General features: G+C 43.9%; 1 protein-coding gene across 10 annotated transcripts; it reads right to left on the bottom strand.

Annotated features, from left to right (window-relative positions):
- Positions 1 to 6,030: 6,030 nt before the first annotated feature.
- On the bottom strand, positions 6,031 to 119,492 carry B3GAT1 (beta-1,3-glucuronyltransferase 1). Of its 10 annotated transcripts, none has more exons than XM_077458008.1 (8): positions 119,317 to 119,492; positions 69,454 to 69,533; positions 33,898 to 34,016; positions 33,617 to 33,763; positions 27,648 to 28,156; positions 17,733 to 18,029; positions 12,185 to 12,287; positions 6,032 to 11,258 (listed from the first exon to the last, which is right to left on the bottom strand). In XM_077458008.1, exons 3-7 carry the CDS (start codon positions 33,899 to 33,901, stop codon positions 12,201 to 12,203), a joined length of 1,044 nt encoding a protein of 347 aa, XP_077314134.1. In that variant the 5' UTR covers positions 33,902 to 34,016; positions 69,454 to 69,533; positions 119,317 to 119,492; the 3' UTR covers positions 6,032 to 11,258; positions 12,185 to 12,200. The 10 variants fall into 10 exon arrangements, with proteins under 10 accessions (XP_077314137.1, XP_077314142.1, XP_077314143.1 ...); XM_077458013.1 differs by having other exon boundaries at positions 33,881 to 34,016; XM_077458010.1 differs by lacking the exon at positions 69,454 to 69,533 and adding an exon at positions 80,990 to 81,065.
- Positions 119,493 to 144,179: the final 24,687 nt, after the last annotated feature.

The following is a 144,179-nucleotide window of genomic DNA, read 5'->3' on the forward strand; positions in this document are numbered from 1 at the left end:
GGTAAGTATACCGCACCAGGATCCTGCAATGCAGTGGGGAAAACCGCCATGGAGGTTAAGCAGTTCACAGAAATCTGGTAAGTACAATAAAACCTTGATTTGAGAGTGTTTTGCAACATAAGCTAATTTTTTAAATAAATTTTGACTTGGTAAACGAGTGATGTCTTGATATACAATTAGCGCCATGTGACAATTGAGTATAAAAGAGAAGAGCGGTGCCTCTAAGTGTAGCAATACAGTTACGTTTAATGAAGGTGCAACATTCAGAAACTCACATGATTAAAAGAGGCACATCTAAATATGCAGGCATCCAGGGTAAAGCTGTCCACATAGACCTTCCTCCTCATCGCCATTGACCTTGTCCCTTCCACGATGCGCTCCATGAGCAGTTCAAGCCTCGCTTTCAGATCGTTTTACTGCAGGGTAGTCTTCCAGGTCATCATTGCAGACTGACAGCGGAGAGACCCGACGGTGCGGGGGATGGTCTATATGTGGACAGCTTTAACCCAGATGCCTGCATACTTAGATGTAACTCTTTTAATCATCAGCCATGTGAGTTGCTAAATGTTGTACCTTCATTAAATGTAACCATATTGCTACACTTAGAGGCGCCTCTCTTCTCTTTTATACTCTGGAGCTCCTGATGGATTTTGCTTCTAATTCCCTTGTGGAGGCTTCCATTTGTGGATGGACATTTTATTGTTGCACAACCTATCACATTGGGATTTCGTGTGATAGACTAACACAATGTGGCACATAATTGTGAAGTGGAAGTCTTTTTGGGGATGTCTCTACCAGCTTTGCACATCTAGAGAGTGACATTTTTGCCCATTCTTCTTTGCAAAATAGCTCAAGCTCTATGAGATTGGATGGAGAGCGTCTGTGAACAGTAATCTTCAAGTCTTGCCACAGATTCTCAATTGGATTTAGGTCTGGACTTTGACTGGGCCATTCTAATGCATGAATATACTTTGATCTAAACCATTCCATTGTAGCTCTGGCTGTATGTTTAGGGTCGTTGTCCTGCTGGAAGGTGAACCTCTGCCCCAGTCTCAAGTCCTTTGCAGACTCTAACAGGTTTTCTTGTAAGATTGTCCTGTATTTGGCTCCATCCATCTTCCCATCAACTCTGACCAGCTTCCCTGTCCCTGCTGAAGAAAAGCATCCCCACAACATGATGCCGCCACAGGCTTGTTTTTTGGTGTCATGTCACCAGAGCACCTTCTTCTACATGTTTGCTGTGTCCCCCACATGGCTTCTCGCAAACTGCAAACGGGACTTCTTATGGCTTTCTTTCACTTTCCACTCTTCCATAAAGCTCAGATTTGTGGAGAGCACGACTAATAGTTGTCCTGTGGACAGATTCTCCCACCTGAGCTGTGGATCTCTGCAGCTCCTCCAGAGTTACCATGGGACTCTTTGCTGCTTCTCTGATGAATGCTCTCCTTGCCCGGCCTGTCAGTTTAGGTGGACAGCCATGTCTTGGTAGGTTTGCAGTTACTCTTTCTGTTTTTGGATGATGGATTGAACAGCGCTCCGTGAGATGTTCAAAGCTTGGGATATTTTGTTTATATCCTAACCCTGCTTTCAACTTCTCCACAAATTTATCCCTGACCTGGTGTGTTCTTTGGCCTTCATGATGCTGTTTCTTTAACAAATCTTGGAGGGCTTCACAGAACAGCTTTATCTATACCAGGGGTCTCAAACTGGCAGTCCTCCAGCTGTTGCGAAACTACAAGTCCCATCATGCCTCTGCCTGCAGGAGTCATGCTTATAACTGTCAGCCTTGCAATGCCTCATGGGACTTGTAGTTTCTCAACAGCTGCAGGGCCACCAGTTTGAGACCCCTGATCTATACTAAGATTAAATTACACACAGGTGGATTCTATTTATGACTTAGGTGACTTCAATTGGTTCTGCTAGATTTTAGTTAGGGGTATCATAGTAAAGGGGGCTGAATACCAATGCACGCCACATATTTCTCATATTTATTTGTAAAAACAATTGAAAACCATTTATCATTATCCTTCCACTTCACAATAATGTGCCACTTTGTGTTGGCCTATCACATAAAATCCCAATAAAATACATTTACGTTTTGGGTTGTAACATGACAAAATGTGGAAAATTTCAAGGGTTATGAATATTTTTTCAAGGCACTGTATAGAGGTTGTAACCTTATGGGTCTTTCTTGGCACCAGCGTTGGTCTTCACCGAAATAAAAGGCATCTTCAAGAATTTTTGTCCTTATACCTGCTTTCTTTTCTGTGCAATTATTGCACAGCGACTCTTTTCCAATTGATAACAGAATTTAATAACAAGGTACTTAGAAAATAGGCATCTCAGCTTAACTTCTGAACCAAACAATCCTTCTCAACGTGACACAACTCAATCCTTCCAGAGGGTTCTCTTCTTCATGAAGCTCCAAATACGTCTAAATGAATGTATAATATAAACTTGGGTGCTCACAGACTATTTATGTGTATGATAATATTGTTTTTCATGTATTTGTTAAACTATAAGTGTAGATAATATTGATTTTAATTATTAATGCTAAAACTAAGGTTATATACTGTATATATGTATTTTTTTTAACATTGATCTGCACTTTGACTTTACCAAAGAACTTCAGGAACAAGATCCCTGGCTACGCCATCTGAATCCAAAACTAACATTTCAGTTTTGGTTAGGAACTGGTAGGTTAAAAATGTTGTTGGCTTCTCTAGAGACCTCATTGGTGAGATTTCCCAGCAATAGGTTGTGCCTCCACCCCATTAGACCATCAAAAATTGACTAAAACATCTTTAGGCTTTGTACGTGGGCTCCACTATGTAATATGAGACTTTAGTATGTGAATGAGTAGTGTGCAGCAAGTAGTTGCAAAGCTTCTAGCTGCTTTATTGAAGACTTTAACTCCTTAAAGTAGACCTTCACTCAAAAGTGAAAGTAGCGCTCATCTTCCTCATCCTCCCCTACCTCATTTGCAGTGTTATTATTTTTATTCTTTCTGGGAGTATGCACCTTTTTTATGACAGGTACCCACTCCTACTTTCTCAGTTCTCACCGCACCCAACTTCTTTCTCAAAACCTTATCCAACCCACCCACCATGCATCCCACTAGGCCATGGGATCAGTCCTAAGTGCTGCTGTGTTGTGCGCGTGCGCAGTGGCGAGCTGGCTGTGAGACATCAGGAAGTCACAGCCAGCTCCCAAATCCAAGATGGTGGCACTGTAGATCATCCAGATGCCCGATGAAGGAGGAGACAGTGCTGGACTTCATGGGCTCTTATGTGTCTTTCTTAAAAGTCAGCAATGTAATGTCTATCGTATTTGTATCTGCTACATTTTTTTTTTTTTTTTTAAAACCAAAGTGAAGGTGATCTTTAATGCTGAATGTTGTGCATACATGTGGCAGCACAGAGATGGGCCTTATGCTGTGCTGCCACATACATATGCATTTGGCTGGTGTCGCTGTGTTGTGCTAGGAGCGTGCAGAAATGGCGCCCACAGCACGGTGCTCTTGACAGCATCCGGACAGCAATTTGGTGGTGATAGAATGGGCTCCCAATCATGTGATCAATGTGATCGTGATGCCTCCAGTGTGAGTATCTCTTAAAGGTCTGGGAAGAGGTTAAATGACCATTTAACTACAGTTTTAATAATTTAAGCAAAAATCTTAATAGGGTTGCTGTCTTTTTAAACAAGCTAGTAGCAGGATTCAGAAGACTTTACCAGATCCTAAAAGAGCTAAAGTTTGTTAAAGTCAGCTAGCAGCTTGTTTAAAGTGACAGTCAGTACTTCCATTAAGATTTGTGTATAACCTCTCTAAACTGAAGCTAACTGTTGCTTTAAAGTGGAACTTTACCCATAGCAACTTAATAAAAAATAATGTTCTTTTGCAAGGAACAGACGATCCACAATAATTATGCTGCCAAAATTTACGTGTGCTGTAAGTTGCCTCCAGCATTGTTCCTGCATCTTCTTGCTGGAGGCTGGCATTCTTCTGCAGCCCAGAGCCCCTAAACAGCAGTAAATCATAAAGCGGAATGAAACCCATTAATTCAAAGTGGAGCGCCACCCAAAACCTGCTTGTTTACTTTCCCACCCCCACCACCTCCGCTGCCACATTTGGCACTTTTTTGGAGGGGGATGGGGGGATGCGGATACCTTTCAAAACAAGGTATCCACTCCCACTTCCATGTAAGATCACCATATCGTTGTGCGGCGATCTACAAAACTTCCGGCCCTGCCTCCTTCCCCCCGATGCCTTCTGGCACAGGTCCAAGAAGATAGAGGGACCATTCAGAAATTGCAGCATGACTCACGCATGTGCCAAATGAAACAGCCTTCACTTTCGGTTTCCCTTAGTAAGTATGCCAGCGCCTGCACACAAGGCTTCACTTCCTGTTTCCATTAGTAAGAATGCCAGCGCCTGCATGCAAGGCTTCTTTTCCTGTTTCTATTTAGTAAGGATTCTGGCGCCTGCACGTAAGGCTTCACTTCCTGTTTCCCTTTAGTAAGGATTCCGGTGCCTGCACGCAAGGGTTCACTTCCTGTTTCCCTTAGTAAGAATGGCGGCGCCTGCACGCCAGGCTTTACTTCCTGTTTCCCTTAGTAAGAATGCCAGCGCCTGCACGCAAGGCTTCTTTTCCTGTTTCCCTTTAGTAAGGATTCCGGCGCCTGCACGTAAGGCTTCACTTCCTGTTTCCCTTTAGTAGGGATTCCGGTGCCTGCACGCAAGGCCCCACTTCCTGTTTCCCTTAGTAAGAATGGCGGCGCATGCACGCCAGGCTTCACTTCCTGTTTCCCTTAGTAAGAATGCCAGCGCCTGCACGCAAGGCTTCTTTTCCTGTTTCCCTTTAGTAAGGATTCCGGCGCCTGCACGTAAAGGCTTCACTTCCTGTTTCTCTTTAATAAGGATTCCGGTGCCTGCATGCAAGGCTTCACTTCCTGTTTCCCTTAGTAAGAATGCCGGCGCCTATACGCAAGGCTTCACTTCCTGTCTCCCTTAGTAAGAATGCCGGCGCCTGCACGTAATGCTTCACTTCCTGTTTTCCCTTACTAAGAATGCCGGCGCCTGCACCCGAAGCCGATGGATGGAATGGCTCGGGGTGTTGACATTGTGAGCTCCCTGGGCAGGTAAGGGTTTTATTAAAAGTCAACAGCTACAGTATTTATAGCTGCTGACTTTTAATTCCCCCCCCGGCTGGAACTTCGCTTTAATGGTTTCAGAAAACAGATACGTTCCTGGAATTCTGGGATTGCTAACTGTCACTTTTGCTTGTGTCCTTAACCAAACTGTCAAACTATGGCTGGAGTTATAACCGATCATGTGTGCAGCACCATAGCAGTTGCAGATCAAACAGAGGCAGCTTCCTTGGCTGAAAAGAATAGGAGGATTTAATTCTGCTTTAAGGCTGCCAGCATTGTGCTTTTAGGAAATCTTCTGTCAGACACCTTATAGGGGTATTATAAGGGGACATACATATTGTTTAATTTTCTGCCTTGCTGGTCTGAATCTACAGCTAGACAGATCTAATGCCGCGCACACACGACCGGACTTTGACGGACTAAATTCCGTCTGACTTTTCGATGGAGTTTCAATGAACTTCCGTCGAATCGAACTTATTTACACACAATCACACCAAAGTCTGATGGATTCGACCGTGATGACGTACAACCGGACTAGAATAAGGAAGTTCATAGTCAGTAGCCAATAGCTGCCCTAGCGTCGGTTTTCGTCCGTTGGACTAGCATACAGACAAACTGATTTTTTGACCAGATTCGAGTCCGTCGGAAAGATTTGAAACATGTTCTAAATCTAAAGTCCATCTAATTTTTTCGACAGCAAAGGTCTGATGAAGCCCACACACAATCTAATTGTCTGACGGATTCGTTCCATCGGACCTTTGCTGTCAAAGTCCGGCCGTGTGTACACAGCATCAGATCTAAACAAACCCATACAAAGCGATACAACTGAAATAAGACTAGGGGAAACAAAAAAACAACAAGAAGCACTCGGAAGACTTTTTTTTTCACAAACATTCATTTTTTTTTTTTCATTTTAAATATGCAAAACAAAAAAAAAAATTAAAAAGAAAAACCAAATGTCGTTCCAGAAAAGAAAACCTGTTTTAAAAACAGCAGCCTGGTATTTCTGCAGGAGAGGCGGCACGTGGAGGGTGATGAGGGGTTAGAGGTCATCTCTGTCTGTCCCGTCAGTGCTCCCTCTCCGCCGTATTTTCTTCATTAAGTGCATTTTTCAGGGCATGTGATCAATGAACAAACACATCGGCAGCCCTCTCTCCACTGCCAAAACACTGTTCTGTTGCAAAGTGACTGAATATTAGCCTTTGTCCGCACTGGTTATTCTCCTTGGGGAAAACAATTGGAATATTAGTTTTTGTCGCTGCGCATCTTCTGGGTCATCCTGCTGTAAGTGGCGGATAATTCATCACTGTAGCCAGATGGGGGCAGTGTTGGTAAGTTTACAGAGACCTGGTCGCATTGGCTCAGCTGGATTGTTGGATATACACTTATTTTAGAGGTATAGGTATGTTAACGGTCTTATTTGAACAGGGTTAAAGGACTTAAATACTTTTATGGATGGAAAATGCTGCTGCAGGTTCCCTCGTGTACTGTTACGTGATAAAAAAAAGCCTAGATTAGTGGTCTCCAAACTGCGGCCCTCGGGGGGCCGGATGCAGCCCTTTGCTTGCTTTTATCTGGGCCTTAGGGCACTTTTCCTGCCACTGATGCAATACAGTATTCCTACCATTGACACCAACAAAGGGGCATCATTTCAGAAACTAACATCAACAATGGGTAACTATTTGTCCCATTGACTCCAATAATGGGACACGATTCCTCCCACTGACACCAAAAACAAAAGCTCCCCCCACAGAAGGCTAAACGCCGACTGCCTGCTCCTCTATTCGACAGTTCTTAAAGCGGAGTTTCACCAAAAAATGGGACTTCTGCTCATTTGTCTCCTCCCTCCCTCTGGTGCCATATTTGTAACCTTTCGGAGGGGAGAGAATACTTGTCATTGACAGGTATCCTGTCCACACTTCCAGGAGCCGCGGCCGTTGACGTCACCACTTGGCTCCCTCCTTCCCAGTAGGAGAGGGGAGTGGAGTCTCGAGCATGCACAGTGGGGTTCCCGACATGAAGCCATGATCGAAACATCAGCTGTGGTGCCGACATCGCTGGACTCCAAGACAGATAAGTGTCCTATTATTAAAAGCCAGCAGCTGCAGTATGTGTAGCTGCTGGCTTTTAATCTTTGCTACAGTAGACGGACTTCCGCTTTAAAAAGGTAAGGGGCGGGGCCACCCAGCAACGTGACCTGGTGGCACTGCCCCCCGTGACATCATCGACTGGTCCCCTTTCTTTCCTGACCTGCCGGGCTGCACGCTGAGATAAGGGTCTGGTATAGATTTGGGGGGGAAGGAGCCCTACGCCTTCTTTATTTATTTATTTTTGGCTTTTTTTTAGCTATACCAGACCCGAAGCGCCTGGTATTTATTTGGGGATGCTGTTTTTTTTTTGCCTGATTCAGCTGATGACACATCGGTTTTTACGGACACGGTGACCGGCCTTCCGGCCCACTCCTTAGCTACCAGCTATTCACAGTGTGTTTAAAATGGAAAAAAAATGCATAATGAATGATAACTGCATACAAGAATGCATTTGAAGTGCAGGTTTCAAAATGCGCCTGAAAACCACACAAACCGCTAAGATGTAAACCTAGCCTAAAGGTTTAACGTGAAGCATAGACACATAACAGCATTCAACTCACACTACGACCCCCCCCCCCCCCATCCTAAAATTTTTGGGCTGCACCCTCTAATTGCAGTTCTGTTCTGTTGTTATTTAAATGTAGCGTCATCAAGGTCCTGGATTCATCAGTGGCAGTTACTACAAATCCCATCTTTCCTTGTGCCAGTTGGGCATGCCAACAGCAAAATGGTGACATCACCACGATTTTAGTGCTGGGATACTTCTTCCAGCTCCACAACAAGGGTTGAGGGTTGACAAGATGCTCACCTGCTTCCATGTATTGCTCCGTCACTAGCTGGATGAGATGGTGCTCCTTTGCTGATGAAAATGCTGCAGAATGCCAGTCACCTGCAATGCCTCGTTCATTCAACCAGTAAGAAGTGACACATGAAAACAAGTAAATCCAGGTACCTTGTTTACACCCAATCCCATCCCAACATTTGGCACGGCCCTTTATGTTGGGAAAGATCAGGGTTTGGTTTGGCTAATCCTTCCCTCCAGCAGGGATCACTTGGCCGAAGGACTAGGCTTTTGGTTATATAAGCAGCACAGAAGGGAGCTTTGGGTTAGCATTTTCTCCAGGAAAGGTAAACATTTCAGCCTAAGGCTACTTTCACACTGAGGCGCTTTACAGGCGCTACAGCGCTAAAAATAGCACCTGTAAAGCGCCTCTCCTGTGTCTTTCACACTGAAGCGGTGCGCTTGCAGGACGGTACAAAAAGTCCTGCAAGCCAAATCTTTGGAGCGCTGTAGGAGTGGTGTATTCACTGCTCCTAAAGCGACCCTTCCCATTAAAAACAATGGGACAGCACCGCTAAACTGCTGGCATAGCGCCACTGCAGTGATGCTATGCGGGTGGTTTTAACCCTTTTTTGGCCGCTAATGGGGGTTAAAATTGCCCCACTATAGTGCCGCTTTACCACTGACGCCCACAAAGCCCCAATCTGAAAACAGCCTTATACTCTTCCCAGTCAATCAAAAGTAAGACCCCTTTCACACTGAGTTTTTCAAAAGAGCGCCTGAAAAAAACTCACGAAAACTGCTTACCCTTAAAATCAATGGACACTTTCACATTGGGGCGGGGTGCTGGCAGGGAGGTGAAAAAACTCTGCAAGCAGCAACTTTGGAGCATGGTTAGAGAGCTAAAAAAATAAGCACCCCTCTCCAATTAAATGAATGGAAAGCGCCTGAAAAGCTCTTCAAAAGTGCTCAGTGTTTTACTGGCAGTTTAGAAGCGTCTCAGGCCCCTTTAACACTGGGGTGCTTTGCAGGCGCTATAACACTAAAAATAGCACCTGCAAAGCGCCCTGAAAGAGCCACTGCTGTCTCTCCAATGTGGAGCGGTGCGCTAGCAGGATGGTAAAAAAGGTTCTGCTAGCAGCACCTTTGGAGTGGTGAAGGAGCGATGTATACACCACTCTTTCACCGCTCCTGCCCATTGAAATCAATGGGGCAGCACGGCTATACAGCTAGCATAGATCTGCTGCAGCAGTGCTTTCTCGACCACTAGCGGGGGGTAAAAGCACCCCGCTATCGGCGGAAAAGCGTGCAAAATTGACGGTAACGTGGAGCTATTTACTGCCGATGCACCCACTGCCTTAGGCTGCTTTCACACTGAGCGCTTTGCAGGTGCTAAAGTGCTAAAAATAGTGCTAGCAAAGTGCCCTGAAACAGCTGCTGCTGTGTCTCCTGTGTGAAAGCCCCGAGGGCTTTCACACTGGGGCAGTGTGCTTGCAGGGCAGTCAAAAAAGTCCTGCAAGCCGCATCTTTGGACCGCTGTAGGAGCGGTGTGTTTACCGCTCCAAAAGCACCCCTTCCCATTGAAAACAATGGGGCAGCGCTGCAAACCCGCTTGCAAAGTGCCGCTGCGGGGGGTTTATTTCGGCTGCTAGCGGGGGTTAAAACTGCTCCGCTAGCGGCCGCAGAGCGCTGCTAAAACAACGGTAAAGCGCTGCTAAATATAGCACCGCTTTACCGGTAGTGCACACAACGCCCCAGTGTGAAAGTAGCCTAAGTGTTAATGGGGCCTCAAACACCGAGCACTTTTGAAGACCTGGAGAGGGGCGTTTTCACCGACCTGCCAGCGCACTGCCCCAGTGTGAAAGCGTTCATTGATTTTAATGGAAATATGTTTTCATGAGCTTTTCATGCGCTTTTTTTTAGCGTGAAAGCTCCTCAGTGTGAAAGGGGTCTAAGTGTGAAAAGACTTTTAGACCCCTTTCACACTGAGGCGCCTTTCAGGTGCTTTCATGCTAAAAAGAAGTGCCTGAAAAGCTCACGAAAAACTATTTCAATTAAAATCAATGAATGCTTTCACACTGGGGCAGTGCGCTGGCAGGGCGGTGAAAAAACGCCCCTCTCCATTGAAATGAATAGAAAGCTCTTCAAAAGCATCTGAAAAGCTCTTTAAAAGTGCTCAGTGTTTCACTGGCAGTTTACAAGCGCCTCAGTGTGAAAGGGGCCTAAGGCTACTTTCACACCGGGGAGGCTGGCTGCGTTGACGGTAAAGAGTTGCTAGTTTTAGTGGCATTTTAGCTGCGCTTTTCTGCTGCTAGCAGTGCACTTTTAACCCCCCCCACTAGTGGCTGAAAAAGCGTTAAAAGCATTGGCCATTGATTTCAATGTGTACACCGCTCCCGCGCTGCTCCAAAGATGCTGCCTGCAGGACTTTTTTTTGCCCGTCCTGCAAGTGCACTGCCCCTGCGTGGGGCTGCACAAGAGGCAGTTTACAGGTGCTTTTCAGGTGCTATTTTTAGTGCAAAAACACCTAAGTGTGAAAGTGGCCTGAGTATATTTCCACTTTAATAGAGAAGGTAATGGAAAGCCAAAAACTGCCAATTGACCTCTGGTTCTCAACTCCAAGGCACAGACAAAGTATTGATATAGAGAAAACTTAAAATCTATCGCTGGTGCATAATTATAATAATTTAAGACTAGATATTCTGATTGGTCCATAAGCCTAGTGGTGGGCCATCTCTGCATATGTGCCAGTGTACGCATCATTTGCTTTATTCAGTAATGTGAAGAGATTCATATTGGTAAGTACACCATTTTACTTTTTCGTTGTATGAGGGACTGAATTTTTTTTTTGGGCTTTGGGATAACATGCTTATGTGTAAAGAGCAGTGATGAATTTATCCAGATAGCCAACAGAATGACCAGCAGGTGGCAGCAGAGGAATAGGTCTGTGCTTGCTGCTCTGGTCAGTAGGTGAAGTCATTGGTTGATGGTGCCTCACCGCCATGATTATCGCTCAGCATCCAGACAGAATTTCTGTTATTCGCATGTTTTGGAAGTTGATGCTCTGGAAGAGGAGTAAACATCCTTTGCTCTCTGCATCTCCATCTTTCCCTCTATCACATGTGCTGTGCTTCTTGGAAAATTTACACATGGAGCCCCTTGCGAGCTGCAGGGCGGGGAGGGGGAAATCGGCGTTTCGAGAACACACTCCCAACTTCTCTTTCTTACCTCATCTGCTGGAAAAAATCAAAATGAGAGCTGTAAGCAGAGGAGACAATCAGAACAACATCCCCTAATAATCTTTAACTAATTTGAGACAAATGTTAAGGCTCTGCTCCAAGCAAACAGCTTAAAGCTAATCTTTAATCTGCTTATATTTTGCCTGCCTTGGTTCAACTTTGCCCCATAATCAACATGCAGATGCCAGTTGTGATCTGGTCTCCGGGCCCATCCGTGCCCCTCTCAAGGCCCCAAACCTCTCCAATCCCAAAACTGGCATCATCACTACTACTCCCTGCATTCTCCTGGTGCGCTGGCTTCCATATTCCAGCAAACTGGTATCACTGATTGAGGACTTTGACAGCAACCAAAGGAGGCCTTAGGTTGGTCAGGAGATTCAGTGATGGTTACTAGAAGAACATTAAAGTGGTTGTACACCCTGTAAAACCACTTTTACCTACACAAATGTCTACACGTGTGCACCGATGTCTACAGCGGAAGCTCATTTTAGAAAGGGCAGATCGTGCCGTTTCTAAAGGGGTCATACCGTGACTGGCGGCTCCCGTCACGCGACTCCGGCCAGTCACAGCCGGAGTTCTCGGCCCCCGGAAAGAAGAGGGGTGAAGGTGAATGCTCGCTGCTAGTGGGGACAGCGGTGACATCGCAGGCTTCGGGTTTCAGGTAAGTGACACATAATGGACTACTATGCGATGCATAGTAGTCCATTATGCTTTATATTTGCAGTGAAATAAAGAGGAAGTAAAATGATCAGCTTGTCTGTCACCATTTTGGACAGGACAGACAACAGGATGATGCAAATTGGAAGAGGCAAAGTTATCATTGGGGGGGCAGGCTCTCCCATAATCAGCATAGTGGTGACCCGTGATGCAACCATATACCAAGGACATGCTTCCCTGACAACTAAAGGAAGTTCTCAACTTACTGGTGTAAGTCTGTTGTCAGATTTCCACATTGGGGTCTGTGAAGCCTTTCTTCCCCTCATTCACCAACACTGGTTTCTCTGTCCGCGTGTGCCATACCAAAATCTGAAATATGAAAAGATTAAAGTGTCATTAATATAATGTTGTACAGTATAATAAAAAGTATAATAAAAAAAAGGACAGTTTAATAATTCATCATGATAAGAAGGATCTCTGGTGTCTAATTGCACAGGAAAATATAATTGTTCTTGATCAATTTTATTTATATTAAAAATTATATTTAATATATTATTTATGATGTTTGATATACAAATGATATATTTTATATATATATATATATATATATATATATATATATACCGTATATACTCGAGTATAAGCCGAGATTTTCAGCCTCTTTTTTGAGGCTGAAAGTGCCCCCCTCGGCTTATACTCGAGTCATCGCTGTCTGCCTGCTCGATCAGCGTGTCGAGCAGACAGACAGCGGCCATTCTAGGATTCAAACGCCGCGCCTCCGCCTCCGCCTTCGCCTGTGATAGGCGGAACACTGAATTTCCCAGCAGCCTGTGTTCCGCCTATCACGGACATCGTCTCATCCTCGTACTACGGACGAGGATGAGATGATGTCCATGATAGGCGGAACACAGGCTGCTGGGAAATTCAGTGTTCCGCCTATCACAGGCGGAGGCGGAGGCGCGGCTTTTGAATCCTAGAATGGCCGCCGAGGCGCCGACGAAGAGCGGCGATCCTGGCAAGGCACGGGACGGAGGCAAGGCAAGGCAAGGCACGGCACGGGACGGGACGGGACGGAGGCAAGGCACGACACGGGACGGAGGCAAGGCACGGCACGGGACGGAGGCAAGGAGGCAAGGCGGCAAGGCACGGGACGGAGGCAAGGAGGCAAGGCACGGGACGGAGGCTCGGGACACAGGTAGGCTGGACACACACACACACACACACACACACACACATGGGCACACACACACACACACACAGGGATGGATGGATGGATGGAGACACACACACACAGGGATGGATGGATGGAGACACACACACACAGGGATGGATGGATGGATGGAGACACACACACACAGGGATGGATGGATGGATGGAGACACACACACACAGGGATGGATGGATGGATGGACACACACACACACAGGGATGGATGGATGGATGGACACACACACACACAGGGATGGATGGATGGATGGACACACACACACACAGGGATGGATGGACGGACACACAGGGATGGACGGACACACAGGGATGGACGGACACACAGGGATGGACGGACACACACACAGGGATGGACAGGCATGTCTCACCCTCGGCTTATACACGAGTCAATAAGTTTGCCAGTTTTTTTGGGGGTAAATTGGGGGCCTCGGCTTATATTCGGGTCGGCCTATACTCGAGTATATACGGTATATATATATATATACACATACATACACACACAATTACATTTCTGAGTATATCTAATAAAAATAAAGCTTCCAAGTGTTTTGATAATATGAAAGCCCAGCACTGCTATCTTCAGTCAGACTTTCTTTTACCAGCCATAGACAGAGCAATTTTCTTTCCTGCAACCATGGGTTCATCTAGGGTTGTCACTTGTCCAGGATTCACCCAGACAGTTCAGGTTTGGAATCATGTGTCCGGGTTTCAGACTGCCTGAAACCCGGACACATGATTCAGACTGGACTATGGCTTCCCAGCAGGGTTGTTGGCTGCAGTTGTCTAAGCATAGAGTGTTACACTCTTTCACACTGCCAAAAGCCAACACTAACAACCCCCCCCCCCCCCGCAAAAACACACAGATGGGAGAGGAGAGAGGGCTTGACCTGCACCTCTCTTCCCCCCACCTCTACCCCTCTGTGTCTGCCCACACTCCAATCCCCAGCGCTATGCCTCAGAAAAGGAAGGATGGGGCCGGTAATTTTAAGTCCAGCAATCTCAGATACATCTGGATGAGAGGTGCCAAGGGGTGAGTGAGCTCACCATCCATCCCTGTCTGTGACTGAAGTCCCCCCCCTTCTCTCTCCCACATCTGAGTGAGTACACTAAGGCAAATCAGGGTTCTCAGAGCACCCCTTACATCACCAGAGGCCACAGTGTTTCCCCTTAAATCCGGGTTCCCTTATGTTAGAGTCCCCAGAGTTCTCCCTTACATCAGAGTCTGCAGAGTTCCCCCTTACAGTGAAAGGGAACTCTGCGAGTTCAGATGTAAAAGGGGAACTCTGTGAACTCTGATGTAAAGGGGGACTCTTGTTATTAACTTTGTATGATTAGAAATGTTATTTAATAGCAAAATATATGTATAGTTTACACTATAAAAAAAAAATTGCTGTGCGCCGCTAAAGTGTTGGGGTTTGACTTGAAGAAAAGGCACCAACCCTAGGTTCATCATGTGAATCAGGTCTAGTGAGTTTCTTGGAAGACAGAGATCTGTGATCCTGAACTAAGGAGGAGAAAGTCTGCTGATGGATCGAGACCGTCTTATGCCACGTACACACGATCGGAATTCTCGACGGAAAAGGCTCTGATGGTTTTCCCGTTGGATTTCCGACGGAATTTTGCTCAAACTGTCTTGCCTACACACGGTCACACCAAATTCCGATGGTCAATAACACCACAACATACAACACGTTCAACGGCACTATAAAAGGGAAGTTTAATGCTTCCGCGCATGCGTCGAATAGTTTCTGACCATGTGTCAGAATTTTGCGTGTCGGAAGTGCATACACGCGATCGAAAAATCGGTTTCCGTTGGAAAAATTAAGAACAGGCTCTCAAGTTAAAGGCCATCGGAAATGCCGACAGAAAAAGACCGATGGGCATACACACAGTCAGAAAATCAGATGAAAAGCTCCCATCCGTCTGTTTCCATAGGAAATTCTGGCCATGTGTACGCGGCATTAGAAGATCAGTGTTTGCTGAATGAGGAGTTGAGATGACAGCCTAGAGTGGGTGGAGCCAAGTACATTATGCCAAATTTAAAACAGACGGGTATTTATTTTTTATATATTTCACATTACTTTGCAAAATAAGATGTTATTACAGACAAATAATTATTGTTAATATAAGATGTTTATATGGAAACTGGAGCAGGTAACACACATAAGACTAAAGTCTGTGATGTCAAATTCTCTCTTCTGCAATTGTCCTACAAAAACAGATGAAGAATGCAGAGCTGTCAGTCATTCTATGTCTGCTTCACTGGAGGAGAAGCTCGGAGTCAACAAATTGTAATTGGAAAGCAGCGAGTAGCAGAATTATTTCCATATCTCTGGTATGAAGCAAGCCCATTAGATCTGGCATTGCATTTCGCTCAGCAATACTCGGCCTTGATGTATGCCAATGCTGACTTTAGTGCTACCTTCTGTGTATTTCTACCTTTGTTGCCAAATTGGGATAACACCTTCTTCATATTATTACCATTCATATAGCATACTCAAACATGGCTGCTTACCTTTTTACTTTCTGAAAACTCCAAAACTGAAGTTTTCCCCTTCTATGTAATGTTAAAGTGGAACTAAACTCTCTCAATCAATATTAACCACTTGCCGACTGCAGCACAATGGCACTCCTGAGAGAAATCCCGTACGGGTATGTCCTACCCGTTTTCGGCCACCAGAGGGCGCATGCGTGCCTGCTGCACAGCGGGGAGACCTTGATGCTCGTGGCTGACGGGCACGATCACCGCCGACCACTAGACATGGTCGCCGTCAAAAAATTTGTTTCATTTCGTTCCGTTCCGTATTAAACAAAAATTGTATTTCGGAATTTGTGTCCGAAATTCAATTGCGATTCGTACGAAATATGAATTTTCGTTAAATTCATAAACTTTTTGTTAAAATGACGAAAGTTCATTATGATGAATTTATCATTATGAGGGGCTCCCACCATCCCTGTCCTGTGCTGACTTCCTGGGTTTTTAACTTTTAGGTTTGTTAACTTTTTGTAACAATTACGAATGTTCATTATGATGAATTTATCATTATGAGGGGTTCCCACCATCCCTGTTCTGAGTTCCCAGGTCTGTACATCCGCTGTGCCCATTATGAGGGGTTCCCACCATCCCTGTGCTGTGCTGACTTCTTCTGATTGGTGAACAAACTACCAGTCACATTTCTGTTAATTTGGATACGAAATTCCGAAATTCGTTAATTAAATTTTGTATAAAATTTGTAAGCATAGAAATTCCCACAGGGTTCCCACCATCCCTGTGCTATGTTCCCAGGTCTGTACACCAGCTGTGCCCATTATGAGGGGTTCCCACCATCCCTGTGCTGAGTTCCCAGGTCTGTACACCCGCTGTGCCCATTATATGAGGGTTTCCCACCATCCCTGTGCTGACTTCCTGGGGTTTTAACTTTTAGGTTCGTTAACTTTTCTTAACAATTACGAATTTCCGTTATGAATTTGCATACAAATTAGTATTTTGGATTCGTATGAATGTACGAATTTCCGGAAATGCGTATGAATTTTTGATTCGTAGGAAACTAATTGCATATGTCTACCAGCCATGTGCGTTCGCGTGCACAAGCGCCAGCTGGTACTGATTCGTACTAATCACTCACTATGTTCATTCAGAAAAGGAACTGGCCAGTAAATTACATATTTACCAGTCCCTTTCCCCCAATCCCAAAGCTGACAGTGCTGCAGGGGCAGGAACAGGATCTGTGTCTGTAATAAGGCAGTACAGCTGATCTTCCTGCTCGGCAGGTGCCTGAGCGCCCCTTTTGAACTGATAGGATCTGGGCCCGGTACAGGAGGGCCGGCTGTACTGCCTTTTTAGTGGCCCTCGCACATGGGGTGATTAGGGTGTGCCTTGGCACACTCCCTACGCACGCCTATGGTGGTGTTAGTGGGAGAAATAGTGCCCCATTGGTGGTGTTAGTGTAATAAATAGTGCCCCATCGTTGGTGTCAGTGGGAGGAATAGTGCCCCATCATTGGTGTTAGTGGGAGAAATAGTGCCTAAATGGTGGTATCACTGGGGGGAATAGTGCTCTATCAGTGGTGTCAGGGGGAGTAATAGTACCCAAAACATTGGTGTCAGTATGAGGAACAGTGCCCCATTGTTAGTATCAATGGGAGAAATGATAGCCATAGTTGGTTTCAGTGGCAAGAACTATGCCAGCAACAGTGGGGGGAGTAATGCCCCAAGGGCCAGATAAAAGCAAGGAAATGGCTACAGTTTGGAGACCACTGTGCTACAGCACTAAGAGGCTGAACCCACTGCCAGCCATTATTGTCAGGATCCTTCCAGTCCAGAGTCTGGAGTGGCTCTGTGATGTCAGCCAACAGTGGGCATTGGCCCACTGTCAGCTGATTCTGGGTCACAGAAGTAAGTGCACTCCTGTGAACCACAAGAGAAGTATGACCAAAAAAGGTTTGGCCATACGTCTTTTAAAATCTGCTTGCCAGAAAACCACAGATAAAATATATCAGTTTTTGGGTGGGGTCAGCACTGAAGTGCTTCCCAGTACCTAAATGTGACCAGAAATCTTGTGCCAGACAGAAACATTGAGCTCCTTACCTTAGTGCAATTATCAGCTTTTGGTTCCAGGTCATTGAGGGTCACCAGCTCCCGTAGCAGACTGCTTTCCTGGTAACCTCCTTTCACTCCTCTTAATTTGAAATATGCCTGCGGTCGCTGAAGTATCAGCCGCAAATTGATGGCAAAGCCGGCCATGTCTATTGCAAATGGTCTGTGTGGGTCAAAAACGGTCTTCCACCCATAGACTTTCCCTGCAGCGTTCACTTTGGGAGACTCGTATCGCAATCCTCCGACAAAAGCCACGGGCCACACCGACACTTTCCTGGTGTTTCTCATCTACAATGATAGGATACAGAATTCTCATAATCAGGCTGACAATATCACAGTGCAGTACAGTGAGAGCCAAGTCTTCCATCACAGCTCCTCCCACCCCACAAGTGACACCTACAACAATAACATGCTGAAAATATCATTTATTTGGAGTGTTTTCCCATAAATAAAAAAAAAAAAAAAAAAAGGCCTTTAAAGGTCAATTGTCTCCGGAGATGTTTTGGTCTTTGTGTATCAAACTCTCCTAAAGTGCCTGCACTGCCCTCAGCAAGCAAATCCCAGTGGTTAAATAGTTGCAAGAAAAAGAACCGCTGCTCCAGGTGTATAAAGATAAGGCTGATTGGAGTATCTTGCAGAGTGCTAGCCCCAGCCCGCCTCCGTGGGAAACTAGGAAAGAAGAAAGAAATGGCTGCACATCCAGAACTTCCGATTGCCTCTTATTGTTTGCAAAGATAACACCAAAGACCCCAAACTGTGGTCACGTAGACACGTTTCACACATACATCTTGTGCTTAATCATTATGTAATGATTAATAAAAAAGAAATGGCTGCACATCCAGATTTTCCGATTGCCTTTTATTGTGTTTCACAAAGATAACACCAAACTGTGGTCACGAGGATGCGTTTCACACATACATCTTGTGCTTGATGATTAAGCACAAGATGTATGTGTGAAATGCATCTACGTGACCACAGTTTGGTGTCTTTGGTGTTATCTTTGTGAAACACAATAAAAGGCAATCGCAAGTTCTGGATGTGCAGCAATTTCTTTTTTCTTAATCATTACGTAATGATTAAGCACAAGATGTATGTGTGAAACGTGTATATGTGACCACAGTTTGGTGTCTTCTGTGTTATCTTTGTGAAACACAATAAAAGGCAATTGGAAGTTCTGGATGTGCAGCCATTTCTTTTTTCTTAATCATTACATAATGATTAAGCACAAGATGTATGTGTGAAACGTGTCTACGTGACCACAGTTTGGGGGGGTCTTTGGCGTTATCTTTGCAAACAATAAGAGGCAATCAGGAGTTCTGGATGTGCAGCCATTTCTTTCTTCTTAATAAAAAATTGCCGCAGCCAGAGCTGTATAGCAATGGAAAGCCATAGTTCTACTCAAGTGTTATACTATACAAACTTTCATCCAACCTATAAATGATTGCATTTCTTATTTTGAATAATCATTATATATATATAAAAAAAAGAGGTGTCGAAAAAACAAAAAACTTTTGGGTTTAACCAATATCCTTTTTCTTATTATTCTGTTGGATTGGGGTATGGTGGAAGGTGTGCCCTTTGCCTACTAACTTTATGCTGAAAAGGTGTCCCTGTCTCCCATCTCAGAAGGTTGGGAGGTATGTGATTGTACATTTGGTTAAAAAAGGGGAACAGTAATTAAATTCTAAACAAACACAATGTGGCTGATTATATAGGCCCGGGCCCCAGATGCCGGAATCATTATTTATCGTACATCGTGCAGTGTAAACGCAACCTCCCCCATGCACAGCGGTACGTCAGCAGAGAGCTTAGCAATTCTGCGTACTAATTTGTCGCACCTTTAACAAGCCATGCATTGTGTTCGGAAACTGCACAGGATCTAAAAAAAATACTTGACAGTAATTACAGTAATTTGGTTTGAGGCCTGTCAATCACACACTGTATTGGTGACAGCCATTATATTCCTAAAAACAACGCTTCTGTTCAGCTGTCTTCTCCCACGTGATTCGCCAGCTGAGAAAAACAAGAACACCCGCATGGTCCCCCAATGTGTTTGGGCCCCCACTGTTCCTGAATAAGTCCCTTTTCTCTTCCACCCTCAGTGTGGGATATTTTAAAGAAAAAAAAAAAGTAAAAGTGAACCAGGTTTCTTTTTATAAATGACTAGTTTTGAACTATTCCCAGCTGCTTTCGGCCGTAAAATAATCAAATAGTTGATTTCTTTCCCAAGAAAACTCATTGACGGGCAGATGTACAGTGAATGAGGAGGAAATCCTTGGGGAAGGCGGAGGAGAGGCTGATGGCACTCTCTTGTGTAAAGGGCGACATCCAAGGAACCATGTGGATCTGTCTGCTCACTCTTATCCCTGCAGGAGATAAGATGCTGGGCGTATCCTTACCTAAAGGCATGCCTTTGATATTGTGCAGGTAATGTGACTAAAGGAAAGGAAATGGCTTTATCAGATGGAAAAATCAGAACTGGCAAATCTGTTCAGACTTTGGCAAAATGAGAAAGCAACAATTAAATCTGCACATTTGTTTGATTTGCCTATACAGCGGGTAAAAAGTGTATTGAACACGTCACCATTTTTCTAGGTAAATATATTTCTAAAGGTGAAATTTTCACCAAATGTCAGTAACAACCCATGCAATCTATCCATACAAAGATGTTAAAACAAATACGTTCAGAAATTAAGTTCTGTGTAATAAAATGGAATGACACAGGGAAAAAGTATTGAACACATAAAAAAAGGGAGGTGCAAAAAGGCATGGAAAGCCAAGACACCAGCTGAAATCTATCAGTAATTAGCCACCCTACCCCTTGTCAGTGCAAATTAATATCAGCTGGTTCAGTCTTAACTGTGGGCCTATAAAAAGGTGTCTCATTACCAAGGTGTCACACAAAAAACATCTCATAATGGGTAAAAGCAAAGAGCTCTCTCAAGACTTTTGCAACCTTGTTGTTGCAAAACATACTGGTGGCATTGGTTACAGAAGGATTTCTAAATGTATGAATGTTCCAGTATGCACTGTTGAGGCCATAATTCGGAAGTGGAAAAACATAATTTCACTATAAACCGGCCATGACCAGGTGCTCCTCGCAAGATTTCTGACAGAGGAGCGAGCAGAATTATCAGAAGATATGTCCAAGAAACAAGGACCACTTGTAGAAAGCTTCATAAAGACTTCGAATTAGAAGGTACAATTGTTTCAAAGAAAACAATAAGTATTGCCGTGTACACACGATCGGACTTTCCGGCAGACTAGGTCTGGCGGACCGCAATCCATCAGACAATTCAATTGTGTGTGGGCTCCAGCTGACTTTTTTTCCCCAAAAGTCAGACGGACCTAGAAATAAAACCTGTTTCAAATCTTTACGACGGACTCGAGTTTGGTCAAAAAATCGGTTCGTCTGTATGCTAGTCTGACGGACCAAATATGACGCAAGGACAGCTATTGGCTACTGGCTATTGAACTTCCTTGTTTAGTCCCGTCTTACGTCATCACGTTCAAAATGAATGGACTTTTGAATGGACTTAGTCCGTTCGTGTTTGACCAAGTCCGTTCGTTCGGAAAGTCCGTTGAACCTCCGCTGAAAGTCCATCGGGAAGACCGTCGGACCTAGTCCATCGAAAAGTCCGGTCATGTGTACGTGACATTATGCACTCAACCGCCATGGCCTGTATGCACACTCACCACACAAGACTCCATTGTTGAAGAAAAAGCATGCTGAAGCCTGTTTAAAGTTTGCTGCACAACATTTAGACAAGTCTGTGAAATACTGGGAGAATATAGTCTGGTTAGATTGGACCAAAATGGAACTTTTTGGATGCCATAATACACACCACGTTTGGAGGTTAAATGGCACATCAACCCAAAAACACCCCCATACCAACAGTGAAGTTTGGAGGTGAAACATCATGGTGTGGGGCTGTTTTTCAGCATATAGTACTGGCAAACTTGAAGGAAGGATGAATGGAAAAATATACCAAGACCTTGTTGATAAAAATCTGCTACCATCTACCAGGATGATGAAGATGAAACCAGGGTGGACATTTCAGCAAGACAGTGATTCCAAACACAAAGCCAAGGAAACTCAATTGGTTTCAAAGAAAGAAAATAAAAGTGCTAGAATGGCCCAGCCACCCGCCTGACTTGAATCCAATAGAAAATCTATAGAAAGAACTAAAGATCAGAGTTTATAGAAGAGGCTCAAAGGACCTTCAAGATTTGAAGACTGTTTGTGTGGAAGAATGGGCCAAAATCACTCCTGAGCAACCAATTCGATTAGTTTCTCCATACAGGGGGCATTTTGAAGCTGTCATTACCAACAGAGGATTTTGTGCAAAGCATTAAATACATTTCAGTTTGCGTGTACAATACTTTTTGCGTGTGGCATTCCATTTTATTACACATAACTTCATTTCTAAACTTGCTTTGGTTTCTTTGTATGTATGGATTGCATGGGTTGTTACCGATGTGTGGTGAAAATGTAATGTCAATAGCGCCTTTAGAGACATATTTACCTAGAAAAATGGTGACGTGTTCATTATTTTACCCGCTGTGTATATTTAAAGCTCAAAGAATTACAAAAAAAATCCCTTTTTTTGCAATTGAGCCTACGAAGAATTACAACTGTGATCAGTGGAGAGGTGCACTGCTCTGGCTCCTACACACTATTCCTCAAACTCTCAGGTCCGTACCAAGGTATGGACCTTCAGTTATGGCATTGATAGGAATTCCAATAGAGAACTAAGAGTCCATCTTCCACGGGGGAACATGGGAATTGTAATATTTTTATTCAGATTGAATGAATTCCCCAACTGTGCGAGGGGAGCCATACACATCTGTGTGAATTTTAAATTTGAAAGGAGCCGGAAAGGAGCAGAATCCCCAGGATTCTGTAGGTGAGGGGGTTGGTTTGAGGATGGTGGACTGTGGACTTTGACTGTGTCTCATGCTACACCTTAAAGTGGAAGTAAACCCATCGATTTAAACAGTTAAAAAAAAAAAAGGCATGCCGGGAATGCTAACTGCACATTGGCTGTGCTCTTAGCCAAACTATCAAACCATCCAATGGCTGGTGTCATAACGAATCACATGTGCAGCACCATAGCAGTTGAAGATTAAACAGAGGCAAAGATGGCAGCTTCCTTGGCTGAAAACGATAGGGGAGTTTACTTCCACTTTAAATATAGATATAACTGAAAACCTGGTCAGGAGGTGGCGTTAGCAGTCTTCCGGTGACTGGTTGCACAGATAGAGGAGGCTTGCTAGAGCAAGAAATAAGGTATTACACCCTATTCCTCTACCCCTAGACTTAACAAGCATTTAAATTTGTATTTTTTTTTTGTTGTTGTCATTTTTGTAGTTAAAGCAGAGCTCTCGTTGTTTTTGTGTTTATTAAAATTCTACAAAAACTGTAGCTGCCAACTTTTAATAAACACACACTTAACTCACCTGCCCCAAGATCCATCGATCTACTCAACCAAGCCATCTCTTCTCCCCGTCTTCTCACCCCCCCGACATCTCAACTGTGGGCACCTGGCTGAGACAGTGGTGCCCACTGTGCCTCCTGAATGATCCAGCAGTCTTCTGGGACCTGTGACATGTCCCAGAAGACTGCAGGGAGGAAGGGTAAGTGATGGCGAACCTTGGCACCCCATATGTTTTGGAACTACATTTCCCATGCTCATACTCAGCTACACTGCAGAGTTCATGGGCATCATGGGAAATGTAGTTCCAAAACATCTGGGGTACCAAGTTTTGCCATCCCTGGCCTAGGTGATCCGAGTGGAATTTGGAGTGGTTACAGAAAAAAATGACATTTAAAATGTATCAGGGGAGGAGTACTCAAACTGAAATTCTCCTTTTGGGTGGAGCTCTGCTTTACAAGAAAACGTGTACTCTATGGTGACTGCCATTGATGACCTCCTCCTAAAAACTGCTAGTTGCCAGGCTGTTTCTGGCTTCAATACCTTCCCAATCTTTGACCAGTAACAAGTATGCATATCTGGAGAGTCAGAATGCGGTCAGACCTGCTGATCTGAATACTTTTGAACGTACAGAAGTCTTTGAAGCACCATGACATGCTGAGAATTAGCATTTTCAGAAGGTCCGCAATTGCATCATCTTTACTTTCACATTAGATGGTTTCTTTTAATAAGCTAAAGTGCATTAATAATTGAATTATATATTTTTTAAATCAACAGATCACAGGGGATCTCTAGCAATTGACTGTATGCCCACGCAGGGCCAAGAAACAGGTTCACTTTAAAGCCTAAATCCAGGCTCAATAAACTTACTAGGGTTATAGCCGTTATATATACGTTTGCATTAAAAGTAACCCCCTCCGTCTTGCAGGCTTTTTTCCGAATCAATCAAATCTGCTAGTTTACGTGCCAGATGAGTAGAGCTCCTGCTGTACTTCCAGGTCTCTCGGATATAAGCTCTGCAGGACTCCTAGACCCCAGCACTGCAGTTGTTTTTCCGCCTTGCTCTTCTCATGGACATTCACAAAATGAAGCCTGGGGCTGTGCGGAGGTACAATCTCGGAATCGCAGTCTAGAGGATCTTCAGTTTACATCTGAGCAGCCCAGAACAAGCAGATTTTATGCATTTTGAAGAAAGCCTGCATGGCAGGGGGTTGTTTTGGATGCAAAGGAATAGATTACTGCTATAACCCTGGTAAGCTTATTGCGCTCAGAGTTGGGTTTTTATGATTCCCCCTCTCCAGCTGTACATATTCACTTTTCCTTTACTTTCTTACTGCTTTGACAAAGCTTCCTGTACAGACTGCCCTGTGTTAACTGCAAAATGAAAGAAAACAGAGGGCGCACCAGCCTTTTTGTGACAAATTATTTGAAAACGTGTACATTATACTCACAATTGAAAGACATATGTCAAGCAAAATATATAAAATCCACCTGACACTCAGCAAGATCCACCGATGGTATTAATCGTGGAATAAAAGTACAAACAAACTGACGCGTTTCGAGGGGTGTCCCCTCTTCTTCAGAGCTGGGTTTGGAGTGCAGGTAGCTGAACTTTATATGATAAGTATGTTCAAACTTGGTCCCATCTTTAATGGCACCCCAGTCTTAGTCAGCAAGGTTCAATTTTGAGTTGGCCCACCCAACCCTATAACAGCTTCAACTCTTCTGGGAAGGCTGTCCACAAGGTTTAGGAGTGTGTCTATGGGAATGTTTGACCATTCTTCCAGAAGCGCATTTGAACGAGAAAGTCCTGGCTCGCAGTCTCTGCTCTATTTCATCCCAAAGGTGTTCTATCGGGTTGAGGTCAGGCCATTCAAGTTCCTACATCCCAAACACACTCATCCATGGCCTTATGGACTTAGCTTTGTGCACCTTTCCAAATCATTCGGTGGAGGGGGGATTATGGTGTGGGGTTGTTTTTCAAGGGCTGTGCTTGGCCCCTTATTTCCATTGAAGGGAACTCATAAGGCATCAATATACCAAAAAATTTTGGACAATTTAATGTTCCCAACTTTGTTGGAACAGTTTGGGGATGGCCCCTTCCCGTTCCTGCCCTAGTGCACAAAGCAAAAAGATATTGATGAGTCAGTTTGGGGTGAAGGACCTTGACTGGTCTGACCTCAACCCGATAGAACACCTTTGGGATGAATTAGAGTAGAGTAGAGACTGCGAGTCAGACCTTCTCTCCAACATCAGTGCCTGACCTCACAAATGCGCTTCTGGAAGAATGGTCAAACATTCCCATAGACACACTCCTAAACCTTGTGGACAGCCTTCCCACAAGAGTTGAAGCTGTTATAGCTGCAAAGGGTGAGCCAACTCAATACTGAACCCTACGGACTAAGAATGGGATGTCATTAAAGTTCATGTGCGTGTAAAGGCAGGCACCCTAATATTTTTGGTAATATAGTGAAGTTTTGTTTGGACTTATTCCACAACCAATACCATCAGTGGATCTTGCTGAGTGGAGAATCTGGTGGATTTTATATATTTTGCTTGACATGTTGTGAGTATAATGTATACATTTTTAAATAATAAGTTGTCCCAAAGGTAATGCGCTAGGCTGGTGCGCCCTCTGTTTTCTTCCATTTTAGAGTCTCTCTGGGTTTCCCCCGACCTGTTTTGAGTGGCAGCGCAGCCTTTGTGGTGGCTGTACCAGTGAAGACACACATTTTCAATCAGCCGCACAGCAACCTCAAGCACAGGAATCTTTGCTATTCTTCTGTGTTAACTGCAAGTTGCTCTAGTTGGATCTTACACAGGGCTGAAGACTGCCTGTCTACAAAAATGTAATATTGCAGCTTACCAGTCTTGGGGGTGGACCCACAGCTCCCAACTGTCCCTGATTTGGAGCAATGTCCCTCTGTCCCTCTTTCTTCCTCATTTGCCTCTCATTTGGGTCTACTCTATATAGTTGTATATAAAATGCACTTTTTATCTAAAAAAAAAAAAGTGTTTCCCAGTGCTAAATCTTTCATCCGATTTCTGAATTGATGCATTTGTGAATTCCAGAAGCCAATATAAAGGAATAGTAGTGGCAAAAAAAGCACTTGTGGTTTTAACAAATAATTTTTTTTGTATAATTCTCCTTTATGGGGGCGTGGGTGAGGGTGTGTTCTATACCTACATACATTTGCTAATAGATGTCCCTCTTTCTCATCTCAAAAAGTTGGGAGGCATGGTGGATGCATTTAATTTCCTGAGGTTCTTTTGTTTCAATTTTTTATCTTGTTTTCCTGGCAGTAACACAGTAAAGTGGGCAGGACTACAGAACACCTCCCCTTCTCCTTGTCTCCATAATCTTGGGGGGGGGGGGTTCTGTAGTCCAAAGAGACCTGAGGAAGGGTTGAGAATGTTGAAATCTCAGTTGTCATCTAACTTCAAACAGATATAACAAAACAAATTCTATGTTCTAGTTATCAAACAAATGAGAGAAGTTCATAGTTAGGGTTCACATACATCAGTGATGGTGAACCTTGGCACCCCAGATGTTTTAGAACTACCTTTTCCATGATGCTCATGCACTCTGCAGTGTAGTTGAGCATCATGGGAAATGTAGTTCCAAAACATCTGGGGGGCCAAGGTTCGCCATCACTGACATACACTTTAACCTAACCTCAATAATAACACAACCTTCTCCAACCCTTTAGGAGGCGGTAGAGCAATCTTCCTGGCCTGTGCAGTTTGGGCAGAATATAGAGACTCTCATTAATGATTTTCCCTATTTTCTGGCTTACATACTGATCCAAACGGCTTTAATATTTTCTTGAGCATTGACCTGGAACAAGTATGCAAATCAGGAGCTCGCACTAACTGCATAATTATTCTGAGTCAGTAATTCAGAAAGTACGGAAGCCAGAGCTAGCCAACTCGTATTCTTATGCCCCGTACACACGATCGGAATTCTCGTCGGAAAAAGCTCTGATGGTTTTCCCATCGGAATTCCGCTCAAATTGTCTTGCCTACACACGGTCACACCAAATTCCAACCGCCGAGAACCTGGTGACGTACAACATGTACGACGGGACTAGAAAAAGGAAGTTCAATACTTAGTAGCCAATAGATTCCATCTGGTAGTTGAATGTGAGCAAACATGAGTTTTTGCGCATCGGAATTGCATACACACAATTGGAATTTCCGATAGAAAGTTTTTCCATCGGAAAAATTGAGAACATACTATCAGATTTTTGCTGGCGGGAATTCGGCCAGCTAAATTCCGATGGAGCATACATACGGTCACATTCTCTGATGAAAAGCTCTCATCGGTCTTTTGCTGTCCGAAATTCAGATCGTGTGTACGCGGCATTAGATATGAGCAATGAACTCCTCTGCACGCCACTTAACATTAGATCCAATGGCCCCTATTGCCTATTGTGGATCAAAGTTCTTAGTTCTGTAGCATTTCGCTCACCTCTTCGAACAGGTCCAGACTGTAAGTGTTGTCATCATCTGCAAAATACACCACTCCAGGCAAGCTGTTGTTTTTGTTAAATGTCTCTCTGAGCCACCGTAAGGCCAGGTTTCTCTGCATAGTCCCTCGGGGTATCCTAGGGTCCCTGGTGTCCCCTCTTAGTTTATAATTACGTGGGGTCTCCACGTTAAGGTGGGTGTAATTGAGGCCAGAGTCCTGCAGCATCCGAGTGACCAAAGGGGTGCGCCGCTGAGAGTCCTCCACCAGGATCCAGTGCAGGTTGGGGACATGCAGTAACGTGTTGGCCAGGCGGGTCAGTTCGGCCTTCTGCACCGGTCTGCTGTAGGTGGGGGTGATGACATGGATGGTTGGGAGGTTACCCATCCAAGGTGGGGGCCGTGTATATACATACTCAGTCCTGACAACTTCTACTATATCCCTTTCCGAAGAACAGTATTCCCTGGAATCCGAGCCTGGATTGGCATCCCTCCGGCCATCAGTCCCGTCCTCTGGAACAGACAGAAGAACAGTTATCCCAAAAGGAACCAGATAAATACAATCATATTGTGTTAAAGGGGAGAATAGAATTCCCTGTCCGTTCACAAACCTCTAACTCCCCCACTGTTCTTGGTGTGTTCAGTTGACTAAACATAAACTTTGTAGTTAATATTTCTTGGAGCCGCAAGTAGCGATATAGGGAAATTTGAAATAGGTCTTGCCCACATACAGCAGGACCTTGATTTAAACGTAATAAGACGTATGAGCATCGGATTAATAGGGAGACCCATTCAAATCAATCTTTAGTTTCGAAGAATTGCCCTAAGATTATTCCCTATCTCTAGATAAATGTATTTTTCTGTTCTATTCAGTGTGATGTATATGTAGCATATACAGTAAAGTCTGCAATGACCTACCCTACAGTACAGGGTGATCACAGGCCAGCACTTTGACATGGAGAAGGTAATGGTAGAAGGACCAGAGCGGCTCTACTTTGAGAAACATTGGGCTATGGAAATGTCTTACATCTTTAACCCTCCCAGCTCTCTTTTATTACTATTGGTTCATCTTGAGTCTCCCCAAATCTATGTAAACGATTGGCTCCTCTTGAGTCTCCCCAAATCTATGTAAACGATTGGCTCCTCTTGAGTCTCCCCAAATCTATGTAAACGATTGGCTCCTCTTGAGTCTCCCCAAATCTATGTAAATGATTGGCTCCTCTTGAGTCTCCCAAATCTAATCCTAATGGTGAAAAACAAGACAACAGCAAATTGCACAGCCCAAACCAAAAGCAGATTGACAAAGCACATGTTCATCAGTGAAGTAGTAGATGAAATATACAATGAAGGTAAAAGGTGGTGAAAAGAAAGAGAGTGGTAGATTGGTATATAGGTATGGAAGTGGAACATGGCTGAAGCATGGTTGGTAAGTCTGATTCAGGAATATAGAATATTCTAGTTGTTAACTGAGTGCAAATAGGGTTTGTGTGATCAATGTTTGTTGGCAGTCTTAGCACCTGTACACACTGTCGGAGATTTCCACAACCAAATCCGTCGGATTTTGTCCGTCAGATTTAGTCTGACGGATTGTGTCCGAAACTGTTGCATACACACGGTCGGACTAAGTTGTCGAAAAATCCGATCTTTCAGAACGTGATGACGTAATTTCGTTACGATGGGACTACATTCAGGCTAGTAGCCAATAGCTTTGATGTAGGAATTTGATCTGAGCATGCGTGGCACTTGGTCCGATCAAAATTCTCTACACATGATCGGATTACATCCGACCGGCCCAGTTGGTCGGGAAATATTTCCAACATGTTGGAAAATTGGGTCCGACGGAGATTCGGACGGAATCAGTCCGATGCATACCACACACAGTCGGATTATCTGACGACACGGTCCGATAAGACGCATTCCGACGGATTCTCCGACCGTGTGTACGCGGCATTATAGTAAATGAATAGGCTGCATTGTCACTGGTCCTTAATGACCGGGGAGGCTGAATTTTTAGCAATGTCACTGGTCTCTTGAGTTTGGGTAGGTTGTGTTCTTAGTGAGGTCACTGCCTTCTAGTGAATTGATAGGCTGCATTGTCAGTGATGTCCTGATCTGTAGTGAATGGATAGGCTGCATTCTCAGTTATCTATAGTGAATGGATAGGCTGCATTCTTGGTAATGTGACTTCTGCCTTGTGAATGGATTGGCTGGATTCTCAGTGATGTCACAGATCTATGGTGAATGGATAGGCTGGATTCTCAGTGATGTTACTGATCTATGGTGAATGGATAGGCTGGATTCTCAGTGATGTTACTGTTCTATGGTGAATGGATAGGCTGGATTCTCAGTGATGTCACTGATCTATGGTGAATGGATAGGCTGGATTCTCAGTGATGTCACTGATCTATGGTGAATGGATAGGCTGGATTCTCAGTGATGTCACTGATCTATGGTGAATGGATAGGGTGGATTCTCAGTGATGTCACTAATCTATGGTGAATTGATAGGCTGGATTCTCAGTGATGTCACTGATCTATGGTGAATGGATAGGCTGGATTCTCAGTGATGTCACTGATCTATGGTGAATGGATAGGTTGGATTCACAGTGATGTCACTGATCTATGGTGAATGGATAGGCTGGATTCTCAGTGATGTGACTGCTGTCTTGTGAATGGATAGGCTGGATTCTCAGTGATGTCACCGATCTACGGTGAATGGATAGACTGGATTCTCAGTGATGTCACCGAACTATGGTGAATGGATAGGCTGGATTCTCACTAATGTGACTGCTCCCTTGTGAATGATTAAGCTGCACTGGAGTTAATAAAGGTCTGCCAACAAAAAAGTGTGACTGACGTATTTCCATTTCAGTCCTGGGTCAGTCTATATTGTGAACACCTTAAATCATGTGGATGGGCAGAATGTAAAAAGCATACATCTCAATGTAATGTGATATGCTGCTGAAGGGTGTAAATCACAAAGGTAGATGCTGGCTCCCATAATTCTGATGGGAGATGATATCTCACTCTCTGGGTCTCATATCAGTTCTTGGCATCGGTTACAGGTAAGGTTTAATACACTCAACGCCAGGCCACTCTGAGGATTACAGCTTCTATCAGTGGCTTCTGGCCCAGCTATATACCTTTGTGATAGATTCCCCTTATGCACAACATTCTATTACAATGACAAAAATATACAACAACAAAGATATGAGAGAACATTTCTGAAAACCGATAGAACTGGGCAGATGAAGAAATATTGCCCATAGTAATCCAATACCCCCTTTTTTAAATGAGAAACACATGCTTTGTACATAGAGATATCAGACTGGAGGAAACCCTTCGATATCCAATCTGCAGTACCTAAGGGTGTACAGACATAAAGAACTGAATGCATCCCAGAAATGTAAATTATATATATATACACTATATTACCAAAAGTATTGGGATGCCCGTCTTTACACGCACGTGAACTTTAATGGCATCCCAGTCTTAGTCTGTAGGGTTCAATATTGAGTTGGCCCGCCTACAACAGCTTCAACTCCTCTGAGAAGGCTGTCCACAAGGTTTAGGAGTGTGTCTATGGGAATGTTTAACCATTCTTCCAGAAGCACATTTGTGAGGTCAGACACTGATGTGGATGAGAAGGCCTGGCCTGCAGTCTCCAATCTAAGCCCTTGTACACACGGTCGGAGATTCTGACTACCAAATCCGTCAGATTTTGTCCGAAAGATTTTGTCCGAAACTGTTGCATAAACACGGTCGGACAAAGTTGTCGGAAAATCCGACGTGATGACGTTATTTCGTTACGACGGGACTACATTCACGCTAGTAGCCAATAGCTTTGGTGTAGGAATTTGATCTGAGCATGCGTGGCACTTGGTCCGATCGGAATTCTCTACACATGATCGGAGTATGTCCGATCGGAGCATTTTGTCGGAAAATTTGGTCCGTCGGATACTCCGACGGAAACAGTCCGATGTAGACCAAACACAGTCGGAATATCCGACAAAACGGTCCGATCAGACACATTCCGTCGGAATCTCCGACCGCGTGTACAAGGGCTAATACATCCCAAAAGGTGTTCTATCAGGTTGAGATCAGGACTCTGAGCAGGCCAGTCAAGTTCCTCCACCCCAAACTCCCTCATCCATGTCTTTATGGACATTGCTTTGTGCACTGGTGTGCAGTCATGTTGGAAGGGCCATCCCCAACTGTTCCCACAAAGTTGTAAGTGGCTGCAATTGGGTGTGCTTCCCCACTGGGCCTGTTGTACTTGCTGTTACTACCAGACTTGGGCTCTGTGTGTTTACTGCCCACTGCACAATTCTGCACCTAACCCACAAGTTGAACATGAAACTTCCAAATTATCTAACACTTTTCAATGGAACTGTCTTCTCTTCCCCTACTTACTGCTTTCAAATTAGATGCTGTGCCCATAAAAAGGCAGACATTGGGGGTCATTTACGAAAGGCAAATCCACTTTGCACTGCAAGTGCACTTGGAAGTGCGGTCGCTCTAAATCTAAAGGGTAGATCTGAAATACGGGGAAGCTCTGCTGATTTTATCATCCAATCATGTGCAAGCTAAAATGCTGTTTTTTGTTTCCCCTGTATGTCCCCCTCGGATCTACAGCGACTTTACTTCCAAGTGCACTTTCAGTGAAAAGTGGATTTTCCTTTAGTAAATAACCCCCATAGTATAAAGGACTAGTCCCCAGTATTGCTGTGGTCTCCCTTTATGTGATCTCCCCCATTATTGACCTACCCTGCCTTTTTATGCACTGCGTCTTTGTGTTTGGATGCCCATCTTGGTGGAGACAGTGCATTTCTTCCTCATGTCAGAGCATGGCAAGGAGAACCATGAGCAGTATAGTAGCATAGCTCCCAACTGTCCCTGATTTTGAGGGACTGTCCCTGATTTGGAGCAATCTCCCTCTGTCCCTCATTTGTCCCTCATTTTGGTCTGATCTATATAGTTGTATATAAAATGCACTTTTTATCTATCAAAAAGTGTTTTCCAGCCCTAAATCTTTCATCTGATTTCTAAGGCTGGATTCACACCTATGCATTTTTAGTGCTTTTTGCATTTCGCAGATTTGCACTACAGTCCATTTAACATGGTTTCCTATGGAAGACGTTCTGTAGTGCAAATCTGCAAAATGCAAAAAGCACTAAAAATGCATAAGTGTTAATCCAGCCTAAGGCACGATTCACGCCTATGCATTTTGCAGATTTGCACTACAGTCCATTTAACATTGTTTCCTATCCATTGTTTCCTATCTGCAAAATGCAAAAAGTGCAAAAAATGCATGCATAGGTGTGAATCCAGCCTTAGGAAGAATTGTCCAAAAAGCAAGATTGGTTAAACCCACAAGTGCTTTTTTTACCACTACTAAGGGGGCGTGGAAAGGGGTGTGTCCTATGCCTGCATACTTTTGCTGATAGGTGTCCCTCATTCCCATCTCAAAAAGTTGGGAGGTATGCAGTAGTAACATCACCGAATTTCACTGAAAATCTCCTGAGATGAGCATTTAGGGGCAGCAGTGCCTTAGATCTCACACTGCAGATATACAACTATGAAGCTGTAGTGAAAGGCGTACCTAGGCACACTCACATACCGGGAAGTGCACTAGTATTCTTCTGGAGAAATTGCAGCGAAAAAAGGTTGATTTTCAGGGTACTGTTTAGTTACAATTAGCAATTCTAGATTTTCCCTATAACATAAAAGATCTTCGCTTAGTTACGCTTTAATTACAAATTACAGAACTGGAAATGAAACCGGGCCAACCTGTGTTCTTAGAACAGTTTTCAGAAATATCCTGTTGGATGACATGGGGATATGTTGGCAGAGGATGAGAACATGCACCATAGACTGGTAAGAGGGTTGATGAGTATGAGGTCAGTGGTGGTCAGTGACACAACAGGACAATTCTAAGTTGGGGGGGGGGGGGGGGGTCACAGAGTCTCCTCACCCTTGTGTGCAGTGAGCAACGGGGACAGAGTACTGTGGTGCCATACTGTGATGAGCAAAGTCCAGGGAAGAACGATCAGTACAATAGCCAGAATGTCCCTTCTCTTCAGCATCTCCAGGGTAGGCTGACCCCAGTGCTCCTCATTACCTGATGAGGACACCCCGACAGCACAGAGAACAGCAAAAGCAGACAGGAAGAGAGATCAGTATACAGACAGAGAGGAGCAGGAGAAACACAGCACAGCTCAACACAGTCACCTCTTACCAGCGTTCAGAACCCACCCATTGCAGCAGGCCGGGGATTCCAGGCTCTGCCTAGATAGGGGGAGGCAGGTCACAGAGACTGGGGGTCAAGGCCCCTCACCGGCCAGGACCTGGAGATACACCGCACAGAAGGAAACCTGTAGAGGAAAGGACGAGAGAGAAGACATGTGAACACCAGAGAGCACTGTTAGCTAAGGAATCAATATGCGTCTTCCCACTGCATTGCAACAACCCGTGTCACCGTTTAAATCCTCACTAGCAAAATAATAAAACGACAAAATAAAACCCCACATGGCATCTGCACATTAGAGAGTAAACTTAACCATAAAGACTATTTTTGTTTTTATCTTTGCAATTACTCGTGCACCAAAATGAATCTGGATTTATTCATGGATTTGTCAGCGTTTACGCAGCGCTGATTAAAAATAATAAGGCACAGATCGCTCACGGTCAAATATGGCCATCACACTGCCTGCTACTACCAACACGGAAACTGCATGGTAATGATATGCTTTTAAAATGGAAGAGTGAATGGTTATAGAAGAATGCTTCTACCTGCCAAAAGGTTTTTCGATCAGGCTATTCAGTGTGGCAGGAATGCGAATCAAATTTTTTTTTCCAACTGTTTCTTTAGCAGCTTGCCTGGAGTTCTGCTGTAGAGCCCAACACTGGGAAACTTAAAGCAGAGCTCCACCTAAAAGGGGGAATTCCACTTGTTTGTACCCTCCCCCCTTCCACTGCTACATTTGGCACTTTTTTTGGGGGGGGGACGGGTACCTGATTTTTACAGGTACCCTATACTACTACCAGCTCAGATCACTGTGGTGAACTGCAGCAGAGCCGTGATGGAGGAGACACTACACAGACTGCAAGCCTGGGGGTACCAGGGGAATGCCCTTCAAGCAGGGCAGGGGTAGGCAACCTCTGCCCTCCAGCTGTTTTGAAACGACAAGTCCCATGAGAGTAGGGAATCTCTCTAGAGCAGTGATGGCGAACCTTGGCACCCCAGATGTTTTGGAACTACATTTCCCATGATGCTTATGCACTCTGCAGTGTAGTTGAGCATCATGGGAAATGTAATTCCAAAAAAATCTGGGGTGTCGAGGTTCTCCATCACTGCTCTAGAGGCTTGAATTGGCTCACTCTGGCCATGGACAAAGCCATATGAGCTACAAACTAAACACAATACTCCAGGTACATTGTCTGTGATGCCTCATATCTGTGGCCCTCTATGAGGTGGACCTCTGTAGAGGAAAATTTGACCTGGGGGGGCGCTATTTCTCCATCTTTCTCTGTCCGGCTCTCCTTTTTTGCAACTGACCACTTATGGGTCTCTTATTTTTAAGTGCATAACACAATATGCTAAATGAGTTATTATACGAATACAGATCTCCATGTTATCACCCCTGAAGAAAGGCATTTCAGGCCAGAAATACTAAGACCCCTTTCACACTGGGACACTTTGCAGGTGCTACAGTGCTAAAAATAGCGCCTGCAAAGCGCCCTGAAAGAGCCTCTGCTGCTGTGTCTCCGATGTGAAAGCCCCGAAGGCTTTCACACTGGAGCGGTGCGCTGCTAGGACACAAAAAAAAGTCCTGCTAGCAGCATCTTTGGAGCGGTGAAGGACACCGCTCCTTCGCCACTCCTGCTCATTGAAATCAATAGGGCAGCACGGCTATACCGCTAGCATAGCGCTGCTGCAGCAGCAATTTGCGGTGGTTTTAACCCTTTCTCGGCTGCAAGCGGGGGGTAAAAGCAACCTGCTATCGGCTGAATAGCGATGCAAAATTGACGGTAAAGCGGCGATAAACATATCAGCGTTTTACCACCTGCGCACCCACCCCCCCAGTGTGAAAGGAGCCTAAGTATCTGTATCAACATTACTCAGTATTCATATCTATGTATTTGTATTTGCACAAACTTAATTTGTAATAAAATTTATTTTTTAATTGGTGTTTACATCGCCTTTAAAGTCACGTTCTCAGAGGGGTTATTTCTTTGTTGCCACGGCGAACTGAGCCAGAAGTTCCGCACCCCCCCTCCTTCTCCCGCAGTCTTCTGGGACCTGTGATGTGTCCCAGAAGACTGTGGAACCATGCACAAGGCTCAGCGCGACTCACTCATGTGCAGTAGGAAAACGGCTCCTCTTCATGTTTTCCCTTACTTGTAATGTTGGGGCCTGTACCCGAAGCGGATTGAGGAATTGGCTCGAGCGAGGACATCTCTGGACCCATGGACAGGTAAGTGTCCTTATACTATAAGTCAGCAGCTACAGTATTTGTACCTGCTGACTTTTAATTCTTTTTTGGGGGGGGCTAGAGCTCCTTTTTAAAAATTCCTCCTAGCAGTGGGGCTACACCTGCACTGCAAGCTCTAACTACAGATTTAGGTCTGTGGAGGGAGGGGGGATATACTTACCTGATCCTCCACGCTGCTAGACCGGTCACCGCAGCCTCTTCTCCCCCATGCTTCAGCGGTCTAAGGTTGTGATATTATCAAGACCAATGCCTCTAGCCCTGCATATGATGTGATGACAGTGGGGACAGTCTACTGCCGGAGCATGGGGAAGCGACATCTGTCGGGGGGGCGAAGGAAGGGTAAGTTAAATGCTTTTACAACTGCAGCCCCAATGCAAGGAGGAGTTTTCAGATATCCTGGAGCTGGGCTTTAATGCAGAAACACCATGCCGTGCATTAATGCAAATGCACTAGAAAAGAACATTACATTTATTTTTCATTTTATTTTTAAGTGAGTGAATGTGCTTTGATATCAGCCATCTGGATCCTCCAAGCAGCAGCACTCAGAATGAAAGAGAAAGAGCCGGTGTCCAGTTGGATAATGTCCCCCGTCGGATAGTGGCCGCTGTGTACTGTGCATGCGCAGTACACAGGATAAGCACATTCAGAAAACAGCAGAAGATGAACGGCGCCTGCGTCGTGAGTCCAAGTTCTAGCCCCACCATCCAAGTGGACATAGAGTTAGAATAAAAAGAGCCGAGCAAAGCGAGGCCGTACCCGAAGTGTGGCGAGCGAAGCGAGGCCCTGTCCGAAGCGTGGCGGGCGAAGGGAGCCCGCGAGGGGCCCTCTAATATGTGCAACCCTACGTTCACTTGGATGGTGGGGCTTGCACCTCGACTCACGGCGCAGGCGCCATTCATCCTCTGAGATTTTCCTAATCTCCTTCTGCTCCGTACTGCGCAAGCGCTGCGCCTGAGATGGACACTTTTCGATGGCCGGACTCTATATGTCACAACACCGGCTCTAGGAATCAGACTCTGCTGCAGTGCACATTTGCAGGCAGCATTTGAATAGAAGAAAACAAAATGTGAGGGGATTGACGAGTCATCACCAAGCTTCTCTCCTGCATTGTCCAATCAGGAGGCCGGGGGAGTGTTTTTGACCTGTCTGTGCTACTGCTGCTAAAACTGGTCAGGTCCAGCTGTGCTCTCTGGCAGGAGTGCCTGCCTCACAAGGATAAATAAACCGAACGGCAAATCATTTGTAAATAGTCCTGAGTCCCGAGCCCTGCTGCTGCATCCATTGAAAGCCCCTCACTCTCTTGTCACTGGTTTTGATTGACAGCAGTGGGAGCCAGTGGCTACAGCTGCCCTAGCAAGCCAGTGAGACTTCGAAGTGAGGGGGAGAGAAAAACAAATCTTTTCCCAAACTGTTTTTGTCTTTTTTTGTTTATTTAGCAAAAAGTAAAAAACCCAGTGGTGATTAAATACCACCAAAAGAAAGCACCAGTTCTGTGAAAAAAATTATACAAATTTAGTTTGGTTACAGTGTTGCATGCCCGCACAATTGTCATTCAAACTGTGACAGCACTGAAAGCTGAAGATTGGCCTTGGCAGGAAGGGGGTAAAAGTGCCCGGTATTGAAGTGGTTAAGATAGGTAGGACTTAAAGTGTTGCTAAACCCACAACAGTAAAATCTGTTTTTTTTATGCAGTAAAGCATGCTTGTTATACTCACTGTGGAACCTAAGGGGTTAATCCTCTGCATTGTGTATGAAAGGCTGTTTGATCCTGTCTTCTCTGATCCTCCTCTTCTTCTACCGTCTCCAAAAAATAACCTGATATTTACAGAGCCAGGGGACGGGCTGCACATGCTCAGTTTGGTGTGTATTGCTGGAGTGTTTTTTTTTATTTGTTGGGAGAATGCATGTCGTCAGCACAGGGCCAATCAGCATTGTCCAGACACATCCAGACAGAGGATCAGAGGAGAATGAAAACTCCTACAAGCTTTACTAGGAGCTGATAGAAGTCACAAGACTGCTATAAACTGCTGATGAGAGATGTTATTTAGCAGGTTATATTTACTAAAATAATTGCATTTCCATGTTCTGTGTACTGTGGGAGACCAGATCTAGTGAATCCAGGCTCCTGGGTAGGGATGAGCTTCGTGTTCGAGTCGAACGCATGTTCGACTCGAACATTGGTCGTTCGTGCGTTCGCCGAATTCCGAACGTTTGGGCCGTTCGCGGCAAAATTCGTGTGGCCCACAATGCACTGCGATGGCGCAATGCATTGCTGTCTCACGATTGGCCAAGCATGCACTGTGACCCCGCATGCTTGGCCAATCGCAGCGCCAGTAGCGGGAAGAGCAATGGTTGGCCACAGGCATCCTGCCTGTGGCCAATCATAGCTCAGACTGTGTAGTGCACGCCCCACACTATATAAAGCTGCCTTTCAGGCGGCCTCGTGTAGTGTTTGTTAGCATCTGAAGCAGTGGGTGTTCTGTGTACCTTCAACACAGTTACACACCAATCGTTTTTGGCTGATTTACTATTTTGCTCTTGTGTAGTGGTTACTGTCTGTGCCCTGACCGCAGTATACACCACTATATTCACCTCACCTATATAGCTAGTGATCTAGCTTTAATAATAGAGCTTGCAGTCAGTAGTGTTAGTGCGTGCTGTCTGCGTGCGCTGTACCCAGTACATACCACTATATACACCTACATAGCTGTTCTCTATTTGAGCCCGATTGTCATTTGCTGGAGTTATTGGAAGTTGTGTGTGCCTCCAGCACAGCACAGTATACATCTGTATATACCCCTTTAACTCTGCTGTTTTCTTGTTATTGTCTTTGTGCCCTGACCGCAGTATACACCGTGATATTCACCTCACCTATATAGCTAGTGGTCCATCTTTAACAATAGAGCTTGCAGTCAGCAGTGTCACTCAGGAGATAGTGCGTGCTGTGTGCCTGCTCTGTACCCAGTACATACCGCTATTATCCACCTACATAGCTGTTCTGTATTTGGGCCCGATTGGCATCTGCTGGAGTTATTGGAAGTTGTGTGTGCTTCCAGCACAGCACAGTATACATCTGTATATACCCCTTTAACTCTGCTGTTTTCTTGTTATTGTCTGCGTGCCCTGACCGCAGTATACACCGTGATATTCACCTCACCTATATAGCTAGTGGTCCATCTTTAACAATAGAGCTTGCAGTCAGCAGTGTCACTCAGGAGATAGTGCGTGCTGTGTGCCTGCTCTGTACCCAGTACATACCGCTATTATCCACCTACATAGCTGTTCTGTATTTGGGCCCGATTGACATCTGCTGGAGTTATTGGAAGTTGTGTGTGCTTCCAGCACAGCACAGTATACATCTGTATATACCCCTTTAACTCTGCTGTTTTCTTGTTATTGTCTGCGTGCCCTGACCGCAGTATACACCGTGATATTCACCTCACCTATATAGCTAGTGGTCCATCTTTAACAATAGAGCTTGCAGTCAGCAGTGTCACTCAGGAGATAGTGCGTGCTGTGTGCCTGCTCTGTACCCAGTACATACCGCTATTATCCACCTACATAGCTGTTCTGTATTTGGGCCCGATTGGCATCTGCTGGAGTTATTGGAAGTTGTGTGTGCTTCCAGCACAGCACAGTATACATCTGTATATACCCCTTTAACTCTGCTGTTCTATAAAAAAGGCATCTGCAGGAGTTAGTGGGTGTTGTGTGCCTCCAGCACAATATAAACTACCCAACTACTGTTTTACCCAACTCCCTTCAGGCCATTACCATGTCTGGAAGGCCAGCAAGGAGAGGCAGACAGGCGCGAGCCGATAAAAGAGGGCAAGCAGGCTCTGTGTCTAGAGACAACAGTGCTGGTCGGGGACGCGGTGCATTGTCATCAGCACGTGGCCATGGGACATGCTTGTCCTTCTTTTCTGCAGCTGGACATGTTGAACCGCAACATGCCAACGACTTGGTAGAGTGGATGACCAAGCCCTCTTCATCCTCCTCATCCTCTCTCACCCAGTCTCAGGGTAGTAGAAAAGCAGCTGCCAACACATCGTCGTCCCTCCTCTCAATGTCATCATCAGTGACTCCTTCCCTAGACCCACCACGTCCTCCTGAGGAGTCTCCTGAACTCTTTGAGCACAGTGTTGGGTACATGCTCCAGGAGGATGCCCAGTGTTTGGTGGGCTCTGATGATGACACTCAGCTAGAGGAAGGCAGTAGCGTGAGCACAGAGAGAGGGGATGCTCAAGAAGGACAGCAATCTGGCAGTAATGTTCCACAAGCTGCAGCATACTGCCAGGTTTGCTACAGCGATGAAGAGGGAGGGGATGATGAGGGCACTGACTCCACGTGGGTGCCTGGAAGGAGGGAGGAGGAGGAGGAGGAGGAGGAGGCACATGTCCAACGAGGCAGGATGCCCTCCGGGGGCCAGCTTAGGGGCAGCACACCGACTGAATCACACCGCAGAGCTCCGCCTGCGCAGAGCGCTTCCTCTGCGCAGAGCGCTTCCTCTGCGCGTTATTCTAAAAGTTCTTTGGTGTGGGCCTTTTTTGAGACGAGTGCATCAGATCGCACCACTGCTATTTGCAACATATGTCTCAAGCGTATCTCACGTGGCCAAAACATCAGCCGCTTGGGCACCACATGCTTGACCAGACATATGTTGACCTGCCATGCAGCTCCTTGGCAAGCATACCTCAAAGACCCACACCAAAGAACAAAGCGGACCTCTCCTTGCTCCTCATCAGCTGGCATCTCCAACCCCACTAGACCTTCAGTCCTCTCTGAAACCTGCTCTGAGAGGAATGAAGGTGTAGAATTAGGTGTGTCACAGCCAAGTGCTTCCGGGAACTCTGCTAGTGGTACATCCACGTCCGATTATAGCAGACAAATGTCCCTGCCCCAGCTGCTGGACCGGCGGAAGAAATTTACTCCCAGCCATCCACATGCCCAGCGGTTGAATGCTAGCTTGGCTAAATTGCTAGCACTTCAACTGCTGCCTTTTCAGTTGGTAGATTCGGCCCCCTTCCGTGAGTTTGTACAATGTGCGGTTCCTCAGTGGCAGGTCCCCAAACGCCACTTTTTCTCACGGAAGGCAATTCCGGCTCTCTACCGGCATGTGGAAGGCAATGTCCTTGCCTCGCTGGACAGGGCGGTCAGCGGTAAGGTGCATATTACCGCTGACTCATGGTCCAGCAGGCATGGACAGGGACGTTACCTGTCTTTCACGGCCCATTGGGTCACTCTTCTGGCTGCTGGGAAGGATGCAGGACAAGGTGCAGTAGTATTGGAGGTTGTTCCGCCACCACGCCTCCAAAATGCTACTATTGGTTGTGACACACCTCTCTCCTCCACCCCCTCCTCTTCTTCTTCCTCCACGGCCTCTTCCAGTGCTCTGTCCTCAGAACCAGCGGTGCTCCGTAGGCGTTGCAGGGGCTACGCAAGTACGCAGGCAAAACGATGCCATGCCGTGCTTGCGCTGGTTTGTTTGGGGGACAGGAGCCACACTGGGGCGGATGTTTTGTCAGCTCTGCAGGGGCAGGCCGAGAGGTGGTTGACGCCACGCCAGCTTAAGCCAGGAATGGTGGTTTGCGACAATGGCACCAACCTCCTCTCCGCCCTCCGACAGGGACAACTGACCCATGTGCCCTGTGTAGCTCACGTCCTTAACCTGGTGGTGCAGCGGTTCTTGGGCAGGTACCCCGGCTTACAGGATGTCCTGAAACAGGCCAGGAGAGTCTGTGTGCATTTCCGCCGATCATTTAATGCCTGTGCTCGGCTGGCTGAGCTCCAAAAGGAGTTGAACCTGCCCAAGAACCGCCTTATATGTGACATGCCCACCAGATGGAACTCAACATTGGCCATGCTGCAGCGGCTGCACACGCAGCAGAGGGCCATCAATGAGTACCTGTGCGACTACGGCACCAGGACAGGGTCAGGAGAGCTTGGTTTTTTCTCACCACGCCAGTGGGGCATGATCAGGGATGCATGCACTGTCCTGTCACCGTTTGAGGAGGCCACAAGGATGGTGAGCAGTGACAGTGCATGCATCAGTGACACTATACCTCTTGTCCACCTCTTGGAGCATACGCTGCGTGGAATAATGGACAGGGCACTTGAGGCAGAACAGAGGCAGGAAGAGGAGGACTTCCTTGCCTCTCAAGGCCCCCTTTATCCAGACAGTGTTCCTGCTGTGCCACCCATCACACAGGAAGAGGGTGAGGAGGAGGAAGAGGAGGAGGAGGATCATTGTGTCAGCATGGAGGTGGAGGCTGGCACTCAGCATCAGCAGCAGCAGTCTTATAGGGATGATTTACAGTCCCAAGAAACACGTGGACTTGTACGTGGCTGGGAGGAGGTAGCTGCGGATCATGTTGTCCTTAGTGACCCAGAGGACTCCGGACCGAATGCCTCAGCTAACCTACGCTGCATGGCCTCCCTGATCCTGCAAAGCCTGCGGAAGGATCCTCGTATTCTTCGGATCAAGGAGAGGGACCATTACTGGCTGGCCACTCTCCTTGATCCACGGTACAAGGGTAAGGTTGCCGACCTTATCTTGCCATCGCAGAGGGAGCAGAGGATGAGACATCTCCGGGAGGCCTTGCAGAAAGCTCTGTGCAACGCGTTCCCAGAGACTGGGAGGTCACAAACTCCTGGTCCTGGACAACGTGTTGCTGAGGCATCAGTCAGAAGGAGCGGTGGAGAAGGTGGCCGTCTGACTGATGCGTTCAGACAATTTTTTAGTCCGCAGCCCCAAGGTATGATTGGTTCCAGCACCCATCGCCAGCGTCTAATTTACATGGTGCAGGAATACCTAGGGGCAAGGTCAGACTTGGACACCTTTCCCACTGAAAATCCTCTGGCTTACTGGGTCTTGAGGATGGATCACTGGCCAGAGCTTGCACAGTATGCAATTGAGCTACTGGCCTGTCCTGCATCCAGCGTTCTTTCGGAACGCACCTTCAGTGCTGCTGGTGGCTTCGTTACCGATCACAGGGTGCGCCTGTCCACCGAATCAGTTGATCGACTGACCTTCATCAAGATGAATCAGTCTTGGATCACCCACAGCTACCAAGCACCTGAAGCTGATGTAACCGAATAATTTTTTTGAAATACCACATCCCTTCAAGACTGCCTATGCTGATGCTGAGTGACTGTCCTGTTATGTTGATTGTCTATCCTCTTCCTCCTCCGCTGATATGTTGGAAGAACATTTTTGGTTCTGGGTGATGCCAGCAGCCCAATTTTTCTGCCCCTGTTTAACAGGGGCGTTTAAGTACAATTTTTGATGCAATGCTTTGCAGCAGGGCTAATTCCTGCAAAAAAACTAGAGTGTATGGCAGAGGTTGCAGTGTGATGGCACCAGTGCCTAAGGCCCAATTTTTCTGCCCCTGTTTAACAGGGGTGTTTAAGTACAATTTTTGATGCAATGCTTTGCAGCAGGGCTAATTCCTGCAATAAAACTAGAGTGTATGGCAGAGGTTGCAGTGTGATGGCACCAGTGCCTAAGGCCCAATTTTTCTGCCCCTGTTTAACAGGGGCGTTTAAGTACAATTTTTGATGCAATGCTTTGCAGCAGGGCTAATTCCTGCAATAAAACTAGAGTGTATGGCAGAGGTTGCAGTGTGATGGCACCAGTGCCTAAGGCCCAATTTTTCTGCCCCTGTTTAACAGGGGCGTTTAAGTACAATTTTTGATGCAATGCTTTGCAGCAGGGCTAATTCCTGCAATAAAACTAGAGTGTATGGCAGAGGTTGCAGTGTGATGGCACCAGTGCCTAAGGCCCAATTTTTCTGCCCCTGTTTAACAGGGGCGTTTAAGTACAATTTTTGATGCAATGCTTTGCAGCAGGGCTAATTCCTGCAATAAAACTAGAGTGTATGGCAGAGGTTGCAGTGTGATGGCACCAGTGCCTAAGGCCCAATTTTTCTGCCCCTGTTTAACAGGGGCGTTTAAGTACAATTTTTGATGCAATGCTTTGCAGCAGGGCTAATTCCTGCAATAAAACTAGAGTGTATGGCAGAGGTTGCAGTGTGATGGCACCAGTGCCTAAGGCCCAATTTTTCTGCCCCTGTTTAACAGGGACATGTAATTACAATTCTTGATATAATATTTCACAGGAGGGCCCCTTCCTGTGCCCACCCAGAGTAACGGTGAGGACTTATAGTGTTGTGGCACCAGCACCACAACCACCAAAGGTCAATTTTTCTACCACTGTTCAACAATGGCATGTAATTACAATTCTTGATATAATCGTTCACAGCAGGGCGCTCCAGCGGCCACCAAGAGTCACTTTGAAGGCTTACAATGTTGTTGCAAAACCAACACCTTGTTCCGCCATTTCTGCAGAGCATATAGGGCAGGCCCCTACTTTCAAACATCCAATTTACAAACATCTCCTACTTGCAAACGGAAGGAGACAACAGCAAGTGAGATGAAAAAAGATGGACGACAAAACAAATTATACAGGGGTGATAACCCTTCCCTATGTTTTCCAAAAAGCTTAAAGATATTTTTTTTGACTGGAGCTACACTTTAAAAATGTACCGGTTGAAAATGACAAACAGATTCAACTTAACACAACAAACCTACACAGTCCCTGTCTTGTTTGCACCGCCTGTATACTGCTGTTCTGAGTATATAGGGCCTGGGGGCCACACGCATTTCCTTTTTTTAATATGGGTACGGGGTTCCCCTTAATATGCGTACAAGACCCAAATAGGCTGGTAATGGGCAGGGAGGGCTACCCATGCCATTTTTCTGAATGATTTTCAACCATATTGCAGGAACCAGATATAACATTAAAACCGCAAGCAGTTTTAAATGGTGTTATTTCCGTTTAATGTCATTTTGTGCAGGGACTGTTCTAAACACGGGAAACACGTGGCACTTCACAGGCATACTATAGACACCCCCCAGGCACCATATTTAAAGGAATATTTCACTTTTTTTTTCACTTTAATCGTCATTAAAATCAGTGCTCCCGCCAAAACGGTAGTTTTTAAAACTTTTTTTTGTAGTGACCCATGTCCCCTGAGGCAGGAGGCAGATCGCCAAACCCTTTTTAGCACACTATCTTGCATATTAGCCGTTAAAATTAGCACTTTCCAATTCGAACGTTCGAGTCCCATAGACTTCAATGGGGTTCTAACGTTCGTGCCGAACGCGGGGGTCGTTCGCAAGTTCTGGTGCGAACCGAACCGGGGGGTGTTCGGCTCATCCCTACTCCTGGGTTTAGTAACACTTTAATCTTGACTTGGTCAAAAGTCAAGGCTCCATGTATAGCCTTCACCAAGGATCCTATTGGGCTCCAGAAGGATACTTTAAAAATAGCCTAAGGTTCACTTTAAAGTCTATTTACAGAATTGATTTGGGATAACTACTTTGTATTTGTTTGTCCCCATTCACATAGAATAGCTTAAAAATATTTGGACATTGCTGCTTATATCTTTCTTTTTTGAAAACTCCAAAGCCAAATCTTTCCTTAAGCTACAGCCTAGTACAGATGGGTCGGTTGTCTTGCGACGTCGGCCAGTTCAACAAACAAACAAACAAAAAAAAGGGAAAGGAGTCCGTGTGCTGTACAGGGAAAGGAGTCCGTGTGCTGTGCAGGGGGCTGTGGAAAGTTTTTTTCCTGAAACTTACCTCTTAAAATCAGGGTGCGTGTTATAGGCCGATAAATAAAATATATATAGCAGTAGAGCAATGGACAATGTCGGTAGAGCAGTCGACGACGTCAGTAGGGCAGATGTTTGTGTCAGTAGAGCAGGGCACAGTATCAGAAGGGCAGAGATTGGCGTCAGTAGTTTATTTTTTATTACTTACATTTGTATTATTTCTTACAATATTTTTTCACAATTTTTTTTAATATTGTTTTTTACAATTATTTTTAGGAGCTCCATTGGAGGGGACTTTTGTGAAATATCAGGGGTCTAAACAGACCCTTGATGTCTCACTTTGAGACAGAGAAAGGGATTGAGGACAGAGATTCCCCAGTCCCTTTCTCTGCAGCCAAGCAGCAGGGGAAAAGGGGAAAAGGCATCCCCTTGTCATAACACAACAGCTGAGCAGGGGAGATCGCTGTACTAATGTCAGATTGTTAGTACAGGAGCACTGACCAAAGCTGTCAGGTTTTTTTTTCATTCAACCCACTGGGTTGAACACAAAAGGACTATTATACCCTGTACACACAGTTGGACATTTTGGCCCAAACCTGTCTTGCATACATATGGTCCCACAAAGTTGTTGGAAAATCCAATCGTTCAGAACGAGGTGACGAACGGAACTATAAAGAGGCCAGTGGCCAACAGCTTTTGTCTCGTAATTTATTCTGAGCATGCGTGGCACTTTGTGCGATGGAATTGTCTACACGCGATCAGAATTTAAAAGAACGTATTTTGTTGTCGGAAAATTTTAGATCCAGATCTCAAACATTTGTGTCGGAAATTCAGACGGAAAAAGTCAGATGGAGCCCACACACGATCGGAATTTCCGACAACACGATCCGATCGCACATTTTCCGTCGGAAAAGTCTGACCTTGTGTACAGGGCATTAGTGTGTACCAGGCTTAAGCAGTTAATAGTTATCATAATTAACTTGTCTATACTGTACTGGCAAATCATTATCAATTGTAAATTAAATTTGAACACTTTTGGCCCTAAAAAGGGTTAAAGATCTAGATGTTGGCCTTCTGCAGTGTATGGTAATGAGGGGAAACTCAGTGTCCTCCTCTTTGTTAGTAGGAAGAGATTGAGTTTCCTCTAATTTCAAATTGCTCAGAGTGGGCCTGCTTCTAATATCCAGAATGGTAAGATGTATTTTCTTTTTTTAGTATGCTGTGTGAGTGGGGGGAACACATAACAAACATAAAGTTGGGTTTTCTTAAATTTAAATGCAAAAGTTGAAATACCTTTTAACCACTTCCTGCCCAGCCTATAGCAGAATGACGACCGGACGGTGATTTCGTTATCCTGACCGAATGTCATATGCCGTCTTTCAGGCTAACAAGCCAGTGCGTGCCCATGGGGGTCGGTGGTGTGGTATGTCACTCTGACACGCCGCATCTCCGATTGTGGTAAGGAGCCTCTGATGGAGGCTCTTTACCATGTGATCAGCTGTGACCAATCACAGCTGATCACAGCCTGAACCAGGAAGTGCTGGTAATTGGCTTTTCCTTGGTTTGTGCTGACAGGGAGAGCTGATTGGCGGCTCTCCTTTCAGAGAGGGGGTGTGCACTGATAATCAGCACATTGATTATCAGTGCAGCCCCCATCAGAGGTGCCCACCACAGCTGAAAATCAATGCCCATCAGCTTCCAGTCAGTGCCCATCCAAATTGCCAATCAGTGCCCATCAAAGTGCCAATCGGTGCCCCATCAGTAACGCCTGTCGGTGCCCTTCAGATGCCCATCAGTAATGCTTGTCAGTACCTTTTATTCATTGCTGCCTATCAATGCCATCTATCAGTGCCCATCAGTGCTACCTATCAGTGTAGCCTATTGGTGCCCATTAGTCCTGCATATCAGTGCCACCTATCGGTGCCCATCAAAGTGTCAATCAGTGCCCCATCAGTAACGCCTGTCAGTTCCCTTCAGATGCCCATCAGTAATGCTTGTCAGTACTTTTTCATCAGTGCTGCCTATCAACACTATCTATCAGTGCCACCTATTAGTGCCCACCAGTGCTGCCTATCAGTGCCCATCAGTGCTGCATATCAGTGTAGCCTATTGGTGACCATTAGTGCTGCATATCGGTGCACATAGATTCTAAATATTAGTGCCTCCTCATCAGTGCCACCTCATCAGTGCCTATTAGTGCAGCCTCATCAGTGCCCGTCAGTGAAGGAGAAAACAAACTTTTATAACAGATCAAAATAAAACTTAAAAAAAAAATCATTTTGGTCTTTTTTCGTTTGTTTAGTAAAAAATAAAAAAACCCAGAGGAGCTCAAATACCACCAAGACAAAGCCCTATTTGTGGGGAACAAATGATAAAAATGTAGTTTGGGTATAGTGTTGTATGACCGCGCAATTGTCATTCAAAGTGCGACAGCATTGAAAGCTGAAAAATCGGCCTGGGAAGGTGGTGCCCAGTATTGAAGTGGTTAAGGTTTTACCTCTCTCTATGTTGTATGTGCTCATTATGACATATATACTGTATGTGACTCATATGAGACTTCTATGTGACATTTGCAGACATATCAAAAAATCTGACTTTTCCTTATAGAACAATCCTGACACGTGTGTGCACACGTTACAATGTCATGTATCTGGTTACCAGTATACATAAAAGAAACCTCCTGCTCAGAATGTATCAATACAGGATGATGCGCTCTGTAGTTTAACAGTCAGACACTTAACATCACAAGAATCTGGACCCTTAACTGCATCGGCAATCTTAAAATTGCAATTACTGTATAACATCAGTAGAATGAAACAAGTGCCAATACGAGAAGCTATTCTCCTCCTGTATGAATCATTGATGAGTCCATACTGTATATACAGTAACTGCAAACTCAGGAGACACACACACTATATATATATATATATATATATAGAGAGAGAGAGAAGGCATGTACATTCTGCTCGCCATACTGCACACAACACGTCGCCTGCAGCTTCATTATGTGAAATACAATGCAAAGGAAACAAATGGCTGTTACCAACTACAGCTCTCATTTTTCTATCACAGATTTCTAAAAATACGAATTACTATATAGCACCAACATATTACACATTTCATTGCAGAGTATATTGAATTATTTCCAACAGTACCGGTTCACCAATAGAGCTTACACTCTAATGCAGCCATTCTCAACCTTTTTACCAGAAAGGAACCCTTGAAACTTCAGGTATTGTGGAACCGCCGCTAAAACCAATTGATTGGGAAGAATGTTCCTTACATTGGTGATCAGTGTGAAGAATACCCATTACATTGATAGTAATTGGGAATAATGCCCCTTAAATTAGTGGTCAGTGGGAAGAATGCCCCTTAGATTAGCAGTCAATGGGAATAATGCTCCTTAGATTGGTGGTCATTCAGTGGGAAGAATGCCCCTTAGATTGGGGGTCAGTGGGAAGAATGCCCCTTAGATTGGTGGTCAGTGGAAAGAATGCCCCTTAGATTGGTGGTCAGTGGGACAAATTCCCCTTACATTGGTAGTCAGTGGGAAGAATGCCCCTTATATTGGTGGTCAGTGGGAAGAATGCTCCTTATATTGGTGGTCAGTGTGAAGAATGCCCCTTACATTGGTGATTAGTGTTAAGAACGCCCCTTAGATTGATAGTAATTGGGAATAATGCCCCTTAAATTAGTGGTCAGTGTGAAGAATGTCCCTTACATTATGGTCAGTGGGAAGAATGCCCCTTATATTGCTGGTCAGTGGGAAGAATGCCATTTACATTGATGGTAATTGGGAATAATGCCCCTTAAATTAGTGGTCAGTGGGAAGAATGTTCCTTACATTGGTGGTCAGTGTGAAGAATCCCCCTTAGATTGTGATCAGTGGGAAGAATGCCCCTTAGATTGGTGGTAAATGGGAAGAATGCCCCTTAGATTGGTGGTCAGTGGGAAGAATGCTCCTTAGATTGGTGGTCAGTGGGAAGAATGCCCCTTACATTGGTGATCAGTGTAAAGAATGCCCCTTACATTGATGGTAATTGGGAATAATGCCCCTTAAATTAGTGGTCAGTGTGACTAATGTCCCTTAGATTGGCGGTCATTGGGAAGAATGCCCCTTATATTGGTGGTCAGTGGGAAGAATGTCCCTTAGATTGGTGGTCAGTGGGATGAATGCCCCTTAGATTGGTGGTTAGTGACAAAAATGCCCCTTACATTGATATTAATTGGGAAGGATGCTCCTTATATTGATGGTAATTAGGAAGAATGCCCCTTACATTGGTAGTCAATGGGAAGAATGCCCCTTACATTGATGGTCAGTGAGAAAAATGCCCCTTACACTTGTGGTCAGACTGCCACCCTTTACACCTGCCATTAGCTCAAGAACTATGCAGGCAGCATCGGTTGGAGGTGAATCCGTCACATCTCAAGGAACCCCTAGCAACCCCTGGAGGAGCCCTAGGGTTCCATTAAACCCTGGTTGAGAAAGGTTGAGAAATGCAGGGTTCAAGTCCTGCGGGAACGCATGGGAACGGAGTTCCTGTACTTTTTCTACAACAGGAACTCAGTTCCCATTAGCAGCCGTGTCCTGCAAGACTTTGAAGTATGCAAGCTGTGTGGCAGGTGCTACGCCAGCAGCCGCCGACACAGCTCGCAATAGTAAGTGCCGCACACCTGACCATTCAGGCATTGCTAGTAGGGGGCCCCATGACAGATTCCGCTTTGATCTACCTGTCAATTACAGCTAGTTGATGGGTATATCAGGTCCCTGCTGCTAGAGAGAGAGAGAGAGAGATTGTATTTAGTCAGACCTCTCATGATGCGCTCCTCCCTGCCGGCGCCTCCTAATTTTCTGTCTCCTCACCCCCCCCCCCCAGTCTCCTGCATACTTGCTCTGTGTGTCCCGCTGAATCCCCCCCTCCTCTATCTTCAGTGCCATATGATGAGAGAACCCAGAGGAGGAGCACAGCTATTATACTCACAGGACATGCAGGGAGAGAGGTGAGCTGAGGGAGGAATATCAGTTTGGGGGGGTAAGCTGAGCACAATACCTGGCAAAGTTTAATGCCAGGAGGGAAGTTTATGTGGAAATATGTGAAGGGTTGGAATAGCAGAGAGTGGGTGTTGGAGCCCTGCAGAGTTTACAGCCCCCCAAGCTAACATACATCTCCTAAGCAGGAACACATCACTATCTCCCCAAGCATTCTGCCCAGATAATGTGCAGTTCATTTATGACCTTTTCGTTTAACCCTGTGTTATCCAAACTCTGTTCAATGAAAAGTGTAAACCCACCACATAAACACTCTATATACAAAATAACATTCCCCAATAAAGATCAGAACACGATGTTCACATTTGCATGGAAGCACAATGAATGAATGCTGATTATTCAGAGAATTACCAGATTTATGTTTATTGAGGATTGTTTTTTTTTTATGTACTAACAGTTGATCTTCATACACACAATACGAAAATTGGAATAAAAAATACCACTTTTGAAGTGTTCGTGCATATGAGCGTATCATTTTTTTTTTGGTGGGGGAGTGGATCTTAGGTGGGAGTTCCCACACTTTTTTCCCCAGGACTTGACCCCTGTCTAAATGTCTCTACCACACTCAAACACAACCCTTGCCCAAATTTAAGTCAGATGCTATCTAACCAGAGTTGTGGTTTGAAATGCAAACAGGCATACAGAGAGCAAACAAACACAAGCATAACAGATTTTTTTCTTAATAAAACTGGAGAGTGCATAACCGAATGCAGCTGTGCATCGTAGCCCATCAACTTCTAACTTCGGCTTGTTCAATTAAGCTTTGACAATAAATCGGACAAAACTGGAAGCTGATTGGTTTCTATGTTAAGCTGCACAAGTTTTTTGCACTCTCCAGTTTTAGTAAATCAACCCCACAGTGTCCCTGATAGAACTGGATCTCAGGACTGCAATGCAAGAGTGGTAACTCACTTATTCTGCCTAGAAAATGCTAAGTTATGTTCTGAATGAGGCTAACTTATTTGTTTTTAGCTACACCCTAATATAGAGTGAACCTACGGCAGGCTTGGACAAAATCCAGCTAACCGACTAGTAGGTTTTCAGGTGGCGGAAGGAAATTATAGAGCCCAACTATGCCACTGTGCTACCCAGAAAACCGAGGCTGGCTTATGGTCGGGGTTGACTTTTTAAAAAGTGGAGTAAAGTGAAAATAACAAAAACAAAGGTTAACTACAATCATCACAAACAACTTTTTAAATTATGAGTACTACAAGACAAAGACCTTTAATGCTGGTCACATGATCACCAATGAAGCATTGATCAGTGCTCAGGTGGAGCCGCTAATTGACTAGCTCTGCCTGCATATCAATGCCCAGAGGTCTTCCAGTAGAGACAACATACCTTGGCACTGATCATGTGTACCAGAGGGGTTTAACTGCTTCAGCCCCGGAAGATTTTACTCCCTTCCTGACCAGAGCACTTTTTGTGATTCGGCACTGCGTTACTTTAACTGACAATTGCGCAGCCGCGCGATGTTATACCCAAACAAAATTGAAGTTTTTTTCCCCCCACAAATAGAGCTTTCTTTTGGCGGTATTTGATCACCTCTGCAGTTTTTATTTTTTACGCTATAAACAAAAAGAGGAAAATTTTGAAAAAAAAGCAATATTTTTTACTTTTTGCTATAATGAATATCCCCCCAAAAATATATAAATAAACAAAATTCTTTCTCAGTTTAGGCCGATATGTATTCTTCTACATATTTTTGGTAAAAAATAATAATAAATTGCAATAAGCGAATATTGATTAGTTTGCGCAAAAGTTATAGCGTCTACAAAATAGGGAATAGTTTTATGGCATTTCTATTTTACATTTTTTTTTTATTGTAACTGCGACATTTTGGTGGACACATTGGACACGTTTGACACTATTTTGGGACCATTCACATTTATACAACAATCAATGCTATAAAAATGCACTGATTACTATGTAAATGCCACTGGAAGAGAAGGGGTTAAACACTAGGGGGTGATCAAGGGGTTAAGTGTGTCCTAGGGAGTGATTCTAACTGTGGGGGGGGGGGAGCGCTACCTAGGACATGACAGCGATCACTGCTCCTGATCACAGGGAGTGGTGATCTCTGTCATGTCACAAGACAGAACGGGGAAATGCCTTGTTTACATAGGCATCTGCTTGTTCACTGGCTCCGTGACACTATGCCGGGACACCGGAAGACATCGAGTCCGCGGGTCCCATGGGCATGGTCACGCTGCATGTGGTGGCGTGTGCCCACTAGCCCACGCCAATTAAAGGGGATGTACAGGTACGCCCATTTGCCAACTGCTGCCACTGTGCCGATGTATGTCGGCGTGCAGCAGTCGGCAAGTGGTTAAAGTGTAACGGGCATAGTGTGTATAAGGTATAGAGTTTATAAGGCAAAACTTATTTTTTTGTTTTGGATAGAGTGGAGAGGGATTAGAACAGCTGTCAAACTGTATTGCCGTCTGTGCCCCCATTAGGGAGATTCATTCTTTTTCATTGTCCTGTTTACCGTTCTTATAGAAAGTGAAAGTAAAAAAAGATCCAAAAAACGTTGGGTTGACACTTGAAAAGTAATACACAATTTCTGGTGACCTTGATGACACACTGAGATTCCCTCACTTTGGAGGGACCATTTCTAATTCCCTATTTTGGCTATGGGACAGGAAATGAAGAGAAATCTCCCCTATGTCACACAGATGACAAAATAACAAGACAGGGGTTCTTACCCTCCCGTATTCTCTTCAAAATGTAAATAAATACATAAATAAATAAATTGTCTTTGGTTACTCTTTAACAACAGGAGAAATAATGGACAAAAGATATCTTATGTCTGGCTTTTTCTTTTGCCATCACAGACGGTGGAAATCAAGACAACTTTTCCTGAGGATACAAATCCTCTTTATTAAATGCTCTGACTCATGCATACAACTATTACAAAGGTTTTTCCATGGAAGGATAGTGTCATTGTTATTACTATTCAGCAGGAATAGAGATAAAACATAGTTACGTATTTAGTAAGGTTTAAGAAAAAGACACCAAAAGCCCATCTAGTTCAACAAACAGAAAAAGATAAAAATAAAAATAGAAAACCTCCATATACATAATCCTACAGCCTCAGTTGATCCCGAGGATAGCAGACAGAAACCCTATAAAGCATGGGCCGTTTTGTTCCAGTGGGGGGAAAAATAACTTCCATGGTAAGCCTATAATCACACTAATGGTTATATCCTTTTGTAATGATGAAATGAGCTGTATTGTAATATATTGTTAAATAATCCTTTCAGATGCCTGCGTGGTCTTCCTGATGAAGCAGCAGCTGGCTGCAAAACACGTCAGAATCAACCACTAAGATATATCAGCATCAACAAATGTTATTCCTTTGTTACCTGTATGGTGTTTTATGATGAATGTATTTTACTGTTGTAATTACCTTTGATGGTCTTTCATGGCCAGTGAAGTCTTTTAATTTAATTATGTAATAGCATTTCTACTTTTAAACTGAAAGTGTTACTAAACCCACAACAGTAAAATCAGTCTGTATATGCAGTAAAAATGTGCTGGTTATACTCACTGTGGAACCTAAGGGGTTAATCTTACACATTGTGTAAAAGACTGTTTGATCCTGTCTTCTCTGATCCTCAATCCCCAATCCATCTCCTGGTAGAACAGAGCCTCTACACATGCTTAGTTTGGTGTGTATTGCTAGAGAGTTTTTTTTTCTTTGGAGGGTGCATGTGATCAGCACAGGGCCAATCGGCGCTGTCCAGACAGAGGGTCAGGGATCCTGCAGCCTCAAAGGACAGTCAGAGGAGAATGAAAACTTCTCCTACAAGCTTTAACCAGACACTGATAGAAGTCATAAGACTGCTATATACTACTGATGAGAAAGGGTATTTAGCAGTTTATATTTACTAAAATAATTGCCATGTCCTGTGTATTGTGGGAGACCAGATATAGTGAATGCAGGCTCCTGGGTTTAGTAACACTTTCATTGTGTTACCTCACTTTCAAGTGCACTGCCTTTAAAATTACCTTTTTGTATAAGGTTTTTCCTGTTATGTTGTTGGTAATCTGGAAATGTGGCTGTGCATGTCTGTTCCAGGACATGCTATCATAGGTGTGCACCCCAAAGCTCAAACACATATGGTTGTATGTGTATGTGTATATACATACCTCCCAACTTTTTAAGATGGGAATGAGGGACACCTATCAGCAAAAGTATGCAGGCATAGGACACACCCCTTGCCACGCCCCCTTAAAGGAGAATTGTCCAAAAAAAGAAGATTGGGTAAACCCACAAGTACTTTTTTTTACCACTACTATTCCTTTACACTGGCTTTTGGAATTTACAAATGCAGAAATTTAGAAATCAAATGAAAGGTTTAGTGCTGGAAAACACTTTTTAATAGATAAAAAGTGCATTTTAAATACATTTATATAGATCAGACCAAAATGAGGGACAAATGAGGACTAATGAGGGACGGAGGGACATTGCTCCAAATCAGGGACAGTCCCTCGAAATCAGGGACAGTTGGGAGCTATGTATGTACTGTATAGCAGGGGTCTCCAAACTACGGCCTGCTTGCCTGCCTTTATCCAGCACTTGGGGCACACTTCATCCCACTGATTTGAGACACTATTCTGCCCTCTAGCAACAAAAAATGGGGTGCCATTTCCCCCACTAACACCAACAATTGGGCACTATTCCTCCCCCTAATACCAAAGATGGGGCACTGTTTACTCCCACTGATGCCAGAAAAGTTTTTTTTGTCCACTGACCACAGTGTGGCTCCCTAAAGTCTGAAGGACAGTGAACTGGCCCTTTGTTCAGAAAGTTTGGAGACCCCTACTGTATACTGACAGTGTCAGTAGAGCAGTGGACAGTGTCAGAAAGGCAGAGATTGGTGCCAAAAGGGCAATGGATGGTGTCAGTAGAGCAGTGGACAGTGTCAGAAGGTCAAAGATTGGTGCCAATAGGGCAATGAATAGTGTCAGTAGAGCAGTGGACAGTGTCAGAAGGGCAGAGATTGGTGCCAATAGGGCAATGGATGGTGTCAGTAGAGCAGTGGACGGTGTCAGAAGGGCAGAGATTGGTGCCAATAGGGCAATGGATGGTGTCAGTAGAGCAGTGGACAGTGTCAGAAGGGCAGAGATTGGTGCCAATAGGGCAATGGATGGTGTCAGTAGAGCAGTGGACAGTGTCAGAAGGGCAGAGATTGGTGTCAATAGGGCAATGAATGGTGTCAGTAGAGCAGAGGACAGTGTCAGAAGGGCAGAGATTGGTGTCAATAGGGCAATGGATGGTGTCAGTAGAGCAGTGGACAGTGTCAGAAGGGCAGAGATTGGTGTCAATAGGGCAATGGATGGTGTCAGTAGAGCAGTGGACAGTGTCAGGAGGGCAGAGATTGGTGTCAATAGGGCAATGGATGGTGTCAGTAGCTTTTATTCTTATTATTTTATTGTTTATTATTTTTTTACAATTTTTTTTAGAAGCTCTGTTAGGGGGCTTTGGTGAAAATTTAGGGGTCTAAACAGAAGGAATCGGAGCCACACGTGGGTGATTAGGGTGTGCAAAGGCACACCTGGCACACCATTGTGCGCACACCTATGCATGGTATAATGCTTCTCACTTTACCCAGAAATGTTAATATCCAGATTTATTGCATTTAAGAATGCATCCAGCTCTTTTTTTTTTTAAGAGAAGAAGCCATGAAGAACCCCCAAAACCAGTTCAAGAGCCCGAGAGACATTATTTCTGCACACTATTTATTATTTCCCATAACCCCCTGTTATTGCCAACATGAAACAGATGTTGTTCAGTTGCATCCATATCCCCCAGAATACACTTACATGCTCCTAATCATCCAGCTTTGACCTGAGTAGCTTCCCATGCAGACATCACTAAATTATTTACAAATACAATTAGAGGATCCCAGATTTTCATATGCAAATTATTCTGCTGGTATCTTATATAAAAAAAAAAAAACAGAGGACGGTTCCTCGAAGCCCACACTGTATCTATCAGAGACCAAACCAATCAAGTCACTGATTTTAAACTTTAATTGCTGTCAAAAAGGTTATATTATCGTCAGTTCAGAGATGATTTATTTTCCATGGGTTTGTTACTTTATCTCATTATAGCTTTTGCAACAAATTGTCCAGCTATACAGGGGGACAGTTGGTACCCCCTTATCAGGGGACCTGGGTCAGGAGAAACCACCCCCCATTGGCCAAATGTTGGCCAAGGAGTCCGAGCCCTGTGTGGCCCCTTGAAGCAGTCCAATCCTGAGGAGCTGCGGGCAGGAGTTTTTAGGCGAGGGCCGCGGTTTCAGCCTAGTCCGTGAGACCGGACTCAGCAGACTAGGCCGAAGCCATGGCCTCGCCTCAAAAACTCCTGCCCGCAGCTCCTCAGGACCGGTGCGGTGTTCATCAAAAAAAAAAAAACTTGATTCAAATCGTGAATCGAGTTTTTATTTTTAAAGAAAAAATTTTTTTTTTGAGAAAATCAACAAGCTCTACACATGATCACATACCTCCCAACTTTTTGAGATGGGAATGAGGGACACCTATCAGCAAAAGTATCCAGGCATAGGACACACCCCTTGCCATGCCCCTTAAAGGAGAATTGTACAAAGAAAACAACAAGATTGGTTAAACCCACAAGTGCTTTTTTTACCACTACTATTCCTTTGTATTGGCTTTTGGAATTTACAAATGCAGCAATTTAGAAACAAAATGAAAGATTTAGCGCTGGGAAACACTTTTTGATAGATAAAAAGTGCATTTTATATACAACTATATAGATCAGACCAAAATGAGGGACAAATGAGGAGCAATGGGGAACATTGCTCCAAATCAGGGACAGTTGGGAGCTATGCGATCGGATTATCCTCCATTGGACATTTGTTGCTGGAAAGTTTGGGAGCATGCACAGCAAACATTTGTCCATTGAAAAACCGAAAACAATTGTCCGATGGATATATGTGTGTGTGTGTGTGTGTGTGTGTATATACACACACACACTTTTATCTTTCTATCTTTGCTCTTCTAGCTTAAATCACTTTTCTCAATTATATTGTTTATCTAATAAACCCTTCTATACAATTGTTAGAACCCACCATCCCCACCTCATCCAAACAATACAATAATAAAAAAAAAAAACCCAACCAACCTAAATCTCCCCAAAAAGAAAAACAAAAAGGGAGAAGGAGAGGGGAGAGGGGAAGCAAAAGAGGGGCACAATCTAAAAAAAAAATAAAATAAAATAAAATAAATTGAAATAAATGTATTAAAAAAAAAATGTGTATGGAACCTACCAACAATGACGGTGGAAGAAATACAAACCAAAAAATAAATAAAAATAAGTGTTTGGTTTACAGAGAACGCTCAGCGGTTTCATTTTTGATTAAATTTTTTATATGCACTTTTACATACAGAACAATGCAAAAATGGTAGCAAGCGTACAATAAAATCAGTATATCTCTGGCATAGAAGATTAAATTACATTAAAAAAAAATAGTAATTTGATTAACACAATTTGTCATACATCATTCATTTGTTAACTAGTCCTCTTGCACACTGATATTTATGCTTGGCCACAATATAGTGTAATAAATTGGACTGCTATAGAAAAGAAATGTCCGTCTTCAGGTATTATGTGTACAGCCATCTAATAATACAACACAAAGAGCCTTAGTCTACAGCGTCTTCCCTAAAACCCAGGCTGCAGAGGCTCAGATCCTGAACACACTATTATGTCTATTAAAAGCTCTCTAGATACAAATCTAGACCTGACAGACCTTGTGATGACTTAAAACGCCCCTGATAATTGACGCCGCTGGATTTCATTGCTGCAGGAAGCGTCTCCTGTAAGTGTATATAGGGCAGGTCCCCCATGCTCTGTCCTACAGCAACCCATAGGGAAGCCTTCTAGAATCCGCCAATTAACCTGTAACTAACCTACCCTTCTACTGAGCTGCACACCCAGATATTCTCAGAGAACGGTGCGACCTACAAAACCCCGACCTGCTACTTACCCCCGAGGACTGGCAGCCCTAATTTTAGCTTGCACTTAAAAAGAAACCTACTGATTCTGAAGCCGTGAAATAAATTGAAGATGAAATACAAGATGGCTGACCTTAAGTGTCACACTTTGACATCCAGTAATTGGCCGGCTGGAACTTATAGAGTGAACTGCACTTTTCCTTCCAGCTGAAAATGTTCTCTCAGGCAGCCATGCTGACAGAGTAAAGTTTCTGGAATGTAAGAACTAATTGGCCTGGGAAATAAAAGTCTAAGCGTGCCCTTAGTGATGTATTTTCTGGACCTTGTGTATATATAACATGTGTATATATAACATGTAACCTTGTGTATATATAACATATAATGATGCAAAGAAGGACACAGACCATTTTTAAGCCACTTGTATAGGATGATAAGGTGGGGTATGCTGCATCATTCAAAGACAACTTTGCACTTACAACCTTGTAGCACGAGTTTGGGGAAGGTCCTTTTGTTTTCTAGCATGACTGTCCTCCTGTGCACACAGCAAGCTCCTTAAAGACATGGTTTGATCAGTCTGGTGTGCAGGAACTTGAGTGGCCTTCACCTCAACCCCATAGAAATGCTAATTGTAAGCTAGGCCTTCTTATCCAACATCAGTACCTGACCTCACAAATACTCTTTTGGCTCAATGGGCACAAATTTGCACATACACACTTTACACTTTGTTGAGGCTGTTCTAGCTGCAAAGGAGCCAACTTCATATTAATACCAGTTGTTTTGGAATGGGATGTTTAATAATCTTGTGGATAGGGTGCCGCGTACTGCATTGGTGGCAAAAATACACTCAGAGGCCGAGGTAGGAGAGAACATAGCTCCCAACTGTCCCTGATTTGGAGCAATGTCCCTCTGTCCCTCTTCCCCCCTCATTTTGGTCGGATCCATATAGTTGTACACGAAATGCACTTTTTATCTTTCAGAAAGGTTTTCCCAGTGCTAAACATTTCATCCAAATTCTAAACGGCTGAATTTGTAAATTTTAAAAGCATATATAAAGGAATAATAGCTGTAAAAAAAAGCCTTTGTGGATTTAAGTAACCTTTTTTTTGGTTGATTCTCCTTTAAGGGGGTGTGGCATGGGGTGTGTCCTATGCCTACATATGTTTGCTAGTAGGTGTCCCTCATTTCCACCTCATAATGTTGGGAGGTGTGCAATCAGGCCCTGCGGGTGGGCACAGCTGACCGGAGCCACACACCAACAGTAGCAGTGGATTGTGATCTAGAAATGATGCTAACGGCTTCTGCAGTGAGGGGCAGAAATGTGCCCTGGCCGGTCCACACCAAAACAGGAGGCTTCTTGAGAGGAGATCGTGTAGTCCCTGCACTTTTCCTACTCCTCCAGAACCTTTCTCTGGTGGTAAGCACTGTCTCCACCAGACGGGTAATCTGTCCCTACACTGGCTACTCGCATAAAGTGAGTCTAAAGCCCCATACACACTATCAGATTTTCTGCTGATTTTTGTCTTCAGATTTACCAAAACCATGTAGTGCAAGGGCCTGCCTGATTGCATACAAATTGAAACTCCTAAGGTTTGACCTCATATTATATGGTTTTGGTAAATCTGAAGGAAAAAATCTGTAGAAAATCTGATAGTGTGTATGGGGCTTTAAATATACTTTGCCTGGCACAAGATGGCCACCAAGGTCACGTGGGATGCCACTGTCCAATTGGACAGCTGTCTTCCTGTGACCGAGTAAATCATAGAGAAACCAAGTTCCTCACAACTTCCTTCTTCTTCTGCATTGCTGTTTCGGTCTAACGCCACCTACAGTAGAGAATACGGACTGAACCTGCCTACAAACTCATATAAATGTACTGGTCAGGAGTCCACATGTTTTTGGACATATATTATACTTAGTTTCCCCTCACTTCACAATTCCCAGTACTTCCAGGTATGGGGAGTATGTAATGCAACCTCCTTCCATCAATGATGAGTTAGGTGCTGGGTGGCTACCTATCACCGGCACTATCACATTTTAGTTAAAGAGGAACTTCTGTCTGCTCACATGATTTGTAATAAAAAACATCTTTGCCATACTGAAGCTTCTCTCCAACCACTTTGCATATTTTTTTTCTATATACTGTGATTCTGTACTTGCCAAGTATGTTGCAGAAATCTCCCTCCACTGAGTCTGGCTGCAGCCATTTTAACTGTGGGCAGCTGAAGCTGCTGCATGTTCACTTCCTGGCTTTACACAGAGGCACACTTCCAGCTCTGCAGCTCTCATTGGCCCTCTTATGACTCACCCCCCTCCCTTCCTGGCAAAATCTCATGAGAGTAAGCGAGAGAGAGAGAGAGCTGTGCATGATGTCATAAGCCTAGGCTTTTTTCCAGACAAGAAACAGAAAGTGTGCTGTATAAGGTATTTACTGGCAGAAAAAAAAAAGTTTTTACTATCCAAAGTTAAAACAACAAGGGCTGAAGATTTAATAGATGGAATGTTGAAAAAAATTACTGAAGGTCCACTTTAAGTGAACTTGCAGATTTGCTCTGTGTGGATACAACGTAGGCTCATTTTAAGAGCAAATCAGTTGTTAGCATGCACGGTGGTCACTATGTTATGAAGAAGAGGCAAATAATGGATGATCTAAAGAGAGAGCATATATATAGTGCCTACCTGGAGGTTTGTGTTCTGTTTCAAATGCCACTTTATGCATTGACATATCTTCTTAGACCCAGCCTGTCCAAACAGTATGGTCCCCTGCTGACCTGGCACCATCCACAGGCAGCTTAACTCATTCATTAAGACACAAAAGTCAAATACAAGACAACTGTACTGAAGTGTAAGAAGACAATGACTTTCCCAAACCCTGCCTCTGCGAAGTACTAACAATGGCAGAGGGAGCATGGAGGAAATAGGGAGAGTCTAGCAAGGACCGAGCTAACAAGCACTAAACGGGAGGGGATGACAGAGAAAGAAACCAAAACTAGATGTCAGCATTCTACTGAAGAATAATAACCTGATGCAGTTCACTACAACACATAAAAAAATACAAATGGGTCAAAACAGTTTGTCTAATTGAACCATTAGATGGAGCCCGATCACAGATTGTATGTTTTCAGAAGGACCTTCTTAGCCCTCTTGTATTGCATTATATTGTAACTGTATTGTCTCCCTTTATAATGTAAAGCACTGCACATACTGTAGGCGCTGTATAAATCCTGCATATTAATAACAGATGTGTCTTTTTGCTGAACTACTAAGTTGTGTGTTCTAGGCTGCATTCACATCTGAGCGATGCAGTGTGTCCCCGTTCTTGTCACATTTGATGTGCGACAGCAAAGGGCATCCATTTACTTGAACAGACTGCCCTACACGTGCCAAAGTAACTTGTGTACCTTTTCTTTCTTCTTTTTTTTTTGCACTAAGGCGAGTACGTTGTGTTGCAGTTTTTTTCTGGTGACAAAGTGTGGGACTGCAACCCATGTTTGGTGTGTCATTAAGAATGAATGGCGCGGCAAGCACGTTGTGCATTTTGCCACATTGAAATGCATGTAGGAACCTGTGTTTCTGCCCGTGTTCCCAGAATACTTAGGTGCGGAGGAGGCCTCAATGTCAGTTTGAGCTACTGAGCTCTATAACCATGATTTTAACAATAGCAAGGAGAAAAAAACATGAAAAGAAGCCTAAAAGTCCAACTGTTGACTAGATTAAAGACTACATGATATTGATCAGCGATAGTTCACATTTACCGCACTAAAAGAAAAATGGACAAAAAATTAACATCTCTAGTCCTGATGATAATAATTACAGAAATAAAATATGTATTTTAAAAAAAACACTATACAATAAAACCTTGGTTTGAGACTAATTTGGTTTGAGAGCGTTTTGCAAGACAAGCAACATTTTTTAATAAATTGTGACTTGATATACAAGCGATGTCTTGATATGAGTAGCGTCATGTCACAACTGAGTATAAAAGAGAAGAGAGGCGCCTCTAAGTGTAGCAATATGGTTACATTTAATGAAGGTACAACATTTAGCAACTCACATGGTTGATGATTAAAACAGGCAAATCTAAGTATACAGGCATCCGGGGTAAAGTTGTCCACGTAGACCATCCGCTGCACCGCCATTGACGTTGTCCCTTCCAGGTTGCGCTTCATGAGCAGTTCAAGTCTCGCTTTCAAATCGTTCTACTGCAGGGTAGTCTTCCCGGTCACCATTGCTGCTGACTGACATTGGTGAGAGCCGGCGGTGGGGAGGATGGTCTATATGTAGACAGCTTTACCCCGGATGCCTGAATACTTAGATGTGCCTCGTTTAATCATCAACCATGTGAGTTGCTAAATGTTGTACCTTCATTAAATGTAACCATATTGCTACACTTAGAGGCACCTCTCATTTCTTTTATACTCTGGAGCTCCTGATGGATTTTGCTTTTAATCCCCATGTGGGGGCTTCCATTTGTGGATGGACATTTTATGGGTATACAACCTGGTCACATTGCTATAATCTTTTTATATGGACCATAAACTGAAGGACTTATGAATAAATGGTTGTGGAACAAATCATCTGAGTTTCCATTATTTCTTATGAGGAAATTCGCTTTGATATGCAAGTGCTTTGGATTACAAGCATGCTTCCGGAACGAATTATGTTCCCAATTCAAGGTTTTACTGTACATTCCTTTTAAATGGACATGAATGCTGCTAATGCCGTGTATTTTTTCTTCTTTTTTTTTTTTTTTTTTTTTAGACATTATGTGAATAAATTAATTCCAAAGGCACCTTATTAAAGAATCAAAGCTTCCATTAAGTCAATTAAAAGCCCAGATGAGATACCTATGTAGTTCTTAATTTTACACTTGCAATTCATTGCACAATTAGTGTTCTAATGAGTTCCCAGATGTCATTGAACATGTTTCACTTTTCCAAGATTTCCATTGTGATGCAAATGAATTAATTAACCACACACAATGCTGCAGAGGTTCCTGTCCGAAAAAAAAAAAAGTCACCATGATGATTCTTATCACGGCAAAGTGACTTTGTGTTGAAGGTAAGACTGGCACACGTTTCCATTGGGTGCAGCTATTACTTTAACGTGTCCCTAAAAGATGTTTTTTCTACCAGATTGTCATTTTTACATTCCTTCTGTTCCAGATTTCTGTGAAAATGTTTTATATAAAGGATAGCTAAACCCAAGAACAAAAATATTGTAGCTGAGGAGGCCTTAGATGTGGTGGACGCATTTGTTTTCTTTGCAGGTGACACAGTTCCTATACAGTCATTTACCATACTAGATGTGTGCGATTCAGTTTGTAACAAATGGATTTTCATACAAATTTCTTAGTATTCCTAAATTCTGATCAATTCAAAAATCCGGATAGCTGAAGGAACCAAAATATGAAAATTACGAATAAGCAAAATAATGAACATGCGAAAATACGAACTTACGAACAGACAAACTTCCGAAAATACGAAACTCCAAAACAGTAAAAGAAAGAAGATGACTTCTGTTACAAATGATTTACATTTTGTATTTTCAATCCTTTGTCTGTTCATAATTTTGTATGTTCGTATTTTCATTTGTGTGCTCGTAATTTTGTTTCTTCATCTGTTCGTAATTTCGTTTGTTCGTGTTCTCGAAACGTTCTTTTGAATGGACAGTGTAATGCCGCGTACACAAGAGCGGAATGTCCGACAGAAAAGTCAGACGGAATAATTTTATCGTATATTCCGATCGTGTGTATGCCCCACCTGACTTTTTACGTCGAAAATTCGGATGGACCTAGAAATAGAATATGTTAGAAATATTTCCGACGGAACCAATTCCTATCGGGAAAACCGCCCGTCTGTATGTTGTTCCGACAGACCAAAAACGACGCATGCTCTGAAGCAAGTTTGAGACAGAAGCTATTGGCTACTGGCTATTGAACTTCCGTTTTCTAGTCCCGTCGTATGTGTTGTATGTCACCGCGTTCTTTTCGGTCAGACTTTGGTGTGATCGTGTATATGCAAGACAGCTTTTGAGCGGAATTCCGTTGGAAAAACCTCCAGAGTTTATTCCGATGGGAAAACCGGTCGTGTGTACCGGGCATAAGTGTATCTTAATATGTATGTTTGTAATTTTGTATGTTCGTAATTTCGCGTTCTCGAATCGTTCTTTCGAATGGGCAGTGTATTAGTGAGTGACGTATCTTACTTAATATCTTTAGCCAATCAGCTTATCCCCTTTGTGTCTGAGTCGCACAGCATTCCTGAATCTTTTTAGATTCAGTTGAGGAGGAGACGGAGTCCGGTCTGGTGACTAAGGGAGTGGACTGGAGTAAGTACAGGACTTATTAGAAAAGCAAACATAGGATTATTATTCTTTATTTCCTACGAAAGTACAAATCAACGCAAAAGGCAATCTCACAAAAGTAACAATTACTAAATCATGAGTAGTGTACCGAATAAACTAAAATTATTATCTAACAAAATTACAAATTTCGAATCAAAGAAAATTAGACTAACGTAGTTACCAATCATTTCGTATCGACGAAAATAAAACTACGAATCGTTATGAATCAACGGAAACATAAAGAAACAAAACAATTTTTTTTGTTGAGCACATGTCTACACCCTACTGTGTCAGGACAACAAAAAACAGGACAGGACTACAGAAGCCCCTACTTTGCCTCTTCTCCATGACATAGAGGAAGGGGCTCTGTAGTCTTCAGGCTAGACTCAGGCTGGGTTCACATGTGTCCGGCCACGGTTCCCAGCACGGGGTCCGATGCATCCCTGTTCACCAGTTCAGGTTTGAATTTTTGCTTGAATTTGCAGCTGAACTGGACCCAAACACGCACAGGACCCTTTTGGAATGTGGGCCGTGGCGGCCTCGGACATGTGTGAACCGGCTCCAATCCGAGGCATACTCACATGTCATGCAAATTGAATGTGGGGAAATCCGCATCCAATTTGCTCATATGTGAACGCAACCTAAAGATAACCTGTGCAGTAAAATCCCTGGTGATCCTGTCAATAGCATACTTCCTGTGCTAGAGTGACAACACTCACTTATCCTACTGGGTCAGGAAAACAAAAACAGGACAGGACTACAGAAACCTCACATTTGCCTCTGCTCCATAACATAGATGGAAGGGACTCTGTAGTCTGCAGGCTAGGCTCAAACCATAAAAAAAAATCAAAATTAAAACTATACTAAGTGATACAAAAATTTAAAAAATAATAATACAAATAGAGAATTGTGCACAAACAGCAACATTCACCGACACACTTCCCTACCATACATAGTCAAATGAATCCTTGAATTTGTGCGGGGATATCTGAATGATGCCTGCAGCTACAGGCATCATTCTTTCCAGCCAGCGATTCTGTGCACGATAAGAATGATCATAGCGGCAGTTACGCTGCTTGATCGTCCTTATAGGCGACGGGAGGGGAAGTGGCCCCCCTCCCGCCGCAATCTGGTGCTTCTCCGGGCTCTCCCGTGACCGCCATTTTATTCACTAGGGTGTCTGCTAAAAAAAATATATAATTTTTGGGGGTTCTGAGTAATTTTCTAGCAAAAAAAATATTTTTACATGTTGGAGAGAAGTACCAGAATAGGCCCGGTTTGGAAGTGGTTAAATATTAGAAACTATATATGTAGCGCCACCCCCGTAGGAGCTGATGATTAGGACGAGTCCTCTGTTCTTTACCTCAACCTTCTCAAGAACTTCAGCCCCTCTAACACACCAGGTTGAGTATATGAACATACAATATCACAGGCAATCCCCAAAAGTAATACTTAGTACCCAATAGTAGCGCTATATCAAAGGAAATTGGCACCAAACCAGGTAGTAAAGGCAAACTTAATACTGTCTATTGTCACCCACCATAGTTGGTAATTAGGCAAGCATAAACTGGATTAATGATGGTAATAACACAATTTGGCATACAAAGTCTTTAACAGTAAGCGTAAAAAGTCCCCATCATGTGACAACCAAGTGTTGTCTTCAGTTTCACAATAACTCCAGTGTTGCAGGAAAAATATATTGCATTTATTATTTTTTTTCTACAGGAGTCTGCAAAGTATTGCACCCGTGATCAGTGGATGGCAGGTGCAATGTCAAACTTCTGTACACTCTCCCTCCTGCTCTGTATAGGCTTTCAGTTAGAAATATAGAGAAAAAGCGAATTGACTATGAGCCTACTGATCAGTGTGCTCATAGTCCATTGAGAACTAGAAGTCTGTCTGCCAGTTTACTCATTCACAGATCCCATCGAAGGACTGCTAAGCTATGTTAAGATAGGATTTAAATGGGTATCAGCAGTGTAGTTGCTAGGGGGTGGCTTTTGGGGCTATAGCCCTGGGTCTCTGCAGGGGTCCCCAAGGTGATGGAAGGCTCTCTGGTGACCCTTATGTAAGTGGGGGGCTCTCTGGGGACCTTGATGCAGGGGGGAGGCTCTCTGGGCACCCAGGTGTAAGTGAGGGGCTCTCTGGGGCCTACCAGTGACATTTACACAGTAATCAGTGCATAGTTACAGCACTGATTGCTGTATAAATGTCAATGGTCCCAAAAATGTGTCAAAAGTGTCTGATCTGTCCATCGCAATACCGCTAAGAATCACAGATCACTAACATTACTAGTAAAAAAAAAAAAAAAAAATGCCATCAATCTTTCCTATGGTTTGCACTATATGCTATAACTTTTGCGCAAACCAATCAATATACGCTTATTGTGATTTTTTTTTTCAAAAAATATGTAGAAGAGTATATATTGGCCTATATTGATGAAGAAATGTGTTTTTAAAAGAAATTTGGGGGATATTTATTATAGCAAAAAATATTTTTTTTTCGAAATTGTCGCTTTTTTTTTTGTTTATAGCACAAAAAATAAAAACCGCAGAGGTGATCAAATACAACCAAAAGAAAGCTCTATTTGTGGGAAAAAAAGGATGCAAATTTAATTTGGGTACAGCGCTGCATGACCGCGCAATTGTCAGTTAAAGCGACACGGTGCCAAATTGTAAAAAGTGCTCTGGTCAGGAAGATGGTAAACTTAACCAGATGGATGCAGCATCGGGGTCCGATACTGAATCTGTCCCCCGCTGTCGTCAAGACTTCGAACTGAGCGATCAAACACTGCTGATTGCTTGGTTCTCAGAGCTCCGTGAGCAGAGAGCTGGTGACTGTCAGACATTGCTGTTTGCTTTGCCCCCTCCATGCTCACTGGAGTTGTGGAGGGGGCCGAGCGTCGGGTCCAAGCTCTCAGGCTCGCGCAGAGAGGATGAGCCAGGTGCCAGTCCAGGGTTCTGGGAAGATCCTGACCATATGGTTTCATAGCTCCCAACTGTCCCTGATTTCAAGGGACTGTCCCTGATTTGGAGCAATGTCCCTCTGTCCCTCTTTCCTCCTCATTTGTCCCTCATATTGGTCTGATCTATATAGTTGTATATAAAATGCACTTTTTATCTATCAAAAAGTGTTTTCCAGCGCTAAATCTTTCATCTGATTTCTTAATTGCTGCATTTGTAAATTCCAAAAGCCAATATAAAGGAATAGTAGTGGTAAAAAAAGCATTTGTGGGTTTAACCAATCTTGTTTTTTTGTACAATTTTCCTTTTAAGGGGGGCGTGGCAAGGGGTGTGTCCCATGCCTGCATACTTTTGCTGATAGGTGTCCCTCATTCCCATCTCAAATAGTTGGGAGGTGTGTGGTCACAATCTTTCCCCAACCTAGACCGGCTCTTTCATTGTGCTTCAGCCCCCTGTCACCTGAAATCGGGTCACAGGAGTGCAGAACAAACTGCACTATTGCGATCCACAGGAGAAGTACAGCCAAATGAGCTTTGGCTGTACTTTTCCTTTAAAATCGCACATGATATTTTTTTGTAATGGAATGCATTACTGTGCATTGTGGAGCTCTACCAGTGGCAACCCATCCATTAGGGGCGCAGGGGCACCCCCCCATCCATGCATCCGGCCCTCAATCTACATGCGGGGGTGCCGCATGCATGGATTCCAATGAGGGGCTCTAATAGGCTTCAAAAAAGGGTGGGCTCTTGTGTAACAATAGCAAATCAATATTCACTATTGTCACACTGATTCTACTCCTGGCCAATCAGGAAGGGGGTCCTGAGACCTGTCCTGGCCTAGTAAGAAGAAGGAGGAGGAGACGCATGGCCACTGTGATGCCGAGGAGATGCAGTGGAAGCCCGACCGACAGAGGGAGGACACTGAGGGGACCCCTGTCTCCACATGTCAGTCAGGGGGCAGCACAAGGTGAGTGAGAGGGGTGTGGGTATTGTGCGCGGTATGGACTGGAGCAATGGGGGGGGGTGATTTACGGGTCCGTCTGACCCCCCCCCCCCCCCCCCGACCGATGGAGCACCAAGATCCACTGGGCTCTACATGTTGCCTATGTATGTTACCACATCAATGAGGTGGAACTTAGCATTAATTATGTAATAATGAACACAAAACTGCATTAACTTTTCGCCTTTTACATCTGCCTGGAGTTCAGCTCTAAGAAAAAAATAAAATAATATTGAAAATATTGAAAGAGCGGCAAAGCGAAACCGCTGTGCTGTACATTGTTCACATTCACATTACCATGTACACAAATACATGAATTATCGAGGAATAATTAAAAGGGAAAATATCGAGCATGATTTCACCGTTCTAGTGGGCTGATATTTTGCTCCACGCACAAGATTCCAGCTGAGTAATCCCATTTCAGAACACGGCCACCCTCTGCCTGAAAGGTTGAAAAAACAACATTGAAAAATAATAAATGTTCCTTTTCAAGCTTAATATATGTCAATACGATGTACAATGAATATTGCAAGCACACTGCTGCTGTATAAAAAACATTTAACCCTTTCCTGCCCCTTCCCGGTGGCCCTCCACACCTGGGGAAGTGGAATGGACTTCCTGATTACATGACTACTCCAGAGTATAGACAGCCCCTTCCCGTTGGCCCTCCACACCTGGGGGAAGTGGAATAGACTTCCTGATTACATTATCGCTCCCGAGCATAGCCAGACCCTTCCTGCCCCTTCCTGGTGTCACTCCACACCGGGAGGGGAAGAGGAATGGACTTCCTGATTACATGACTGCTCCAGAGCATAGCCAGCCCCTTCCTGCTCCTTCCTGGTGGCCCTCCACACCTGGGGAAGGGGAATGGACTTCCTGATTACATAACCACTCCCGAGCATAGCCAGACCCTTCCTGCCCCTTCCCAGTGTCCCTCCACACTGGGGGGAAGCGGAATGGACTTCCTGATCACATGACTGCTCCAGAGCATAGTCAGCCCCTTCCTGGTGGCCCTCCACACCTGGGGAAGTGGAATGGACTTCCTGATTAAATGACCGAGCATAGCCAGATAATGGGAGACTGGTAGCGGTCTGTGACAGCTCGGTCACTGTGCTGGCTGCCCAAAGTGAGAATGTTCTCTGCACAAAAACCTTGTCTGCAATGGAATCAGATGCACAATGCATGGGCATCAAGCCCATACTCCTCACCGCACATATGTGTTATGTGATTGACAAGAGGTTACAACAGAAATCCACTCTAGGACATTGTTTTTTTCCCCCCAGGACAGTTTATATATATATATATAAATATATATATATATATATATATATATATATATATATACACACACACACACACACACACACACATTTGGAACTCTGCTGCAGACTCCTCTGATGTCATGATCTGGTGATGTAATTTAAAAATTTAGTTTCTCGGCGTGAAAGATTATAAAAAGCCCTTGTTCTGGTTTAATGCAGAACTCCAGACAAAAATGAGAAGATACAAATGAGTAGCCCCATGATGAACTAGGAGTGCAGACAGGGAATGCACACAGGACCCACAGTGCGGGGTGTTTACTGAGGTCTTTCAGTACACAGGAGTGGGGCAAGATAACAGTGGGGCAGCCAGGGAGCCTCCACAGAATCAGCAGATGGAAATATGGAGCAGCAACAAGGTGTAAGCCCAGTGGTAAAACTCCAGGACATGTTGAGAGACAAACAGCAAGATCATAGGGCAGAAACGTGACACAACAAAGTATACGCCTAGAGTCCCAGTAGAGCAATCCAAGTAAGCCAAGGATAAGTAGCATGATTGGGGGGGAACAATATGGTAACAAGTAAGCAACAAGGAATAGAGACAAGAGGCAGCATTATGGCAAAGTAAATGGCACCACACAAGGACCTTACACTGTAGGAGCCTGACAAGCCCCAGAAGCTGGCTGGGTTGGGTTGACAGAGGGACATCTAGGCAGGATGAGGAGCTTGCACAGTCATTCCAGAGGAAGACCACAGGGCCCTGTGAGAGGTGGAGATTCAGCATAACCTGGCTGCAGTGTTATATACACTAATTAGTAGGGAGCACACAGCAAGGGCAAAGAAAAAGGAGGACATTTTGGTACAAGGAGGCTCCAGGGTTAAGGTCAACACAGGGAAGTTCTGGAGGTAGGCCACAGCTTTGGGACCACACAATTCGCATGGCAGAAAAGGGTCCAAAGAGAGGGTAAGAAGGGGAATCTCTGTGTCCAGACAGCCAAAAAGGAACTATAAAGCTGGCCATAGATGATTTGAAATGCGGAGAAGAACATCAGGAACTGGCCAAATTTCGATCCATTTATGGGCAGGCTGGATGTACAGAAGTGAATCTATCTAGTCACTTCAGTATAACCAGCCTGTCAGGTTTTTCTTGTATGATCACTGTCCCTGGCTATAGCCAGCAGCAGTGATCATTGTATTTTGATAGTGAGAAAACCTCCTACTTCCAGAATACAATAGCAGAGTGGTAGGGATTCCTCCATCACCACTCTCTGTGTTGATGGGGGAATCTCTCCCGCTTTGCTATTGTATTCTGAGAATGAGTGAAATCAAGCAATTTTCTTTCCTTTAACTCATGGTTGAAGGAAAAAAAAATGCATAATTTATGGCCAGCCTTATGCCGTGTACACACAATCGGAATTATGGTCGGAAAAAGGTCAGATAGTTTTCCCGACGGAATTCAGACGGAATTCCGCTCAAGCTGTCTCGCCTACACACGGTCATACCAAATTCTGACCGCTAAGAACGCGGTGACGTACAACACATAGGACGGGACTAGAAAAAGGAAGTTCAATACCCAGTAGCCAATAGCTCCCATCTCGTAGTTGAATCTAAGCACGCGTGAGTTTTTGCGCGTCGGAATCGCATACACACGATCGGAATTTTCATTGGGAAAATTGAGAACATGCTATCAAATTTTTGCTGGCAGGAATTCGGCCAGCTTAATTCCGATGGAGCATACACACTGTCGCATTTCAAATGAAAAGCTCTCATCTGTCTTTTACTTGCCGAAATTCCGATCGTGTGTACGTGGCATTAGTCCCATTGGTCCCAATAAGTTCCTCCGTGCCAATAGAGTCAACTTAGAATCTTATGCCACGTACACACGATAGGAAATCCAGCAAATCTAGCAAAAGTCTGATGTGAGGTTTTGGTCGGAAAATGCGACCGTGTGTACGCTCCATCTGACTTTTGCTGACAGAATTCCAGCCAGCAAAAGATTGAGAGAAGGTTCTCTATTTTTTGGTTTGAAAAAGTTTTGATCGTCTGTACAAATTCTGACGCGGAAAATTCCTGCGTATGCTCGGAAACAATTTGACGCATGCTTGGAAGCATTGAACTTAATTTTCTCGGCTTGTCGTAGTGTTGTACGTCACTGCGTTCTTGACGATTGAAAGTTCAGAGAACTTTTGTGTGACTGCGTGTATGCAAGGCAAGCTTGAGCGGAATTCTGTCGGAAAAACCATCCAAGGTTTTTCAGACGGAAAATCCGCTCGTGTGTACGGGGCACTAGACTTTTTTCAATGAGCACAGGTCTGTTATATTGTACCTGGAGTTCAGCAGAGACCTGAGCTCAATTTGCTGGTGCCAAGGTGTGTAGCTAAATGCTGGTACAAGATACAATAAATCTCTCTCTGCTGAGTCTCCAACCCTCAATGATCTGGAAACTCAAGAACCCAGCTATCAATTATGGAGATTAGCTGACTGATCTACACACTGCCTTTTCATTCGTTTTTATGTAACAATTGTTTTAATTTAGATGTTGTTGATTTCTCAGAAACCTGATACTTCTTATCTACATTACTAGCCCATTAAAAGAAAAAGAGCAGCTTTTGTTGCAATATTCACTTTGAATCCAGAATCCAGAGCACTCCCCTGCAGTACCTCTTTTCTACCACAAGATGTCCTCAGTCTGATGGCCAATATCACTCACTACTTCTAAAAGCCCATGTTGTCCTGGATTGGGTCCAGCCAGTGACTGGACAGTGAAAGGAGAAGCAGCACAGTCATGAGTTTGTCTCTCTGTACTCTGCTCTCTGTTCCTATCAGCATGCTCCTTGTCAGCACATGTACTAATTGGCTGCTTGTATGGCTTCTTCCCATCACACTCCAGCCCTACTGTTCAGGGACTGCAAATGATTAAATGCAGGGCCTTAAAGTGCTTGCATCTTAAAAATTAAATTCAGAAATGCATTTGTGATTACAGAGCTGCATTCACATAAAGTATATTTTCCTGGAGTTCAGCTTTAAATTGATATTGAAGTCAAATAAAAAATAAATAAAAAAAAATCAAACATGCCATACTTACATGCTCTGTGCAGTGGTTTTGCACAGAGCAGCTCTGATCCTTCTATTAGGTCCCTCACCAGCACTCCTGGCACCTCTCTCCTGTTGAGTACCCCCAGAGCAAGCATCTTGCAAGAGGGGAACCCAAGCAGGCACACTCCCGAGCCGCTGCTCTGCATTATCCATTCGGACAATGGGCTCAGCCCCGCCCCTTCCAATGGCTCACACTGCTGTCTCAGCCAATGAGTAGGGAGAGTCCCCAGAGAGCCGAAGCTCTCATGCACATCACTGGATCGAGAGGTAGCTCTGGTATTAGAGGAGACTGCAGCACACAGAAGTTTTTTTTTTTTTTTACCTTCATGCATAGAATGTATGAAAGTTAAAAGCCTTCAGCTTTTAGAACCACTTTGATCTCACTGAAAAAAAAAACACACACACACAAAAATCTAAATACAGTAATTTAATAAGGAAATGAATCAAACATTCCCGCTGACCATTCTAAAAAGGGTCTTTAAAAGTTGTATGTCAGCTGTAATTTGTTGGGCACATTGGCTGATGGGATTCGTCCAGCTCTGCGGTAGTTCATTAGATACATTCTCCTTTTTGCATTGACAGGAAAACAAAGAATGTTTTTGTATCAGATCGGTTCGGGGATGACATTTGCATAATACAGACTGTTCTCAAGTAGTCTGGATCTCCAGGCAAAGTGCTGCGAAACAGACAGGTATATGAAATGTGACCTGTCCATTGTCAGCACCGCCACATAATAAAGGGGGTTATTTGTAACCATTGTCAGGCGTGTGGCATTATAAAATGGGACACAGTCACACAACAGCCATTACTGCAAAGCGCCTTTCTATTCCTTACTCGGGAAAATAAACATTATTATAGAAAAAGATAACAAGCGCCAACACTACAAAGGCGGTAGATGATGCAGTAATCTCTAGCAGCAATAGGGAAGGTCATGTCCTGGCAGTAGGGCTGGTGCTCACAATTTGGGGGGGGGGCGGGGTCGCAAACAAACAGAAAAATTAAGAAAAATACTGAAAAAAAAATATCAATTGCAGCCTCATTGTGCCATCAACTGCAGAGCCACTATGCTCATCAATTGCAGCCTCTGTGCCATCAAATGCAGCCTCTGTGCCCCTCAACTGCCCATCAATTGCAGCCTTTGTGCCCATCAAATGCAGCCTCTATGCCCATCAAATGCAGCCTCTGTGCGCATCAACTGCAGCCACTATGCCCATCAATTGCAGCCACTATGCCCATCAATTGCAGCCTCTGTGACCATCAAATGCAGCCACTGTGCCCATCAAATGCAACCACTGTGCCCATCTAATGCAGCCACTGTGCCCATCTAATGCAGCCTCTGCGCTATCAATTGCAGCCTCTGTGACCATCAAATGCAGCCACTGTGCCCATCAAATGCAGCCACTGTGCCCATCTAATGCAGCCACTCTGCCCATCTAATGCAGCCTCTGCACCATCAAATGCAGCCTCTGTCCCATCAAATGCAGCCTCTATGCCCCTCATTTGCAGCCTCTGTGCCCATCAAATGCAGCCACTGTGCCCATCAAATGCAGCCACTGTGCCCATCTAATGCTGCCAATGTGCCCATCAATCTCAGCCACTGTGCCCATCAATTTCCGCCACTGTGCCCATCAATTTCAGCCACTGTGACCCCCCTGCCCACCCACTCACTGTCTGACTGGCACTTACCCCATCTTGGTGGCGGGTCAGGCAGCGGGTAACGGCAGTGAGCTGTGGGACGGTCAGCAGGTCAGGCAAGGGTGAGTTGTGTCTTCCATGTATCTTTTCTTTCTTCCTGCTAGGCGTCCAATAGGAGCACCTGTTCTTTCAGCCAATCAGGTGACGGGTATTAGACCCGCGCTTCCTGATTGGTGGAGAAGCGGTTTAGTGTCCGCATAGCCCTATGCTCTGCGCTAGAGTCCACCCTATTTTAAAACCTATTGGAGCCTATGGCTCTAATCAGGAGCTTAAATAAACACCCCTGCCACTGTAATTTAGGCGCCCAGCATTCTAAAAGGGTCAGGATGCCTGAATAGGGGGTGGCCACAGTGGCCATGGTTAGAATCATGCTATGCATGAATCTATCTATGATACATATAGGGGATGGCGTGATAGAGGGGGTGGCACTGTTCACACTTAATGGATGGGCTACTACTGTGTCCTGGTGTACACTCCATACGTAAGGCAGGGTTAGATTGTATTTAAAACCAAAAATGATTTGTTTTCCTTTTGGATGGTGTGGTAGGGGCTTAACCACTTCAGCTCCAGAAGGTTTACCCCCCTTCATGACCAGGCCATTTTTTGCGATATGACACTGCATTATTTTAAATGACAATTGCGCAGTCGTGCGATGCTGTACACAAATAAATATTTTTCTCCCCACAAATAGAGCTTTCTTTTGGTGGTATTTGATCACCTCTGCGGTATTTATTTTTTGCGCTATAAACAAGAAAACCTGTCAATTTTGAAAAAGAAAATATTTTTTACTCTGTGCTATAAAATACATCCAATAATTTTTTTTTTTTTAAATCGAATTTCTTCATCAATTTAGGACAGTATGTATCCTGCTACATATTTTTGGTAAAACAAAAAACCAATAAGCGTATATTGAATGGTTTGCGCAAAAGTTATCGTGTCTACAAACTATGGAATACTACTACTACTTTTATACTAGTAATGGCGGCGATCAGCAACTTATAACAGGACTGCAATATTGTGGCAGACAAATCGGACACCTAACTGACAATTTTTAGGAACCTGTGATGCTAAAACGGTGATCATTCCTTAAAAATATGCACTGTCAGTGTGCTAATGACACTGGTAGGGAAGGGGTTAACATCAGGGGTGATAAAGGGGTTACATGTGTTCCTAGGGAGGACTTACTAAAAGTGTTGGGGAGGTGCTTGTACTGCAGGAAGGCAGAGATCTGTGTTTCTGTTTAGCATTTCCCTGTCACAGAACAGCGATCTGCCTTGTTTACATGGGCAGATCGCCATTCTGCCTGAGGCTCGAACGATCGGCGTGTCCTGGCGGACATTGTGTCTGCTGGACCTGCTGATTGGCTCCTGCTTTGTCCAATTGCAGCAAGAGCAGGTCGCTGGCGGTACACCCCAGACCTGGAAGTGCAGAATCACATACCTGTAAATGTATGTGGGGCGGTTGGCAACAGTTTAAAGTGATTGTAAATTCTTCCGATTTTTCTTTCATTAAAATAACAAACATGTTACACTTATCTGCTCTGTGTAATGGTTTTGCACAGAGCAGCCCCATAATTCTCTTCTTGTGTTCCCCAGGTGCGCCTGGCTCCTCCCCCCTGGCGCGTACCCCCATAGCAATTTGCTTGCTATGGGGCACTTGTGGCTGCTCACTCCCGAGCCCAGTTCTGTGTGTCCATTGACACACAGACCATGGCTCAGCTCCACCCCCTACTCCCTCCTCACTGGCTATGATTGACAGCAGCAGGAGGCAATGGCTTTCGCAGCTCTCTCTGAGCCAATGAGGAGGGAGAGAACCGGAAGAGACTCTTCTTTTGTACACATTGCTTGACTGAGAATAGTAATCTGGTTCCCAGGCTTGTATTGTCATGTAACAAAAATAGAAACTGAAAAAGGAACTGCAGACTGCTCCCATCATTTGTAATAAAAACATCTTTGCCATTATGAAGCTTCCCTCCAACCACTTTGCATATTATTTTATATATACTGTGATTCTGTACTTGCCCATACCTCCCAACATTTTGGGATGAGAACGAGGGACACCTACTAACAAACATATGTAGGCATAGGACAAGACCTCTGCCACGCCCTCTTAAAGGAGAATTAACAAAAAAAAAGGTTAATTAAATCCACAGGGACTTTTTTTTTTTACCACTACTATTCCTTTATATTGGCTCTTAAAATGTACAAATGCAGCAGTTTAGAAATTGGATGAAACATTGCTTGAAAGATAAAAAGTACATTTCATATACAACTAGGAGGCTCAGACCAAAATGAAAGACAAATGAGGAGGAAAGAGGGACATTGCTCCAAATCAGGGACAGTCACTCGAAATCAGGGACAGTTGGGAGCTATGCTTGCCAAATATACTGCAGAAATCTCCCTCCGCTGAGTCTGGCTGCAACCATGTTAACTGTGGGCAGCTGAAGCTGTTTCCTGTTTCACTTCCTGGATTTACACAGACACACAGAGGCTCACCACTAAGTCTGTAGCACTTCAGCTCTCATTGGCCCTCTTATGACCCATCTCCCCTCCCTTCCCTGCAAACTTTCACGAAAGTGAGAGAAAAAGAGGTGTACATGATGTCATAAGCCTAGGCCAATGACCAGACAAGGAAGTGGGCTGTATAAGGTATTTACTGGCAGAAAAAAAATGCTTCACTATCCAAAGTTAAAACCCCAAGGGCAGAAGATTTAATATATGGAAATTTGAAAAATTACTGGTCCGCTTGAAGCTCCATACCATTGCCATTGTCCAGATACAACTTTATTCCAATAAAAGTCAGGGGGACAATCCAAAGAATAGCCACACAGGAAGAAATACCATTAAAGGTTCAGCTCACTTCTGGCCTATTCACATTGCTTTCAATCAAACCCCATTGAAGGGACATTTCTGTACCCTCAAAAAGCATTGGATACACTTTAGATGGCCCCCCTGACTTTTCTTGGAATAACGTTTTTCTGGACCTTTTAGCAGTGGCGCTTCAATTTTACATTTCTGTAGCAATAGGGAACTGTAAGGGGATCCAATACTTCTACTCTAAATATAAAGCCCCAGCTGGAGGTAGGCACCGAGTGTATTTGCTTCACGATGATACTCCAGGGATGACCAAGATAAAGCCAAGGAGCAGTATTCAATTCACTACACCAATATTTTATCCCAAGAGGTCTATATTAATTTCCTCTAACATCGCCATGAATGAATGAAATACTTATATAGCGCACAATGCGAACTGAATCGCCTCTAGGCGCTGTGGCGAGCTTTGATCATCTGCTAAAAGAGGAAGGTCTTGAGTTTTTTCCTAAAAGCCAGGTGATTTTCTTCCAGGCGGATGTTTATTGGTAGAGCATTCCATAGCCGAGGCCCTTGGACAGCGAATCTCCGATCCCCCTTGGATTTATACCGGGCTTTGGGCACGAGGAGGAGGTTTTTGTTGGCTGATCGAAGACTGCGGTTTGGTGTGTAATGATTTATTTTCTCCATTAGGTATTGCGGAGCTTCTCTATGCACGCATTTGTGGGTGAGGCAAAGGGTCTTGAACGTGATCCGATTTTTTACGGTTAGCCAATGTAAGCTCCTCAGTGAAGGAGAAATGGATTCCCAGGGTTTTTTTCCTGTTATCAGCCTTGCCGCCGTGTTTTGGATCAGTTGTAATCGCGCAAGTTGATATTGTGGTAATCCTATGTAAAGCGAGTTTGCGTAGTCCAGTCGTGAATTAATGATTGTTCCAACTACCACTGCTTTGTCATTCTTTGGGATAAAAGGGATGAGTCTGCGAAGCATGCGCAGCAGATGGTGAGATCGACTGACTACTGCTCCTATTTGCGCATCCATTGACATTTGTGCGTCTAAAATAACCCCGAGACTCTTCGCTTTGGTCTTTGGGGAGATAGTCTGCCCAAAGACGGTTGGTGGAGACCAGGAGGTTTTGGTTGCGGGCTTATGATTTGGGTGTAAGATAAGAAGCTCTGTCTTTGATTGGTTCAGCTGGAGGGAGTTGGTGGTCATCCAGTCCTCTATTGATTTGAGGCAGTTTTCAAGTTGTTGTTGGTGATCTTTTTTCCCATTGATTCGGAAATAAAGTTGCGTGTCGTCAGCGTAAGAGTGGAAGCAGAGATCTGAGCATCTGATGATTTGAAGGAGTGGGCGAATGTAAATGTTGAAGAGAACGGGTGACAACGGAGAGCCTTGAGGGACTCCGCAGGTGACTGCCCGAGTTTCGGAGAGGAATTTTCCTAGTTTCACTGTCTGTGACCGATTTCCTAGGAAGGACGCGAACCAATGGAGATCTATGTCTTGGACTCCGGCTACTTCTGTGAGGCGGACGAGTAGAGTATTGTGATCTACTGTATCAAACGCTGCACTTAGGTCTAGCAGTACGAGGAGACACGGCTCTCCGTCATCTGCCGCTTCGAGGGCGTCATCCCAAATCTTGAGGAGAGCTGTTTCTGTTCCATGACCCGGGCGGAAGCCTGATTGCAGCGGGTCCAGGAGTTTGTGAGTATCCAGGTGAAGTTGTAGCTGATGTACTACAGCTTTCTCCATGATCTTAGAAATGGTGTTGAGGCTTGTAATTGGCCTACGGTTGTTTGGATCCTGAGGGTCCAGGTTTGGTTTCTTGAGTAGAGGTTTGACGATGCCTTGTTTGAGGATGCTGGGAACAATCCCTTCGTGGAATGATCGGTTTATGAGGTGGGTTATGGTTGGAGCCACGATGTCGGAGCATTCTTTCAGTAGTTTTGTGGGGATGATGTCAATAGGTGAGGTACTGTCACGCAGTTTATTAATGATGTTTTTTGCGGTGTCTACGGTAATTGGGGATAGTGAAAATTTTGGCGGTTGCGGTATGTTGGTGCGGACATCCTCTTTATGTATTTGCTGGCTGAGGTCGGATGTTTTCTTCTGACAAATTGTTTCCCTGATGGTTTTGACTTTATCGATGAAAAAATCTGACAGTTTGTCACAGTAATCCTGGGATTCGCTTTCTGGGGGTTCTAGGCACACCGGATTCATTGATTGATTAACCAGTTTAAACAGTTCCCGTGGTTGGTTTGCGGCCGTTGAGATTGTATATGAGAAGTGGTCCTTTTTGGCTTATCACTAAGCGGCAATTTAAGCCTTTATTCACATTGCTTTCAATCAAACCCCATTGAAGGGACATTTCTGGACCCTCAAAAAGCATTGGCTACACTTTAGATGGTCCCTCTGACTTTTTCTTGGAATAAAGTTGTTCCTGGACCTTTTAGCAGTGGCGCTTCAATTTTAAATTTCTGTAGCAATAGGGAACTGTAAGGGGATCCAATACTTCCACTCTAAATATAAAGCCTCGGCTGGAGGTAGGCACCGAGTGTATTTGCTTCACGAAGATACCATCTCCAGAGATGACCAAGATAAAGCGAAGGAGCAGTATTCAATTCACTACACCAATATTTTATCCCAAGAGGTCTATATTAATTTCCTCTAACATCGTCGTCATCAATAAGCGGCAATTTAAGCCTCTATTCACATTGCTTTCAATCAAACCCCATTGAAGGGACATTTCTGGACCCTCAAAAAGCATTGGGTACACTTTAGATGGTCCCTCTGACTTTTTCTTGGAATAAAGTTGTTCCTGGACCTTTTAGCAGTGGCGCTTCAATTTTAAATTTCTGTAGCAATAGGGAACTGTCAGGGGATCCAATACTTCCACTCTAAATATAAAGCCTCGGCTGGAGGTAGGCACTGAGTGTATTGCTTCACGATGATACCATCTCCAGGGATGACCAAGATAAAGCCAAGGAGCAGTATTCAATTCACTACACCAATATTTTATCCCAAGAGATCTATATTACCTTCCTCTAACATCGCCGTCATCGATAAGCAGCGATTTAAGCCTGCAGTCTATTCCATGATATTCTCTGCAACATTCTAAAAGGAACACAAAGGGGAAAAAAAAAGCAAATAAGGGAGATTGCCTCATGGCTCTGAGATGAATGAACAGCTTCAGACAGCGTACTTTAGAGCTCTGAACAAATGCAAATCGATAATGACTAAAATCTGCCATGTTAGTGTGGAGAATCCTTCAAAACACCAAAAGATTTCCCCAGCGTTAGCAAACTAAACAAAGGAAGAGGAAAAAAAAAAAGCTAATCTTATCCTTGTCCATCAGCCAGCTAGTCAGGGCCAGGAGAAGCGTGGAGGGCTGCTTAGGGTGTGATTAATATAGACGTCTCTGCTTTTATCTGCACACTGCTGAACAAAGCAATGCTTATAATAAAGACGTATGATGTACTGGGATACAAAAATGCATATGTTAAAAATAAAATAAAAAAAGATGCATCTTACAGCATAAAGTAGATGCTACAAAAGTAGCTGGAGGATCCACCAGTGTGAGTCAAAGTGAATATGGCATCAATTTATATTTGTATGAAGAGGGGAAATAAAGCATCATTATACCCAAAGCACCATTATGCTGATTTTTTTTTAACCCCTTAGCGCCAAGCGTACGCACATATGTGGCCTCGGCTTTAAGGTGTTATACTGGGGTGATGTCTGCAGTGGCAGGCATCACCTCAATACCGTTTTTTTAGAGCTGGCGGTCAGCTTTATAGTGATAACAACCAGTGCAGCTAAAAGCCGCTCGGCTGTTATCTTAAAAAGAGCTGGAGGGGACGTCCCCCCTCCTCCCGCCGCCTTCGGCCGCTCCTCCAGGGCCTCCCGTCCCACCAGGAGACCCGATCCACGATCTGGCACTTCTGCCGGCTAGGCTGAGACTGAAATAAAGCTGGAAATGGCTTTGATCGGGTCTCCTAGGTAAAAATACGGAAGCGATATCACGACATCACTTATGGTTTTCTCACCTGCAAATGGCGCAGATTAAAAAAAAAAATACAGTATTCATAATTGCATTTTTTGGTGAACTAAATACTTTTATGTGCAAAGGGAGGGATTGGGGGTCTTTTAGACCCCCAATCCCTCAACAAAGAGTACCTGTCACCACCTATTAGCCCCCATACACACGGTTGGAAATTCCGACCACAAAATCCATCAGATTTTTTCTGACGGATTTTGTCCGAAACTGGTGTTGCATACACATGGTCCGACAAAGTTGTTGGAAAATCCGATCGTTCAGAACGTGATGACGTTCTTTCCAACAGGACTAAGTTTAGGCTAGTAGCCAATAACTTTGTTCTCGTACTTTGATCTGAGCATGTGTGGCACTTTGTCTGTTCGGAATTCTCTACAAACGATCGGATTTTGTTGTTGGAAAATTTGAGATCCTGCTCTCAAATTTTTTTTTGTCGGAATTACCGACAGAAAAAGTCTGATAGAGCCCCCACACGATCGGAGTTTCCGACAATATAATCCGATCAGACCTTTTCCGTCCATGTGTACAGGGCATTACTTTCACAAGGGATGTTTACATACAGATTTATTTACAGATTTATTTATTTTTAAAGGGACAATGTAAAAAAAAAAGTGTTCTTTAGGTTTTTATTTTTGTTCAGCATTGTACAGAGCATTCTCCAGAAAGCTCCTGCTTTTACTTCGAGCTCATCGCTTGCTGGCTGTAAGTGGTACATTTGTATTATGTCTGCTTGTAGGCAGGTGCAGTCTATTTTCTTCACGGCCACTGGCGCTCTTCCGTACCAGCACTTTTGTGGGAGAGGAAGTCAAGAGGAACCTCTATGGTTTCCTGGGTCACTGGGGAAGTTGTCCTATTGGATGCTGCCGTCCTGAGTGACTCCAGCAGCCATCTTGTGTCAGGCAGAGCCTTTTTAAGGCCCTGGCTCCCAGTTTTGCATTTTGGGAGTGGTTTCTGGCCTAGCATTATAACATACGTCCACCCAGACAGCCATCCAGGTGGCACAAAACCCAAATCACCTGACTCCACTCAAATAAATAGGTTCTCCCAGCAGGCCAATGGACCCAAAAAATCCCTGTCTATTGGCTGAGACACCCCATTCATTCCTATTCTGTCCTTGCAATGCCCTCATCTTACCTAATGTCACCAGATACCCGGCCATCTAGTGACAGAAGAGAGAAGTGCAGCAATTCCAGAAAACAATTGAGCTCCTAACAATTGGCCAAGGCAACTATCACTTGGCAAATACATTTATTAGCAACCTTGCCTAAACATCAGGGTGCTACCACTGTCTCCCATGCTCCCGTCCAAGGCATTGCAGCTCAAAGTGTGAGGGTTTCAGCAGCAAACGCAGTGATGCCAATTCAGAATGCGCTGTGTGGGACTAGGTGTGGCCAGGTGCTGGCTGACAAGCTACATGCTCGTGATCCAGCAGTGAAAATGTTGATAGCCACGCCCAGGGCCGTCTTTAAGGTAAGGCAAAAGGGTCAGCTGCCCTGGGACCTGTCATTGTGTGAGGCCCAAAGCAGCTTCCTAATAGTTGTCAACTATCCTAGTTTAAATTCCCTTGTCCCTTGAGGTTTTAGTCCCGTGCTGCGTCCTGATATCTCAGTGTGAAGTTTTGTTACTAATGCTGCCCAGCTCTACCCTACTGTGTACAGATGACTTACCTGAAGACCCTGTGTTTACATGTGCCCACTGGAGAGATAAAGGGGCATACCTGAAAGTCCTGCCTACAACCGTTAGCATGGGTTTTAGTTTGCAAAGGTGTACTAACAGGGTGGATAAAGAATTCACTCACGTGTAGGGCGGCCCATTCAGTTCAATGGGCTGCTCTAGGCACTTTGGGAAGAAATTCCCAAACCATTTTTCAAAATCACACAGTGCCACAGCACGTCATCAGCAGATGAGTGAGGGTGTCATTAATAATTAATGGCACTGCTGTGTCTCTGCTAAAAGGCAGCAAATTTCCGTGGTGTCAGGAAAGCGATTTTGCGTGCTTTCCCGACACACACACACAAATGTGAACGCAGGCTAAATGTCTCAGTTACATTGTTGGTCAGTGTAAATCTTCTCATTACATTGGTGCTTGGTGTAGAATCCTTTCATTCACACTAGTGGCCAGTGTGAATCCCTCCTTACATTGTTGGTTACTGTGAATGCTTCTATTACATTAGCAGTCAGTGTAAACCCCTATTACATTGGTGGCCAATGTTGAAACTCCTCTTTATATTGGTAGTCAGTAAAAAAATAAATCAGCATTGCCATTGATTATACCCTCCCCTCCCCCCAGCACTACCACTGATCCCAGGAGTTCTAGGAACCCTAGCAGTTTTCTGTCTATTGATGGGTTCCCTCACCTCCCAAGTCCATGGTAAGGAGGCAGTGAGGAGATGATATGCTGTAACCTCTATCAACCAATCAGTGAGCAGTAATGATGTGCAGTAACCTATATCAACCAATCAGTGAGCGGTATTGATGTGCAGTACCCTCTAGCAACCAATCAGTGAGCAGTAATGATGTGCTGTAATCTCTAGCAACCAATCAACAAGGGTCTAATCAATATTAAAGACGGCCCCCCGTCACTCCCCCTCTGCAAAACCTTCTCCTCCCACTGTAATGCAAGCAGGTACAGTCTACGTCAGTGGTCATCAACCCTGTCCTCCGGGCCCACTAACAGGCCAGGTTTGCAAGATAACGGAAATACATAAAATCTGGCCTGTTAGTGAGCCCTGAGGACAGGGTTGATGACCACTGGTCTACGTGAGAGTGGTGGTACTGCTCTGGATTAAGGAGCAGTGCAGCATTGTTGCCACTCCATCGCAGGAAGATGAATGAGGTGGGCTTCACTGGCAGGATCAACAGTGCAGATGCATTTATAATTTAGTGCAGTGCTAAACATTTTAATAGTGGGAAACCATTGTTCTATCCTACATGAGTATTCATCTCTCACACTATAAAATGAAAGAGAAAGAGCTGAAAGTGTCACCTTATTTGAGAAAAAAAGGGACTCCAAAAGCTGCAGGCTAAGCCACATGTTTAACGTCAAGGCTCTGGAAACATTGTTTCTGCTGGAGTATCTTAGGGGACTGAGTTTGGACATAGATGACCAGCCTGGTCAGTCCCCTGATTCCAGTCTATTAAGATCCTTTGCATCAGCAGAATGTAAATGCATATTTGGCAATTGATCTACACTGCAAACATTTCTATGCAACTAGAAGCTGCTGGAGACTGTCCACAAGTCCTCTGTGAGGAATTTGAAGATTTTAAGGAGGTGGCTGAGAGCTGTAGACTGGACTTTTTGTCAGTTAAAGCATTTGTTACCCCAAGGCCGAGGCCGCCCCATACAGTGAGACTTCAGCGCGGGTTGCAAAACGACTTCTGTATAGAAGTCAATGTAAGCCGCTCTGAAGTCACCCCAAAGTAGTACAGGAACCTTTTTCTAAGTTGGAGCGAGTCGCGCCTATTAGAGCGGTTCCATAGTACAGAGTGGAGCGCAACTTGTCAGGCGGTTAAGTCACTTGACAGGTCACCCCTGTGTGAACCGGGTCTAATAAGGTTATTTATACTTCATATTGATACTTTTATTTCTTAAACCTGTACCACTGACTATTCAAAGTAAACATCTGATTGGCTGTTATGAGCAGCACCACATTATCCCTTTGTCTAGAATTAGAGATAAGACCTGCTTAATTCAGAACAATTCCACCGGAGGATGAAGCGCGGTACTCCTGCAGGTCAGACGAGTCAGATTGTAATGGAATTACAGAAAGTCAATCAGCGTTAATCATTTCTAACCCATAAATCATGTTAAGCAGCTCTGGGAGGAGGAAAGAAAATCATTTTGCCATCATGGATATCACTTGTAATAATCTACACTATATCCCTACTTCCCAGATGCGTGTTCAGTGATAACTGTCACCCTTCCTAATGAAGGGAATTGTTTATGGGTAACCTTCCTGCCTTATAGCTGGCACACCACTACATATGCTGTTGGGTTCGTTTACACCAGATGCAGCTGAATGCGTTTTTAAATGCAGTACGAACACATATACCAGAAAAATGAATGTACACTATATTACCAAAATTATTGTGTCGCCTGCTTTTACACCCACATGAACTTTAATGTCACCCCAGTCTTAGTCTGTAGGGTTCAATATTGAGTTGGCCCGCCCTTTGTTGGCCCGCCACAAGGTTTCGGAGTGTGTCTATGTCAATGTTTGACCATTCTTCCAGGAGGGCATTTGTGAGGTCAGACACTGATGTTGGACTAGAAGCCCTGGCTTGCAGTCTCCACTCTAATGTCACGTACATGACTGGACTTTCTGGCAGGCTAGGTCCGACGGTCTTCCCAATGGACTTTCGGCGGATTTCCGACGGACTTCCCGAGCAGTCCGATGCATTCGAACATGATGATGTACGACCAGACTAGAATAAGGAAGTTCATAGCCAGTAGACAATAGCTGCCCTAGCGTCTGTTTTCGTCTGTTGCACTAGCATACAGACAAACTGATTTTTTGACTGGACTCGAGTCCTTCGGAAAGATTTGAAACATGTTCTAAATCTAAAGTCCGTCTGATTTTTCGACAGCAAAGGTCCGATGAAGCTCACACACGATCAAATTGTCCGATGGATTCATTCCGTCAAACCTTTGCTGTCGAAAAGCCCGGCCGTGTGTACACGACATTATTCATCCCAAATGTGTTCTATCAGGTTGAGGTCAGCCAAGTTCCTCCACCCCAAACTCGCTCATCCATGTCTTTATGGACCTTGCTCTGTGCACTGGTTGCGCAATCATGTTGGAATAGGAAGGGGCCATCCCCAAACTGTTCCCACAAAGTTGGGAGTATTAAATTGTCCAAAATGTCTTGGTATGCTAACGTCTTAAGAGTTCCCTTCACTGGAACTAAGGGGCCAAGCCCAACCACTGAAAAGCAACCCCACACCATAATCCCCCCTCCACCAAATGATTTGGACCAGTGCACAAAGCAAGGTCCATAAAGACATGGATAAGTGAGTTTGGGGTGGAGGAACTTGACTGTCACGATCTCAACCCAGTGGAACACCTTTTGGATGAATTTAAGTGGAGACTGCAAGCCAGGGCTTCTTGTCCAACATCAGTGCCTGACCTCACAAATGCGTTTCTGGAAGAATGGTCAAACATTCCCAAAGACACACTCCTAAACCTTGTGGACAGCTTTTCGCAGAAGAGTTGAAGCTGTTATAGCTGCAAAGGGTGGGCCAACCCAATATTGAACCCTATGGAGTAAGACTGGGATGCCATTAAAGTTTGTGTGCATGTAAAGGCAGGCATCCCAACACTTTTGATAATGTAGTGTATATCGCTGAGCATAGTTTACATCACTGAGATGCTTTCATGTGTGTTTAGAACCCATGCTGCATGTAAATTCAACTCAGTAAAAAAAGAAATGATAAAAAATGCCTAAAAATGCACTAACATAATGCAAACACACCACAAAGGTATTACAAATTCATATCAACACGTAGGCGGAACTGCGCACTGAATGCGGGAATTGTGGTGTAAACAATCCCCAAATACATATTCGCTATGTTTTCTGCATTTGTGATTATAAATGGAGTTTTTTATTTATTTGTACAGCCCTGACACACATAATGCAAAGACAAGAAAGCTACACATGTCTTTCCTGATTCAGCCTTGCAGCTTCTTAGAGCTAAACTCCGGGAAGACAGCTAAATGCAAAGATGAAATATAATTCTGGAATCTGGATTTGGATTTCTGTCCAGCAAGTCCTGATATTCACACAGGACAGCCACACAGCACAGCCTGCCTAGCAGGACAGGAGATCAGATTTGCATCCACTGCAATTAAAGTAATATGAAAACCTCAGTTTTTAAGCACTTTCAGCAGCTGATTTAACCGATTGCGAAATATGCAGTTTTTTTTTATCTTTTAATCCTGGTCTATGTTCTTGTTTAAATTGGTGCTACGACCACAGCCCCAGGTTTCCCGTTTCAGGGAAATGTAACAAAATTGGAAAATTAAGGGCCAAACCACTGCTACGAGTTCAAAATACAACTTTTTTCCAATAAAAATTGGGGTACAATCCAAAAAGTAGCCAATGCATTTCGGGGTCCATGAGCCCTGCTTCATCAGGGCTTGATTGACAACAATGTGAATAGACTAGAAGTCAACCAGCTGCTTGTATTTACCATCACAATGGAAAAAACAATGTAGCGCCCTGGAGTTTAGTCAGGGTTGCTCCTCACATTGCCAAGAGTAGTTATCTTAGTTGATTGATAGGGATCTATTGCTTTCTCCCTATGCTTGACTTGGTGCACTTTTCTCTTCTAACACTAAGTGGCCGGGTACTTGGTGGTACTAGATACGAGAAGGGCAACCTAAGGTCATGTTATGAGTATGTGGGTGTCCCAGCCAATGGGCAAGGGGTTTTCTTTAATCCCTTGGCCTGCTGGGAGAGCCTATATATCCGGGTGAGGTCGGGTGATCTGTGTTATGTGCCACTTGGATGGCTGTCTGGGTGGACATGTGTCGCACAACCTGGCCTGCTAGGCTGGAGATTGGGCCTTTCCTGAGGGCATCTGGCTGCTAGGCTGTGTGAGGGCCTATCCAGAAGTGAGAGAGCAGCGCAGGGTTGGGATTGCGGCTTACAGTGCAACCAAAAGCTACAGTTCTGCTGGTCGGAGAACCTGTCAGTGGTCGGAGGTAAAAAGGAAGCTGTCGCCACGAAGGGACCAATCGACAGGGACCACAGTGAGTAATTGAAGAAAGTACAGGAGTCATATTCTCACTGAAAAGGCACAGTGGAGAATCGGGAAACTTTAGGCAGTGATCAAGTCAGGGACCCAACCAGCAGGAGTGACGCTTGCAGAGCAGCCTTGTGTGTTAAGCTAGGGACCGAGCCGGTCAGCAGGGGTGAAGCTTGAAAATATCCGAAGTGCCAAGCTAGGGACCCAGCATGGGAAGCGTGGGTGATGCTTGAGGGAGATATCACCGCAAAAGTCTTGAGGAACTCACGGGATTCAGTGTCAGTGAATCAGAGGGTCCAGTGAGAGACCAGGAGCTCAAGGGGCTGAAGAACTACAAGTAGAACTTGTAATAAAACTGAAAGAACTGTTCCGTTTGAGTTAGGAATTGTTAAAGGACTGTTACCATAAGAGACAGCAATCCTGCACATGCAGATGTGGCGCCTTGCTGGGGCTTTTCCATGCACGGCTGTCCTCCTATTGAAGTCTTGGAGTCTGCCAATTGAGTTTGCAACTAACTAAGGGTGTCCTGGCCCTAACCCTCTTTCCCCCCCAAAAGATATAAAAAGGACTGTCAAAGAAATAAAACCTCTTTTACATCCAAGACTCGTCTGGCGCCCAATGACTTTCACCATCTTTGCACCCACTATGCCTCATAGCCCACCATATATTGAAGGATGTCAGCTATCTTTGGCCTTGGAGGTCATCATTAGCCAAAAAGAGGTAAAAGACCTTGCTACAATAACATTAAAAGGTCAAGTTCACTTCTATTCACATTTTAGTTAATCAAGCCCTGATGGGGGGGGGGAGCTCTTGGACCCCCAAAATGCATGTGCAGAATAATACATATAATGGCGCTAGTAACCTGCTAAAGTGTTGAAGCTGTGGCAGTTCCTGGAGGAAGCTTCAGGTTCCAACAAGGACAAATTGAATTAAATATTAGGACTTATTTAATGACTTTGTGACATATTATATAATGCAAATACAGTATACCATGCATGCTTTATAGGCATGTTTGTGATGGCTTTATTAATCCAAGTAATAACATTTCAACAACAAAGGCAGTGCTGTCAATCCAGAAAGTAGTGGACAGAGTGGCAACTCTGCACCATTCAGGAGCAGTGCAGCATCATTATTAGTATTAAATGCCAGAGCACTAGAGCTAAACCTTCTACGATAGTTCCAACAGCTGGAGCTACCAGAGCACTAGAGCTAAACCTTCTATGATAGTCCCAGCAGCTGGAGCTACCAGTGCACTAGAGCTAAACCTTCTATGATAGTCCCAGCAACTGGAGCTACCAGTGCACTAGAGCTAAACCTTCTATGATAGTCCCAGCAACTGGAATTACCAGCGCACTAGAGCTAAACCTTTTACGATAGTTTCAACAGCTGGAGCTAAACCTTCTATAATAGTCCCAGCTGCTTGAGCTACCAGCGCACTAGAGCTAAACCTTCTACAATAGTCACAGCAGCTGGAGCTAAACCTTCTATGATAGTCCCAGCAGTTGGAGCTAAACCTTCTATCAGGCATGTGCTGACCATTGGGACTACAGGGAGTTTCCCGGTGGGCCGATGGCTCAGTGGGCCGGTCAGGTGCAGTCCTGGAGCCGCTCCTCTCTGACAGTGAGTAATTGCGATTTCACTCCTGTTAGGAGGAGCAGCTGCCGTCACTTGCTGGAGAAAGCATTAGGCTTTCTGCTCCCTCCAGCCTGCAGGGGGAGATAGACAGCTGGCAGATGTTCCATCCTCTCTCCCCTTATCACTTATCACATGACTGGAGAGAGGAATGAGAAGCTGCTTTCAAAACTGTGAGTACACGTGGGAGGGGGAGGAGAGGGAGGACACTGATGTAAGGGGAAGTGCTAATGGAGACACTCAAAATTAAAGTGGGCTGGCCATGATGAAGTCCAGGGCCAAATTTTTGCCTTCTATGATAGTCCCAGCAGCTGGAGCTAAACCTTCTATGATAGTCCCAGCAGCTAGAGCTACCAGCGCCTTAGAGCTAAACCTTCTACGATAGTTCCGGTGGCTGGAGCTAAACCTTCTACAAAAGTCCCAGCAGCTTGAGCTACCAGCCCACTAGAGCTAAACCTTCTACGATAGTCCCAGCAGCTGGAGCTAAACCTTCTATGATAGTCCCAGCAGCTGGAGCTAGCAGTACACTATAGCTAAACCTTCTACTATAATTCAAGCAGCTGGGGCTACCAGCGCACTAGAGCTAAACCTTCTAAGATAGTTCCAGCAGCTGGAGCTGCCAGTGCACTAGAGCTAAACCATCTACAATAGTCCCAGCAGCTAGAGCTACCAGCGCACTACAGCTAAACATTCTACATTAGTTCCAGGAGCTGGAGCCAAACCTTATACGATAGTTACAGCAGCTGCACCTAAACCTTCTATGATAGCCCCAGCAGCTGAAAAACACTCAGCAGAAGTCTATAGGATGTAAGGCATTGGAAGGGAAGTCAGACACCGTAAGTGACATCATCACGCTTGCTGGAAGTGCTGTGGCAGCCATCTAGAGAGTGGTTTGCATGCTAACTTCACCATAGTTTGTTTGTAAGAGCATTTGTGACTTAATAAATAAAAAATTTTTAATGAGAAATTACTGTACTATTCAGCTTTTATGATAATGCTACATGGGGGAGCTGGACAAATGTTGGAGTGGAAACTTTTTTACCCGTTTTGAAGAAAGTGGAGAGAAAAGTGTTTACAGACATATGTGCATAGTAAGGTACATTGGGAGACTTTTTGCTGGACACCCTGATTTGGTGTGCACGTCACAGTGGTTAAGGGATTCACATGTTGCTGCATATTTAAATGTGAGTGGTTTTGACACCTAAGCAAGTGATATTTAAAGTTGTATTGCACTATATTTTTTTTTTTTTCAGGTCCCTTGAATCAAAATAATGGAGTCAAGTGGGAAGACTATCCCTTAGAAGTGACTGATAGAATAAGCACAGGAACTTTTGAAGTTTGGTATGGTGCATGCAGTGAATGGATTGGAAAGACTGCACGTGGTGGACCCTTCATTGGCCATAAGGGTTATGCACATTGTGGTAATACTCAATGTGAGTAGTTGGGTATTTTTCAATTTTAATTATTTAAAGCAGTATTGCACTACATGAGCGTTTTTGGGGGGATTTCCAAAATTCGTTTTGGAGGGAACATGACCATCTCTAAGAAGGATACACAACAGAGAGGTTGTAAAAGGAAATAAAACTCAGCATTGTTGTATAAAAGGCTTGTTTGTGAAGCTGGAGGGTACGAGTATATAGAAAGGGATCATTTGAGGAGGCAAAAAAGAGCATTTCATCACACTTATTTAAATGTGAGCACATACAGTATAATATTATTAGGAGGGCTGATTTTGAAGTAGAATATACTACACTATATAGTTTCTTTCATCTGTTTTTTTGGAGAGCATCACTTGGAGAAGAAAGGATTAACCTGTGAATTGTGGAATTCCACCTTGTGAATAACAAACAAGAGAGCAAGAGACATTTGGGGTCTGGATACATGCACTTTATTGGACACAAATGTTACTAAGGGTTGTATTGAGGAACATTTCATGGATGGTTTTGGGACTAACATTTTTCTATGAGTGCTAGTTTGAATTTACATTGTAGCATCACTGCCACCGCATCACAGGAAGTTGCATTAGGTGGACTTCACTTGCAGGATCAACAGGGGTTTTTGGGACTTTGCGGGGGGCTAATAGAAAATGAAGTGCAGATGCACGTATAATTATGGTAAGTGTTTCAGCATACTTTTTTTTAAATGAGAGGCCACCTTGGCTACCAAACCACCTACTAAATGCTATAAAATATATGGAAAATTCAACAGTGATGGTGGGAGCATTGAAGGCATGAAGACTTACGAACTCCAAGATCTCAACACTAGAGTAACCAAGAGAAATTGTTGGGTGGTTTATCTCTCCAGCATCTACTAAAATCTGGAATATCAGTTTTGAGCAGTCTGCTCATTTAATAGAGATCAAAAACTGACCTTACCTGTCCAGGAAGCCCACGATGTCGGCCCTCTGAGGCCGATCTGTCTATCGGATCGGGTGCAGGCATTGGAGCCTTGAGGTTTCACTGGCCGTTTCCTACTGCGCATGCGCTATTCACGTGGCGCTTTATAAATGGCCGGCTGTCTTCTGGGACACACACAGGTCCAAGAAGACAGCGGGGGGGGGGGGGGGGGGGGGCACCGGAAAAGAGGCTATGATGACCTACGCAGTGTCCCAGATGGATCGGAAGTACAGGCTGTACTTCATAAAAAGGTATGTTAGAATAAAAAAAATAAGTTTTACTATCCAACAAAGAGGAATGGAGAGGTGATCTTTTGTTAAAGACCACCTCTCAAAAGTGGGTGGAACTCCGTTTTAAGTAATAGATGTCACTATGCAAAATCCTATTGCTGATAGATTGCAGCTTTGCTCCAAAGTGACAAAAGATGCCAGCTATGATAAGTGCCGCCCAGCCATGAATAAAGCAAAGCATGAAGCATCCAGTAACTGCAGATACACCAAAAAATCCACCTCTGTCCACAATCTCTGACCTAGTGATTTGGTGGTGGGCTCTTTGTTTTTTGATCTCTAGGCTGATAGTTTCACTCCTCCTTCTAACCATGAATTGTTCTCACCTTCTTCTTCCACACTTCTGCTTCTAGCTATCCTCTCATACATCCCTCACTGCTGCTGAGCCATCATCAAATCTAACACCAGGCTAACTGCAGGAGACGTGCTCAGCACTCTTATAAATGTTCTTTCTGTTATTCCCTGATCACTGAAAAACATAAAACCATGAATATCCCTCTGCACCATGCAATGTGCCGGAGATCTCACAGTTCTCCTATTCTGGAATTGGTGCATAGCATGTAAGTGTCAATCATCGGAACAAGGCCTTCTATCAATGGAGACATTTCAGCACACAAGAACAGATAACACCAGCCATCAGCCGTTACCTGAAGATGAACTTGGCAGCTCAGATGATAAGGTCTAAAGGTCAACACAATGGCTGATAATTCGACAGGTAACAAACTACTCAGGGGGAAATTATGACTGAAGGTGAGGGCACAGAAAATTGTAAGTGCCTTGAGCATGGGGTGATTATCCATTGCCATTATCAGGGTCAAAGAAAAGTGATAACATTTTTGTTGGCTACGCGCTTAAAGCCCAAATCCAGGAAATCTGAAAGCTCTCTCTTCCAATTGGGCAGCACCTGCCCTGCATAGGTTACCCACTCGCTTAATCTAGGGGCTGTGAAAAGCACCTTTACATACCTCATCCTCTGCTCCCTGGGCAGATGGTGCTCCCTCATTGTCCAGCATTGGACTCTCACTCCAGTGAAGTGCTGTGGACCGTACATCGATCTATATGATGTTAGGACCGCTAGCAAATGGGGAGAAGACACTGTGAGGACCTGTCTAGCTGTTCAAAGAAGCAAGGGATTGGATAACTAGAAGTTATTTTTCTATGCCCCCTAGACTTAAAGTGGTTGTAACCCCCCCCCCCCCCCCCCGATACATTTTTACATATAGGTGAGCCTATAATAAAGCTTACCTATATGTACTGAAAATATCTCCTAAACGTGCGCCGTTTAGGAGACATTTACCTTGTGTGTGCCGATGAGGTCATCGGCGCATGCACAGTGAAGAAACGGCCCTCCGGGAGTGATGTCACGTGGCTCCGGCCAGGCACAGAGCTGGAGTCCGCGGCCCCACAAGGAAGAGGGGCAAAGATCGATGCTTTCATCAGTGGGGACATTGCGGGCTTCGTTTGCAGGCAAGTGCCACATAATGGGCTAGTATGCGATGCATACTAGCCCATTATGCTTTTACTTTGCAGGGGAATAAAGAGGAAGTAAAACCCATCAGAGTTTACTTCCTCTTTAAAGAACAGTAAATCCATGCAGTGTGGGCACATTCCCAGTGCAAAGGAGAATTTCCTAGTTTCTTAGAGTCCAAACTTAACCACTTAAGGTCCACCCTATAGCACCTAACAGGTTGGCACCTCTGCACCAGAACATGTATACAGTATATACGTGATCTAACTCTTCAGGGTATCGGGTGCTCATGCATGCCTCCGCCAGCCCCCTCCTACTGTGATTAAGGCAGGAGCCGAGCGCCGGGTACAGCAGACATTGATAGTACCCGCTGATCCTCAAGCGAGAGGCAGAACGGCGATCTGCCTATGTAAACAAGGCAGATTGCTGTTATGTTGGCTCTGAAGAAGAGGCTAGTCCTCGAAACGCGTCAGCCTATTTGATCTTCACACCAGTTCATGTATTATAGATTGAACGATGCTGGATTATGCAATGAGCTTTTATGCTATAGCCATTTTGTGAGTATAATACCACTTTTTACAATAATAAAATTCTGGTCTTAGTATAATGCACTAGGTGGGTGTGCCCTTTGTTTCTTTTGTGAGATTTCTGTTCTGACAGGACGGAAGAGATGGAATTTGTGTCCCTACAAAGCAGAGAATACATTTCATTTCTTCCCCTAGTAAAAGCACTTCCCACACTGCAGTAAAACACACACAGTTAACCCTTTGATTGTCCCTGTTAACCCCTTGCCTGCCAGTGTCAGTACAGTGACAGTGCATATTTTTTTAGCACTGATCACTGTATCAGTGGCACTGGTTCCCAAAAAGTGCCAAAAGTATCGGTTAATGTCAGAATGTCTGCCGCAATATCGCAGTCCCGCTATAAGTCGCTGATTACTAGTGTAAGGGATCTTCCCGGGGTAGGGTGTGTTTGGACACAGTTCACAGCAGACTTGGAATTTATAAAGCAGATCTTGGCGTTTATTCGTGGTACAAACAGTCCAGCAAACAAAATATACAGCAACACCGTGCTTTCTAAGTACAACAAAAATAAAAGTCCTAGCCCGGCTGGGCGCTTACTAACAGGTTCTGCTCACCTATCTGACACTTACAAACACAGCGTCTTTCGCCTGGATATCGCAGGGTGAGTTTTAGCTCCAGCAGTGGCTGTGCTTGCAGCTTCCTTCAACACACAGATTGTTCATTCCCTGGCTGAGAGCAATCACCTGCAGACCCTGCAGTGCCTTTAGCTTCCCAGGCTAATTAGGATCAAAGCTCACCTGATCCCAAACCCAGAACTGGATCGGGGGATGTGGAATGACAGGTCCCTCTACCAAACCTACCTGCCATTCCATATAAACCCAGGCCCGGCAAAATTAAATAACAACTCAGCAGCATATCGCTGCTGAGAAACTGATCCATCCTGGATTTACCATCTCACACTGTGTAGCAACCTAGGTGAGATGTACACCCCCTCGATCACTTCTCCAGTGACATGTCTACACTAGTAATCAAATAAATAAAAATAACACTTCCCTCTCCACTGACTGACAATGCTGCTAACCAAGGGCGGCGCTGGCGATGTTGCTTCTCCATAGATGCAGTGAAGCCTGAGTGTAGCCACCCTAAGGCAGGTGTTACTGGTTGATTACCAGATGAAAATAAAGAAAAGCTTGGGAAAAAAAAAGAAACCGAATGCAGCCACCACATCCAATGATTAGTAAGCTACATTATATTATATTTTTGTTTTCGGGTTTAGTTATTCTTTAAAGTCCATTAAAAATACATGTCCATCTAAGGGTCACCATCTACAATCTGGCCATACAAGTTTTGTAATATGAGCACCTACCTACCGTATATACTCGAGTATAAGCCGAGATTTTCAGCCTCTTTTTTGAGGCTGAAAGTGCCCCCCTCGGCTTATACTCGAGTCATCGCTGTCTGCCTGCTCGATCAGCGTGTCGAGCAGACAGACAGCGGCCATTCTATTCTAATTCAAAAGCCGCGCCTCCGGCTCCGCCTTCGCCTGTGATAGGCGGAACACTGAATTTCCCAGCAGCCTGTGTTCCGCCTATCACGGACATCCGCTCATCCTCGTACTACGGACGAGGATGAAAGGATGGCCGTGATAGGCGGAACACAGACTGCTGGGAAATTGTGTTCCGCCTATCACAGACAGGGAGGCGCGGCATTTGAACAGGAAAATGGGCGCCGACGAAGAGCGGTGATCCTGGGACGGGACCGGACGGAGGCTCGGCTCGGCTCGGGACGGGACGGGACCGGACGGAGTCTCGGGACGGGACGGGACCGGACCGGACGGAGGCTCGGCTCGGGACGGGACGGGACCGGACGGAGGCTCGGGACCGGACGGAGGCTGGGGACACAGGTAGGCTGGACACACAAGGCCTCACACACACACACACACACACACACACACACACACACACACACACACACACACACACACACACACACACACACACACACACGGATGGATGGATGGATGGACGGACACACACACAGGGATGGATGGATGGATGGACACACACACACACACACAGGGATGGATGGATGGATGGACACACACACACACAGGGATGGATGGATGGATGGACACACACACAGGGATGGATGGATGGATGGATGGACACACACACACAGGGATGGACAGGCATATCTCACCCTCGGCTTATACACGAGTCAATAGGTTTCCCAGTTTTTTGGGGGTAAATTGGGGGCCTCGGCTTATACTCGGGTCGGCCTATACTCGAGTATATACGGTAATCTCTTTTCAATAGTTTTTATTCAAAGACATTTGAAATACAAAAAATACACACAGTAACATACAAGTATAAAAAGGTGGGGCCCTTGAACCAAATCATAGACCCACCTATCTCAGTGGAAGGACATACAAAAACAGTAGAAGAACCAATTCAAAAAGGCAGATTCTGTCAAATGAAACAACTTTTTAAGGATGTAAAGCTCAGAATTTAGAAATTTACAAATACTGACTATTAAAGAACAATGCAGGTATTATCCCAACTATACTGAAAAATATGGTACCATAGTATCAAATGGTGTTTACTTCACCGCAAAGTGTTATGCCTTACATCCCAATATAGGTTTGGCCTCCATATTAACATATTAACATCCATACAAAAAAAATTCAGAAAACAAGGCAAAAAATTAGAGAAGAGAAGAGGAAACTTAGAAAGAGAATGAAAAGCAGGGAGACAGAAATGGGTACCCAGATCCCCAAGCCCAAGACATCCCCACCACTAAGAAGCCTGGAGGTATCTAATCCAGGGATTCCATACTTTCTCAAATCTGGACCGTTTTTCCCTTAGAATACTCATCAATTTTATATTCATCATAATCCAAGATACTTTGTTTGACCAGCATTTGATTAACCATGGGGGACTTCCATGCTATGGAAATTTTGGCTGCTAAAAAAAACAAAGAAGTTCAGGGGTTCGGAGGTGTCTGGAGATCTCGTCTGAGAGGTCCATAAATACAGCTGTCTTGGCTTTCTTGGGTATATTCATCAGCACCTACCTAATCTAAAGAACAACAATGCATAGGTAGGACTTTAAAAGTGTCAAAAACCTCCTCTCAGAATGAATATCATTACAAATATAAAGATCAAACAGCAAGTCCCCCAATGGATAACCGGAAAGTAGAGCAATAACATGAGGGCTGGAGATTAATGCCTCCATTATTATTATTATTATACAGGATTTATATAGCAAGGGATAGCCAATGTAGATAGCCTGGGAGAAAAAAGCTACCTAATCTAATCAATAAATATCTTTCCAATCCAAGATAGGCCTGTGCACTACACACCGAGAGATATAAAGAAGATTGTACAATCAGATTGTATTGTGTGGTGAGCTTAACCACTTGCCGACCGCCGCACGACGATGTACGTCGACAGAATGGCACGGGCAGGCATAAGGGCTTACATGTACGTCCTTGCCTGCCCGCGGGTCGGGGGCCCGATCGGGCCCCCGCCCGGTGCCTGCGGCGGTCGGTATTCGTTCGGGAGCGATCCCGGATGAGGGGACGGCCATTCAATTATGGCCACCCCCTCGCGATCGCTCCCGACGAATGAAAATGTCCGGTGACATCACTTCCTCTCCTGTAATGTAAACACAGGAGAGGAAGTGATGTATTCTCTCCTCCGTGTCGGTATTTTTCGTTCCGGCACCGAGGAGAGAGCATCGGTGAGTTGCACAAGCACTACACTACACAGTAGAACATGCCAGGCACACTCACACCCCCCCTTTACCCCCCGATCACCCCCCAATTACCCCTGCCCCCCCAGTCACAGTGACACCAATTGCTTTTTTTTTTTTTTTTTTTTTGCATTGGTGTCATTTGTGACTGTAATAACTGTTAGGGCAGTTAGGGTTAGCCCCCTTTAGTTCTAATGTGCCCCCCTAACCCCCCCAATAAAGGTTTAACCCCGTAATCACCCCCCGTCGCCAGTGTCACTAAGGCTGGGTTCACATTGCAGCGGTTTATGAGAACGAATGTGATTCGCACCGCACTGCAGTGCAAATCACATCCGATCTCTGTGCGATTCGAGTTCAGCCATACAGATAGTATGGCTGAATTCGTGTCGCACCCGCCGCACCCGCCGCATCCGCCGCAAATTCGCACGGGACCCTTTTTTTGGCCCGCAGCAGAATCGGATCGCATGGGTGTTCACACCATGCGATCCGAGTTTGCAGATCGCACTGCGATATGCGAACTGATCTGGGGGTGTCATTAACATTTCACTGACACTCCCAGCAGTTCGCATAGGGCAGTGTGAACTGCCACCGGGAGGCATGCGATGCGGGAACCTGCCACGGATTCGTGGCGTTCCCGCATCGCTCCAGTGTGAACCCAGCCTAATAAGCGATCATTTTTCTGATCGCTGTATTAGTGTCACAGGTGACGCTAGTTAGGCAGGTAGGTATTTAGGTTCGCCGCAGCTTTTTATAGCGCCAGGGACCCCCATATACTACCGCATAAAGCCCCCTGATTGCCCCCTAGTTAACCCTTTCACCAGTGATCACCATATAACTGTTACAGGTGACGCTGGTTGGTTAGTTATTTTTTTATAGTTTCAGGGCACCCGCCATTTATTACCTAATAAAGGTTTAACCCCCTGATCACCCGGCGGGTGTCATTTGTGACTGTAATAACTGTTAGGGCAGTTAGGGTTAGCCCCCTTTAGTTCTAAGGTACCCCCCTAACCCCCCCAATAAAGGTTTAACCCCGTGATCACCCCCCGTCGCCAGTGTCACTAAGGCTGGGTTCACATTGCAGCGGTTTATGAGAACGGATGTGATTCGCACCGCACTGCAGTGCAAATCACATCCGATCTCTGTGCGATTCGAGTTCAGCCATACAGATAGTATGGCTGAATTCGTGTCGCACCCGCCGCAAACTCGCACGGGACCCTTTTTTTGGTCCGCAGCAGAATCGGATCGCATGGGTGTTCACACCATGCGATCCGAGTTTGCAGATCGCACTGCGATATGCGAACTGATCTGGGGGTGTCATTAACATTTCACTGACACTCCCAGCAGTTCGCATAGGGCAGTGTGAACTGCCGCCGGGAGGCATGTGATGCGGGAACCCGCCGCGCATTCGTGGCGTTCCCACATCGCTCCAGTGTGAACCCAGTCCAATAAGCGATCGTTTTTCTGATCGCTGTATTAGTGTCACAGGTGACGCTAGTTAGGCAGGTAGGTATTTAGGTTCGCCGCAGCTTTTTATAGCGCCAGGGACCCCCATATACTACCGCATAAAGCCCCCTGATTGCCCCCTAGTTAACCCTTTCACCAGTGATCACCATATAACTGTTACAGGTGACGCTGGTTGGTTAGTTATTTTTTTTATAGTTTCAGGGCACCCGCCATTTATTACCTAGTCTCACTAGTGTACCCCTAAATTTAGGGGTGTCTACTTTCCAAAATGGGGTCATTTGGGGGGGGTTTGTGCCATCTTGGCATTTTATGGCTTTCAAAACTGTAACGCCCTTAGAAATCCTGAAGGCAGTGCTTGGTTTTCGGGGCCCCGTACGCGGCTAGGCTCCCAAAAAGTCCCACATATGTGGTATCCCCGTACTCAGGAGAAGCAGCAGAATTTATTTTGGGGTGTCATTTCACATATGCCCATGGCATGCGTGAGCAATATATCATTTAGTGACAACTTTGTGAAAAAAAAAAAAAAAAGTTTGTAATTTTCCCGCAACTTGTGGCAAAATATAAAATATTCCATGGACTCAACATGCCTCTCAGCAAATAGCTTGGGGTGTCTACTTTCTAAAATGGGGTCATTTGTGGGGGTTTTGTGCCATCTTGGCATTTTATGGCCTTCAAAACTGTAATAGGTAGTGAGGAGTGAAGTCAAATATTTACGCCCTTAGAAAACCTGAAGGCGGTTCTTGGTTTTCGGGGCCCCGTACGCGGCTAGGCTCCCAAAAAGTCCCACATATGTGGTATCCCCGTACTCAGGAGAAGCAGCAGAATTTATTTTGGGGTGTCATTTCACATATGCCCATAGCATGTGTGAGCAATATATCATTTAGTGACAACTTTGTGAAAAAAAAATAAAAAAAAATTAAAGTTTGTAATATTCCCGCAACTTGTGGCAAAATATAAAATATTCCATGGACTCAAAATGCCTCTCAGCAAATAGCTTGGGGTGTCTACTTTCTAAAATGGGGTCATTTGTGGGGGTTTTGTGCCATCTTGGCATTTTATGGCCTTCAAAACTGTAATAGGTAGTGAGAAGTGAAATCAAAAATTTACGCCCTTAGAAAGCCTGAAGGCGGCTAGGCTCCCAAAAAGTCCCACATATGTGGTATCCCCGTACTCAGGAGAAGCAGCAGAATTTATTTTGGGGTGTCATTTCACATATGCCCATAGCATGTGTGAGCAATATATCATTTAGTGACAACTTTGTGTAAAAAAATAAATAAATAATTTTTTGTCATTATTCAATCGCTTGAGGCAAAAAAATAAAATATTCAATGGGCTCAACATGCCACTTATCAATTTCCTTAGGGTGTCTACTTTCCAAAATGGGGTCATTTGGGGGGGTTTTGTACTGCCCTGCCATTTTAGCACCTCAAGAAATGAGATAGGCAGTTGTAAACTAAAAGCTGCGTAAATTCCAGAAAACGTACCTTAGTTTGTAGATGTGACAACTTTTGCGCAAACCAATAAATATACAATTATTGACTTTTTTTTTACCAAAGACATGTGGCTGAATACATTTTGGCCTAAATGTATGACTAAAATTGAGTTTATTGGATTTTTCTAATAACAAAAAGTAGAAAATATCATTTTTTTTCAAAATTTGCGGTCTTTTTACGTTTATATCGCAAAAAATAAAAATCGCAGAGGCAATCAAATACCATCAAAAGAAAGCTCTATTTGTGGGAAGAAAAGGACGCAAATTTTGTTTGGGTACAACATTGCATGACCGCGCAATTACCAGTTAAAGCAGCGCAGTGCCAAATTGTAAAAAGACCTCTGGTCATTTACCAGCAAAATGGTCCGGTCTGAAAGTGGTTAAGACAACACTTTCCACAGGGTGATGCCACTGCTGTTTGATTTTACTGCAAATAAATACATAAATAAAGAACAGCTTTACTGCCAGGATCAACAGGTAATAAAATAATGTATAGTAAATGGCGCAAAAAAGAAGACAAGCTTGAGAAAGGAGTGCGACCGTGCGTTATTCACGGCCAGCCAGCTCGAGAAACGCGTCGCATGTACAGTGACGTAATCACCCTTTGCCTGGATTCTAGTCTGCGTTCCAAGCCTTGCTTTGACGCCCATTCACCGCTGCTGGCTGGAAAAACAAACGGTGTTGGAGTCGAGCACAGGAACGACCCATCCATCCCAGGGACTGACCGCACTGATATTCCCCGTTATATGGGACCTTATTTTTTAGTTGCTTTTCACCACAAGAATGTGAGTGTTGCTACAACTATTTGTTGATTAATAAAACTGTTATACAGTCTGCACCCAGAGGCGCCTCTTTTTCTCGTTTGGTAATAAAATAATGTAATGTTACAAGGGGACTCCATTAATTCAATTTTTACTTTAGTCCAGTATTCTACTTTAAAGTGATAGTAAACCCTGCTTTTTAAGCACTTTCTGCAGCTGATTTAATCCCTTAGGGCCGGTTCACACTGGGGGCGATGCGAGGCGACACGACTTGCCTCGCCGCGATCTGACAAGTCGCCCCCGTTCTGTACAATGGAACCGTTCTGAGAGGAGCGACTCGAGTCGCTCCGACTCAGAAAAAAGGTTCCTGTACTACTTTTGGGCGACCTCGGGGCGACTTGCATTGACTTCTATACAGAAGTCATTTGCAAGTCGCCGCTGAGGTCGCGGCAGGTCGCGGCGAGGCAAGTCGGTGTCGCCTCGCATCGCCCCGTGTGAACCGGCCCTTACTGAGTATGCAGCTTTTTACATAGTTACATAGTTAGTAAGGTTGAATAAAAACACCAGTCCATCCAGCTCAACCTGATTGAGTGTGCGTGTCTACAATAATCCCTATGCCTGTACATTGCATCTCATTAAGATGCTCATTTATATTTATTATTTATTTAAGGTACCCATATAGCGCCATCAATTTACACATACATCGGTCCCTACCCTCAAGGAGCCCACAATCCAAGGTCCCCAACCCACATTCATACACTAGGGCTAATTTTGGACAGAAGCCAATTAACAATTTCAACAAGTCAACAAGTCAACAAGTCAATTTGTTTCAGGGTGGCTTCTTTCTCTTGCACCATCCAATGGAGCCACCCTTGCAGAGACTAGATTTGTGTCTCCCTACACTGCGTACATCAATAGAAACACACAGCCCTGTAGCCGAGGATTCCCTTGTTTCTCACTTCCCCTCCTTTTTCTAACCAAACAGATATTTAGCAAGGCTTCCCTGAGACCTTAAAATGATTAAGGGTTCCTTTGCGGTAATAAGGTAGGGTGTAGCTTATCTCCAGCACAGAAATTCAATAAATGTATGCAGAGAGCACTAGAACATTCAAATATTTGAATAAATAGTCAATCAAGGAGTAATGACTTCATTCAGGCCACAACAACCATCTTGCAGTGAAATAGGGTCTGGCATATCCCATTAGTTACATAACGGCAAAAACCCATCAATTGCGAAACGATAACTTTGATCCTAAAGATTACATTTTTTATCCAAAAGATACACATTCACTCACAAGAGTAAAATATGAAAGTGTTTATCTGCAGCTCGGGAACATATTCCGTGTCCAGTCCAGATAGAACCTCCAGCTGTGGCCAGCGGTGTGGGTCTGGGAATCTCTTTATTGAGACTGGCTCAATGAAACCTGCCAACACAGGATGCTGTATGCAGTGTCTAGCAGTCGGGAGGAAGAGAAGTTCCTTCCACTCCCAGGTCATAGCTTGTGCAGTAGCCTGGCAAGGCATTTCAAGAAGTGATCCCCTTTTTCAATGAGACCCACCAACAGAGGATATATCCCTCTGCATGGCACACTGATGCAGATATGTGTAAAAATATGCAGCTACCCTTAGCATATCACAAATAAACAATTAGATGTGGATGTACCACGTATTGTGGTGTGATATGACGGCACTTATCTGTGTCCCAGAACACTTTCTGTGTCAAGTCCAGGAAAAACCTCCATCTGTGGCCAATGCAATGGGTTGGAGCTGTAAGGGGTCCAGGAATGGTTCAATGAAACCCACCAACACAGGATGCTGTGTACAGTATCTAACTGCTGGAAGGAAGTGAAGTTTTCTTCCACTTCCAGGTGAAAGTTTGGCCAATATTTGAGGCAACGCCTTTCAGGGAAGCATCCCCTTTCTCAATGAGACCCACCAACACAGGATCTATCATTCATTATGGCACTCTAAGGCACATATGTGTAAAGATCTACCAAGGCAACCTATAAACATAATAATGAAATTATTACAACCATAGTGACCACTATGTCATCCAACATTGAATTTAATTACCGCACCCCCCCGAAACAAAAACAAAAAAATCATATATAAGTATTGTATATAACCTAGACAGGAGCACCAAAATGACAGCGGGTCTGACCAGAGGGTTCATTTTGTACCTGAAGGAAGTGAAGTTCCTTCCACTTCCAGGTCAAAGTTCAGGCAGTAGTTTAGGCAACGTGTTTCAGAGAGGCATCCCTTTTGTCAATGAGACCCACCAACAGAGGGTCTATCATTCAGAATGGCACTCTAATGCACATATGTGTAAAGATATGCACCTGTCCCTAGCACTCCACAATGAAACATAGATGTGAATGCAATGTCTTGGTCAAAAATAGGCTCTCTTTTTTTGGCATTGAGGCTTGTTGGCACATATTGAACGTTAATAGATTGCCTTAACACAGCATAATTCAACACACAAAAGAGTGTGTTAACGCATGCACGCGCATGTGTGAATGTAGCCTAAAAATTAAAAATACTTAATAAAATGATATGCCTTATGCTGATCACACATGTTGCTACAACACAGGTGTAAAGCCAGCCTTAAGAAACAATATAGTAGCGTTCTACTTTGAATGTAGAGTTCAACATTCCTGTTTGTATTGCTGATGCATTACCATGTCGTAACAGTATGGTGGACTAGTGGTTACCCGGGCACTATGGTACCGGTTCAAATGCCAGTAAGGATACGTTTGAAGTTTGAATGGTCAATCTGTGCTTGTGTGCGTTTTCACCAGGTACTTTGATTTCCTCCCACACTCCAAAGACATGCTGGTAGGTTAATAAGCGCCTATCCAAATTGGCACTAGTATATGTATGTGAGCAAGGGACCTTAGATCAGCCTTTTTCAACCAGGGTGCCTTGAGGTTTCTTCAGAGGTGCCTTGGCAAAATGCCTAAAAATTGCCAAAAGATTGTATACAAGCTGGTGGGTGGATGAAGGCTGCCTTTTTAGTTACACAAAGCAACGGGTTTTCAATGTGCATCATTACATCCTTCTAGCTGTCGGCATCCTAACGACCAATCGCATCAATAGTTGATAAGGAGGATGTAAGTCGCCTGCATAGCACCCTTGTTTGGCCCTCCTCTGCCCCTCTCCATCAGCCTTGGGGTGACATTAGCAGAGTGATGGAGAACAACTAAGGGAGAAGAGAAACATTGGAGTACTAGTCAGTACTATTTTGCAAAAGTATATTTGCTTTGGAAGAATAAATCACCTCTAATGTTGGGTGTCCTATTGGTGGATGTTGCAGCATTATGTAAAACGATTAGAATAGCTTTTACATTTTAGAATGGGGTGCCTCAAGACTGTCCATATGTTTTAAAAGGTGCCTCAAGACTGTCAATAATTTTTAAAGGGTTCCTTGAGTGAAAAAAAAAGGTAAAAAATCACTGCCTTAAATTGCTAGCTTCTTGAGGACAGGGACTGACGTGAATGAACAATATGTAACGCTCTGCATAAACTGTTGGTCTTTATATGCCTGAAAGACATAAAGCAACCCTGGAAACTGTTTTCACCCTATGGACACTATGCTTTAGTAAAGAGACAGGCGGCAACTTACAGCCAAGGCAGCAAGTGCTGGGCAAACATCAACAAGCCTATATGCAAACGTACAGTAGATGTGCGAGGACATGTGATGGCTTGAAGATATATTTACCCTGGTTAAATGTCTGCTACCCAGCGGGCTTTGTACAAGGACAAAGCATGTCATCTGCCACTTGCCAATCCATCATTTCCCCAACGCTCTGCCAAATGTTTTCTTTAACTCCCTAGCAGGCTTCAGAGAAGGTAATAAAAGTTGATTAACAAGCTTATTACACAAGATGAAGCATCAAAAGACACTATCAAGAGAATGGATGTGACTGGTGACATCTCTTTAGTGATAGTTGAGCCAACTGATTGATGATATAAAGTGTTATGAAGACTGTCAGTTTATCGCCATGGGGAAGGTCATTGTAAAGCAGAGATTATAACAAAAAAAAAAAAAACATGGGATTCTGGCACAACATATCAACAGTCCTTCATATCTCATACAAGAAGTGTTATCCATGAACAGCATTCTTTTGGATAAAAACTGGTTACATTGTGTAATTCATGTAAACTGATTATTTAGTTTCCAACAATAAGACATTGGATAGAGCAATTTATTTTTAAAGAAAACGTACAGCGTGCTTTAAAGTAAAATGGTAATACCACATAGGAAACATGGCACCTAGGTTTAAAAAAAAAAACAGTGTCTAGGAACTGGCTCTCACATCTAAGATCAGGGACATCCAAGTAATGTGCTCCAGCTTTGTTGTCTTGAACAGTGCCCAGGAAACCCCAAAAATTGGGTTCTTCTGTTATGGAGATACCATACCAGATGTATGGGCCACTTCTTCACTGTGATAGGTGACCTCCTAAACCAACAGAAATTCTCAGGAAATTTAAGGATGAGAGTGCTTAAGATACCATAAAAAATTGGTTCCTCTGTTATGGAGACAGTGGCTAGATTCCTGGTCCACTTATTCACTGTGATAGGTGGCCTCTATAACCAATAGTAAATAGCAAGAAAATGGAGAATTGGAGTGCCTAGAAAACCATAAAAAATTGTTACTCTGTTATGGAGACAGTGACTAGATTCCTGGTCCATGGTGATAGGTGGCCTATATAACCAATATTAAATTTCAAGAAGATGGAGGATTGGAGTGCCCAGGAAACCATTAAAACAACTGGGTTCCTTGGTTATGGAGGTCAGTGACCAGAATTCTGATCCACTTCTTCACTGTGATAGGTAGCCTCTTTAACCAATAGAAATTCCAAAGAAGATGAAGGAAAAGGGTACCAGGGAAACCATAAAAAACAGGTTCCTATGTTATGGAGACAGTGACCAGATTTCTGCTTCACTTCTTTGCTGTGATAGGTGGCCTCTTTTATCCAATATCAATTCTTAAGCAGATGGAGGAAGAGTGCCCCAGAAATCAAATCATAAAAACTGTGTTCCTCCATTATGGAGACAGGCTCCTGGTCCACTTCTTCACTGCTCTAGGTGGTCACTTTATCCAATCAAAATTGCTATGAAAGTGGAAGACCAGAGTGCTCGGGAAACCATAAAAAAAAATTGGGTTCCTCTGTTATGGAGATCACCGACCAGATTTCTGGTCCACTTCTTCAATACCTCTTAAAACAATCGAAATTCCCAAGAGGTTGAACGATGAGAGCACAACAAGTTTATAAGTTCTATAAAGATTTATTAATTTTGAAAAAAGATCAGTAGGTAAAGCCAACTGTTGGGGGCTCACAACCCCCATTTCATTAGGGATTAAATGTTGGCACTGATAGGAAGAAAATACTTTGACAATTCGAACAAAGGACCAATGATTAATATTATCTCAGTGCAGATGCCAGTCCAAGTAGCGATCCCCCAGAATACATTGGATTTACTTACTGATCTTTTATTAAGATTAATACCTCTACTAGATTTATAATAAACTTATGGTGCTCTCATTCTTTACACTTTCTGTGGACTTCTCTGGGGATCTATATGGATACCACATATGGTAGAAAGCTTCCTCTTGTAAATTACACCAGATTATATTTACCTTAGGGTTCAGTGATCCACCAATACCTATTGCACACAAAAATGGAGTGGCAGGGCTGAACCAATGAGCAAAACACCAATTGGTGTTTTTTCTATATCTGTGTCATGGGTCTCTGGGGTCCCCAGGCATTCTGCAGGACACAACAATGGTGGTCTACAGACATCCAGAGGAGCCTACTCTTTGGTGTGTCGCTTTAGATTTTTGTTAGCGGTATTAGGTTCACTGGAAGGGGAGTTATATTTAATTTTCCACTACTTTCCATTGAACATTGCTTTCAAACAGCTTGTGGGAATTCAGATGGCCATACATTATACAATCTTATTGTACAATCTTGTAAATATTTACCAAAATTGTGTAATATGAGGGCAAACCTATACCATTCTATTAATATCAAGACAGGCTCTTGTACTACATAGTTGATGGAAGATCTAAAGGAAATTGTACAGATTATATAGTGAATGGTCAGCTTTGAGGTTCGAGGTGCACACATACATTTTAATTGATCAGATGTGTACATATTTGCGTTGCCTTAGATGTGTCTATAACTGTAGAGCAATGTGGGTGGAGCTGGGAATGCGTAGCCTGCAGGCATGGTAATTAGTGCTCCTATAACACTGGATTACCAGTAACCATTTAGAGGGCTAACCTAATATACTCAAGCAATGTTAAGAAAAATAAAACACGTTGGCTGTGTACCATGGCCCTGCCATGGATTTAGATGCAAACATTTTCCCATTTTTAAGGTCGACGAATATCCCTCAAAATAAAAAAATGGTATTGCAATACTTTAAAAAAAAAAAAACATATCAAATATCTGTCCCTTTCTATTCAGAACATGAAAAGGCATTTCAAAAGAGTTTAGAAATTCTGCACCCTCAGAAGAGCAGATGAAAGTTTATACATGCTCTAGTTCTTCCATTATGTTTTGTTTGCTCTTTCTATGTGATCTTCTGAATCTACTACCATTATACTACTAGAGACTTCGAAAAAAATATCAGAAGAGAAACTGGCATGTTTAAAAAACAGTCCTTCTTAACCCTAGGTTCACATATACAGTGGTGTGAAAAAGTGTTTGCCCCCTTCCTCATTTCCTGTTCCTTTGCATGTTTGTCACACTTAAGTGTTTCGGAACATCAAACCAATTTAAACAATAGTCAAGGACAACACAAGTAAACACAAAATGCAATTTGTAAATGAAGGTGTTTATTATTAAAGGTGAAAAAAAATCCAAACCATCATGGCCCTGTGTGAAAAAGTGATTGCCCCCTAAACCTAATAACTGGTTGGGCCACCCTTAGCAGCAACAACTGCAACCAAGCGTTTGCGATAACGTGCAATGAGGCTTTTACAGCGTCCTGGAGGAATTTTGGCCCACTCATCTTTGCAGAATTGTCCTAATTCAGTTACATTAGAGGGTTTTCGAGCATGAACGGCCTTTTTAAGGTCATACCACAACATCTCAATAGGATTCAGGTCAGGACTTTGGCTAGGCCACTCCAAAGTCTTCATTTTGTTTTTCTTCAGCCATTCGGTGGTGGACTTGCTGGTGTGTTTAGGATTATTGTCCTGCTGCAGAACCCAAGTTCGTTTCAGCTTGAGTACACGAACAGATGGTCGGACATTCTCCTTCAGGATCTCTTGGTAGACAGCAGAATTCATAGTTCCTTTTATCACGGCAAGTCTTCCAGGTCCTGAAGCAGCAAAACAGCCCCAGACCATCACACTACCACCACCATATTTTACTGTTGGTATAATGTTCTTTTTATGAAATGCAGTGTTCCTTCTACGCTAGAGATATACTTGGACACACACCTTCCAAAGAGTTCCACTTTTGTCTCATCAGTCCACAGAATGTTTTCCCAAAAGTCTTGGGGATCATCAAGATGTGTTGTGGAGAAATTGAGACGAGCTTTGATGTTCTTTTTGCTCAGCAGTGGTTTTCTCCTTGGAACTCTGCCATGCAGGCCATTTTTGCCCAGTCTTTTCCTGATGGTGGAGGCATGAACGCTGACCTTAACTGAGGCAAGTGAGGCCTGCAGTTCCTTGGACGTTGTTGTGGGGTCTTTTGTGACCTCTTGGATGAGTCGTCGCTGCGCTCTTGGGGTAATTTTGGGCGGCCGGCCACTCCTGGGAAGGTTCACCACTGTTCCATGTCTTCGCCATTTGTGGATAATGGCTCTCACTGTGGTTCGCTGGATTCCCAAAGCTTTGGAAATGGCTTTATAACCCTTTCCAGACTGATAGATCTCAATTACTTTCTTTCTCAATTGTTCCTGAATTTCTTTGGGTCTCGGCATGATGTGTAGCTTTTAAGGATCTTCTGGTGGACCTTACTGTGTCAAGCAGCTCCTATTTAAGTGATGCCTTGATTGTGAACAGGTGTGGCAATAATCAGGCCTGGGTGTGGCTAGAGAAATTGAACTCAGGTGTGGACAACCACAGTTATAGTATGTTTTAACAAGGGGGGCAATCACTTTTTCACACAGGGCCATGATGGTTTGGATTTTTTTTCACCTTTAATAATAAACACCTTCATTTACAAATTGCATTTTGTGTTTACTTGTGTTGTCCTTGACTATTGTTTAAATTGGTTTGATGTTCCGAAACACTTAAGTGTGACAAACATGCAAAGGAACAGGAAATGAGGAAGGGGGCAAACACTTTTTCACACCACTGTATGCGGTGGCAGTTGATGCGGTTTTCCGGTGGGTTTTAAAAAATGCGCTTTTGATGCTTTTTTTGCCTTTGTTTTTGTTTCTTTTTTCAGGTCGTTATTAATGAGGATCTACACTGGGGGGCATTGTTTTTTATTTTTTTTTAAAGTGCAGTGTTTTTACTCACTCTTTTTTGGTTAATGGGTAGGGGTATTATGTACCCCCATACTCATTCACATGGGGGGGGGGGCGGGATCTGGAAGCCCCCTTGTTAAAAGGGGCTTACAGATTCTGAATAAACCCCCTGCTCGCAGACCCCTACAACCACCGGCTAGTGTGGTAGGGAAGAGGCCCTTTTATCCATCAACATAGGGACAAGGTGCTTTGGTTCGGGGGGGGGGGGGGGGCAGAGCTTGCTCATCCCCTCCCTTTCCTGACCTGCTGGTTGCATGCTTGGATAAGAGTCTGTTATGGATTTTGGGGGGGTCCCCATTACATTTTCGATAAAAAAAAGAATGGCATGGGGTTCCCCTCAAAATCCCCTATGGATTGCGTGGTGACCCCACGCAATTTGTTTTCAGATTTTGTTATTGGCAGCAATTCTTATATCTACATTTAGCTGTCAGCGGGGAAGCCCGCTGACAGTTAATGACACATCGGTTGTTAAGGATGTCACGGCTGGTCTTCCCCAATTCTTCCTTTCCCCTAAACAAAATGCCTTGATGGGTGAATGTCAGTCTGGAGGAGTGGGCATACCTAGGCAAAATCTGTTTGCATGTAGATTTCCCCCTGGTAATCCATTTATTGAAAGAACTGAAGTCCAATGAATGGGGTGGGAAAGGCGAGATAATGCTGGAGTTCCTCCAGCCAGGAAATAGGACAGGCTCTATCAGACTTGCTGTAGTTTGAGAAGCTCACAGTTTAAGTGGTCATTGTATGTATATGTGGAAATAGTTGGAAATCCAACATACATTACCCTTGTTGGTTCTTTATTATTTCTAATCTTTCTCCTTATATCTAGATACCATCTTCTTTTGCCCCCTGATGAAGATTTATATTTGACTGATTGTTGGAACTCCCTTGGCAGGATATCATAGAAACCCAACTTGTCTAGTTTAGAAGGGTATCAAATGTATCACTTCTCAAAAAATTGGTTACAACTACACTATATTAACAAAAGTATTGGGACGCCTGCCTTTACACGCACATGAACTTTAATGGCATCCCAGTCTTAGTCTAAAGGGTTACATTTTAAGTTAGCTACCCCTTTGCAGTTATAACAGCTTCAACTCTTCAGGGAAGGCTGTCCACAAGGTTAAGGAATATGTCTATGGGAATGTTTGGGAATGTTTGACCATTCTTCCAGAAGCACTGATGTTGGACGAGAAGGCCTGGCTCGCAGTCTTCGCTCTAATTCATTCCAAAGGTGTTCTATCGGGTTGAGGTCAGGACTCTGTGCACCTTTGGGATGCAGGAGATTGGCATCATGGATGTGCAGCCAACAAATCCTATCATGTCACTATGGTATCAAAATCTCTGAGGAATGTTTCCTTGTTGAATCTAATCCATGAAGAATGAATGCAGTTTTGAAGGCAAAAGGGGGCCCAACCCGATACTAGCAAACTGTACCTAATAAAGTGGCCATTGAGTGTATATTGTCTAAACAGGACCAGTAAACAGTGACGATTAGTAGTCACTTATGGGCCCCCTGACCTTAGGGGCCCTATCACAGTTGCTCCATTAACACACACTACAATCAAAGGGTTGACAGCAAGAACACATTCTCTACCTCAAGCCCAGGAATTAAAAACCTGCAAAGACTCAATATATGCAAACACTTGAACAGCTTGCATGTAGCATTCACAAAGCATATACATAATATATATGTATATAAAAACTGAAAGCTTAAAACAAAAAGAATAGACATGCCCAGCAATTTATACGCGTATTGGTAAAATGATCTACAGCATATTGTTATTGTTCACCAGCCATGTGTGTAAAAGCGGATTCTCTACGCTTGGGCCACGATTTGCATTCCAGGCTTGTAAGGCAGAGCCATCTTGCTGAGGGTTATGGGTGTATTACATCTTATAGTCTGTTCACCCGGCACTATAGATGTGATTACAGTGCCATGTACCTCCTGTGTGTGTTATATAAGTCGACACTGCACTCTCTCTCCTTCCTCATCTCCAAATCATTACCGCGAACAGCAGCAGTCCGTCTCGCACCGGCCCCAGTTTAACACCCTGGATAAATTGTGTGCGTTTAACACATTACCGGCGATAGCTGGCTGGAAAGAGATATGATAAGGTGGATGAAGAAAAACGCACTCTATAAGCCAAAGCAACACGGCGACACAGCCTGCATTGCACCCCACTGTCCATACACAGCCATGGAACCGGAATGAAAAAGAAATCACTCACATGCCAGATTATATAGAGTCCCTCTAAATATAGCCAGAAGAATAATTGTGCCAGGACACTGTATCTGAAACAAGGTGAATATTACATTACGCATGAAATTGTAGTAATATAATCTGCAATAAATCAGTGAGTATATTACATATTTTTATATTTTATGCCTGCTGAAGCAATGGAAGTTTCAGCTAAATTACACAGAATCTTGCAGAATTTATAGTCCGAAAATATAATGCTTCCTCCTCTCAATTTGAAGAGCATAAGGATGTTCTGTATCTCGTACTGCAGAGTTGGCAGAGGTCAGAAAACTGAAGCATTAAAATGTAGTATTTTGAGGGATACTATAAAGCAGCCATTCTCAACCAGGGTTCCGTGGAACCCTAGGATTATCCTAGGTTGCTATGGGTTCCTTAAACTATATATAATTGACCTTCTATTTGGTGGTGCCTGGACAGTTCTGGTGCCAATGGCACTTGAATGAGCCAGTGGCATGACATCAATTACCTTTTCTAGCTGTCTAGAACAGTGACATTCTCACCACCACTTTAAGGGGGTCATTCTTCCCATTGCCTGCCAATGTAAGGGATATTTTTCCCTCTGATCCCAAATAGGGTTCCCCTAAGGCAGTGGTTCTCAACCTGGGGGTCGAATGATGATTTGCCAGGGGTCACCAAATCCTGGGCTTTTCCTGAAGCCCGCACCACTCTCCCAGCCTTTTTAGCTGGGCTGTTCCTGGAGCACGTAGCCGCCCATTTAGCCTCTTTGCAGCCACCCATTCAGTTCACAGCATGGCTGGGGGGGGGGGGCAGTAACTAGAATTCAGCTGACTGGTGAGGAATGCGAAGTGGGAGGGGCTGGAGGAGACCCTATCTCCTGATTTCGGTATAGGTGTCACTGCTGCGAGATACCACAAAGTCGGAAACGCAGTAAGTAACACTACCTGTGCTTAAAGGTTGCCATTAAAAGTCCCCACTACAGTTCTCAGATCAGCAGATGACCTTGATCAAGAGCACCTAAGTTGACTGATCAGAACTCCCCCCAGCATTGCCACTCATCCCAACTCCCCCCCAGCATTGCCACTCATCCTGTCCCCTCCTCCCCTCCAAGGAGTAAGAGAAGGAAGAAAAATAAAGAATACATAGAAGGGAGAGGAAAGAGGGGGAGGAACAAAGAAAAAGGGAGATAAAGAATAAGAGAAAGAGCAAGAAAGACGGCTAGAGAGTGGGATGGGAAAAAAAACAAGAAATGAGGATAGAGAGAGATAAAAGGGAAAGAAAGGAGAGCAAAGACAGAGTCTACATCCTAAAATGTACCATAAGGGGTTTCAATACTGTACGTGTGGAAGGAACTCAGGGAGCGCTAAATGTCCGTGGGTTAGGAGCGCAAATTACTTGTCTTGCCTTGGGTGCTGACAACCCACGCTACGAAAATAATTTTACTGTTAGGGTTCCACACAACTTGGGAAATTTTATTAATGAGTCACGCCACTAGAGAGGTTGATAACCGCTGCCCTAAGGTAAAAAGGTTGAGAAAGGCTGCTAAATAACCATGGGTTAAGCATTGCTTACCCCCCTGACTTTGACAAGACCTTACTAATGCCTTGGTAATTGTATCTCTCTTTTGCTCCACCTCCTCATCTCCTGAATTAGAACCGTACTTCCACCCTGGGAAGCTTTTTCCCTCTTACACTTGTACTTCTTCTTTCCTCTCTATGATCCTCAAAGAGTGAGTATTCGCAGGAGATCCCTCTCCGACCAAGCATACACACTTTATCCTAAACTCGCTCTCACCCCTACTCCCTCTTTCTCCCCTTTTTTCTTGATCTCTTCACCACCCATGACATTAATATGGGTCACCGTCTTCTCCTTCAATATAACATGTTAATGTGTTTGAAAACTAACAGTCATGTCAGTGCTGTGGAGTATTTTTATAGTGATGTTTGCGGTTTATGGATAAAATACCAACTCTACTTGTTATTCTTCTTTGTATCCTCATGGTTACTCTCAATTTTAACATAATTATAATTGTTAACACACTTGTTGTTACTATTTATGTGCAATTTATAATGACCTACCATATATTTGTGTACCTTTTCATCTCTCGTTAAAACAATAAAATTATTTTGATGAGAAAGGCTGCTATGAAGTTTTGTGGGTGCACCCTATTCTAGAGATTGTGATTGAGACTGACAACTTTTTTTTTGTGAACTTGAAGACATGATCTTGGTCTCCAAGTCATAGATATAGTATTGCATTATTATGGTATTTTTAAAAATTCCAGGCGCTAAGAGTGTGTGCACCATTATAACTTGCCAAACTTCATTGTGGCATTTCACTGATAAAGTGCCAGTTGGTTAATGTGCTATAACACCCAAGTGTTCATGTCATTGTTCTAAGACCCAAAGTGTCAGTGTGTCATTGTCCTGGAACCCCAAGAGTCAATATGCTATCATTCTGGAAAACTAAATATCGTGACATTTTCCAAGGATCCTAACTGTTACAATGTCATTGTTCTGGGACCCCCAAGTGTCTATGTGCCATTGTTCTAAGATGTGCCTGAATGCCATTGTTATAGAACTCAAAGGGTCATTGCATTTTCCAAGGATCCTAACTGTTACAATGTTATAATTCTGGGACTCCAAACGTCTATGTGCAGCTGTCCTAAGATCATGTGCTTGAATGTCTTTGTTCTAGAACTCAAGGGTTTATTGCACCATATTTCTGTTATCCCCAAGTGTCAATATGTCATTGTTTCAAGATCAGATGTATATATGTCATAGTTCTAGAACTCAGAGGGATATTGCACCATACTGTGATACACTATTGTCAGTGTATCATTGTTCTAAGACCACACATGTCCAAATGCCATTGTTCTTGAAGCCCAAATGTCAATGTAGCATAATTCTAGAACCTAAAGTGTCAATGTGTTTTCATGGGACCAAGAGATAAATGGGACAAATATCATTCTTCTGGAAGCCCATGGGTCAAAGTACCATTATTTGTTGACTGGAAGTGCCAATGTGTCCTTTTTCAGAGCCCAAAGGTCAATAGGCCATTTTTCTAGAACCCTGAGTGTCAAAATGTCATTGCTCTAGAACTGCTTAGGTCACTAGACTATTCCTCCAAAACCATAAGAGGGAAAACATTTTTATTTTTAACCTCAAATGCAAACGTGCCATTGCTCTGAAACCACAGTTATCAGTCTCAAATTATTTTGTTACTTCAAGTGAGAGTGCCATAGTTCTGGGGCCCAAACTGTCCATGTACCATTGTTTCAGAACCTTAGAAGGGAGCATGTTGTTCTAGTTCATAAAAGTGGAGACACATTGTTCCAGAAGCCCTAGTGTACCATAGTTCTGGGATGTAAAGTGTCAATGTGTCAGCGTTGTAGGACCTAGAGATAAATGGACAATTATTCTAGTATCTTAGGTGTCAAAATATCATTTTTTCTAGAAGCCCAAGTGTCAATGTACCTTCAATTGTGGACTGCATGTGCCAGTGTGTCATTCTTCTGGGACTCAAAGATCAATTGGCCATTGTTCTAGAACCAGTGTGGAATCTATTACACCTGTGACATCGTTACCCCTAGAGGCACATTGTGGGGCCCCAGTTGGAGTTCAGACTCACAAATTCTATATCTATCGGAATACATGTCACAGCTGCAACCCAATGCACAATGCCACAGTGTATAAATTAGCTGCTTTTAGAAATAGGTCTTTATAATAATAACATAATTACATTGATTGTTTCAATACACCACATATTTAAAATGAAAGTGGAAGATTGCATTTTTTTTTCCAATACACTGCTGATTTCACTTTTAGAAGTCTAATAGATTTAAAGAAGCAGTCCTTCCACCAACATCAGCACCTAAGAGATTTTGAAAAAGGTTCCACAGAGAAGTGACACGAATGCCACAAATCTTAGTCTGTATAGAGGTGTGGGAAATTCTGAATATGAAGTTGTGGGTGTCACAGTAGATCTTTCACATTTAGTTATTTTTTTTGTTTTGAGAATGCTCCTTTAATTAGCTTTAGCTTGTGCAAAGGTTATCAAGTGAGGTAGAAATGCTTTGCCTTCACGTATGACCAGAAGCCACATTGGTGTTATTTAAACTTCCTTCCTGCCAATTATTTATGAAATTTCTGTAGAAGAGTATATGCTAATAGACTCATTAATATGCAGCTGGTGTCTAAAATATAAAATGTTATTAAAATATCGGTGGTATACCGGTGGATTAGCAGTAACCTCTGAATGATACTCAGCCAAATAAAACCCTTCAATATGAATCCCCCACCCACCCACCCAGACAGCCAAGCTCGCTCACAAAAAAACTGAGCTGCAGTGCTTGATTCTGGGTCTCCTTTTATAGTAGGACCACTCATAGGTGTATTATACAAGGCAGGGACCAGTACCATCAATATGTGATCTTAGCCCTCTATGGGGCTGCAGTTTGCAATGCTGACCAGGGTCTACTAGTGGTCTCAGGTCTTTAAGGACAGATTGGTGCAGATGAAAGTTAAACAATGATCACCAGAATCTAGTTTCTGTAAGGAAAGTGATTCTAGAATCAAAACTCTGTTTTTTTCTTTTCTGGGTCTCCTTTTGTAGTAAGATCATTCATAGGTATATTATACAAGGCAGGGGACCAGTGGGTGATCTTAGCCCTCTATGGGGCTGCAGCCTGCAAGCCTGACCAGGGTCTACTAGTGGTCTCAGGTCTTTAAGGACAGTTTGGTGCTGATGAAAGTTAAACAATGATCACCAGAATCTAGTTTCTGTAAGGAAAGTGATTCTAGATTCAAAACTCAGTTTTTTCTTTTATATAGAATTTTAGAACCACCGTATTAAAAAGAACTGGCCTATTGTGCATACTGGAAAAATATCCCATGATAAATGCACCACGGATATCCAGATTTTCTCAAGATAGGAACACTGGGTTTCAATATTAGCCATGTAGGATGTACGCCTCTTTCTGTTAATCTTTTGTTGAGGTTATATACTTGTTGCATTAAATTCTATAGTTTATTCCAATAAAGAGAAAAAAGGAAGTAAAGAGAAGACTGAGAACATATGAGAAAGCCACGTCATTGATAGTCAAAGAGAGATAGATAGATAAGGATATATATATATATATATATATATATATATATATATATATATATATATATATATATATATATATATATATATATGATATATATATTTAGAGAGAGAGAGAGAGAGATGGAGAGAGAGAGAGAGATAGACAGATAGATAGATAGATAGATAGATAGATAGATAGATAGATAGATAGATAGATAGATAGATAGATAGATAGATCAGTAGGCTGTCCCAATAATAACAGTATTGTAAAATAGCAACAAAACCACTGGCTACTAACATCATATTCTTCTTCCAATGCCCACACCTTGTGGAGGTGCCAATTTCATCTAATGATGCTAAGCTGCCCCCAGACCTGACCTTACAACCCCCTCATTCACCGAGACGGATTCAGCCTTTTAATTAGGCAGTAATGATGTGCAAAAGCTCAGCAATCCATGGCGGCCAACCGGATTCCAGCTTTTGTCCGGTAAAAGAGATCAAGAGAATCAAAGACAGTTACCTGATTGGTTGCCAAGGGCTGCTGCACTTTGCACATTGTTCTGTGCCATATGAAATAAGCAGGCTATCTCTTGCCTAGCTGATAAAGACCCCTCCGCTGACCCCCCCCGAACAGTTTTAGGCACAATGTGGATAGAAAACGAGAGAGTTTATTCATCCTGTGAGGAGTAAAGAAAGAGTTAAGGATGCCAGATTGCTGCAGAAAGCATATAAAACAAGGGTGACAGATGATTGCAGTTGCTAGAAGCCCGGGGCGCCTTCCTACTGTTCCAGGCAAACAGTCAAGTGATAGAAAACTATATAAAGTTATGGGGGGGGGGGGGTTGGTAAAGCTCACCCCAATGACTGCGTGCAGCAGTACCATTATGTGGGTGTTGCAGGTGTACATGGGTAAGGAAGCACAGGTGACCAGGAATAAGAGACAATGCATAATATACAAGACCAGGAGGATGGAGTGAATGGATCACCATACCTCATTGTGGAAATAGGGTCTGCCTCATTCTCTGCACTGAGCTGTGCCTTTCATTCATTCTTTAATCCTTCCTGCTCTGGGAACAGAGGGCAATTCACGACTGCTCAGAGCATCCTTTGTGTGTGTTCTGTGGAGCTGCTCGTAAGGATCCCAGCAATCAAGGAACAAGATTCCCCCCCACCCCCCCAACAAAAAAAATCAGATCTCAGAGCTCTGCGGAGATCCTGGCAGGCTCTGAGCTTTTGTATTCTGCAGACACACAGAGATGGAGAGGGTCACCTCTTCTGCTTGCTGCATGGAGGAGAAAAAAAAAGAAAAAAAGAAAAGGGGGGCTTCTTCTACCATCAAAGACCAAGACAAAGCTCAGCTCCTCTAGCATGCAGCCCAGAGAAGAGGATGCTTGCATAGAGACAGAAGCAACTGCACAGTGCTAGGTCTATACCAATCTAGCAGCAGAGCGGGGGAGAGGTATGGTACTTGGTACATGCTGCAACGCCTCTTGGAATCCAAATGCCTTTTTCTTTCATAAAGGCAGGTGGTGAAGAGGCAGCTAACCAATAACCGCCTCTGCCGGACACCTAAACAGGCCCATTTTCTGAAAGCTTGGGAGGGAAACTGTCCCTAAGAAAAGAGAGCTTGAGCATATAGCAATTCTCTATTTAGAGAAAGTAAAAATGTTTCACATAAGAGTGTTCCCCTCTGCATTAACGTGAAATCTACCCTCACCGGACACTTTATTATTTACACCTTGCTAGTACCGGGTTGGAACCCCCTTCATTCTTTGTGGCATAGATTGAACAAGGTGTTGGAACCATTCCTCAGAGATTTTGGCCCATAGTGACATGGTAGCATCACGCAGTTGCTACAGACTTGTCAGCTGCACATCCATGATACGAATCTCCCATTCTACCACATCCCAAAGATTCTCTATTGGATTGAGATCTGGCGAGTGTGGAGGCCATTGGAGTACAGTGACCACATTGTCATGTTCTAGAAAAAACAGTGGTGAGATGATAGGAGCTTCGTGACGTGGTGCATTATCCTGCTAGAAGGAGCCATCAGAAGATGGGGACACTGTAGTCATAAAGGGATGGACATGGTCAGCAACAATATCCAGGTAGGCTGTGGCATTTAAATAATGCTCAATTGGTACTAAGGGGCCCAAAGTGTGCCAAGAAAATATCCCCCACACCATTACACCACCACCATCAGCCTGAACTGTTGATACAGGGCAGGATGGATCCATGCTTTCATGTTGTTTACACCAAATTCTGACTCTTCTATCTGAATGTCGCAGCTGAAATCGAGACTCATCAGACCAGGCAATGTTTTTTTTTCCAATCTATTGTCCAATTTTGGTGAGCCTGTGTGAATTGTAGCCTCAGTTTCCTGAGATACTGTGATACTCTGCTACACAACCAACAGGCCTCGGGTTCCTGCCCGTAATAGGCCATCGCCTTTAACCACTAGAGATCCGCGCTATAGCCGAATGACGGCTACAACCCGGACCTGCTTTGCCGGGACGACGTCTTTTGATGTCGTCCCGTGCACGAGCGGCCTGCGCGCCCCCTGGGGGACACACGTGGCGGACTCTGTGATCAGCGAGTCTATGAGACTCGCCTGATCACAGATCGGAGCAAGGGGTCGATCCTGACCCCTTACCACGTGATCAGCTGTCAGCCAATGACAGCTGATCATGTGATCACAACAGAGCCGGTAATCGACTAAAAAAGCCGATCACTGGCGGCTGTGAGAGGGACTTCAGTCCTGATCACGGCGAGCTGGGGCCAAGTCATCAGTGCTCACCTGCCCCCTGCCAGTGCCACCTAATTATAGTAAAAGTGCCACCCATCAGTACCACCCCTTAGTGCCCATAGTGCCACCCATCAGTGCCACCTATCAGTGCCCACAATCTGCCTCAACAACAGTGCTGCACCTCATATGCCACATATCCGTGCACATCGGTGTCATCTACCAGTGCCCATCAGTGCCCAGCAGTGCCACCTATCAGAGCCACCTATCAGTGCCACCTATCAGTGCCCATCTGTCCCATCTATCAGTGGTACCTATCAGTACCCATTAGTGCCACCCATCCGTGCCATCTTATCTGTGCCCATCTTTGCCCATCAGTGCCGCCTTATCTGTGCCCATCAGTGCTGCCTTATCTGTGCCTATCAGTACCGCCTTATCTGTGCCTATCGGTGCCACCTTAACCATGCCTATCAGTGCCCACCAGTGCAGCCTATCAGTGCCCACCAGTGCCGCCTCATCAGCACATTTCAATGAAGGAGAAAAATGACCTGTTTGCAAAATTTTATAACAAACTATTAAACATTATTTTTAAAACATTTTTTATTTTGCATCTTTTTTTGTTTGTTTAGCAAAAAATAAAAACCCCAGCTGTAATTAAATACCACCTTAAGAAAGCTCTATTTGTGGGAAAAAAATGATAAAAATGTAATTTGGGTACAGTGTTGTATGACCGCGCAATTGTCATTCAAAGTGCATCAGCGCTGAAAGCTGAAAATTGGTCTGGGCAGGAGGGGGGTTTAAGTGCCCAGTAAGCAAGTGGTTAATCTGACTGAGTGACTGTCAGATCTTCACACAGTGATCCAGCTGAGTTCTGCAAGCGAGTGCCGGAGAAAGAAGTGGAGTTGTATATAAAGATTGTATATAGATAGAGTGTCCCTGAAGTTGTTGAAGTTAAGTGGGCATCCCATAACCTACCATCCCTATCCAAGTTATTATCCTCAATATAAAAAACAAAAACAAAGTCACAGACTGTTCTCTGACTCTGGGTGACTGCGACAATTTGGTGTGCCTGGCTGTGCAGAGTGAGGGGATCCCAGTTCATCTGGGGTCCTTAGGATGTGTGCTACACATTCTATGCATGAAGGTATAAAAACCTTCATTGTCCCTCAGTCCTCCCTTATGCCGCGTACACACGATCAGAATTCCGGCCAGAAAAAGACCGATAAGAGCTTTTCATCGGAAAATGCAACCGTGTGTATGCTCCATCGGAATTTAGCTGTCTGAATTTCCACCAGCCAAAAATTGAAAGCATGTTCTCAATTTTCCTGACGATCGTGTGTATGCAATTCCGGCACGTCAAAAATCATGCATGCTCAGATTCAACTACGAGACAGAAGCTATTGGCTATTGAACGTCCTTGTTCTAGTCCCGTCGTACGTGTTGTACGTCACCGCGTTCTAAACTATCGGAATTTGTTGTGACCGTGTGTAGGCAGGACAGCTTGAGCGGAATTCCCTCGGAATTCCGTCGGGAAAACCATCAGAGCTTTTTCCGACGAGAATTCCGATCGTGTGTACGCGGCATTATACTCATTTGAGCCTAAGCCAGATCCAGCGATGTGCATGAGAGAAGAAAGCTCTCCTGGGTCTCTCCCTCCTCATTGGCTGAGACAGGGCAGCTGGAGCCATTAGAGGGAGTGGGCCGAGTCACACTCTGCGTGTCTCATAGACACATAAAGGTGGCTCGGGAGCGAGCAAGCACATGTGCATCCAGACTAAGCAGCTTGCTATGGGGGCACTCGGCAAGAGGGGGGGGGGGGGTCCAGGAGCGCCAGTAGAAAACCTGAAAAAAGGAGGATCGGGGCTGCTCTGAACCTGATCTTTCCAGTGACGGGGACAAGCACAGCAGCTCCAGTCGCTGTCTCGGGTCCTCATTGGATAAATTGATAGCAGCAGGAGCCAATGGCTCCCGCTGTTGTCAATCAAATCCAGTGACAGCCGGGGGCAGGGCCAAGTCCTGCTGTCTGTGACAATGGACGCAGCAGCAGGACTCAGGAGACAGGAGCGCCGCTGAGGGACCCCAGAAGAGGAGGATCGTGGCCACATGACATGTTTGCTATTTAAAAAAAAAAAAAAACCTTTACAAACCCTTAACCTTTATAAAATCTTTAAAGAAGGGGCTGTGCCTGCACTGCATGGGTTATCTGCTCGTTTTTGCCTAGGGGTGAGGAGAGTGGAGATATACTTGCCTAATCCGCCAATCCTCCAAGCGCACGACCTGCCTTGCTTCTTCTGCCCCCCTGCATGCTAGCGGTCTTGTGAATGGATTGGCTCTGGACATGAGTACAGAAGGAACAGTCCACCGCTGGACATGGGGGAGCAGTGTTTTCCAGAGGATCAAAGGATTGGGTAAGTATAGTCTTTCTGTGCGCCCCTGAACAAAATGAGCAGTTAACCTACAAGGTGCAGGCACAGCCCCATTGCATGGGAATCCCCCCCCCCCCCCCCGGAGTTCTGCTTTAAATATGACATGCCCAATCTGATCTATTCAAATGTTACAGGGCACCACAAAGAGAAGGACAAGGAATGCTTCATTTGCAGCAGCAGGAAGCAGTTTCTCTTTGGGAAAGAAATTTACATGATTCTCACATCAGCACAGACAGCGCTGACTAAGGAATCTCTCCTACCGAGCTAATGTCTGCTTCCGGCAGGGGAGCAGGAAAAACCGTCCCCGCCAGGAGAAGATAGTGATTATTGCTAGCGTCTAGCTAGCTATTATCACTAGCAGCCGCTAGCGATAATCATAAGAGAATCCGGCAGGCTGGTTGTACCAAAGTTGATTGATTGATGAACTTGGTACATTTATCCTACCCAATAAGGGTTTGAATCTCGGCCAGTCCAGCATTCAAACCATGTACAGTCGGCCTAAGTATCTAACCGCTATAATTAGGGGGAAATCTGGGAACTTTTGGCCTTGACTCATTTCATTGCATGGCCAGATTACAGGAGGCTAAAGAGAATGTACTTTGCAAATTGTGCCATGGTACCTCATTATCGTGCCCACCAATCAATTTATTCAGACACAGGTTTCAGTATCAGCTTCTTTTGTAGAGCCTGGAATTCAGTCGTATGACATCTCAAAGATACAAGAAAATTAGGTGCTGGAAGACTTCCCTGGTGCAGTTATTGCAGGTGTAAATGGGAGGGGCAGATAGCTATATAATACCCAGCATGTGCCCATTCAAACGGAGGTTTGGAGGTTTAAATGGTGAAGTATTTCCACTTATTTCCACTAGCACAGCAAAAGCAAATCTTATGGATGCTATGCTAAGAACAAATGTTCCCCCAACCCAGTCCTCCCCTAGCTACGACCACCATATGGCAGTATCAGATACGGCTACCCAATGATGCAAGCCTTGTGAATGAGGATATAGGGCTTAAAAGGGGGCCAGTGGTTATTTGGCTGTTGGACCCAAAAATGTAGAGCTAAAGTGACTTTTGTGTTTCATGCTGGGAATAGGAGACTGTAAGGTCCACTGGTACAGCGATTGGTATAAACTATATCAAGAAGTAGAAATAAATTAGGCCACTAAACAGTATCGATTAAACACACTGATAACATTTACACAAATTTATACCAGTAAAGCAAAGATGTAAAGCAATGGCTACATCATAACATCAGGTCTCCAGTGGCTCCTGTCCAATTTGCTGCACTAGAAGATGTAAGATTAGTAATCACTTCAACAACGTAGAAAATATGGGCTTATTTAAGCCCTTCCTAGACAGCTGATTCTGTCCCAGCACATTTTCTCTGTGACAAAAATGACTGAAACAGCGTTAATTGACCAAGAACTAGCATACCAAGCAATCTGTAACGATCTGGGGTTTGAAAACCACTTAGCTGTGAAATGTCAGGTGGCTCAGCAGTAAATTAGTCATTTGAACTAGTTAAACAGCACACACTATGCAAGGGACTTATGCAGCTGGCATTTGCCACATTTAAATGCAAGAAAAAGTCTACATTCAAGCTTAAACTTTTAACATAAAATCAACTGGCAGGTTCATGTACACACATATGGGCAATGGTTAAACCTGTCAGTTGAATTATAGCAGCTTTCATAGCCATTGGGCAGGGCCGTCTTTAAGGCAGGGCAAAAGGGGCAGCTGCCCTGGGCCCCATCATTGTTGTGCCTCATACTTGCCAACTATGCCAGTTTAAATTCCCTTGTCTCTTAAAGTTTTAGTGCTTTGACCCGACATCTGAATGGGAAGTTCTGTTACTAATACTACCCATCTCTGCCCTATTGCCGTGTACAGGTGACTCACCTGCAGACCTTGTGTTTTCCTGTAAACAACCTGCATTGATATGTTAATAGAGTCAGCATTCATATGTATATCATGCCCTCCTACATAGTTATATAGTTACATAGTTAGTAAGGTTAAATAAAAAGACCAGTCCATCCAGTTCAACTTGAGTGAGTGCCTACAATTGTCCCTATCCCTGTATATTGCACACTCACATCAATCCAATAGGGCCAATTTTGGACAGAAGCCAATTAACCTACCTGCATGTCTTTGGAGTGTTGGAGGAAACCGGAGTACCCGGAGGAAACCCACGCAGGCACAGGGAGAACATGCAAACTCCAGGCAGGTAGTGTCATGGTTGGGATTTGAACCAGTGATGCTTTTTACTGCAAGGCGAAAGGGCTAACCACTACACCACTGTGCCACCCAAGGTCATATTCACCATCACTTCTGTGGAATGCTGCCCACTGTAGAGGTAAAGAGGCATGCTGGAATGTTTTTCCTACAACTGTGGTCATTAAGCCTAACATCAGCCTGTTCTGTAAAGGTAAGCAAATTGGAGGTGGAACCCTTTTTCAAAATAACATGGTGCCACAGCACCATCAGGAAAGCGATTTTGCATGCTTTCCCGATACACACAAATGTGAACGTAGGTCAAGTGTCTCAGTTACACTGGTGGTCAGTGTAAATCTCCTCATTACATTGGGCCTCAGTGTACTACTGTATCCTTTCATTGTATACCAAGCATTGGTGGTTACTATGAATGCTATTAATACATTAGTGGTCAGTGTAAATCAAACACAAAGAGAGGGGCGCCTCTGGGTGCAGATTTTTTTTAAAAATACGATTTTATTCTTAAACTTTTAAGTAAAAAACGTACATTTTTAATGAAAATTAAGAGCAGTCTAAATCCCCATTACATGGGTAGCCAGTGTAGAAACTCTTCTTTATATTGGTAATCAGTAACAAAACATTCAAACTTACATTTGTGGTCAGTTTATAATCCTCCCTTACATTGGTGGTTCATGGAGAAGCCCCCTTTAAATTGGTGGTGAGTGTAAATCCCCCTTACATTGGTGGCCAGTGCAGAAATCCCTCTTAATTGTTTTTTTATGTACAATCCCCCATTACATTGGTTGTCAATGTAAATTTTTCATTACATTGGTGATCAGTATACATTTCCCTTTACATTGGTGGAAAGTGCAGAATTGCCCATAAACTGGTGGTCAGTGTACATCCCCCCTAACATTGCTGGTTGGTGTAGAAGTGTCACCTTACATTGGTGGTCAGTACAAATCTCCTCGACAATGGTTGTCAGTGTAAATTCACTGGCGGTTGATGTAAATGCTCCTATTACATTGGTGTCAGTGTGGAAATGCCTCTTTATATTAGTGGATAGCATAAAATCCCCTGTTACAGGGTGGTCAGTGTGAATTCCCCCTCACATTTGACAGTCATTGTAAATTCCCCATTACATTGGTGGTCAGTATAGAATCCCCCACTATATACTTGCCAAGGATTTCCAGTTTTGCTCTACATGATTCAGAATTTGCCACAATGTACTGCCTCCCAACTAATCCCACCCCCCCACCACTGTCACTGATCCCATCAACCCCCCAGGATTGCTACCGATCACCCCCCCCCCCCCCAGCATTGCCACTGTCCCCTCACCTTCTCAGTCCATGATGTGCAAGCAGTAAGGAGATGATGTTCTGTAACCTTTAGCAACCAATTAGTGAGCAGTAATAATGTACACTAGGGATATACAATTAGTGGACCTCCAGCTGTTGCAGGACTACAAGTCCCACGAGGCATAGCAAGACTCTGACAGCCACAAACATGACACCCAGAGGCAGAGGCATGATGGGACTTGTAGTTTTACAACAGCGAGAGTTCCGCTAATTGCCTATCCCTGATGTACACTAACCTCTTGCAACCAATCATTAAGCGATAAGGATATGCAGTAACCTCTAGCAACTAATAAGTGAGCATTAATAATGTTCAGTAACCCCGAGCAACCAATTAGTGAGTGGTAAGGATGTCAAGTAACTTCTAGCAACCAATCAGTGAGCAGTATTGATGTACAGTAATCTCTAGCAACCAATCAACAATCAGACATTATGTACTGTAACCTCTAGCAAATAATCAATGAGCCATAATGTGTGCTGTAACCTCTAGCAGCCAGTCAGTGAGCAGTAATGATACACTGCAACTTCTGGCAACCAATCGCAGTTGCTGCCTGGTCCGATTCAGTAAACTGATTTTGAGTCTAGCTGCTATTTATTGTATGTCTCAAAGCAGGTGGAGAGCGAAATTGCATGGGGGGGGGGGGGGGGGGGGGAAGGAAATGTTTTCCCAGTGTCCAATCAATATCAAAGATGTCGCTGCCATTGGGAAAATATTTTTCACTTTCTGTATGGTCACCAAGACAGGAAGTGAACTAAAAATGTATCTGACAATTAAAAGGTACAGTCAGTGACAAAACACATTTTATAAAGCAGAGTGCGGAATAGTGAGAACTTCAATCATGCTTTTCTTTTGCTGTCCTTGTCCCATGGGGGAGATCTTCTCACTTTCTGGTCACCAGGACATGAAGTAAAATCTCCCCAACAAGGGCAAAAATATGATTGAGGTTCTAACCCCTTTAACCAAAAATACATTTTTGATGGAGTCAGCGTTATTTATTTATTTATTTTTGTTGGGCCCACGATCAGTGCTCATTGACATGTATAGGAGGAGTGTGGGACTCTTGTTGGATGAACACGATGGTCAATATGAAAGGGCTTTTCCTATTCCACAAGAATCCTTGAAGCAATGAGATAGGTGATATCTCAGTTTCCAGAAGAAATTGTAGTTCTGGCCTTCGTTTGTTCGCTGGTCATGTGATAAATCTATGGGCACTGTTCATGTGGTCTCCACTGAACGGGCTTTGGGGTGTCCTTATGGCAGGGCTGGCAAGATGAAAGCTCTGAATAAATGTGAATCTTCTCCTTTAGCACACACCATACTTTCAATGCTTCCACCTGGGACTTATAATTAGCCAAGGAAAGTTGAAAAATAGAGCAGGACCCATAGGGTTATCTCGTTGGTATTGCTATCTTAATGAATTGATGCTAATGTAAATCTGGTTCCTTGGCAGGTAGCTTCTACATCCAAGAGGATCTCCATGGTCTTCTTGGCGTGTACTGTAACAAAAATACAGTTTTATTCCAATAAAAATCAAGGGGACAGTCTAAAAGGTATCCAATGTGGTCAAGGCGTGGTCCAAGAGTGAATGTGAACTGGATTTCTAATGTTATTTTTTTCCAGTGTGATTGCAAGCACAGGCTGTGTCAGTAGTTGGTTTGGCAACAACTATGCCACCAGACCAGTTGCTGACAGGGCAATCACTCCGGAAAAAAATAAGATTAAGGGCCATGTCAGACTAGACCAGACAGTTGCTTGACTATAGTATAACAGATGTTGCATACCTCTGCTAACCCAGCCACCCTACTCCATACCTTTCCAACCTCCCTTTTCCTATTAAAAGAAGACCACACCTTTCTGGAGTAATTATTGGCCGTAGCAGCCCCTTTATTAGCAAAATCCATTAAATTAACATATAATAAACAAACATCTGTTAAAACATCATCTGATCACGTTGGTCTATGCAGGACACCCCCCCACCATTAACATAACTATCGTCACCATGCACTGCGGTACCTTTAACTGAAAACTAGGCCTCCAGCTGACATGCTAGCTCAGAGACAACCAAACCACTGACCGCAGTGCACCCCTTCACCAAATTCCAGCTAAACCACTGTTAGATGGAATACCCCCCCGATGGGTCCGCAATTCACCTTCTCTGGGGGGGGGGGGGGTACCTTCCTTCACCTGCAACGACCAACACCCACCAACTGCCACGACATCCCAGTCAAGACATCTGTAAATGAATACATGGTAATTTAACACATAATCAACCTATTCTAGGGAGGGAGGGTGGGACGCTTTCACCTCCGCTCACACTGACACTGGGGAGGAACGTACTTGCTCTTTTTCCCTGCCGACTCCTCTCCTTTCCGGACTCTTCCGGAATTTTTTTTCATGCTCCCTGTTAACCCATTCATGCATAGCCCTTCATCTAGTCTTTTTCTTTTTACCTGTCCAAGATCTGTCTGCTGCCGGCTGAGCTAGGGGTCAGTGCATAATTCAGAGCATCACATGTTTCCTTTTTTTTTTGGAAAACTTTATTTGAAGTGTACAAAACACACACTTAATTCATGTCATCGCGCTGTTGTACAGTGCCATGCAATTCGGTACAGTGCTATGCCATAAAATGCAGCATGTCTGCATTTTAGCACAGCTCCAGGCTGCATTGCAGTGTATGAATGGGACACACAGGAAACAATTGGTTTCTGTATGTCCTTGCAGTGACAGACATTTTACAAGGCAGTAACACGTCTGTCACTGAACAATGTGTGAATACAGTATGAAGATCCAGTTCACTTCTAGTCTATTCATATTATCAATTATCAATTAAGCCCTGCTTGGTTCCCTTGGACTCCTGAAATGCATTGACTATTTTTTGGACTGTCAGTTGACTTCTATTGGAATAAAGTTGTATCTGACCTCTTAGCATTTTCGAAATGACTGGCCAAGCCAGCAGAGAGAGCACGAAAAACACCAAAAAGACATTTCACCACCGCTTTCATGTCCATAAATTCAACGTATACTGTATGAAAATGAGGAGAGCTGGGGTGGGTTGCTTTAAAATATTATCGACTACTTCTATTATGAATTTGGTTGTCTCTTACATTAATTTATATTACATTAATTGATTTATCGCACCTTAATAGTGTGGTTGGCTAAAAGTGCTTACCCACAAATGTTTCCAAGACTCCAGAAATGTAACAAATTACTCACGTCTAAAACCAAAACAGATATAAGACCACATTTTAGTATACTGCAGTTTAATCAATACATTTTAACACCTCATTTCGGCGTTAAGGTTTAAACATCAATCTGTCAGTTCTAAATCTCTCACCCCAGGAGCTTGCTAACTTCTAACTCTGTCACTTTCTCAACAAAATGAGTATGAAAGCACCATGAAAAAGATGAAAAGCAATATTCACATTTCCAGTCGGTGGTGTGTTGAAATGTTCTTCTAGTGAGGCGCTCTGGAAACCGCAGATATCCCAATGCTCCTGTCCACAGATGTCTCTGTTGCTCCTTCATCCAGAGTATAGGCACCCTAATACAAACAGGATGTGTGTTATGGGCCAAGTCACCAGGTAAACCTGCTGAGGGAAAAAGCCTAAAAAAAAAAAAGAAAGAAAAAAAGAAAAAAAAAAAAGAAAAAAGTAAGCTGCAATATATAAAATTTTTTTTTTTTTTTTTTTTTTTTTAGTTACTGATCTAAAGCTCATTTGGCTGTACTTCTGTGGATCACAGGAGTGCAGTTCATTCTGCACTCCTGTGACCCATTTTCAGCAGACAGCGGGGTTAAGCTCGCTGTCAGCTGATATCACAAAGCCAATCCAGGCTTGGGGAAGATTGCGACGATGGAGTTGGGATCTGCCCACATGCCTGGACTGGCACCCGGCTCAGCCTCCAATTAAGCTGCTGAGAGCCTAAGTCAGAGAGCACGGGGGGGGACAGAGCAGGGACTCTGTAACTAACAGCCACCGGCTTTCTGCTCACGGAGCTGTGAGAACCGAGTGATCGGCGGTGTTCGATCGTTCGGTTCTCTGTGTTAGAGGTGCCGGGGGGCAGATGCAACATTGGATAAATGCTGCATCCACCTAGGTAAGTATGATTCTTAAAAAAAAAAAAAAAAAAAAAACAATACTTCCCTTTTAAAGTGGAACTAAACCCACCTATCCTTTACAACCAAGGAAACGACCATCTTAGACCCCATACACAGTATTAGATTTTCTGCAGATTTTTTCTTCAGATTTACCAAAAACATATAATATGAGGTCAAATCTTAAGCGTTTCAATTTGTATGCAATCAGACAGGCCCTTGCACTACATGTGTTGGGTGTTACTCTCGCCCTACCATTATGTATGTGGGTTGAAAAATATATATATATCAAGATTGCCACCTTCACTGAAATAGCTTATCCGTAACTATTCGTAATGTCAAAAAAAGTTAGAGTAGTGAGGCGATGTCAATTAATCGCTTAAGGACCGCCTCCTGCACATATACGTCGGCAGAATGGCACAGCTGGGCACAGCCATGGGCCGCACGAGCGGCGGCGTGCTTGCGACCCGGTCCTGAGCTCCGTGACCGTGGCCGTGGGGACCCGATCGCCGCTGGTGTCCCGCGATCGGGTCACAGAGCTGAAGAACGAGGAGAGGTCTGTGTAAACAAACCTCTCCCCATGCTTCCTAGTGTGGCTGTCACCGATCGTCTATTCCCTGTTATAGGGAAAGACGATCAGTGACGTCACATGCCAAGCCACGCCCCTAACAGTAAAAAAAAAACACACACACGCCACACTTAACCCCTCCCTGCCCCCTAGTGGTTAACTCCTTCAGTGCCAGTGTCATTTACACAGAAATCAGTGCATTTAAATAGCACTCTCAATACCAATCAACACTGCGCTATCCCCAAAAGAAAACAAACAAAAGAAAGCTGCTAACACGATCACAAGGATATAGAAACGTGAACAAATTGCAAATATTAAACTATAGTGTAGCGCTAAAAAAAGAGAAAAGTGACCTTGTTTATAACCACATAGTGATATAACAATATTATGTAGATATCAGGATTATATAACGTTCATAAATGATGCTTATCCAAACACACCATAAGTGCACAGTTTAAAATGTGAAAAAATAAGAAAATAAAAAGCATCAAATAATACAGAAAAGTCCAGAAAGAGATACACAAAAAAGTCTCTTATAAATTTAGATCCAATCCACACGTGAAAAGAAGAACACCGTCAACCTTCTTTCTATGAAGACAGCATGCAGACACCACGTGGCATTTCCATCACCAATTAAGATGTGAGCTTACCAGATTAAATGGATCCAAACGAATATATATTCGAAGGATCACACAGATTTTATGCTCTCTTATGTAGATCTCTCAGAAGCAAAAACTCTCCAGGGAACTTTCAGATCAAACTGTGAAGGATCACACAGACTTTATGTACTCTTATGTAGATCTCTCAGAAAAAACTCTCCAGGGAACTTTCGGATCAAAATGTTCCAATCAAGTACTCAAATACTCCAGCGCACATTGTAGAACTCATACAAAAAGGAAATGAGGGCCACAATAGTGTAAATCCGTTTAAAAGAAATTTAATAAAACAAGTAATAAACTTACATGTATGCAATGAATCAAGCGCTTATATCATAAAAAAGACACAGCTGCAGTAGGAGTCCCAACGCGTTTCGTCCTCAAAAGACGTCTTTTGAGGACGAAACGCGTCGGGACTCCTACTGCAGCTGTGTCTTTTTTATGATATAAGCGCTTGATTCATTGCATACATGTAAGTTTATTACTTGTTTTATTAAATTTCTTTTAAACGGATTTACACTATTGTGGCCCTCATTTCCTTTTTGTATGAGTTCTACAATGTGCGCTGGAGTATATGGCTGAAGATTCTTTCACCATTTGAGTACTTGATTGGAACATTTTGATCCGAAAGTTCCCTGGAGAGTTTTTTCTGAGAGATCTACATAAGAGTACATAAAGTCTGTGTGATCCTTCACAGTTTGATCTGAAAGTTCCCTGGAGAGTTTTTGCTTCTGAGAGATCTACATAAGAGTGCATAAAATCTGTGTGATCCTTCGAATATATATTCGTTTGGATCCATTTAATCTGGTAAGCTCACATCTTAATTGGTGATGGAAATGCCATGTGGTGTCTGCATGCTGTCTTCATAGAAAGAAGGTTGACGGTGTTCTTCTTTTCACGTGTGGATTGAATCTAAATTTATAAGAGACTTTTTTGTGTATCTCTTTCTGGACTTTTCTGTATTATTTGATGCTTTTTATTTTCTTATTTTTTCACATTTTAAACTGTGCACTTATGGTGTGTTTGGATAAGCATCATTTATGAACGTTATATAATCCTGATATCTACATAATATTGTTATATCACTATGTGGTTATAAACAAGGTCACTTTTCTCTTTTTTTAGCGCTACACTATAGTTTAATATTTGCATTTAAATAGCACTGATTGCTGTATGAATGACAATGGTTCCAAAAAAGTGTAAAAAATGTCTGATGTGTCCGCCATAATGTAGCAGTCACAATAAAAATCGCTGATCGCCGCCATTACTAGTAAACAAAAAAAATATATTAATAAAAATGTTATAAAATTATCCCCTATTTTGTAAATGCTTTAACTTTTGCACAAACAAATCAATAATCGCTAATTGCGATTCTTTTTAGCAAAAATATGTAGAAGAATACATATCGGCCTAAACTGAGGAAAAATAATGTTGTTTTATATATTTTTCGGGGATATTTATTAGAGCAAAAAGTAAAAAATATTGTGTTTTTTTCAAAATTGTCGCTCTATTTTTCTTTATAGCGCAAAAAATAAAAACCACAGAGGTGATCAAATACCACCAAAAAAAGCTCTTTTTGTGGATAAAAAAGACGCCAATTTTGTTTGGGAGCCACGTCGCACGACCGCGCAATTGTCAGTTAAATCGATGCAGTGCCGAATCGCAAAAAGGGGCCTGGTCCTTTGGCTGCAAATTGGTCTGGGGCATAAGTGGGTAACTAACAATTACCGTGTGCAAAGTGCTATTCTGTGAATGGTTGGTACACCTAGTTAGTCACTCCCATTAGAGTAACATCAAGATAAAAAACATGCATATAAAGTGACTTCACTGCATGAACCAATCAAGAATCAGTGTGTAACCTTAGCACAAAAATACCTGCGTATTGCACCTAATCATCCGATAACCATACTTAAAGCTGTGTTTGTTCAGAAATACACATAGATTAATCAAATTCTTTAAATTATGATTACCATTAGCATATATATATATATATATATATATATATATAAATTAAAGTGTTTGTCGTGCATAAATAACAATAATTTCTTGTGTCTCAAGGCTGGACACCTAACATACAAATATCAAAGGCAAAATAATAATCATCCATGTTCATCAATAAATTTCCTTATGTAGAAAGTTCTTTCTCTGAAGTTCTACAGGATTTCCCTTCACCATTTCCCTTCACATTCACGTGACTTCAGGATCCCCTGTTGGGTTTAGTTCTCCTTAACGCCCAGTAGGCTTTAACCGCTTGCTGACCAGCCACCGTCATTTTACTACAGCAGGTCGGCACGATCCCGCGAGCCGTCGAGCTATACTGTTCCCTGTTCTGTTCTGAGAGGCTTAACCCCTTGATCACCCCCTAGTGTTAACCCCTTCCCTGCCAGTGACATTTTTGCAGTAATCAGTGTATTTTTATAGCACTGATCGCTGTAGAAATGCCAATGGTCCCAAAAATGTGTCAAAAGTGTTCCGATATGTCCGCCATAATGTCGCAGTTCCGATAAAAATCTCAGATCGCTGCCATTACTATTAAAAAAAATAAAAAAATAATAAAAAAGCTATAAATCTATCCCCTATTTTGTAGACGCTATAACTTTTGTGCAAACCAATCAATATACGCTTATTGCGATTTTTTTTTTGATTTTTTTTCCAAAAAATATTTAGAAGAATACATATCAGCCTAAACTGAGAAAAAAAATTACCTTTTTAAAAAAATAAAATAAAATCGTCATATTTATTATAGCAAAAAGTACAAAGTATTGCGTTTTTTTTCAAAATTGACGCTCTTTTTTGTTTATAGTGCAAAAAATAAAAACCGCAGAGGCGATCAAATACCACCAAAAGAAAGCTCTATTTGTGGGGAAAAAAAGGACGTCAATTTTGTCTGGGTGCAGCGCGGCATGACCACGCAATTGTCAGTTAATGCGACACAGTGCCAAATGACAAACAATGGCTTGGTCATTCAGCAGCCAAATTTTCTGAGGCTAGCACACAGGGGCAGAATTTGGCTTGTGTCTTTTTTGTGTCTTTTTTCAAACTCACCTACTCTGTAATAGATCAAATGGGTTGAGAATAGTATGAGCCATATTGACTGTAAAGTAGACTGGAGGAGGACTAGCGTAAGTAAGTGATAGAGGTTTCACAGGTGGGATGTTCATAGCTATAGCAGAGATATTCCTTAGCTGGAGGTGTCAGACACTTGATCATGTAGAATTGTGTGCGAAGAATGAACAAGTGAGTTAAAAGTGACCCCTAAGCGTCAAGCATGAGTAGGTGGTGAGTTTGAACCTTTGATTGATATGATAGGCAAAGAAGTAGAAGTAGATGTAGATGGAAGGTGTTCAAATACAGGAAGAAGGTTTTGTTCATGGTCTTATAGGCATGTTTAATTAGTGGCGGGTCCTTTACACAGGATGAAAGTCAAGGTAAAAAAATACAGAGCCGCAACAAGGGTTGCGCCTCCCCAACCAGCTTAAATGCAACATTTTCCTGATCACCAGGAATATACCTTTTATGTTTCCTCATTGAGGATTTAAAGCACAGAAGATCCGAATGCTGGTCCCATTGTAAAAGCTCCCTATGATCCGCCAATTAACTAAACCGATGCCAGCAAGGAGATTTGTAATACCTACAGGGACAATCTGCAGGAGGCAGCAGCGCAGGCCGCGCACAATGAAAATGCTACAAAGACTTTGTCTTTGACATGAAATACGGAGCGCAGCTCGCAGAAACCCAAAGAGGGTGATGTAGAAATCCATTCATCTCCCTTTCTGTTCTGTGACACTCACACAGGGCGATGTCTCTGCCTCCCCGTAACATGTCAAGCAAAGGTTCAGTCGCTTTTCCAGTCTATTTTACAGGCAGTAATCCTTGAATAAATGACCCCCCCCCCCCCCCCAGCGTCCTTCTCAGGATGCATTAGGCTAAGCTGGCTAGCATAGAATACATATGCTACAACATCTGGAGCTTAGAAAACACTGAGATCCCCAGCAGATCTAGCTTATTGCGATCGCGCCGCTTAGGAAGAATACCGTTGATGTCAAAAGCTCTGCAGCCCGCAAAGCATCAAGTGAATAACAGCCGTGGCAAAACAGGGAAGGGTGTCAGGGGCCTGCCAGAGAAAGCAGACTGCAGTTCATACAAATGGGCTGTAGAAAGGTGATCCAAGCATCTAAACTGACCACACAACCCTTTCTATAAAAGGTAGACTGCGCATAGGGTCACCATCCCTTCACAGGCCTGTTGACTTTTTTTGGACAGTTTTAGAGTTTTCCATCAGCTGCCAATCACAGTCCTCCCGCCGCCCACATTTTGAATCTTTGAGGATCCAAATAAATGAACGTGTATGTAAACCCTAACAATTTTCTTCTCATTTGCTTTTGGTCTGTTAAATATACCACTGGAAGGGTTTTGTTCTATTGGTTAATAAAAACCGAGTAAGGGAGGGTTATAACCCGTATTAGGTTGTTTTTTTTTTGTTACCCATCTGTGTTCCACTGGGGAGTAGACATGTGTACTGCTGAAAAATGTGTTCATTTTCATTTCATTTTTTTTTTGGGTCGTTTATCGGTCTTTTAGGGAGATTATTCTCCCGAGTCTGGGCTGTTATCTAGTACTCGGCTGACCAATTTACCTTTTCTGTGTATCAACACTGCATTACTTACTCCAGTAAAAGCTTATATAATATAAACATATTTGACTTGCGTGACATGTCATTTAAAGGTGTTGTGGAAGATGTCTGAACCCAGAGTGTCAGGTGGGTTGGAACGTTCACAGGGTCGTGGCAATGCAGAAGAACAGGTAAATCCAAGCATTCTTCAAGGGGGCTGTGCTACATATGGATTATTTTTGGAGATTAAGTATAATGTTTGGTGTCACTTTAAGGGATATAGTACAGTGAGTTGGTATTGTCACCCAGGACAGGAAATATGTTACTAGAAGAATCATCAGGTGAAAATTAAAAGAAAAAAGCCACAAAAAAGAAAGATAATGCAGCAAGCACATCTAAGGACTGATAAGCTGCAATATAATAAATTTTTGATTTAAGGTTTGGAAATGCTTTACATTTCCATGGAGATCAATCTAAAAATGTGTTTCTGTTAACACTGCAGTGGTGTTGATCATTTTCCAAACAACTTGGACTGTGTGGGTTCTTAAAATTGGGAAACAAAACTGTAGGTGGCAGATTGTTGCTGATGAAAGGTCTAGAATTGTAATATATTTACATAAACGTGCAAATGCATGGCCAGCATAACAGTTGTACGTGTGTATGTGAAAGAATTCTGTTATAGAAATCTCGTCTTCTCCCTCTCCTACAATACCTGTTCTAAGGAAGGGTTTAGAATTGGCATCTATACCAGACACATTTATCATCTCTTAGATACAGGGAAATGTTGCTGCCTACACTTTGTGAATCCATCAGGCTGTTTACCATTCTCCTCTATTAAGCAGATGCTAGATCCCCTGTCGAAATGTGGGTGGCGTACCAGATTTGTCACTTCCTGATGAATACCGTAGCTCAAACAAGCCCTATCCGGGATAATACTGTCTGAAAACTCCTGAACTCTCCTTCACTGGGATACATTCTCCTTTATCTACAGAAATGGGAGGGTGAGCTGGGTATGACATCTCCGGTTCAAAATGACAAAATCATCCTTTTTCACTTGCAAGTCATCCATAGCCAATACATTTCGGAAGCCAATCTACAAGATTCTCTCATGTTAAAACCAGGTTCCTGCAGTTCTTGATAAGATCTTCCTGCAAACATCCAATCTGTTTAAGCGTTACTCCTCAGAAGTGGGAACCCTTCTGTATATCTTTTGGAGCTGTCCAAAGGTTTGCCCGTTTTGGGAAGGTGTTAGGCAATTTGTCCTTCAGCTTACTGAAGTTAGATTTGGACATCACCTCATCAGCTATTTACTACACCTTAATATTGTACCCTGTACCTGATTTAAGTCTTAAAATTGATGATACTAGGAACATTGAAAGCCTTAGGCCGCGTACACACGGGCGGATTGTCTGGCCAACTAAGTTCGTCAGACAGTCCGTTCAAAATTTGCATGAACGGACTTGACCACACACGATGAGCAGACAGTCCCCTGAAAGCGTGCGCGATGACGTGTACAGCACGTACGACGGGACTAGAAAAACGACGTCCTATACACTGCAATGCAACCTTCGGCCGTGTAAATCCTTTCTGAGCATGCGCCATAAAATTTCGGAAATTCCGTAAGACTTTGTTCGTCAGACAGTCCGCTGAAAAAGTCAGCTGAAGCCCACACATGAGCGGATTGTCCGCTGAAACACGGTTCAGCGGACTAAGTTGGACAGACAATCCGCCCGTGTGTACGCGGCCTTACAGTCTCTCTATATAACAGAGAAGAAAAGTTTCGTAATACTAGATATCTTTGGCTTTTATGGGCTCTTCTGCGTACCATCCTTCCAAGATAGAGGTGACTTAAGAAACCTAGGTTGCCCTGTGGCTTGTCCTCCGCGATTGGACTGGGAAGTGGTTCTATAAGTGTATGGAAACATAAGCATTATTGACTTATTTACTCTTTCCCAGCTCCTCTCTCCCTTCCACCTCCCTACCCTTTTTTTCTTCTTTTTCCCCCTCTCTCTCTCTTTATCTTTTTTTCTAGTTTTATCCTAAACCTAAAAAAAAAATCAGAAAATAGTTGCATGGGAGGTCTCTGTGTTTATCTTGGGAGACTTTCCCCTACAGTTGGTCATAGCCGATCTTCTATCTATGTGTTTACTATCAGTTCTCATTGCTTATTGATTGATATAGAATGCATTATTGTTATGCACACAACTTGGGTGGATCTCTGGGCTGCACCTTAGATACTCTACTCTATGATCGGTATTGTATGCATTTGTCTTTCCCTAAATAAAGAATAAAAAAAAAAGAATTCTGTGATAATGTAACCCCAGAGTAATTTCAGAACAGCAAGTACCCAATCTGTAAAAAGACGTTCATTCTTTATGGGATTCTTATTGCTGTAATAGCTGGGCACGTGGAATTATTTTTTTTTTTAATTAAGACCTATGTTTGGCACTCTGTCTCTTCAGCATTTCATATCTAGGTGGATCAAAATGAGATAAAATTAAAAACCACAGCTTTCATAAGGCAGTAGGAGCTTCAGTGTACTGTGAGTCTGTATGAGGTAGTGAAGCAGGGGCGGGCTGGGCCAGGGGGCAGGGATGTAATTGCCCCCTGGGCTGCTCTGATATGCGATGGCAAAGGCTGCTGTGTCATCAACTCAAAACCGCAACATGCACAGTGGTCTCACCTTTGGTAGATGTGGTCTCACCTTTTTGTTTGCACATCTAATACCAAAGGGTACTTTCACATGTTTTCATGTGGGCGGTAGTGGTACAGCGCTGCTCGTTTTAGTGGCGCTTTACCATTGTTTTAGTGGCGCTAGCGGGGCACTTTTAACCCCGACTAGTGGCCAAAGAAAGTGTTAAAAACATCCGAGTTGCATTCATTTCAATGGGCTGGGCACCTCTCCCAAACCGCCCCAATAATGCTGCTTGCTGGACTTTTCAGAATGTCCTTCAAGCGCACCGCCCCAGTGGGAAACCTGGGGTGGCATGAGAAGCGCTTTTTAGCACTAAAACGCCTGTACAGCGCCTTCAGTGTTAAAGGACCCTAAAGAGAGTTCTGGAAATAAGGTGGAGTTCAAAGTGAATTTCTACACCTAAGTGGAGCCTCCCTTTCAGAAGATTTGAGGATATTATTAAACCCAGAGACTGGTGGACTTAGGCCACAACAGATTGAAATTCTGCCGGTTCAGCAGACATTTCAATCTATCTCTGTGCAGACTGGTTGTACAGAATTTGACTCCATCAACTGACAGTACAACCAGCGTGTCTTTATGTTTTTTAGCGATCAGTGCTGGCTGCTATAGCTGCCAGCAGTGATCACTGTATTCTGATGGCTTGGAAACTTTCACCTCAGAGCACACACTGACACACGGCTCTTACGGAAGCTTGGTAATTCAAGTTCTGGGCTTCCCTAACATTACAGCCCTGTGGGGCTGTGACCAAGTCTGGGCAAGAGCTGGGATATGACATTACTTACCTCATATCCCTGCCACTCCTAAACCTGCTCCACTGCAGCACCAGGCCCACAATGCCCTTAATCTGGCCGGTGCTCCGGCATGCGCCTGCATGTGCATTTCTTACTATCCGCAATTGAGACAGGAGGAACCTGCACCCTGGTGAATCTGGTGTTCATGCCGGGGAGACAGCAGGACTTGTGTGTTTAGCCTGCTGCGCTCACTGTGACTCTCAGCTACTCTGCTTGCTTGGCTTGCCCAGTGGTGTGGTGCTCACTCACCAGAGAAGCTCCGGACTCCACAGGTAGTGCCTAGTGTGGTGGCAGTGACAGCACAGTCTTTAGTCTTCATCTTCCTGCAGTCTCATTGGTCTGTGTACTGGGTGTGGGGAAGGGCCAAGCCCTTTTTTATCTCAGTCTTTCTGGGGGCAATCATGCAGTCTCTTTCTGAGAGACAGCTCCATTCTCTGAGAGACTGCTCCACTTCACACTGCCTGTACAGAGACTGACTGCTTCACAGTGCCTGCACAGAAAGTGACTGCTCTCTCTGTGCAGGCAGTGTGAAGCGGGGTCTGTGCAGGCAGTGTGAAGCGGGGTCTCTCTCTGTGGAGGCAGTGTGAAGCGGGGTCTCTCTCTGTGGAGGCAGTGTGAAGCGGTCTCTCTCTGTGGAGGCAGTGTGAAGGGGGGTCTCTCTCTGTGCAGGCAGTGTGAAGTGGTCTCTCTCTGTGGAGGCAGTGTGAAGCGTGGTCTCTCTGTGGAGGCAGTGTGAAGCGGGGTCTCTCTCTGTGGAGGCAGTGTGAAGCAGTCTCTCTCTCTGTGCAGGCAGTGTCAAGCAGTCTCTCTCTCTTTGGGGCAATGTGGAGCAGTCTCTCTCTCTCTCTGTACGGGGAATGTGGTATAGATGGGTGGTGAGCTGATTCAGTGGTTCAATGGGCCACTTGACTCGACTTGCCCCCCAGGCCTAAGGCTGCCAGCCCTCCCCCATAGTGAAGGGAAGCTTAGGGTCATAGACCAGCATTTCCCAACCTTTTTTTAGTTAGGGCACTATATAAAGGTATGAAAAAACATGACGAACTTCAGACTAAAATTTAGAAAAACAAAATGTTACTTATCAATGTGAAACATGAGCCTGGAGCAATGCACACTACCTCGTTAATTAAATCAACTTCACATTAGAAACCCCCTTTACATCAAAGGTCCACTCATTACATCAATCCCCCCATACTTCACATCATAGGTCCCCCATTACATCAGAATACTCCCCAGCCTTCACTTTAGAGGTCTCCCTTTACATCAGAGGTCCCTCCATCACACCTGACCACCCCATCCTTCACATCAAAATCCCCCGTTCACACTAGATGTTCTCCCAACACAACAGAGTCCTCCCTTCACACCAGGGACCACCTCCCCCTATCATATCCAAAACATTTGAAGGGATATGAATGCTTTTTCAAGGCACTGTATGGCAGAAATCCAATACAGCTCATCATCCAAAAAAAAACAAAACATTCCTACAGTACAGCATGGAGGGGGTAATATCTTGTTATGGGAGTGGATGGGAAAAAATACCATCAAATTCTTGAGGAAAATCTGCTGCCCTCTGCCAGAAAGTTAACAACAGGAAGGTTTACCTTCCAACAGGACATTGACCCAAAGCACAAAGCAAAAACGATCACACAGTGGTTGAAGGAGAAAAGGGTGATTGTCCTTGCATGGCCTAGTCAGAGCCCAGACTTAAACCCCATTGAAAATCTGTGAAATTACTTGAAAACTGCAGTCCACAAATGGTCACCATCACATTTAACTGAACTTGAGCAGTTCTGCAAAGAAGAGTGTGCAAATATTGCAAAGTATAGATATGCAAATTTAGTAGATACATATCCCAACAGACTAAAGGATGGAATTAAAGCAAAATGTGGTCCAACAAAATACTGACATGAAGGGGGTGATCCTTTTTCCAACTCAGTGATTCTGTTTTTGAATTTTTTCAATTTTTTGACATGTTGGTGTTATAGCTTTTACTTGGCTGTTATACATTGCAGCTATATATACAGCTGGATAAAACAAATAATGGTGTGTCCTTATTTCGGGCTGCAAAGCAACAAAATATGATTTATATTAAAGGGGTTTATTATTTTCTATACCCACTATATTGTTACATCTAGTGATTTCAAAAGCTTTCCGTTTAAAGCCATATCCTAGTTACCTTCTATATTATCTTCATTCTATATAAAGTATCTCTGGGGATAATTATAAAGCACAATATTGCCGTACAGCAAGGTGTGCAGCTAAAGTGCTTGGAGCCCTATTACAAAATCTAACCATGAACGCCCTACCCCAAGGATGAACATTGTGGTGATGCTTCCAATACATGTGTAAAACAGAGGAAAGCAGAAGGCGTTGAATTGGGGTCAGACCTAGTCTGGCTCTTATGCTTTTACCCTGTTGCTAGGCAAGTGTTTATCAAAGGATAACAACAAGAAGAATACAAAATTCTGTGATAAATAAGCTGTAAGAACAAATGCTTATATTTTTGCGTTGTGCTTTGATTTTATAGCAGAGAAGGGAATGAACTACTTTGAAATTCAGACTACAATAAAGGTGTCCACAGATATCATGGGGCGGACCACAGCTCACACAAAACGCTAATGCTGGCTGAACAGCACCAATCAAGCAAGGTATTCAAAGCTGTCCAACCCAATCTATCACTTAAGATAGGTCAATCAGGGTTCTCTGTCAGAACCACAGAGATGGGATTCCAACTGATTTATATAAAAATGTCTGGGTTTTGAGATGTTCAAGCTATGTTTATGGCTAGCTAAGGGCCAATTCACACCTCTCACATTGTAATCACAAATATATTTCCATTGTTTTTTCTGACTACAGCCTGGAATATGAGGGTGCTGCAGCAACAACCTGCTTAAGGAAATAAGTATATGTCGCTAAGCACACCATGGATCCATGACTGAATTGACATGAACTGAATGACTGATTACCAGAGGCTCAACTCCTGAAAAAACACACCTGCACTATCTTTGGTCATGGTGCACCTACAATGCACAGAGCATTCACATATTTGTCATTAGGCATTGCTTATAGGCAGGGCCAGATTAAGAACATCGTGGGCCTGGTGCTGAGGATTTTGGTGGGGCCTTTTATAAATAATAAATAAATAAAAATGCAAACTATTTTTTGTTATAACAAAATTAAAGAGAGAGAGAGGGAGGATGAGAGAGAAAGAGAGAGAAAGGGGATGAAAGAGGTGTGAGGGGTAAGGGAGGGAGGATGAGAGAGTAAGGGGGGGATGGGAGAGATAGGATGCACATGAGGATGTGTGGGAATTACATCAACGCAGCCTGGCCAAGGCAAGTCACCGAAGGCACAGAACCCAGAAGGAAGTCCGGGTGAAGATGGAAGTTCCCGGGCCCTGCCGAATTGATCACAGCAAAGCACTGGAGGGCTCAGTCTCACAATTTACGTGTGCCCTAATGTGCTGATATGCTGTGCATACTTGTACATTATGGCATAACCTACCCCAGGGCCTCTAAATAAATAAATGTTAGAAACGTTTACTACCACTTTAATATCCCAGGAGCCTCTCATGGGGCCCCTACTGACCCTGTGGCCCTTGGGCAGTGCCTAAGTGCATAGTTGTCAACATTTCAAAAATATTTTGAGGGACGCTTTTTTTACAAGTGCTATATTTAGAGTAGCTGACATCCCCCGTGTTCCTCTA

Source organism: Lithobates pipiens, unplaced genomic scaffold (genome assembly GCF_037356315.1).
Source record: "Lithobates pipiens isolate NorthernLeopardFrog02 unplaced genomic scaffold, aLitPip1_a1.2 Scaffold_27, whole genome shotgun sequence".
Classification (NCBI taxonomy): Eukaryota; Metazoa; Chordata; class Amphibia; order Anura; family Ranidae; genus Lithobates; species Lithobates pipiens.

Coding starts and splice junctions, on each gene's coding strand:
- B3GAT1 (XM_077458011.1), bottom strand. Junction 28,157..33,616: donor GTTGCTCACTGCACACAAGG/GTGAGGAGACTC, acceptor TGTCTGTTCCAG/AGGACGGGACTGATGGCCGG. Junction 18,030..27,647: donor GTCTGGACCTGTTCGAAGAG/GTGAGCGAAATG, acceptor CTATCATTGTAG/ATGAGAAACACCAGGAAAGT.